The 124,510-nt window shown below is 35.5% G+C and overlaps 6 protein-coding genes and 2 long non-coding RNA genes across 12 annotated transcripts; 4 read left to right on the top strand and 4 right to left on the bottom strand.

Moving 5' to 3' along the window:
* Positions 1 to 19,491: 19,491 nt before the first annotated feature.
* Positions 19,492 to 21,988, top strand: LOC110867776. Its single transcript, XR_002551878.2, has 2 exons — positions 19,492 to 19,851; positions 20,879 to 21,988. It is a non-coding gene; the product is annotated as an uncharacterized LOC110867776 (long non-coding RNA).
* Positions 21,989 to 25,601: 3,613 nt separating this feature from the next.
* Positions 25,602 to 26,814, top strand: LOC110936601. Of its 3 annotated transcripts, none has more exons than XR_002590147.2 (4): positions 25,602 to 25,778; positions 25,867 to 25,943; positions 26,038 to 26,154; positions 26,398 to 26,814. It is a non-coding gene; the product is annotated as an uncharacterized LOC110936601 (long non-coding RNA). The 3 variants fall into 3 exon arrangements; XR_002590152.2 differs by having other exon boundaries at positions 26,247 to 26,814; XR_002590146.2 differs by lacking the exon at positions 26,398 to 26,814 and having other exon boundaries at positions 26,038 to 26,359.
* A 3,264-nt stretch (positions 26,815 to 30,078) lies between these two features.
* On the top strand, positions 30,079 to 32,769 carry LOC110898045 (replication protein A 70 kDa DNA-binding subunit E-like). The gene is made up of 11 exons (XM_022144808.1): positions 30,079 to 30,231; positions 30,391 to 30,595; positions 30,709 to 30,808; positions 30,900 to 31,027; positions 31,152 to 31,236; positions 31,332 to 31,386; positions 31,544 to 31,752; positions 31,854 to 31,974; positions 32,110 to 32,301; positions 32,409 to 32,477; positions 32,548 to 32,769. The coding sequence occupies exons 1-11, from the start codon at positions 30,079 to 30,081 to the stop codon at positions 32,767 to 32,769; spliced, it is 1,539 nt and encodes a 512-aa protein (XP_022000500.1).
* A 6,519-nt stretch (positions 32,770 to 39,288) lies between these two features.
* On the bottom strand, positions 39,289 to 39,872 carry LOC110867783 (zinc finger protein ZAT12). The gene has a single exon (XM_022116785.2). The coding sequence runs from the start codon at positions 39,802 to 39,804 to the stop codon at positions 39,367 to 39,369; it is 438 nt and encodes a 145-aa protein (XP_021972477.1). The 5' UTR covers positions 39,805 to 39,872; the 3' UTR covers positions 39,289 to 39,366.
* A 5,905-nt stretch (positions 39,873 to 45,777) lies between these two features.
* LOC110867791 (methyl-CpG-binding domain-containing protein 7) lies at positions 45,778 to 77,509 on the top strand. Of its 3 annotated transcripts, XM_022116805.2 has the most exons (7): positions 45,778 to 45,971; positions 46,157 to 46,255; positions 46,434 to 46,553; positions 46,691 to 46,834; positions 46,904 to 47,068; positions 47,158 to 47,359; positions 47,762 to 47,982. In XM_022116805.2, exons 1-6 carry the CDS (start codon positions 45,804 to 45,806, stop codon positions 47,335 to 47,337), a joined length of 876 nt encoding a protein of 291 aa, XP_021972497.1. In that variant the 5' UTR covers positions 45,778 to 45,803; the 3' UTR covers positions 47,338 to 47,359; positions 47,762 to 47,982. The 3 variants fall into 3 exon arrangements, with proteins under 3 accessions (XP_021972497.1, XP_021972487.1, XP_021972502.1); XM_022116795.2 differs by lacking the exons at positions 46,434 to 46,553; positions 46,691 to 46,834; positions 46,904 to 47,068; positions 47,158 to 47,359; positions 47,762 to 47,982 and adding exons at positions 76,056 to 76,175; positions 76,625 to 76,768; positions 76,831 to 76,998; positions 77,087 to 77,508; XM_022116810.2 differs by lacking the exons at positions 45,778 to 45,971; positions 46,157 to 46,255; positions 46,434 to 46,553; ... (2 more) ...; positions 47,158 to 47,359; positions 47,762 to 47,982 and adding exons at positions 75,532 to 75,648; positions 76,056 to 76,175; positions 76,625 to 76,768; positions 76,831 to 76,998; positions 77,087 to 77,509.
* Positions 77,510 to 77,647: 138 nt separating this feature from the next.
* Positions 77,648 to 78,226, bottom strand: LOC110898127 (protein ALP1-like). Its single transcript, XM_022144908.1, has 2 exons — positions 78,011 to 78,226; positions 77,648 to 77,965 (listed from the first exon to the last, which is right to left on the bottom strand). The coding sequence occupies exons 1-2, from the start codon at positions 78,224 to 78,226 to the stop codon at positions 77,648 to 77,650; spliced, it is 534 nt and encodes a 177-aa protein (XP_022000600.1).
* Positions 78,227 to 88,956: 10,730 nt separating this feature from the next.
* LOC110898208 (protein FAR-RED IMPAIRED RESPONSE 1-like) lies at positions 88,957 to 91,465 on the bottom strand. The gene is made up of 6 exons (XM_022144998.1): positions 91,005 to 91,465; positions 90,407 to 90,665; positions 89,919 to 90,198; positions 89,710 to 89,805; positions 89,560 to 89,611; positions 88,957 to 89,485 (listed from the first exon to the last, which is right to left on the bottom strand). The coding sequence occupies exons 1-6, from the start codon at positions 91,463 to 91,465 to the stop codon at positions 88,957 to 88,959; spliced, it is 1,677 nt and encodes a 558-aa protein (XP_022000690.1).
* A 17,509-nt stretch (positions 91,466 to 108,974) lies between these two features.
* Positions 108,975 to 111,393, bottom strand: LOC110867808 (protein UPSTREAM OF FLC). Its single transcript, XM_022116818.2, has 5 exons — positions 111,125 to 111,393; positions 110,796 to 111,045; positions 110,624 to 110,693; positions 110,172 to 110,492; positions 108,975 to 109,602 (listed from the first exon to the last, which is right to left on the bottom strand). Exons 2-5 carry the CDS (start codon positions 111,004 to 111,006, stop codon positions 109,077 to 109,079), a joined length of 1,128 nt encoding a protein of 375 aa, XP_021972510.1. The 5' UTR covers positions 111,007 to 111,045; positions 111,125 to 111,393; the 3' UTR covers positions 108,975 to 109,076.
* Positions 111,394 to 124,510: the final 13,117 nt, after the last annotated feature.

Raw genomic sequence — 124,510 nt, 5'->3', positions numbered from 1 at the left:
CTGTGTAGGATAAAATTCTATAACGTGTAGGGTATACGTAGGAAAATTTTGATATGTTTAGGTTTTGTAGATTATATGTAGGATAATCAATGATTAGTTGACTAACTAATTAATTAAAGAGAGAAAAATTAATGAGATTAGTTATAAATGAAATAGTATTTTACCAATATGTCCTTTCTTCTTTTTCTTCTTTCAATAATTGTCTTCTCATTTGATCCTCCCCCTATATATATATATATATATATATATATATATATATATATATATATATATATATATAGGGAGCCGCTAAAATGAAAACCACCTCCAGTTGTAAGAACCGCGAGAACCACTCTTAACCAATCAAGTTATGCCAACATAAAGGGTATGTTAGTCATTTACCCCAAATGTCAAATCTTCCCTCTCTCTTCATTTAAACCACTGACTCTTTATATACCTCTCTCCTCTCTCCTCTCTCCTCTCTCCTCTTTTCATCTCTCATTTACAAGCATCTCTCATCTTTCTACCAAAATCATCTGCACATTGAGTCTTGAGAAACTCAAATCAGAACTCATACCAACCACCCTTTCTCATCTTTGTTCAAAAAAAACCTCCACTCGATGATGACCAACGAAACCCCCCTTTTCCCACATATTATTGTTCCTTTATTTTGCTTAAATCTACAAGAATCAACCTCAGCAACTTCTACCAACGGCAAAGCCGTTTTCCGGCAACCACGGGAGCCGCAAGCAGCGGCGGCGGGGGACGCACGGCGGCCAGAAACGCCGAAACGACGGCCGCCCAAATCGGACGCACGGCGGCAGGGGTCACAAAGCTTCAAAAAGGTTCCGACGACGAATCCGTCGGCGGCGGAGGCGGCGGCGGTGTTCTGGCCCGACGATGAAGATGGTGTCGATGGTGATGCTGGTGGTGCCGATGGCTCAGGTTCGGGTCTCAGGTCAGCCGGTTCAGTCTCGTCTAAGTTCGATTTTACTTCAGGTCAGTTTCGATTCAGTCGTCTTTGTTTTGATTCGGTCAGACTCAGATTCAAGTATTAGTTCACCAGTGGTGGTGCTTGGTTCGGGTTCGGCTTTGCACGAGTGATGGTTTGGTTCGGGTTAGGTTCGGGTTCGGCTTTGCACGAGTGGTGGTGCTTGGTGCTAAGGATTTACGTTTTTTTGTTTTTTACAGTGCCAGTGTGAATAATCCTCCCAGCGACAGCGGTTTGGTTCTAGTTTCGGTTTCAGATTTTGGGTTTGGTTTGGTTCGAGGTGACTCAAGGTCAGGTTGTTCGGTTCAGTCAAGTTACTCAACGGCTGGTGGGATTCTCGGTTTGGGCGGCGGGAATCTGTTTTGGCTCGGTTTACTCCTTTAAGTTCAAATTCAAGTTCGCGGCACGGTCGGTTCGGGTCGATTTTCATGTTCAGTTTGGTTATTTCTGGTACAGCGGACTCGGTCAACTCAGCTTCTGTTCGAGTCGACTCAGCGGACACTCGGTGCAACAAGTTCGAGTTCTGGTCAACTGTGGTTAACTCCGGGTCAAAACGGAAGTCAAAGTCAGTCAACGCGGTTCGACAAAACGACACGAAGATTCGGTAAAAATTGTTGAGTTTTATTTAGTTAACGCGCACCGAGCTCGAACCGATACTTTAGTGACTTGTTACGTTTGGCATTTGGATAGAAATTTTATATATTGTGTTTATATTGTTGAAAATTGTTAAGTTTTGAAAAGACAACGGGAACTTGAGTTATCGGCTTATTCCAAAAACAGAGGAAACTCTGTCCGTTTTTCGAAAAAACGTAAAACGTAAAAATTTTAACGTAAAACGTAAAAATTTTAACGTAAAACGTAAAACTTTTACGTTTTACGTAAAACTTTTACGTTTTACGTAAAACGTAAAACTTTTACGTTTTACGTAAAACATAAAACGTTAAAAGTTTAACGTAAAACGTAAAACGTAAAAATTTTAACGTAAAACGTAAACTTTTTAACGTAAAACGTAAAATTTTAAAAGCAAAAAAAACGTATTTTTTTTATGACGATGGCACGGCAAGGATGGTGGAGGGTAGGTTTTTGAACCCGCAACCCCACCTTGCAGCCTTTTAATTTATCAGAAAAAATATGAGCCAAACCCTTTTTTTTCGAGATACACTTTTGTTTTTTTGGTGTTGTTGGTTTTTTATATTCTTTTCCCCCGTCGATGACGATAAAAATATATCCGAGACACCTACCGACTTTGCGATTTATGGGTGCGTTCGTCTTTGCGTAAACAAGTATTCGTGTAAAAAAGTTTTTGTGGAAAAAAAGTTCAACCGTAAACTTTTACGTAAAACGTAAAAAGTTTACCGTAAAACTTAAAAAAGTAAAACGTAAAAAGTTTAAAGTAAAACTTAAAATGTAAAAAGTTGTACATAAAACGTAAAATTTAAATACATAAAAAGTAAAAAAAACGTTGTCGTAAAAAACCGGTGCGTAAAACGTAAAAAAACCGGTGCGTAAAACGTAAAAAAAACCGGTGCGTAAAACGTAAGAAAACCGACGTGTAAAACGTAAAAAAACCGGTGCGTAAAACGTAAAAAAAAACGGCGCGTAAAACGTAAAAGAACGTTGACGTAAAAAACCGGTGCGTAAAACGCAAAAAACCGGCGTGTAAAACGTAAATAACGTTAACGTAAAAAACCGGCGCGTAAAACGTAAAAACGTTAACGTAAAAAACCGGTGCGTAAAACGCAAAAAAAACGTTGACGTAAAAAACCGGTGTGTAAAACATAAAAAAACGTTGACGTAAAAAACCGGTGCGTAAAACGCAAAAAACCGGCGTGTAAAACGTAAATAACGTTAACGTAAAAAACCGGCGCGTAAAACGTAAAAAAACGTTAACGTAAAAAACCGGTGCGTAAAACGCAAAAAAAGGTTGGCGTAAAAACCGGGACGTAAAACGCAAAAAAAACGTTGGCGTAAAAACCAGGACGTAAAACGCAAAAAAACGTTGGCGTAAAAACCGGTGCGTAAAACGCAAAAAAACGTTGGCGTAAAAACCGGGACATAAAACTCCTCTATTATACGGAATTAAAGATATAAATTATATAATTTTATAATAAGGTGTACACAAATTTACATACTAAATTATTATTATTACTAAATACTTTAAACCATAGTGATTTAGCTTACATATTTAAATCTATAAATATTTTCCCATGCTTACTTCTTAAAATTATAAACTGTTATGATACCAAAATGATCAATATAAATAAACATAATAATTAAAATAAAATTCTTATTTCGGTGATTTAGAATTCTAGATAAATATTACTTTTATAATGTTGTTACATAAATATATAATAGTCTGATGAAAATAAAATACATAAGAGATTTATTTATTTTAATTATGATGATAAATAAGATTATATAATTACTAGCAGGGTGCTCGCGCGATGCGGCGGGGGCGACACTTTGCATTATGACACTCGTTTCTGGTAGTTTTCTTATTCGTATAATATTTATGATAACATTATTGTGGCGGATATATGTCATAAGTTTACACATATGTAAAGGTTTTGTTTTTTTATAAAAATTAATAATTAAAAGACAAAAAATAATTTTTTTTTATAAAAATTAAAAATCAAAAGACAAAAAATAAAAGATAAGTGGTTATAATTGTAAAATTTGTTTATTTTATTGGTTAAATTATAAAGTATAATTTTATTCTTTAAAGTTCATAACTTTTTCTAAATATCCACATAGTACCCATCCAATAAATTTCAAGTTTAAAATTTTCATTTTTATAAAAATAGTATTTGACTCGTAAGTACGTTTTAGAGCTTTAACCTAAATTGTTAAATTTCAGTTTTTTACAAATATAAAAAAAATTATATTTTTATAAAATTTCAATAACTGTTTTTATAAAAAATAGGATGATAAGAGTTTATATCTTTATTAACTTTATATCATACTAAGTTTAAATTTTTAGTTCCTAACTAATCTTATCTATATGAGTCTACGTTTAACTAATAATCCCTAAAAATATGCAACACAATCTGCTACTATGTATATAGTCAAGTTGATAAATAATTCTTTTGGAACTGACTAATATTATCTATAACAATATAGTTGAACTTATAATTTCTGAAAATTTGCAACCCAGTTTAGAATTTATCTAGTAAAGATTGTAAATTTCTGGAGTATTTTATTTATATTACTTGTTATAAAAATGTTTATAAAATAATTATTTTTTTATTAACTTTATATCATAGTAGGTTCAGTTTTTTAGTTTAGCTTTAAAGTTATTACTTTATTACTTTTTAATTAAGAAATGCAAATTATTATATTAATATCCAAGAATAACTGCAATATTTTATAATTTCAGCTTGACTATATCTAACTGCAATATTTATTTATTGCAACTTTAGGATATTAACTTATATAAGTTCAGTTGACTTGTAAATTTAGGATATTAACTTTATTTTGAAATTTATTAATATGGTAATAACTGCATTATATTAACACCAAAGATAAAGTTCAAATATAAAATAAACCTTATTCATACGTCTAGGTCAAACATAACAACTGAAAATGAAAAAAAAAATATAAAAACACTTGATAGATTTTATATTAGACTGCATGAAATCTGTTCCGCTTCTAAATTGACACTCGACGTATTTTTAATCGGATTTTTTGGTTTGTGCTTGAATCGGCAATATCTTCTAATTCCTCTTCTTTGTCATTGTCATCAGAATCGTCTAAATTAATAACCTCACTTCATTTCCATTAAGAGAGTCTCTTGGATCTCTTCCTTTGAGTCTCAAACTTCCGAGCCCTATAAATGACAAAAATTGAATACAAAAGTTAAAAAAAAAGATTAAATAAACCTTAAAATTACATCTTCACTAAATTCACATTGAAGATTAAACTTGTATGGACTAAACATTGTACCATAATAAATAATATCAATACTTTTATCACCATCATCCTGCAATAAAACACACATATAATAACGTAATGAACATGTTAATATGAAAGATATACACAAAAATAATACTTGCAAAATCAATACCTTAGAAGCTTGTTCGACAAATGTGTTGTTTAAATTGGCATGTTCATCATGCAACTGAATCTGAAAAATCAAATAAGTTAACATTCACATAAAAGTAAATAAAAAAAAATATTCATTGCTGCGATATAACAAAGCTGACCTTTCGCAACAATTGAATTCAGAACTGGATCCATTTTTTTAACTTTGTTTAGCAATAGATATAGCAGTGTCCTGCTATATTCATAGTAGTAACTATAGAAGTGCATTAGGGTTTAATTTTAAATTTGCCACCCCTTTATTTAGGAAATTTGGTGTGGTTAGTTTTAAGTTGTTATAAGATATATCTAAGTATAGATATTAGATAGATTTAATAAAATAAAATGTGACAGAAAATATCTTCATTTTATGTTACGATAATTTTAATTCCTTTTGTTTTTGTTTGTATAGATGAGCCCATCTTTGTAGATTAGGCACATTAGATCACAAGTATTAATTACTTGTACATTAACGCATAATTGACTTGTACCTTTTAATCTGTGCGTCGATATTGAACAAGACAACTACCAAAACGTCGATAAAAATGTGTAGGTCGTCATGCTATCTTTGGATTTTTTTAAACAATATAGTTTATAAGATATGTCAAGAATACGTAAAAAAATTATAAGTTTGTTATGGAGGGGTGAATTGTAACTAATTATCTATAATTTTGTTAAAACCTTAGGGATTTAAGTGTAATAATTTTAGGGGCTAAAATATAAATAATGTTTAAAAGACTAAACTAACCTCATTTTAGGGGTCTTTCTATAAATAAAGAGAGGGAAAAGTTCTTATTTTTTGGGTATCTTAAAATGCCCATCCCTCATGCATTATAATATAGTATAGATTAGTTGAATTTTTTTCTATATCTTAAGTTTTGAAAGATAATTAATATTATGGTGCATAATCGTTATGGGTAGGGATATGGTAAAAAATGTTTAAAATGTGAGAAGGGTAAAAAGCGTTTTAAACCATTGGATATTTGATCTAATGGTTGAGATCAATAGGGTATAAAAATGTAAATTGTGTTTTAATTAGAAGGACCTTATGTAAAATTGAAGGGCAATAGTGTCTTTTCGGATGTTTCAAATATGGTAACCGTATCCTACACAACCAAAACCCCCATTATTCTCCTAAAAACTAGTGACTTCCCTTTAAAAGTTGATTATCCGATTTCCTTGACTATTGTAAGACACTATACAGTTTAATTAACAATAATCTGTTGATTTAAATCAGTTAATAATCATAAAACACTATGAACCAGAAAATTAAGATGTCTGTACAGAATATAACACTATTGATTGGGGATAAAACACTATACATATAAATATAAAAAAAATAACACTGTTAATGATAAAACACTAAAACAAAAACTTACCCTATACAATTCAATGTATAAAACACTATTGATTGGGGATAAAACACTATGATAGAAAATTAAGATGTTTGTACATAATATAACACTATTGATCATCCATATGCCACTATACGTCTAAATAAAAAAATAAATAACTTTGTTCATGATAAAACACTAAAACAATTATAATTGATGAAGAATTGATGAAAAATGATGCGTACATGAAATTAATTGATAAAACACTAAAATTCGAAAGAATCCCTAAAATATCTGATCGCTAGTTTTTTTGGCAGTTATCTTGGAATCAATTAATTAATAAGAATGGAAAATTACTAATATACCCTTTTGAATTAATTAAGATAAAAGACACTTGTCATTCCCAAATTATTTCTCACACTTCTCACAAAAGTTGAACTTTGTACAGGATCCTCTACCTAATCGTTATATATGTATTTATTTAAATTATTATGATACAGAAATATTATTTATCTATTAAGATATATAAACATAAAATTTTCAACATATTGAATTAAGAAAAGAAGATGAACTGATCAGATTGTGATTGATCCATGAGAAAATGTTACATATATCCATAAAATTATGTAAAGCATATTGATGTAATAGTTGCGAATAACAATAATATTTTGCAATAAAAGTAAAGTATAAATTAAATTAATTTGAAATTATATTTTTGTGTGGAAGGAGAAATTGTCATGTGGTATTAAGTGGAATAATTATATTTTTGAGGGAGGAGGAGAAATTGGCATGTGGCATTAAGTGGAATGCTTTATTAGAACTAGAATTAGAATATTATTATTAGGTCATGGGGTGTACTCTAACATTTAGAGTGTTAACAATGACATGGCATGTTAACTAACATTGCAAACCACCCTCTCATTATGTTAAAGGGCACTAAATGGGTTATGTGTTAACATGTTAACCCAATGTTAAGAGATTGAATTAATTATTCTTTTCTTTTTTAGACCAAAACCACTACAAGATAGAGTTAGATGAAGTTAATGGAATTAAACCATTTCCTTGGAGTGAGTCAAAGTGAAATGGGGAAAAAGGTTGATGTTGCACTTAGGTGGAGTTAAGATAGGTTAAAGTATACCGAAAGGCCCCCAAATATATAATTCTAATAAAAAAAACTTCAACTAATGGCACATGCCATTTTCTTATTCAAAATTTCAACTAATGATACATGTCATTTTCTTATACAAATCCATAATAATATTATTTAATAAATATCTAATTCTAATTAATGATTATTATTAATAATATTATGCTATTACTATATATTATTACTATATATTAATAAAGAAGTTTAAATTAATAGTGATTTTAATATTATAATAATATATAGTTTTTTTAATACTTTTATTATTTTAATACTATAATAATAGTTATTTTCTTTACTTTTTAACTTTAATCCTTTTATTAATATCAGGAGTTGGGATAAGCTTGGTGTTAGCCGGTATGAAACCAGTACTAGTATCGAAAATACTGGAACGGTCATGTTCGGTATCAGTACATGAAGGTAAAATCTGGCACTAATACAGAAAACGCCAAAACTTGGTGCCGAATTGATATTGGAAATCTTTTGGTTCGGGAATTTCAGTACTGCTACGCGGTACCATTTACTCATCCCTGACCACGGTTACTGTACGAACAACGGTATCGTACAACTTTTTTTTGTTGATTTTCTTAAACTTTTAATTTTTTCTTTTTTTAGTTTCAGGGGTAGGGATGAGCTCGGTGCCAACCAATACAGAATCGGTACTGATACCGAAAATACCGGTTACAGTACCGGTATATGAAGGTAAAAAACGGTAGTGAACCGGTACCAGGAACGCCAAAAGTCGGTACCGAATTGGTACTTAAGATCTTTCGGTTCGGCAAATTTGGTATCTGTACCCAGAACAATTTGCTCATCTCAGACCACGGGTTCATATGAAACATCGTTACCATACAACTTTTTTGGTTGATTTTCTTTCGGTTATCTTTTAGTGTTTTTTTCTACATTATCTTTTTATTCTTGTCAGCAGTTCCGTTTGCAACACGCTTGTAGTGATTTCAAAACACATGTAAACACAGACTAAATAACAAAAGAAATTCGCCACAATGCGGCGAACTTCTTTAAACCTAGTTAGCATTAATATGAATTAAAATCCAAGATTGATAATTAAAAAAATAGTTAAAGTTTTTATTAAAATAATACTTCAACTTTTCTTTAATTGGTAGTTATCTTTTTTTTTTAACAACAAATTTGGATCACTGACGGACCACTAAGGTATCATAGTGCCACCAGCGGAGCCACCCGATCATATCCATCTCCACTAGGCATAATGTCTATACACCAATTCAGAATGAAATCCAATAAATATGGGAAAAAACTCCATTTTAAAACCTATGATTTTAATAAGAATGCTTAAGTTTTTTTATATGATCTATAATTTTCATATTCCACATATTAGTTGTGGTTTCCGATTTATTCTTGTATTTTACAATAATTTATGCTTAAGGTGAATATTATGAACTACTCAGTTCAATCACATATTCGTAATAGGATTTTTATTTATTTTTTTAGTGGGAAATGTTCGAATCTTATCTATCCTTCTTTTCACGTTGTAACGGGTTCATGTCAAAACATATGATTTTTTACGGGTTAAAAGGATATGAGTCATGTAAGGCCAACGTTTTTCAACAACTTTTGTGCATTCTATTTTTTTTTATATATAGACATTTTGTAATGTTTGATGTACTGTTTATGACTAGCGAAAACATATAATCAAAAGTATGATTTAAGATTTCTTTTTAATAAAACGATGAAGAACATTAGCATTCAAATACTTTTGACACATTTGGTCATTTCACTTTTTTGTTTTTAAATGAAACATGTTACTCAGTTGAATCTTTCCGATAAAATACGACTCTAATTGATCGTTTCCACTATCATATGTAAAAAAGTAATTTCAGTCCTATGATTTATTTAGTGATTTATAGTATATATATAGGATTCGGTTCAAATGAAAATTACCACGAGTTGTGAGAACCGTGGGAACTTTTTGATCCCGCGCAAGTTAGGCCAAAATTTTTTTGCTCAAACGTAGATGAAAACACATATCTGTAAAAAAGTAAAACAAAATTGTCAAGACGTTTGTTTTAACTGATGCAAGTTTTTTTACGCGCTAGTGTAAAATTTTACAGTTGCTAACTATTTTTTTATCAGTACGTAAAAAAAACTTGCATTAGTCAAAACTAACGACTCGAATTTTTTTTTTTTTACTTTTTTTTATAGATTTGTTTATAATGTTTTCATCTACGTTTGTGCAAATAAAATTTGGCTCAACTCGCGCGGGATCAAAAAGTTCTCATGGCTCTCACAACTGGTAGTGATTCTCATTTTAACGCATCCCTATATATATATATATATATATATATATATATATATATATATATATATATATATAGGGGAATGTTCATTTGAGAAGAAAATTTAATTGAGAAGAAAAAGAACAAAGGGTAATTTTGGAAAACATTAAATATTCTTTTCACTTATCTCATTTATTATCATTTTTTACTAATTAATTAGTCATAAAGACTATTATCCTCCACACTAACTTTTTTTGCCTACACACATCAAAATTATCCTACATATTTCGAAATTCATCCTACACGTTGAAATTTATCCTACACAACTCGTAATTTATCCTACACTTTAAATTATTTTATTTTATATTTTTGAAAAAAATTATATATTTTGAAGATAAGTTACAAATTATTTAATGTAGTTAGCTACTAAAGAGGAAGAATACAAATTAATAACCTATGTAGATTTACCATTGTACCGTTATAGTAACATTAAGTACTTATATTAAATGAAGTAAAATAAAGTATTCTTATTGGTTGAAATTTCTTCTTTTTTAATCTTACAAAAAAATTCTTCTCATTTGAACTTTCCACTATATATATATATATATATATATATCAATAGTGGAGGGTTCAAATGAGAAGAATTTTTTTCTAAGAAGAAAAAATAAGAAGTTTCAACCAATAAGAATGCTTCATTTTACTTCATTTAATATTTGCATTTAATTTTAATATAAGGGTATATTGGTAAACTTAAATAGATCATTAATTTGTGTTCTTCCCCTTTAATAACTAACTAAATTAAATTTGTAACTTCTTTTTAAAATATATATATTTTTTTCAAATTAAATACAACTTAATTTAAAGTGTAGAATAAATTAGTAGTTGTGTAGGATAAATTACGAGTTGTATAGGATATATTTCGAGGTGTGTAGGATAAATTTTGACTGTGTAGGATAAAATTCTATAACGTGTAGGGTATACGTAGGAAAATTTTGATATGTTTAGGTTTTGTAGATTATATGTAGGATAATCAATGATTAGTTGACTAACTAATTAATTAAAGAGAGAAAAATTAATGAGATTAGTTATAAATGAAATAGTATTTTACCAATATGTCCTTTCTTCTTTTTCTTCTTTCAATAATTGTCTTCTCATTTGATCCTCCCCCTATATATATATATATATATATATATATATATATATATATATATATATATATATATAGGGAGCCGCTAAAATGAAAACCACCTCCAGTTGTAAGAACCGCGAGAACCACTCTTAACCAATCAAGTTATGCCAACATAAAGGGTATGTTAGTCATTTACCCCAAATGTCAAATCTTCCCTCTCTCTTCATTTAAACCACTGACTCTTTATATACCTCTCTCCTCTCTCCTCTCTCCTCTTTTCATCTCTCATTTACAAGCATCTCTCATCTTTCTACCAAAATCATCTGCACATTGAGTCTTGAGAAACTCAAATCAGAACTCATACCAACCACCCTTTCTCATCTTTGTTCAAAAAAAACCTCCACTCGATGATGACCAACGAAACCCCCCTTTTCCCACATATTATTGTTCCTTTATTTTGCTTAAATCTACAAGAATCAACCTCAGCAACTTCTACCAACGGCAAAGCCGTTTTCCGGCAACCACGGGAGCCGCAAGCAGCGGCGGCGGGGGACGCACGGCGGCCAGAAACGCCGAAACGACGGCCGCCCAAATCGGACGCACGGCGGCAGGGGTCACAAAGCTTCAAAAAGGTTCCGACGACGAATCCGTCGGCGGCGGAGGCGGCGGCGGTGTTCTGGCCCGACGATGAAGATGGTGTCGATGGTGATGCTGGTGGTGCCGATGGCTCAGGTTCGGGTCTCAGGTCAGCCGGTTCAGTCTCGTCTAAGTTCGATTTTACTTCAGGTTAGTTTCGATTCAGTCGTCTTTGTTTTGATTCGGTCAGACTCAGATTCAAGTATTAGTTCACCAGTGGTGGTGCTTGGTTCGGGTTCGGCTTTGCACGAGTGATGGTTTGGTTCGGGTTAGGTTCGGGTTCGGCTTTGCACGAGTGGTGGTGCTTGGTGCTAAGGATTTACGTTTTTTTGTTTTTTACAGTGCCAGTGTGAATAATCCTCCCAGCGACAGCGGTTTGGTTCTAGTTTCGGTTTCAGATTTTGGGTTTGGTTTGGTTCGAGGTGACTCAAGGTCAGGTTGTTCGGTTCAGTCAAGTTACTCAACGGCTGGTGGGATTCTCGGTTTGGGCGGCGGGAATCTGTTTTGGCTCGGTTTACTCCTTTAAGTTCAAATTCAAGTTCGCGGCACGGTCGGTTCGGGTCGATTTTCATGTTCAGTTTGGTTATTTCTGGTACAGCGGACTCGGTCAACTCAGCTTCTGTTCGAGTCGACTCAGCGGACACTCGGTGCAACAAGTTCGAGTTCTGGTCAACTGTGGTTAACTCCGGGTCAAAACGGAAGTCAAAGTCAGTCAACGCGGTTCGACAAAACGACACGAAGATTCGGTAAAAATTGTTGAGTTTTATTTAGTTAACGCGCACCGAGCTCGAACCGATACTTTAGTGACTTGTTACGTTTGGCATTTGGATAGAAATTTTATATATTGTGTTTATATTGTTGAAAATTGTTAAGTTTTGAAAAGACAACGGGAACTTGAGTTATCGGCTGATTCCAAAAACAGAGGAAACTCTGTCCGTTTTTCGAAAAAACGTAAAACGTAAAAATTTTAACGTAAAACGTAAAAATTTTAACGTAAAACGTAAAACTTTTACGTTTTACGTAAAACATAAAACGTTAAAAGTTTAACGTAAAACGTAAAACGTAAAAATTTTAACGTAAAACGTAAAAACGTAAAACGTAAACTTTTTAACGTAAAACGTAAAATTTTAAAAGCAAAAAAAACGTATTTTTTTTATGACGATGGCACGGCAAGGATGGTGGAGGGTAGGTTTTTGAACCCGCAACCCCACCTTGCAGCCTTTTAATTTATCAGAAAAAATATGAGCCAAACCCTTTTTTTTTCGAGATACACTTTTGTTTTTTTGGTGTTGTTGGTTTTTTATATTCTTTTCCCCCGTCGATGACGATAAAAATATATCCGAGACACCTACCGACTTTGCGATTTATGGGTGCGTTTGTCTTTGCGTAAACAAGTATTCGTGTAAAAAAGTTTTTGTGGAAAAAAAGTTCAACCGTAAACTTTTACGTAAAACGTAAAAAGTTTACCGTAAAACTTAAAAAAGTAAAACGTAAAAAGTTTAAAGTAAAACTTAAAATGTAAAAAGTTGTACATAAAACGTAAAATTTAAATACATAAAAAGTAAAAAAAACGTTGTCGTAAAAAACCGGTGCGTAAAACGTAAAAAAACCGGTGCGTAAAACGTAAAAAAAACCGGTGCGTAAAACGTAAGAAAACCGACGTGTAAAACGTAAAAAAACCGGTGCGTAAAACGTAAAAAAAAACGGCGCGTAAAACGTAAAAGAACGTTGACGTAAAAAACCGGTGCGTAAAACGCAAAAAACCGGCGTGTAAAACGTAAATAACGTTAACGTAAAAAACCGGCGCGTAAAACGTAAAAACGTTAACGTAAAAAACCGGTGCGTAAAACGCAAAAAAAAACGTTGACGTAAAAAACCGGTGTGTAAAACATAAAAAAACGTTGACGTAAAAAACCGGTGCGTAAAACGCAAAAAACCGGCGTGTAAAACGTAAATAACGTTAACGTAAAAAACCGGCGCGTAAAACGTAAAAAAACGTTAACGTAAAAAACCGGTGCGTAAAACGCAAAAAAAGGTTGGCGTAAAAACCGGGACGTAAAACACAAAAAAAACGTTGGCGTAAAAACCAGGACGTAAAACGCAAAAAAACGTTGGCGTAAAAACCGGTGCGTAAAACGCAAAAAAACGTTGGCGTAAAAACCGGGACATAAAACGCAAAAAACTGGCGCGTAAAACATAAATAACGTTAACGTAAAAAACCGGGACGTAAAACGCAAAAAACCGGCACGTAAAACGTAAATAACGTTAACGTAAAAAACCGGGGCGTAAAACGCAAAAACGGCGCGTTGAAAAAATTGTCGCGTAAAAAACGGCGTTAAAAAATTGGCGCGTTAAAAAACGGCGCGTTAAAAAACGTCGAAAAAACGGCGCGTTAAAAACGTTGAAAAAACGGCGCGTTAAAAACGTCGAAATAACGGCGCGTTAAAAACGTCGAAAAAACGGCGCGTTAAAAAACGTCGAAAAAACGGCGTTAAAAAATTGTCGCGTAAAAAACGGCGTTAAAAAATTGGCGCGTTAAAAAACGGCGTTAAAAAACAGCGTTAAAATGGCGCGTTACGCTTGAAAACGGCGCGTAAAAAAACGGCGCGTTAGAAAACGGCATTAAAAACGGCGCGTCAAAAAAACGTAAAAAGTTTAACATAAAACTTAAATTGTAAAAAGTATAAAAATCTTTTAAAAAAATCTGAATTTAAAAATGTTTTTAATAAAGAAATTATGTTTAAAAAATAAAAGTAATTAATGAATAGGACAAAAAAGGTAATTTAAAATTAATATATATAAAAAGACAAAATAGAGTTATTTTACTTAAATACCCTTTTGTATTATAATATTAAAGACATAATAAGACAAAAAACTTTTAATATTAATATTAACTACTTTTAATCACATCCATCCATCTAGTTGATCTAAGGGCCATAAAGTGGTTCTCATGGTTTTTACAACTAGAGGTGGTTTTCATTTTAGCGATCCCCTATATATATATATATATATATATATATATATATATAGTGTGAGATTCATTGGGGAACACTAAAAAAGTGGGGAACCGGGGAACACTCTTAAAAATTTAACTTAACATGTTAAAAATTAATTTTTTAAAAAATCTTTTTCGGCGCTTCTCCTTGTATATACTTGTAGAAGCATTTTTAATAAAAAAAAATCAAAAACTAAAAATATTAAAAAAAGGCTAAATTTTTTTTAGAATTTTTTTATTCAACTAGTTTTTCCTCCTTTCTATATAGAAAAATCGCTGAAATTTAAAAAAAAATGATTTTTAACATGTTAAGTTAATTCTATAAGATATAACTGTTTTTTATACATTTTTTTTATTTTTAGTTTTTGATTTTTTTATTAAAAATGTTTCTACTTGTATTTATAAGAAAAAACGTCGAAAAAATTAAAAAAAAAACTTTTAACATGTTAAGTATAATTTTTAAGAGTGTTCCCCCGTTCCCCACTTTTTTAGTTTTCCCCAATGAACCTTACCCTATATATATATATATATGTGTGTGTGTGTATGTATGTATGTATGTATGTATGTATGTATGTATGTATGTATGTATGTATGTATGTATGTATGTATGTATGAGTCTATAAGTTCTTACGGTTCTCACAACTTGTAGTGGTTCTCATTTTAACGTATCTCTCTCTCTCTCTCTCTCTATATATATATATATATATATATATATAGCCTGTGTAATACGCGGGTCTATAACCTAGTTGTAAAAATAAACGTTTCTTTATTAATCATGAACATATAAATGAGATAAAAGCTCAATTCATCAAATCTTAAAAATTAAAATAATATAATCTCTCAAACTTAAGTTTCGGTTCCAACTACTTTGCTAGATATTCAATATTAGGGAGAATTGTATTACACTTAGTTGTTTCTATTACAGTTATGCATATAAATAATTAAATATTTGATATGAAATTATATATTAATATGTAAAGTAAAAATGTACTAATAGGTATATTCTACCAAAAGCTAATGAGAATACCCAAATTTCTTTATTTTCTTACCTTAAAACTATAACAACCAACAAAAACACCCATAAATGCCCTAAAAATACCCCGTATACGTAAAATTATATCTGTATAACCTTAATTTTAACAAAAATCAAATAAAACAAAATCTGTGGGTCGCTCGCGGGCCGCGACCCAGTTCACCCGGAGAGTCGCGGGGCGCGACCGAGTGGAGGTTGGCGAAGACTCAGGCTGCCATGTGTCCGGTTATGTGTGAGATCTACACTTGTGGCTAACCAAAGCTAAGCTAAGCCCTAGTCTAGTCTCTCGCGGACCGCGAAGGAACCAAGGGTGAGGCTCGCGGGGCGCGAGAGACCCCGGTGTTCAACCTGTATTCGCGAAGGAATCAAGCTTCCGTTAAATGTTTTGTTTTTTTTAATGTTTCGTCTATTCGTCTATCTGCCGGAAAGGATCTTAAATCTTCCTCCGGCCATACTCTTGTTGTTTTATATATGAGTCATGTTCAAATCGTATATATTAAAACTAGATTGGGAACCCATTTAAAAGCAGCTTAAATTTTATAGAAATTTCCGGTTACTTGTTATAAAGATAAGCAAATACATTAAAATACAACTATTTAATTTCTTTTAAGTTCTGATCCAAATATTGATCTTTAATGTTATTGTCATTTTTTCTTGAATCATAAATATAAATATAAATATTAATAATCTATCTATACATATAATAAAAGAAACCAATAACGGGACACATGCCATTCATTGGAGCCATCTATTTTTTAGTTTTCTCATCTCTATCTCCTACTTAATTATAATTAATATTAATTAAAAGATAATTATAAAAAAATTAATATAAATTTAAATACTTCGTATAGAAGATAATATAGTCTTTTGAAATATTTATTAGATTTCAAACTAATTTATCTTGAAATTAACAAAAAAACGTACACTAAATATAAATTAATATAATACAAAGAGTTAAATATCATTTTAGTCCCTGTGGTTTGGGCCATTTTATCAATTTAGTACAAAAGTTTTATAATACACAAGGTTTATAAACATATAACAAGATATAACTTTTTATTGATTGGTGTATAATTACATGTGCTCAACCCATACAATACATAAGGTTCTTAAAAATGTAACTTTTTCGTTATTTAATATATAAAATTAAATTTATTCAACCCATCATATACACGGGGTTCATAAAGATATAACTTTTTATTATTTAATATATAAAATTACATTTATTCAACACATGTAATAAACGAGATTTTAAAGATATATTATTTTATTATTTGGTATATAAAATTACATTTAGTCAACCCGTGTAATAAATGAGGTTTTTAAGATATTTTTTTATTACTTAATATATAAAATTACATTTATTCAACCCGTGTATTTACACGGGATTCTAACCTAGTAGTTTAATAAGACTAACAGGAGTGACGGGAGCACATAGCTCATGTATTACAAAATGGACTTATAATTTTCCCTTTCTAGATGGATTAAAAAACTACTTGAAAGTAATAAAATCTAGAAAGCTGACTTTATTTTTGATGTAGTCAGTCTAATTATGCAAGCTGCTTGCCATCGCCATGCATGATGCATCTCCTTTGATTAAATGAGGATTGGACTTAAATATATATTTGTTTTCTTTAGTTTAGTTTATGTTATCAAGTTAAAAGGTAAATAACTTTTGACAAATTTCATCAGGAAGAAGTCAAATGTGAATTTAGTTCATCTGAAAATTGATTTATCGTTTCCAGTTGTCTTTATTTTTATTATGTGTGTGTCTTTTATTTTATATTAGATCAATAACTCAATGCACATATGTATGCTTTTATGTAATAGTGATGCTTACTAGGTTGTGTTTGCAGGGTGACATGTCAAATCCGAAAAATTTATACAAGCTTTAACACAGGACGAACTTGAAGATCATGTAATAACGTGGGGTATGGTGGGGCGGGGGTTGGGTTTGGGTTGAGGCATGAGTTGACACGTGGCTTGGGGGGGCAGACATGGGCTGACCCACATTCAACACGGTATGGTGGGGCGGGGGTTTGGAGGGCTTTGCTGGGCTACTTGAATATTTTTTAATACAACAAATTTAAAACAACAAAATTAATTTTTTTAATATTTTTAAATAAAGAAAATTACAAAAAAAAAAAAAAAAATTTCCTAACGTTTATATTTGTTTTTTTTAATCTCTTCTCTCAAACTCAAGACTAGTTGTAACTCGTCACCCTCTAGGTGATCAATGGGCTGAGATAGAAATTTCAAATTATCCCGTCTTTGTTTCTGAGCATCTCTAGCGGCATCTCTAGGTTCTTTGCTCCTTCGTATTTCGGCCCTTTGTTGTTGGAATACGTTGAATGTACCCAATTTGCATGAAATGTCATCCAACTGATCGCTGTATATTCCCCTACGCGAGCCCGAACTCCCAGCTGAAGGCGATGCCGTACCAGATCTTGATTTTTGAGCACGCCTTTTTGCGACATCTCTTCCATACTCAGGCCGGTTTGGCCTTGGCGAATCATCCAAAAGGTCCTTAAACTCTTGATCTCGTGCATCAGATTGAGCTTGGGACGAGACCCTTGACCTTTTAGAAGACGAGTTACTTTCGCTACCAATGGGGATATTTGCCCACTTTGGATGGAACTCACAAATCTCCCAACAATGCATGAAACGAAAGTCGTCCCCACATTTGATTTGAATGTGACCAATGCATTTGTCACAATGTCGGCTTCGTTTTCACCACTTTTTGGGTTTTGCTTTGCTTTATTTTAAAAACCACTATATTTTGTAAGTTGGGTGCCAATCTCGCTCCACTTCGAGGATAAGCTATCGTTTTCACGATAAGCCTCCCTTCCCAATTCTTCATGGAATACTCTACTAACCGCTTCCCACAAGGCGGTTCGATGTTGAGAATTTCCTATTTTAATAAAAACAAAATTTAATATATTACAAAGTTATATAAAAAATAACCATTAATAAAAACAAAGTTTAAGAATACCTAAATTTGGATGTTGAGATTGTTGACACCAAGCCCTCGCCAATGCAATTTCTTCGGCAACGACCCATTTTTGTTGTTTTCGTTTGATGGTTTCAAGTGTTTTATCCGCCTCAGTTTTTTTCTTATGACTTCACTTTTTGATGGGTTTCGCTGCGGAAGGAGCATCGTTGGGTAGTTGAGTTTCGGGGACGGTTTCGGTTTGTGAAAGGTCGATGGAGGTTGGTGAAAGGTTGGTGGGCGATTGTGTAAACAGGGTAGGTATCGAATCGTCGGTGTGTGGGAAGTTAGTAAACACACGATTCCCAAGATATGATGCATAACTCGCTTCAACGGGCATAGAAGAGTGTCTGAAAAATGGACGAGGCATTGGACGATTGGATGGTGGGCTAGGATTATTTTCTTGGAATGCATACGGGTTGTTGGGGTCATAAGCACGATTATAAGGATGCATTTTTTTCATTTTGTAGAAGGAGAATTGAAGATGATTATAGAAGATGTGGTTGAATATGGTAAAAAAATGGAAAACAAATGTGAGTTTTATAGTGAAAAAATAATTTTCTTTAACATAGCCGTTGGCCAACGGCTAGCCCAACAACTATTTTGGTTTGACCATTCACAGCCCGCCATGTCAGCTCGCTTCCCCCGCCCCACACCCGGTTTGAAACCCAAGCCCCAAAGGCCACGTCCCAACCCAAATCCACCTGGGGTGGTAGCTTGAGCGTTTTCTCCCAACCTACGCCCAACCCAAACCCCGTACCCCATAGCCTAAGACATGTGAACCGAACACAACTCACGTATTCATAGCTTGTCACGAATACAAACCGTTTAACATGAAATTCCTATACTACTATTTTGCATATTTCCAAAATTACTTATTTACCCCATAAACGTGATGTATATAAAACATTTATATAATCTTAAAGAGCATGGTCGGTGCAACAGTGCACCGACATAATTACAAAAATGCCCTGCGTCACGCACAACAGTTCTTTCTCTGTCTAGGGTTACACAACCACCACCATGGAGGGCTGCTAGGATCGAAACGTGTTTCTCTTCTTCTGCACTAAACCTAAATGTACCCTAATAGGCTTTTCTTCACATACGCTCCTTTATCTTGCATCAGCCTCTACAAATCAGAAACCGCAAAAAATTCAGTCTTAGGTTTGTGAAAATCAGCATCGGATCATGGAGATGGAGCGTATTACCGACTTTCCGATGAGTACTGTTCACATTGGACCGAGAGAACTACAACGATTTGCCTGGATGTTGTTCAAAAGGCGGCTAAGGTATTAGATCTGCTTCGTTTCATGCATATTTCTCAAATTTTGTTGTCTTTCTATTTTCATTCTCTTTGTTTTGGTGGAACCATTCGAAAATCTGAAGGGGTACGGTCAAAACAAGGTTTTTCATTAATTTGATTAAATTAGATTGCAGTTCTTTAGGGTTGTAATTAGCTGGTTAGATATGTCTTTTTTTCTCTGTATTTCTAAGCAGATTTTGGAATTTTATGATGATAGCTTTAATTGTAGTTCCCTTTGATGATCTACTAATCGTTTTCACCATCAAAGTCAGGCTGCAATAGCTTACATGTTACGTTAATTCGAATCTATATGTTTAATTGCGACCTTATAATGCGTTTTGCAAGGTACTACAGAATTAACATTTGGGCACAACACTTCCATTCCATATATTTGCTTTGTTCAGTAAGCAACTATCATATATATCTACATTTTATTAAATAACTCCAATAATAAATAAGAATCTTCTCCAATAATACTTTGTTAATCTATAATGCCTTATAAACGATGTCGTGACGAGACGACCCATGAAAAAAGACCTGACTTTTGGTCATTTTGAACATGGGTCAAACTTACAAGCCCAAATTAGAGTAGTTAAACACTCTTTATAGCTAAATACAAAACACACACAGACAATGGAGGATTCAATATTCAAGTGGAAAAGAAACAAAATCAAATTCAACTTAAAATAGTCAAAACCAGTGCAGATTGCTTCTGTTCTAATCTAAAAAACACCAAAAAACACACTAAACTTAATTAAAAAAGACCCTTCTCAATATTTTAGAGAATAAGAACTTGAGCAAAAGAGCCACTGTTCATATGAAGTCATTGAGGCACGTATGGAACAGTAAGGTTAAATGATCCTCGCTTTGGATTAAATCCATATCTTTTATGACCAGCCAGTTAGGTTACATGATACGAATTAGGTTTCTTTCTTTGCCGTTCATATGTTCAAGGTTTCAAACAAAATCGACAAGCCTAGCTGTTAACATGTTGATTATTTCTGATGTAACAGGTTAGAATGTGATGGATCAGAAGAGCAACAACAAGGAAACTGAGAACGTGATGGCTGGTGGAGGCGATGGCGTTTGTGAAGTGGACCTCAAATTGTATAAGAGATTTCAACAACTATCTGTTGCTTTGGCCATGACATTTAGTTCATGGCTTCATGCACCATGGGTATGTGTGTCATTCCTTCAGTAATTTATTTTTGAATTTGCAATATAGAAAGTTTCTCAATCCAATGTATTTCTGCATATGATGCTTATTTTGGGATTCACTAAATGCATTATACTAATTCAAAGTAATATGGATTGAGATTACTATACAACCCCAGAAGAAACTATGGATTTTGGGATCATAGATGAAGTTTTGCATGTGAGAGTTGAGACCAATAACTTTGGTGGCTAATGGTGAGAGTGATGGAAATGGGAACTCTCATAGTAGAATCAGTGGCGAAGCTTGAATTTTTTGGCCGGGGGGGCGAAAACGTATATACCCAAAAATTTCTATAGAACCGGGGGGCGAGTAGAATTTAATATAAGTTTGTCGATGTGGTGCATGTTGGGAGAAATTTTTTATTTTCAAACATTTCAGGGACAAAGGTAAATTCTATGCCTTCAACTTTTGACACTTTGGTCATTTTCAACTTACTCATGTTTCTTTTTACCATTCTCAGTAAGTTTTATTTCTCAGGTAATCTCTTGAGTTTCTTTGTAATTTTATTATATTTATCAATAGATTCAGTTCTATTAATTAATGAACCTTAATTTTTTTTTTCAGCAAGAATATGAATGAATATATTTGGGATTTATACCTACAAGTGGACTTGAACGAAACTGAGGTTATCTACATCTTGGCGGGGCAATCCGGATGGTCATGTCAAGGAAAAACTGATTCTCTCACATTGCAACCGGTCTGGATGGTAATGTCAAGATACAACTGGTTCTCTCACATTGCAACTGGTTGCTTTGTAGGCACAACTTTTGCTGGAAGTACAATTACACCAAAGTTGTTTAGGTTGCAACTTAGTTTTTTTGTTTTGTTATCTAAAAGTTGAAGAGCATCTGAACACTTTTGTTGTTTTATACTTTTGTATATATATCTCAACTCCCAATATCAGATTATCGCTATAACAAAAACAAATTGTAACAAGAAGGGTTACTAGGAAGATTCAGTTTTGTAAGATTTATAAATTTGGTTTTGTTGCCATAACGGAAAAGACAAAACCTATCCGTCATGGAGCGCAGACATTATACATATATACTAATAGAAATAACCATGATCTTAATTTTTCTTTTTTTTTACCCTCAAGTTTATAGACTTTAGTACACGTAAATGTCATCATCGTCACGCGTGTAACGAAGTCATAAACATGACGTTGCCGCCGCAACGCGCGGCATGGGTAAAAATCTAGTTTCCATTAAAATTATAGAACTTGACGCTCATTTGCCTTTGAATTTTTAAATATCAATATAAATTACACATTCTGATTGATTGTTCATATGGATAACTTTTACAAAATATAAATTACACATTTACCTTTTACAATTTTATAATAAAACCGACTATATTAACCTGATTCCGAACCTTTTAGTTAAACATCTTTATGGGTATGACCATGGTTGTAAAACAAGGTTTCTAAGGCCGAGTACTTCTCGAGTAATCGCTATAAGGTAGGCTGCCGAGACGACTTTCTCTAACTCCGCCTAATTACTCGAAACCGATCAAACGCAATCAAACTCGGCCAAAATCAGATCTAGTAGGTCAATTCGGGCCGAGTTTGACTTAAAAAATAGTAAAACATAAATTATATGACTATCATATTAAACAATGAATATCATTTTCACGCATTTTGTTATAAATATTAGTAAATTTAAGTTATTAGACATATATTTAATTTCTGAAAACTAATTTCTTTATAATTTAACATGTCCGAGTACTCCCTGAATACTCTCCGCCTATGCCGAGTACTCTCAACTCCCCGGTCGACCGACTAGAAAGTGCCTAGCGACTTTTGCAACCATTGGTATGAGTAGAATGTTTAGCTAAAACCATATTAATGAGTTTTATATTAGAGTCATGTCCTATTTTTGTATTGTCTTAAAACTTAACACTTTTAATATATTATATTAAAATTAACCTGCCTTATGCGAATTGTAGATGTGCTTAATTTTCTTGTAATTTATTTAATGATGTGAAACTTATTTTAGTCAATGAGCAAAACAATTTGCGGTTAGAACAAGGTTTTGACTATTTGATAAGTTAATTTAATTGTGCACTCACTAGTAAAAACTAGGAAGCTACACTTTCATATTAGGCCACACATTAAAGTGTAATGGAATTTGATTTATATAAGCCATAACTATAAAAGGCGTGTACAAGAGTACCAAATTCAGGAGTATATCATCCATATCTTTCTATACTAATAAACAAAAATTCTTTTTGGACACGTGTCATTCTCTGATAATTTCTCACCCTTATTTTTTATTTATTTCTTTTATTAAATAATAATAATAATAATAATAATAATAATAATAATAATAATAATAATAATAAACATCAATTTAACTAAATCTATTTATCTTTTTATTTTCATAATCTGAAATAGATTTCTTTTTTAACTCTAAAGTTTCAATCTTTGACAATTTAAGTCTAAAGTTTCAATCTTTGGTATTTTAACCCCTTTGATTAATTTGATTTTTCACTTCTAATTCAAAATTTTCATCTTTTGCAATTTAACCCCTTTATTTTTTTTTTTACTTTCAACCCAAAGCTTTTCATCTTACGTAATTTAATCTCAACACTTTTTTTTACTTTCAACTTTAGTCTCTTTTATACTTTTCATCTTTCATAAGTTCTCCGTTTAACGTGTCGTTCTAAGTTCCGAGTTAACACACCGCAACGTGCGTGTGGGTTCAACGTTTTTTCATCTATTTTTTTCCTGCTTGACATGTCCACCGCAACGCGTCTATTTTTCCCGTTTGATAGGTTTGTCGTAACGTGCGAGTCAGAGATCGACTTAGTTATTTTTTTCTCAGTTTTACACATAGGTTCGTGGTCATGTGAAAAACATTTGCTTTTCATCTAAAATGATATATAACTAATGAATCACCGCCGCATTGCGGCGAGTGATAATTCTAGTTTTATCATTATTATAATATGTTAAATGAGATTAGAAAAACGAAATATAAATAAAAATTCTAGATTTGTTGGAATAATATAGTTGGTAACAATTAACTAGGTATGGGTAAAGTGTGATTAGACCACACGGTGTGGGGCACAGAGAGGGGGAGGTGAAGTTCTTCCACGCCGTCAACACCGCTTTGTCACTGACGTGGATGGGTGTTTGCTCTATGGGGCTTCGAGAGTCTCATGGGGGCTGGAAGTACTTACAAACAATTTTGGTCTATAGTTTGAGCTGAAGGCGTTAATCTAATAATTTTTTATGAAAATACTTAACAACAATCAACTATAACATAACATAACAATTAATGAAAAATACGAAGGACCACATAGTTTAAAACAATTATGGTTTAGCCGTCCATTTCTGTGTCCACTTTTAATAGCGGTTGTTCTTTAATTTCAATTCTAGACTTTTATGGGTAAATATAAGGTGGATATATATGGAAGATTCTCACTTGCAAAAATTCTTTGATCTTTGATCTTTAATCTTTAACTCGTTTTGGAAAATTCCACAATAAAATTTTGATGTTGAGTTATGGAGTTCAATGACCGTTTGAAAAAAGTCTTTGACAGTTGACACAATGGCAAGGGTTTGAGGGAGCATCAACTTGAGTTATATAGATTGAGCGAAACACGTTATATTCTTTAGTGTTTTACTTAGTGATTTCTCATGAATTCATCTTGTAATTACTTGTGGGGGGTGGGGGGGGGGTCACATGCTTTATGTACTCTGGAAAATTTCCAGTCGTAGATTTTTAAGCTTTTGTTTTGTATGCCAGGGTGTAAAAGAGATGAACTATTCATGATTCATTCGAGATCGATTCACTAAAAATTTAAATTGAGCTTAGTTTAGATGAGCTATAGCATGAGCTTGAATTTGAACTTATTTAATAAAAGAGCTTGAGCTTCATATATGAAGCTAGGCTAATCGTGTGAGTCTAAAACGGTATAAGGTCAAATATAATAATAATAATAATAATAATAATAATAATAATAATAATAATAATAATAATAATAATAATAATATATTATTATTATTATTATTATTATTATTATTATTAAATGATATCTTATAACACTAATTGTTCAGCTAAATATCTCACATTTGAATTAACCATCTTACTCATTACTTACTCGTTCAACAATATACGAAATATAAACTCTATGTATAATCTTACAGGTTCACAAATTATAGTGGGGAACCGGGGAACTATGCATTTAACATGTTAAATATTCAACTTAATATGTTAAAAATCAAAATTTAATTTTTTTTCATAGCTTTTGTATAAAAATATGTAGAAGCCTTTTTAATATATTTAATTTTAAAACAGTAAAAAAAGTTTAAAAAATCTTTTTTTAAATGATTTTTTTGGAATAGTTTCTACATCTATTATATATAATAAATGAAAGTTATTTGGGCCACGTGTCACTTAATTAGGGCATCCTCAGTTCTCTTTTCCCGCCCAACAGTACCACTGCCCTTCTCTATTTATATCATCTCTCATTTACTCATTTAGGGCTAATGCTTTCTTTCTCTCTCTGCTCTGCTCTATTCCGATCGATGTTTATCCTCTCTGATGTTTATCTTTCTTCTTCTTCTTCTTCTTCTTCTTCTTCTTCTCATATTCATCTCCTCAACAATGTACGGCAGAGGTTACTTCTATTGGATACATCTGCGTTTGAAACCCTAAATCATGTACCGTCGAGTGGTTGGAGAAGAGAATAATCATGTAAGATCTATTTTTTATTCAGAAATTTTATTTCGTTTTATCTATTTTCTCATACTGAACATGATTACACCTTTTCTATCCTCATAAGAAGAAACAGATCTCCTAGGGTTTCTTATCGTACTCGATGAACGCTTTTGTACAAGCTCCTCTTAATCGGCGACTCTGGTATGTTTGCTTTGTTGTATCATGTGATTACGAGTAGATTTATGTTGATATGTTTTGTACTTTGTTTTTCTAAAGCTTTTTTGTTGGTTTATAGAGTTTGTTGATTAGAAGCAACCTCTGCCGGACGGTTGTTGAGGAGATGGAAATGTGAAAGGTGATACCAAGTGTGTTGATAGGTGATACCAGTACAAAAGTTTAGGACATCAGCAAGGTAACTTAAATTGGTGTGATTTATTTTTTGGTATTTCTAACGTTTTGATTTACTGTTTATTGGTGCATTGATTCATTTGTAATCCTTTGCAGATCTCCCGTCATCTCAATTTGAGCAATTAAACGTAGTTTTGTTAATCACTATCGGTGTTTTAATTACTAGCAGTGATTAAAAAGTTTTCCATCAGATGTTTGACTTAACAATAGTTTTCGTTATTTATTCTAAATTCATCAGTTTTTGTAGGTAAACTGAAGTTTCCTACAATAGGAACAGCCCGGCTAAGTTTCCTACAATGACAGTCGTTATAACAAGTTAATATGGCAAATCACTGTTCAATTACCTGCCTAACAAGTGTTGGATATAATGATGGTTCTACATAAAGTTTGATAAACATCATCCACTGTTCAATTATGAAGAACCACTGATCAAGACCAAAGTCCAGACAAGCACTGATCAACTAAATGTGAAACACTCTCCAACAACAGTGGTTCCCCATCAACATTAGTTGTTCTATCTTTGTTTATGTTAACAGTGTTTATTCTATCTTTGTTTATTTTAACAGTCCTTATATGTAACAAAATTTATCCTATCACTTCAGTGTTTTGATCTGTACTATTAATTGAACAGTTGTTTCATTTTTATACTAAAAAAATTCCTATACACTTGGATGAATATTAAGCACCTCATCTTGATTGTTTGGGTATAGTATTCTTGAAATTGGTTCAAGCATTTGATTGTTCAAAATATTCCACTGCTGAAATACAACTTCTGTTTCTTCAATCTCCCTGTTGACCACTGACTGACCAAACATCAGTGTTTCCAAAACTGGTTGGTATCCACTGATCGGAAAAATATCCAACATTATTTTCATGATAAAATTTAAAGTTAAGTTAAAAAAAAATCTTGATGACTATTTGTTTCAAATCAAATTAGTAATTAATGCTGATTTCTTGAGCTTTGGACATTTGATTAAGCAAATTTTGAATTTGAAATTGACGGTTATTATATCTTGATTAAAGTTAAAATAAATTTTAAAAAAGTCATTATAGCATTTGCTTTCAAATCAAGTCAGTAGTTACTGATAATATCATTAATTTTGAAATTCAAAATATGCAAAATGGTAATTTAAAATTTTCGTTCTCTTTTTTTTTTTCCTAATATGCATATCATTTCTAATATTTAATTACTTTAATAAAGCAGCGTATAAATATATACACTACTTACCTTTGAAATTTAAATCTGAAATTTATGACGTCCAACAAGAGTGTCAAACTACAACAGTGGTTCAGCATCAACTTTAGTTATTCTATTGTTTATTTGTTTATGTTAACAGTGTTTATATGTAACAGTGTTTTCCGCATCAATGTTTTAAAGACTGTTACATTGTTAGATGTCATCACCTCAGTGTTTTATATGTTAGCATTTTTATGGCATCAGTGTTTATATGTAACAGTGTTTAGGACTGTTGTTTATATGTAACACTATTTATCACATTTGATTGTTCATGTATTCCACTGCTGAAATACAACCTCGGTTTCTTCAATCTCCATGTTGACCACTGACTGACCGAACATCAGGGTTTCGAAAAATGCTTGGTATCCACTGATTCGAAAAAATAGCCACTGTTTACTTTTATATTGTTGACATTCACTGATATTGACCATGAGCGGTTTCCCTAAAAAATAGTCAGTGCTCACATTTTTATTATTGATGTTGTTATTTTGTGATACATTGAAATTATCAAATGAAAACTAGGATTACAATCAAATTACCATTTTACCTAATCTTTACATTCCAATTACATAGGAGTTCCACCAACATTATTTTTATGATAAAATTTAAAGTTAAATTAAAAAATAAAAAAAAAATTCTTGATGACTATTTGTTTCAAATCAAATCAGTAATTAATGCTGATTTCTTGAGCTTTGGACATTTGATTAAGCAAATTTTGAATTTCTAATTGAAGGTTATTATATCTTGATTAAAGTTAAAATAAAATTTAAAAAAGTCATTATGGCATTTGCTTTCAAATCAAGTCAGTAGTTACTGACAATATCAGTAATTTTGAAATTCAAAATATTCAAAATGTTAATTTCAAATTTTTGTTCTCTTTTTTTTTTTTTTCCTAATTTGCATATCATTTCTAATATTTAATTACTTTAATAAAGCAGCATGTAAGAATATACGTTACTTTTCCATTTGAAATTAAATCTGAAATTTATGACGTCCAACAACAGTGTCAAACTACAACAGTGGTTCAGCATCAACTTTAGTTATTCTATGTTTGTTTATTTGTTTATGTTAACAGTGTTTATATGTAACAGTGTTTTCCCCATGAATGTTTTATATATTGTTAGCTTGTTTGTTGTCATCACGTCAGTCAGAGGCGGAACTTATGTATAAAGAGCCGTAGCACGGGCTACGGCTCAACTTTTATCGGTAGTGTTTTTTTTTTTTTTTTGGTTTTTATATCAAGGATACCCTTGAACAACTACGAGGACACCCCTAAAAAAGTCTGTAAGCCAAATCAATTGAAAATAATAAGCCAAAATCTCAATTGCCTAATAGGCTAATATATTAGCCCAAATTAATTAATTGAAGATTGTAAATAATAAGCCCAATTGTCCAATATATTAGCCCAAAATAATAAAAGATCGTAAATAATTGCCCAATTGCCCTGAAGTTTTAATGCACGACACGGCACAACTACGAGGATATCAATCAATTGAAAATAATAAGCCCAAATCCCAATTGCCCATTTCGTCACTATAAGCGATGATGATAAATTTGCAAACTTGAATGGAATAAGTGATCTTGCGCGTGTTATGGTTGAAACGGGAACGCATAGTTCTTGTTTTTCAGTTTATCGGGTAGTGAAGCTAGCTTTGCCTTTAACGGTTGCAACCGCAACCGTTGAAAGATGTTTTTCGAAAATGAAACTTGTCAAGACGGATTTACGCAGTCGAATGGGCCCAGAATTTTTGAACAATGCTATGGTTTGTGCGGTCGAAAAGAATTTTTTACGTGAAGTAAAAGACGACGATGTGATGATACGATTTCAAGCTATGAAAAAAAGAATATGACAAATCTATTAAGTATTTGTTTTACTTTATTTATCTATTGTCGTTTTTTTTAATATTGTACGATTGCACGGTGGAATTTTTTTTTTGGGATACCCCTGAGTTAATGTTCTAGTTCCGCCACTGACGTCAGTGTTTTATATGTAACCATTTTTATGGCATCAGTGTTTATATGTAACAATGTTTAGGAACAGTTGTTTTTATCACATCACTTCAGTGGTTTCATTTGTACTAATAATTGAACAGTTGTTTCATCTTTATTTTTATAAAATAAAATTTCTAAACATTTGGATGTTAACAGTGTTTAAGTGTTTATATTTAGTTAAGCAAAATGTGAATTTCAAATAAAATTCCTATACACTTGGATGTTAATGACTATTTGTTGCAAATCAAATCAGTAATTAATGCTAATTTCTTGAGCTTTACACATTTGAGTTAAGCAAAATGTGAATTTCAAATTGACGGTTATTATTTCTTAATTAAATTTAAAATAAAATATAGAAAAGAAATTATGACAATTGCTTTGAAATCAAGTCAGTAATTTTGAAATTCTAAATATACAAAATGGTAATTTAAAATTGACGTTCTTTCTCTTTTTTTTGCCTACTTTGCATATCATTTCTAATATTTTATTAATTTAATAAACCAGCATATAAAGATATACTCTCCTTACATTTGAAATTACATTTGCCACTGCATTCAGTTAAAATTTTTATTGGATAATCGGTAAGCTTGAATTCCAACCTTGATATTTTTTTAAGAACATCCATGCTTATTGTATTATCATATTACGTTTAGCAATACTTATATTTTGCATATTCTTTTTTTTATGTACAGTCTTAAAATGGAGGTTGCAAAGGTTAGCATGCTTAACGATCTTAATACATTCTCAAACAACTATTCGATTAGAGTGAAGATTGTTAGCATTTCGAAGAAGATGATGAATAATAACAAAAATGAAATATATCGTCTTGATATGATCTTCATGGATGAGATGGTACGGTATATAGTTGTCTTATAATTGTTTTGGACATATGAATATCCAAATGAATATAACACCTTTTTTATTTAATTGGATGTTTCATATTCTTAGGGAACTATGATTCAAGCCAGTTGTTTGCATAAGATGTTAGGAAAATTCAATGAATTTCTTTAGTTGGATGAATGTCTTCTTATCACCAAACCTTCTCTTGCTACTAATAAGTCCTCTGCTAAGTATACCAAGAGAAATGACAAAATATCACTGTATTTCTATACTTCTGTTGAGAAATGCTTTGACTGGTCTGGACCGAAATACCGTTTTAATTTCGTTAACCTCAAGGATGTTGTTAAAAATAAATTTGAAGTTAATACAGTTATTGGTATGTAAACCACTAAATGATATATATCTATTGTTTTGTCTTATTGTTTTTTTTCTTTTATTGTTATCACTTCTTAATGCTGTTTTATTTTCACAATATATTTTTGTTTATAGATTGGATTGGTTATGTGGATGTATGTTTCAATCTAGAGGATACGTCAAAGAAGGATGGGAGCAAGGGCAAGAGACTTAATCTTAGACTTGAAGACATTGAGTGCGTTCTTTTTATTAAGTTGTTGCATTTTTTGACGTATAAACCATTATAAGGTTGCTTGATGTTATTATGTTTTATGTTAATATTTTAGAGGCCAAAAGTGTCCGGTTACTTTGTGGGATGGTTTTGCTATTGACATGTTTGCTTACATGAATGATAAGAAACGAGAGAAATATGTTGTTATCCTTTGTCATTTTGGTATGGTCAACCTTTACAAAGGTACAATTTAAACTTAATTAGTTTAATTTTTTTATTGTTATAGATTTATCTTTAGATTTGCTTATATGTTTTAAATTTGACACTATTTATATTGATCTATATTTGGTTTTATTTTTAAATTCAGGCAAGCGTGGTGTTGCAAACGGCTTTGAGCTAAGCAGACTTTTTATTGACACTGACATTAAAGAGATATTCTCTTTTAGGAATAGGTATAGTTAGTAATATGCATATAAACATTGAACAGTATTATTTTGTACTTACATTTATTTTTTACGTTTTAATTTGATCACATGAATCTGTTTAGGTATGTAGAGAAAATTTCTGCTTCATCTTCATCAAATGATCATGTTGGTTCAATTGTTATCTCAAGTGTTGAAGATGAATTTCTTAATAACCCTGATTTCATGCTTATTGGTTTCCTTGGAACCATATTGTGTATTTTCTTATAAGTACTCTACATGCTGAGTTTTTTAAAAGTCTTTTCTAAGTGTAATTATTTTTGTTTGATTTTGATAGACAAAGAAGGTTTTGGTTGTTGGAACAATTACAGCTATATGCACTGATAAACTTTGGTATTACAATGGTTGTAACCACTGTAAGTCAGGTGTGGAGGAAAGATTTGTAACGAAAGAAAATCCGGATGGTTTATCTGATGTTTATCATGAAAAATCGTTGGTGTGTACAAATGATAAATGTGAAGGAGTCGACATCTATTCTATTCCCCGGTTTGAGATTACTGTTTTATTTCCTTATACTAAATACTAATATGAACCACACTTTTGTTATTAGTAATACTAATGTTTTCATTTGTTTTTAACTTTGATAGGTTCAAGATACCTATTAGGGTGCAAGACTCTTCCAGTACTGTGTCTTTGACACTGTTTGATTTTGAAGCTTACAAGATTCTTCAGAAAACTGCCAAAGAGTTAGTTTCAATTCAAGATCAGGTAACAAATACATGCATTCAGTTATTTGGCCATGTACTATATATAATTTAAAATTAATTTTTATAAAATTGTATGTTCTCAATTATGGAATCAATCTGCTCATTGTAATTTATATTAATTTTTATAAAATCATAGGTTGTTAATTCTGGAGAGATACCGAACTCATATCCTGAGATCTTTGACACATTGATTGGAAAGAGGTATGCTTTCATCATAAGTGTTAAAGACTATAACATTGAGCATCAGGTTGAAAACTGTGGTATTTCAATGGCCACTAACGATGATGAGATCCTTTCCGTGCTCTGCGCCAAATTCAATCTTAACCAGGTCTAAATCTTCATTATGTCATTCTTTTAATTTGATATTCATATCGTTTTAAAATGTATTTATACCATTGTGTGTATTTTATGTTATTGTGTATTATGTACTTAAAGCATGAGCAGTCCGAATCGTTGGATGTTCCAGATTCCTGCAGTTTGTCTACTCCTGTTGACCTTATGAAGGTAATATGAGAATTTCCTTATTTGTACTAATTTTTTTTAAACGTTAGTACTTATTGTCTTTTTATATCAGGATGAGATGTCATACTGCGGTGACAATGTTACACCTGCATCCCATGCAGTTGTAGGCACTGAGAATCCGTCTTCTGATGAAACAAAACGTAATATTCGTGAAGTGTTCGATGTGGATGATGCATTAGGTTGCTCCTCGACAAAGCGCCGCATTAGTGATGAACTCTCTCAGGATGAAGATGCTGGTGTTTCAACGCTTTTGATTCCAAAGATTGAGAAATAGTGTCTTCTGTATTTTCAAATACATTTACGTGTTGATTTCATATGCTGTTGCCATGTTGAACTTATGGTTTTCGTTTTGTTGCTTTTGGGTGTTTGGTGGGTTATGTTTTGGACTGATTATGTGGTTTTGAATTCCTAAAAACTTATCTGCTTATTATAATGTATATTGTTAAATAAATATTGAGATGTTCAATAGTCAATATTTATTTATGTTTAAAACTTATGTGCATGAATAGTAGCAACAATTTATAATATATATTGTATATACCCAATTAACAACTTTTTTATCTACAAACATTTGTAATCTTTAAGCAATTTTAATCTTATTATCTTATCTCATAATTTATATAGGATTATCAGTGGATGTGGTTGTTCTTTATTGGTTTTTACCGTTATCCCTGCCCACTAAGATTTAGTAAGTATCCGTCATATGTTACAGTTTAAAAAAAATATTTAATTTGTGCCTGTTTCTCCCATTAACTTATTTAAGTAATCTCATTCAATAGGTTTTTTATATACTTCAAATTTTCTGTAAGTCATTCAAAGTATGTTGTTAAGAAAAATCGTAACCAATTATAAAGCGTAAATTCAAACCCATTTTATTTGGTTTTTTGTTTGGTTTATCAATCCATGTTTTATTTTATTTGTTTTCTTTGGTTTATTTGGATAACTGAAAAAAATACTGTTTAACGCCGATAATAACTGACGGTTGGGACATTGTTGTTAAAGATCTCAATTTGCCGAGGGATACTTTGTTGGTTTTCAAACCATTAGGTGATTTTGGACTTGAACTTTCCTGTTATGTTAATGGCATGTGTGGGGAATCTTATTTCACCTTTAATCGTTATGCAAGATTTGGTTTAACGGTATGAGTATTGATCTTAACTTCAATTCTTTTGCATCTTTAACGTGTTAACACTTATTCTCATAAGATACATACTTCACGTTTAGTATTCATTATTTTTAATTTTATGCAGGTAATTGAAGACTGCTTCATTGAAAATTTTTACGTAAACAGCCCACCAAGTGGGAAATTTCAAATCTGTTATAAGGGTTCCTACTGGAATGTTGAGGTGTTTAAAGTTGATACGCACTTTGTATTTTCTAGAGGATGGCTGGAAATGTGCAATGATGTTAGGATACTTGAGGATGATTTGCTTGTGTTTAGCAGGATTGATGATTTTGTTTTTGAAGTAGTAGTTTATAGAGATGAGATTGAGATTTGCTTTTTACAGAAACCTGAATCTGATGATGATAGTGTAGTTGAGATATCGAAGGCTGATTATGTTGATAATGCATTCAAGGTACATAAGTATTTAGCATTAGCAATGATGTAACACTCTAGTTATTATTTTAAAGGTTTTCGTATAAATTACGAATACAGACATGTATTTAGTGTTAAGTATCCTTAGAAAATAATGGTTAATTAAAACTTTCACAATTTCCAAGTACACCGCCTAATGTGACAAAATTCGTCGTTTAAAAATATCGATTTACAATGTGCGGAAGCGTGAATCTTTATAGTGTTCGGTTCTTCGATGATGCTTGATCGACTTCCGGCATCCAAAATGTACCTACATTTCATAAACATGAAATGCTTTAGTCATACAGGACTTAAAACGCGTCTAAACGAGTTCGAGAAACAATTGATAACAAAAACAAAGTTTTCAACCTGACCTCCACCGTAAATTACGGTGGTACCGTATTTACGGTGGCCACTGGTAGTACAGGCCCCTACCGTAAACCAGGAGGGATCCACCGTAGCATTTTTCAACTCCACCGTAAATTACGGTGGACACCGTAATTTACGGTGGCCCCTGCATCAGCAGGTCTGCAGCTTAGTTCAGCTATGCCAGTTTTTACGGAAACGGCCATAACTTCTTCGTTATTGATCCGTTTTACCCGATTCCTTTTCCTACGCGTCCGTAATTTAATCCTCCATCTTATGAGGTTAAAATCCGACATTCGACTTAACAAATTTTAGACTTCTAAGTCTTCGGCTTATTTCCCCTTTTTGCCAATTTTGACCCGTTTGTGATTTCACCATCAAACATGTTTATTTGGTCCTTATATCATATATACTTCTTCGACTTAATGTTGCCTATCATATTAAATTTTAATCGCCGGTTTAATTACTCAAATTAAACCCATTTTTACTCGGATGTTTATTTTGACCCGTTAAGGGTATTTAAGCATTTTCAAGCCTAAAAACGCTTTCGATTTCTTCTAGCATTCCATCACCACATTTCTTACCCTATAATACCCCACCTCGACTGCATTTAAGGTGAGTTTATTATGGTGATCTTATATAACCCAAATTTTACCTCTAAAATCAATGTTTTACGGCAAAACTCAATAGTGCCGTTTGACTAAAAACAATACCTCCTTCAACTTCTATACTTATTCTAAGTATTTATCTTATCGCAAAACTCGTTTCCAAACAACCTTTAAAGGTTGTTTGTTCAATTTAGCCTACAAGGGCATTTTGGTCGATTTTGGTCCTTCTTTTACAATGAAGGGCTATCACCAATTATTCGACCAAATTAGTATTTTTACATACATCATAAATAAGCGTACCTGACTCGGGTCAACAAATAGACCCGATCTTAATACCTTGCTTTATATTCGCTAATTAAGAACGGTGCGAATATCCATTGGATATCTATTCCTGTAAGCATATGACTCGACAAAAGAATCATTAGTCTATATAGTCAAAAGGTGTTATCTACACCTTTTGACCCGTTTGACCGAATTGACCATTTATCTTTGATTTTCTTGTTCCGTTCGATTACACGACGGAACATCATATTTCAATTGTTTAGACACCTCATTCATAATTTATATGTTAAGAAAAACATTCCACAATTTAAGACTAGTGTAAGTTATACTTACCTTGCATCCGAATTATGCTTTTCCGCCATTCTTGCTTCGTTTGACCCGCTTCCTTTCCAAGCCTCCACCTAGCTTGTCAAGCGTCAAACTATCATCATAATTCGTAAGACGGTTATATTAGTCATCATTAATTATGACTATTCCATCTTACATATTTTCTATCACAATTATCATTCGATCTTATTAATGGTCGGTTTGACTATTAAAAGTCAAATCACCAATTAACACATATGATTGCACTATCAAGTTCACAAGACTCAATTAGGCACATTATCAACGCTTAGTTCTCATTTAGGCATTTTAACAAACACCTAATGTGCATGATTTTACATATTTACTAACTAGTTCCCAACTAGTTATTTTTTTACCAAGATTAACATCCAAAATTCACCACTATCACTTATGATCAATTACTCAAACTTGCAAGTTGTTCAAGTATCTTGCATCAACTATCAACTATGATGATTTCTTGCATAAACATATCATCATCTTCGCTACACAATCAAAACCCACTTAGCACATAAGAGGGTAATTATCAAATTCCTAGTTTTAGTACTAATTCTTCAAGTTTTCAACTAGGGTTTGTTTCTAAGCATGAATCTCATCCTAGTTTCACCCAAACACCAATCATTCAAGCTTCAATTTCGATCTTCACAAGTTCATCAAAAATCTCAACTTCATAAACATCAAAAATTTGACATACCTTACGATCCCCACGACTAGGTGATCGTTTCTACATATTCATGCATCGATTTTGACCTTGAATCAGGCTTCAATTTGATGATTTGTTGAGTTATAGGGTTTTGGCTCCCTTTTCCTTTCTCCTGGTCGCCCTACGCACACACACACACACTAAGTGTGTGTTGTGTTTTATTTATTTGATTTTATTAAACCTAGTTTGCTCACTTGACAACTTTGGCCCCTTGTGTTTGGTTAGTTATTAATTAGGTCACAACCTAATTATTTTCAATAATATTCCCACTTATTAACTAGTTTTAATATTCCTAGTTAACTTAACGGGTTCGGGAAGTCATAACCCGTTTTTATTTTAAGTCCCGTTACTCGGACTTTTACAAATTTCATTTCATTAAAAGCTTTTACTCACTTCTTATTTAATATTAGGATTAATTATTTAAAATCCTAATATTTACCGGGTAAGTTTTACCGCTAACGGTATTTTATCCGTCTTTTAGTGCTAACGGGGTTTGATTACCAAACCCGTTTTCGGGGTGTTACACGTCAAGAATAGGACTAAGGGAAATGCTGCCTTACCTGTCGACACAAGTGATCATACTAGATGTTCTTCGTCTGTTCATAAAGTTAAGGTATATACTTGCCAGTTAATTAGTATATGTTATATAAACTGTTTTTTTTGTGTGCATATATTGATCATTCATTTAATTCACATGTATATGTTTACTTTTTCATCAAGGGGAAGAGAGCTGCCAACGTTTAGAAAAAGCTTAACCGTAGAAATAAGATTGCAAAGACTGCAAAAAAACATTCTGGACATTCTCTTGACCCTGAGTTCTTTCATTTTGATCGCAAAGGAGACTATAGGCTGGTATACCATTTTTTATAATAAACTAATGATTTACGTTTATTTGTCTGACTATTATTTTTTCCACACAATACATGTAGCGTCTTCCTGCTGAAGTTGCGAGACGAGCAGGTCTTTCTCTTGATCTTCATCCTTTGAAAGTTCAAAACATGGTTGGAGTTGTGGAGATTTATGATGTTAAGTTGGAGTTAAATGAATTGAAGCCACGTTATGCGTTGGACGGTTGGCAAAAGTTTATGACTGACAATAACTTGAGGTTTGGTGATATGTTGCATTTCACATACGTGTCTTCGCAACAGAAGATAGTATTAAATCAAGTTACATCAGTTTAACAAACACATTTTAAGTCTGTTCTGTTAGCAGATACTAATTATGAACTTTTTGATGGTGATGTAGGTTTTTTTCTTAAATTATTAACTTGATGATTTGTTGCTATGTATGGTTAAGATGATAAAACACTGTTATTAGCACTTTATGTTTTAAATTTGGCCAATTAGATTATGTGTTAAATTATTGTCCTTTAAGTCATTGTTCCATTTTTTTGAATTCTATCTATTTTTTTAAAGAACTTCAATAACAAATAGTGGTTTCAACATCTGTTTTCCTTTTGGTCAATAGTTAATGGAAACCCATGTTAGGTTCAACAGTGTTTTGAAGAGGAAAACTGTGTTAGAAGAAAGTAGATGTTAACAAGTTAAAGAACTGTTAAAGCTTATACAGATGTTTGGCATTTAACAAATGTTTGGCCTTTTATATAAGATGTTTGGTCTTAAACAGTTGTTTGACCTTAAACACATGTTTGACTTTAAACAGATGTTTTGCCTTAAACAGATGTTTGACCTTAAACAGATGTTTGGCCATAAAGAGATGTTTGGCCTTAAACCAAACATCTGTTTAAGCTCCACATCTGTTTAACTATTTGTCAATATGTTATTGACTTTTGGTTAACATCTGTTTCAAATTTGGTCAACACCTTATTTTGTAAAAGTGGTACAAAAACAAAGATTTTTTCAAAATTCCAAATCACCCTATCATGTAAGTGCATTGATGTAAAAGTGGAAATGATATTATTCATATGGTCCTGTTGTGCTTTTGTTTGTCCTCTAATACGAGTTCATGATCTAATCCGGTGATTTGAAGACATTTATGTTGAATCGAATGAGATGGTTGATGTAATGTGGTCGTATTACAAACAAATAGTAATTAATTAATCAAAATAACTTTCCCGAGCCCGGGAAGCAATCCCGAGTAAAAACCTAGTATCTTTATATGCAAAACTTTATATAAAATTTTGAAAAAAATAATTATTAGCATTTTAAATTGAATTTTTAAGATATTTTTAAAATGTTAAATAAAGTGTTTCCTGATTCCCAATTTTTTTAGTCTTTCTCATTAAACCTAACATTCAAAAAATATTATACAAATCTAACAAAAGTTAACTTTAAAATAACAAATAAAACATTACTTAACTACTTGATAAACTTGGTTAGTATTATATAAAAGTACCCTAAAAATAAATTAACTTAATGTTTCCTTTTTTTTAGGTTTGTGAAAGTACAAAAGTTTTCAAGTTTGGATGTCATAAAGACTTAAATCTTTTTTACTGTATCCTAATATTTTAACTGTATCCTACTACAACTATTGAGTGTCGATTAAATTTTATTGACAAAGTCTTTGTAGCTAAAATGAAACTTCTTTTAAAGGTGAAGGGTTAGAGTCATGGAAGAAATATAACCTTAAAAAAAACTTTAACTAATGAATCATTAATCGCCTTATCTTGATAAGTCATTTTAACGAACATAATAAGAGATCCAAAACGAGATAAAAGAAATTAGGGAATTCTCAAGAAATAATTTGATTGTTATCTGATCTGTTTATGGTGAACTATAAATTATGAATCCAATTTTGTCTTCAACTTTAACCTTGACTATATGATTCATACAAAGAAAATTATTGATTTTGTAACTTATAAACATACAGCAAGTTGATAACATTGAATTATATCTACGATCGAATATCAGATGTTAATATATAAACACTAAAATTCTTTATTAGAAAAACATAAACAAAAAAAAAAACGCACCTCTATAAAAAAAATAAATAAACTGTTCTATATACACAAACTAATTAAGCACAAGTAAGACACTAAGTAACAATAGGCCACATCTTCAAGTCATTCTCATACGGTGTCAAATTCAAATCCAAACACAATCCTCTAGTCCCACTTTGCTCCTTCAACACCTCAACGGTTTTTCTAGTGGCCTCGTCGCGGTGTCGCCTCATATGACCACCCAACGCTTGGCCAATCGCAAACTCCTGCCCACAAACGGAGCACTCATGTGTCTTGGCCTTCAGAGGCGATTGGCCAAGGAAATCATTGAGTTTCGGTCGTTTGTGACTAGCACGATGGCCGCCTAGTGCTTGGAACGACCGAAACGGTTTGTTGCACGTCTTGCAGTGGAACAACCGGCCAGGTTCAGGTAATGAACCCGATTTTCCAACACGAGAGAGGAGCATTAGACAGTTAGCCATGGCCATTTGCTCGATTTCTCTATCATCTTCTAGGAGTCTCTTCACTGTCATTGATTTGGATTGAGTAAGTTTCCTTAAAATATGTTGTGTAAGCAAAGGATGTTGTTTTAGCTAGTGTTTTTGTTGTAGTGTTTAGGTATTGAAGTGTATTTATATGGAAGTTTGGATAACGTTAACATGTTGGAAGTATGCGTGTGAGAGTGTCTTGTTGGTTAAGGAAAAGTAGCAGAAAAGATAAACGTGTAAGCGCGTAAGTTGTGATGAGGCAATGATACTGTAATTGCTAGTTTTTGATAAAAGAAGATTTAAATTTATTTTTTGATAAATAAAACGAATTTATTTAGTTAGTCGGATTAAAGTGGTTCAAATTTTATAATTTCTTTTTATATTTGCAAATTTTCTATTTACAAAAAAAGTTGGACAAATGGGTTTAAAGGGTAAAAAGTGTCTTATGAACTTAAAACTGTCGAAATTAGTGTTTGTAATTTTAACTTGTTTAAGTTTTAACATGTCAGTTTTACATAAGTTTAACGTGTTAAAAGTAGCATATATGTTTAGCTTTAGATTGATGTTTTTAGCTTATATAACATTTTTCTTCATCAATGAACAAGGGGGTGTTTCTGACCACTAGCATGTTAGACCCTTTAGTTATATAAAATAAACAGTATTTGATCATGCTAAAGGTTTTCTTATTATTATAATAATGTTTTTATAGTTATATTTGACATTTTGTTTATTTATTTATTTATACAGATCTCAAGTAGAACAAGATAAAATAATCATCAACGGATCAAAATCACTCATCATGTTTTATAGTTTCTAAACGGGTGTTGCTAAATGCACCCCCTTTTTACTAAACGCACCTCCTCCCTAAACTTTTACATTAATACTATTCAACCCTCTTTTGTTTTTATAATATCTTTTTCGGTCTTTTTGTTATTACTATTAGTTGTATTCTGAAACGTTTTTTTAACTTAAAACGAAAAGTGGTTTTTTATTAAAAAACAAATGTTTTAAATTGAAATAAGTCAATTTAATTTAATTTGTTTTGCTTGATGTGTCCGTTTTAGTTTTAATTCTAAGACACTAACTGAACTCTTAGTTTAAAAAAATTATTATACTACCTACTTATTTATTTATTCATTAACACACATGGTTTAATAAATAGATATAAGCTAGTGATGTAAATATTTTCTTTTGAAGAAAGGAAAAATATTTTCTAGTTTTAATATATAGAACTGTTAATCATTTTATAAAAATATTTACATATAATAATAGTATTATTAAAATAAAAGAGGGACGACAACTAACTATGAAATAAAAGAATAAAAGTGAGGTTTGGGGTTAAATACATAAAATTAACGGGTTTTTTTTTTCAAAAAATATGTTTATCTTTTTTTTTTTCATAAAAAACGTTAATTTTCAATTCGTAAAGCCTGTTTATGAATGAAAATATAATAAAATACTAGTCAGAAAGTGTCTTTAAAAACAAGATTCGTTTTATTTAGAGAAAAACGTTATAATTTTAATATTTAAAAATAATTGTTATGAAAAAAGAAAGATTAATAAAAAAAACCTTATTATTTTTTTAGTACAAAAAAGGTTTTTTTAACCTTTTGGAAAAAAAACATTTTAAATATAATGGTTTGTATAGGGGTGAAACATGACAAGTTTTTAAAATGATATTTTTAGAAAGGAGGTATGAAAAGTAAAAATGGAGGTGCATTTAGCCAACCCCTTTCGTTTTCGACCGTTATCTTAAATATATTAGTGGGCGGACCATTAATATTGATCAGTTGTTTTTGAAGTTTAAATTAGTTTACAAACATATAAGATAACAAAAAAAAAATAATAAAGTAATTTAAAAGTAATTAAGTCATTACAACTTTTAAAACATATTAGTACAATCTTTTAAGATGTTGACTTTTTAAATCAGCTCACATCCACAATTTCTAAACAACCAAAATTTTTTCATACGTTAATATTAAAAAAAATGTTACATAATAAAAACAAACATTTTATTTATCTTTAATTTTAGTAGGGTATTACTATAGGTTTTTTTTTTAATTTAAACAAACTAACACATTATGTGATTATCAGTGTGTGTTTTGGGTCGCATCGCATGCTCACCCCTCTAGTAAGGTTTAATTCGTTGATGATAAACTAAACTTTGATTTGATTACTATTGGAAAGTGATGTGACATATGAACACATTCAAGTATATGATTTAATAAGATTAAGTCATTAAACTTGATTAGAAAAACTTAATTATTAATTAACGAAGGTTTAGTTGATATTGGATTGGTCCTTAGTCCTTATCGTGTAAACTTTGGAGAAACTTCGTGTGAGTGACGCCCACGTATGTGTGGGTGTAGTTAGTGAAGGTGTCAAGTGTGAACTCAAATGTGAACGATTGCACTTTTGTAACTTTCCGTGTACACTATCTATACTTTTTTTTTGTTCGGATCTTCGATACTATAAACTTTTAAAAGGTTATTATCCTTATTCCTTACTAAAAACGTAGCTTGGTAATTTGACCTCCAGCTTCCTCTCCTATTTAACTTCTAGCACCTCCAAGAAACTGACTCTGCTCTTTTCCTTCCAATGCCTCCCACGAACTGTTTATTCTTACAATATTTGTTACTATAGTTACGTTGAAAAAATATATATATTTTTTTTCATTTATATGCAGTAATGTTTAAGTGATCGGATCATAAACTATATGTTATCAAAGTTACCTCATTGTTTAGATTTTTTTTTTCTTTGTTTTCTAAGATAAAGTGACCCCACTTACCATTTTTGTTATATTAGAAATAGAAATAAGATAACGCTTATACTAAAATGTCGAATATACATTTGGATGGTAATATATTTTAATCTATGATTCGATGTTAAGTTTTATTAAGGAGTAAAGTATAATATAATTAATTCTTTTTGTATTTTTTATTCTATATAGTAACACCGTTTACTTTTTTCGTTATTTTAGCAAAGATAATATAACGTTTACTAAAAGGTCGAATGTACAGTTGAGACGTGCTTATTTTTTATCTACGATTTGATAAAAGTTTTATTCAAACGGGTCAAGTATAGTTAATTTTTTTTTGTTCTTACCGTGACGAATGGAACTAATACCATCCGAACAACCTCGGTACTGATACCGTATTCGTTTCTAAGGCTTTGTCGATGTGACGGTATAAATTGCGTTGAAAATGAGTTATATTCGTAATAGAGTATTCTGTTGGTATCATAAGCTATAACAAGTCGGTACGTTGACGAACCAAACAGATATTGGGCGAACAACATCGACACAGGTATGCGTTTTTGTGGTTTCGATCAATGTAAAACACGTGTCGATATCCTCTTGCTAGTATCATACCGATACTATAACAAACTGATAGCGACCGAAAGCCCACTGCGTAGCGCGGGAAATATCACTAGTGTTTATTAATTATCATGTATATGTATATTTTCTTCGGTTTATATATGTAAGATGCAATGCAAAATTTACTTGATTGTAGTTCATACAATATCTATCAAAAATAACACTTTTTAAACTCATCCAACTAAAGAAAAATATGATATGTAGCTTTTTAATAAAGCAAAAGCAGTATTAACAATATCTAGTCTAGTTATATAATATTAAAATAAGGAGTTAACTTTCGTTTTGCTCCCTTTGGTTTAGTCATTTAACGGTTTTACTCCAATAGTTTAAAAATAGTCATTTTCCTCCCTGATCTTTCGAGTTTGTCACCAGTTTGCTCCCTGGCTCTAACTCAGTTAAAACGTTCAATGAAAAGTAGGGGTATTTCGGTAGTTTACTCCCTGGCTCTAACTCATTTAAAATGTTTAGTTAAAGTCGCGGTAGTCGTGGTCAGCAGGTGGTAATTGCGGGTGGTGGTGGATGGTTGTGGATGGTGGTGGCCGGTAGAAAGAGTGGTTGGAAAGATGGGGGATAAGAAAAGAATTACTTATAAACATGTAAATAAACAAGTTATAGGTTGATCTAGGTGAAAAGACTTACATGCCCTTGCTTTTATCTATAAAATTACCAAAATACCCTTCTAGTTAATTGATTCTTTGGATGGAGTTAGAGGTAGGGAGCAAAATGACGATAAGTTAGAAAAATCAGGAAGGAAAATGGCTATTTTTAAACTATTGAGACAAAATCGTTAAAATGACCAAATCATAGAAAGCAAAATAGAAGTTAATCTAAAATAAGATATTGAATTCTTTCAGATGACTTTTTCCCTTAGTATTGCTAAAAAGTCACTATTTATAGAGATGTTTATGAATATGTAGGGTGTCCGTTTGTCAAAATGACATTTGATGCATTCGACTTTTAGCAATACACTTGTGGAAGGTGCAAGAAGCAAGGCTCAAAACGCGTGTTGAAGAGATAAATATCTCAATCCCATATCATATGGAGCAACACTCTCCGACCCGATGGGATGGGTCTAAACCTGGATCATCGCACACACATAGTTCAATAAGGGCAATGACGAAGACAAGCATGATAGCATCCGTGGCCGATCAAGAATTATTTTATGGGATTTGAATGAGAGATATAACCATATTTTCAAGGAGTACGATCGGATTTTTTGCCTATAAAATACACGATATTTTTTCAAAGGGTGCCCATTCACATAGGTCCCCGCCCCTAGATGGCATGATGAACGACAAGAGTCGTGAGTGACATGAATGAAATAGAGAATGTTGGGGAATTTTTTATACCACGGATAATAAGAGAGACGTATAATCACTCTCAGATCAAATTATTTCGGTGGTTCTATCGAATAATTCAATCGGATACAATTCTGAATTCGAGAAATTGAACAACAGTATGTGTATTAATGAATTCGTAATTGAACCAGAATGTCACCAAAGAAGAAGATACGGATTTGGGGATTATTTTGCAGTTATAATTAAAAAATTAAATATAATTGCCTTTAACTACTTTTATTTTTTTGTCTCAAAATTATAACTAATTTCTAAAAAATTGTTTTTTTCTAAGACATTTTCCATAAAGCAATTTAAACCAGAGGCTCTTTGCCCCTTGGACCCTGCTTCCAGGGGCGCTGCCCCATTGGAACCCCCATTCTGGGCTATGCTCAAATACTTGAAATTATAACAACTTGAACAAACATGTACTCCCGCACCTCCTAACTTATTCAATGTATATTATAATTCCCTTTGGTCATTGAAGAAATACGGAATCACTGTCAGGGTGATTGGAACCGCTTTCTCTAGTGTGGATGGAGAACCACACCATGTTCTTCCTCTTGAACCTAGATCTGCCATGGAGAAAAGAGAAAAATAGGGATATAGAGATGGCAGAGAATGGTGGTGGGTTTGATCGACTCAGATTCATGCTTAATGTTTGTAAAGTATGAGTTGGGTGAAATTGCAAATGTGTGTGATTTAAAATGGGTTAATAAAAGGGTATTTATAGATTTTTTAGTTTTTTTTAATTGAAATGACCGTTACAACGGTCATATTGGCCCAACATTCGAAACTGAAGTTCGGGGAGAAGGGTGAGAATTCACCGAGAGCACTGAGAATTAATGGGGGAGGGTGTTTGGCTCAGCGCCGACCCACCACCTCACCCTCACCCCCTTCCTCCATCGATCCACACCCCTTAGCCTTATAGGTGACGTTTAATTTTATTAAACCCTATAATTTATAAATTCATTTACCTATTATTATAATTTTATTAACGTTCCTGTCACAACATAGAAGTTGCTTTCAATCTTTCATACACTTGACTAGTATGAAGAAAGAAATCAAAAATCTAGAATCAGACGTGATATAAAGTCATCCCACTTGTCAATATTCGTGGGAAAATAAGAAAAAAAAAACTTTACAAAAATAAAATAAAAATAAAAACTAAATTCTAAACTTTGCTTTAATGATGCCACGTGGAAAAAATGCTTTAATGTTGCCACGTGGAAAAAATAGCATGAACACTTGTCAAAAGCCCAATATCTACAGCAGTGACAACTGACTGACTATATTAAAAAAGAGCCCAACAAAAACTATCTGGCCCAATACGAATGGCGGAGGCGGTTACCGGCGGCAATGATTCCGACCTTCACCGTCAACTCGCTCTTATTAACGACGTCACTCCTATCTCACATTCCGATTCCGATTCCTCTCCAATGCCGTTTTGTGTTCCTCACGGCTGGATCATCAACCGGGTCCCCCGACCCGACGGCCACACGGTATGCTAACATACGTAAACTGTATTTTATTATTTATAGAGTGTAAATTATGTGATGTTGATAGTATTTGATTATTACTTCTGTTAGTTTAATCTGTCAAATAAGTAATTTTCTGTATCAAAAGAGGGATTTTGTATATTATGGGACAAATATTAGAAGAAATTATGTAAAAATGCTTGCTGCAGATGGCTCCGGAAAGTAATTGGACTACCACAAAGTTTACGTTACCTGAAGATTGGTTTGTGGAGAAGGTACCACGTAAATCTGGAAATACTATTGACAAGGTAATATGAATTTGCTTTAAAATTATCGTGAGAGTAACTATCTGTTTTAGAGAGAGTAAATGCTCGGGAAAGAGGTAGTTGAGAGTGTATTGAGAAAAATGATACTAGCTGTTGATGAATCATTGGAAATAACATTTAATTGTAATTAAATTGATATATTTGTAACAATATTTTGCAGTACTATCATGATCCAGAAACGGGACGGAAGTTTCGATCCCTAAAAGATGTCGAGAGATACCTTATAGGCGGATCTATACCAACTAGATCAAAATCCAAGAGGCCTCTATACTACGAAAAGGTCGTGTTATTCAAACTTGTGATTATCTAATTATCCTACTTTCTACTTTAATGATAGTGCTTATTCATAAGCCTGACCAGTCAGGTCAGGTAACAAGTCAAACGAGTTTTGAACATAATTCTAATGATTTGTTACAGATGCAAGATTTTGAAGAAGATCAAGATAATGAATATCGGTTGATAAATATGACCACCGGAAGCTTTTTATCCACATCTCCCTTCCTCCCTGAAGGATGGATTGTGAAAGAAGTGCCCCGAAAGACGGGTGACCATTTCGACAAGGTGATTTCTTGAAGTATTTCTTTTTATAGATAATAAATAAGTTTTTTTATGTTGTTTTCTATATTGCAGTATTATTATGAGCCTGGGACTGGACACATGTTCAGATCTTTAACATCTGTTAAGAAACATCTAGCACAACTTGAAGAAAGTTCACCTCTATCAGTAGTACTAGAAGAATTTAGAGAAGATAACGTACCTCTTTCCAAGGCTTTTAAGTTAGCCAGTCCCATAAAGGTTTGACTTTACAAATTGACTTTGTGTTTGACTGAAAGTTGAAATAGAAACTATTAGTTTGATTTTGATTTGCTGTTTTTTTTTTTCAGAATTACCGTTCGTATGATTCGTGGAAGAAAAGCACTTCAAGCAATGCCGTTCCAAGCAGGATAAATTGGGTTATTCCTAGCACTGCAGGAGAAACTTGGAACGCTTTTGTTGGAGATGAATTGGTCCCGGATTCTATGAAGCAAAAATGGGGAAGAAGATTCATGTGGACCATTAATTAATAGCGCCAAACGTAATGAACAGGTATTTTAGTGTTATTAATGGATTTCATACCAAAATCAGGAAGTATTTGTAGTAGAGTTTTACAATGGAATCGTACTATGGAGAGTCGCTTTCAAATGCTATAAATGAACTGAACGTTTAGTGAATAGTTCAATGAATATAGTTTATTATTCATTAAACGGACGTGGGAAATATTTTATGTTCACTTAACTGATACGAACAAACTTCTCGTTTATTCATTTACATTCGTGAACGTACGGTAGAGTGTTTGTTCATATCTATTTGTTTATATATAAATATTCTTATACTAAACGTGAACAAACATTTAGTTAAACTCAAACAAAGACTTGTAAGGCGCGTTCGTGTTCATTCGGTTCATTTACAAACCCTATTTTTGATGATATAAATCCTGCTTATTTGCAGGAATAATCCAAGGCGGGTTTGATGATTTCTTGACTCAGATGATGGTGCAACCAAGTTTGAAGGTATTTAGATAGTATCTAAACTATTGATGTGTATGTTGTATCACTGCATATAAGTTGCCTGTTTGAATGTCGGGTTTTAAACGAAAAATTAGTACCACAGAACGGGTTTCCTAATCATCATGCCAATCCCAAGGATATAAATGAAAACATCTTTCGACTAAAAGTAAACACCAAAATGTTTCAAGTATATAAGCATAGAAAATCATAATTTAAACTCCATTGTTTTGATACTGTTAAAAGAAAAGGACTAACCGAGACAGTTTTATCTCATAAATGCTGCGTTTTTAGTCTTCAACCATGTAAACTGGAAGTTTTCGGGCTAAATAGAGGCACAGCTCATCTCTCACAACCACAGCGTTTTTATCCTCAGGTACTGTACTTTTTTCTGGTGGATACCCGGGATCATGGTCAAACAAAGTCATTGACTCGTCGGATACCCCATCTCCTTCGTACTCAATTTGAATGTTGTGAAGGATGCAACATGCAAGTATGATTCTTGGCAACTTATGCCTATTGGGCCGCCACATGCCGCCCTCTATCACCGTCCAAACCTCCTTCAACTTCTTCAAAGCTCGACTAGCAACCGACCGAGTTGCTAAATGCCTCTTGTTGTATTCGATTTGATCTTCATTCAGTTCTACATCATGGTATGGAGTCATCAGCCATGGAAGAAGCCGAAAACCCGAGTCTCCAACTAAATATTCTGGAATCGTTGTTCGTTTAGAAAGCTCGACTCTATTCCCGTTTAGCTTTTCTCCTTTCTGTGCCAAACGAAACATTTCCGATTGATGAAGGACACCGTTTTTAGTCATACGTCCCGGGAACCCAGAAACCACGTCAACGAACCGCATTGCCGGGTCAACGATCACCTGTAGTCTCATACTGTTGTTGTTACTCCTGTCGAGCCACACGTCGGTTTCACCTTCAGACTCGTGTAGGTGCATCTTTACATGTGTGGTCTCAATGGCCCCACAACAGTTTGGCATTCCACTGAGCTTCTCAAACCTTGATTTTGTTTCGGCTATATCTAATGGCCATGAAATGTGCTCGAGGGCGTGTGGTTCCAACGCTTGGACGAACTCCCATGTGACCGTGTCAACGGTCCGGTCATTTGTATCAAACATAATTGCTATGTTAATACTTGTGTTGACGGAGCTTAGCCTTGTTAATGACATGGCGATTTGGTCGTTTAGAGACATTTGTCTACCGTCCGTGAATGTGAAGCTCATGAATCCATTTATCATCCGCTCGTGTACTAGTGAGCGGATATAATTGAATGTCTTCCTTGATACCTTGAAAAGGGACTCAAAGTTGTCCTCAAGTCCTCTTGAATACACAAGAACTGCATAGGTATTGACGGCTCAAATATTTAAAACTAAAAAGAAAACAGTTAAAACAATTCATAAAATATCTACTACTAAAAGGTATTGATGGGTTGGGTCAATTCAACGTGTACCTGACCTTTTTTGACTCGATCCAACCGGTTATTGGAGTGTTGCTTACTATGGGTGACTAGAAAAACCAACTAACTGAACCATAACCAATAGACGAATCGATTGATAAACCAAATGTTTGGTTAAGCTTTCTATGATAATTGATTTTTGTAATTTGATTATGGTTCTACGTCAATAGATAATGAAATTAACTGAACTGAACCGACGCTAAACAAACGCCTATATTATTTTTACTTTTATAAATATATGTTACATATTGGAAAGTTTTTGTTAGAAATGTTTATAAATAATATATTAGTTGTGTAACTTTTTTTCTTTAAATGTTAAATAAAAAGAATTGATAGTATTTCATCTAAACAAGATATAGTTACATTTATTAATTGAATTTAGCTTAGTTTTACCCACATCTAAGACCATGCGTAGTGGGTAATATTCACCCTTGGGCGTTTTGCGTCATATGGCAGCCCAATCAGCAATGGGGCATTATTGGGCGTTTTCTAAAATGGGTGTAGTGGGGATGGGACATTATTGGGCATTATGTTTTGTAATAAAATAAAATTTAAAAAAAAGAACTTAAAATTCTTATTGGCCAATTAATGCAAACTGAAATATGATTGGACAACCATTCCCCCATCCAGCGTTTTTTTATAAAACGCCCAAACAAAAAAGAAGCCAAACACGCCCAAGCGTAATGGTTACGCGGTGTTTTTTAGGGTGATTGGGCAAAGAAAACGCCCATTTTGTTTGCCACTACGGTTAACTGAACTTTTTTATAACTGAACTGACTAGTTATCGGTTATAGGTTTGACTTTAGTCTATAATCGAAACAAACAGACCTATGTTCACCTATATGTTGTACCATAAATAAAATAAAAGGTTAAGGTGACCTGAAAAGCACATACCTTCAATCCTTTTGGAGAACCTAACCCTCGCACCAATGGAGCTCATTCTAGGAACCTTAAAAACACTGTTGTCATCGTACTTCTTTTCCGCTTTGCCCTTGTCAGATTGTTTGGGAGTCACGGAGCTCATCCCTTGAACCTTGAATACACTCTTGTCATCATAGTTCACTTTCTCTTTGCCCTTGTTAGATCTTTTGGGAGCCGTTGAGCTCATTTCAGGAACCTTGCATACACTCTTGGCATCACACATGACTTCCTCATTGCCCTTGTTAAATTTTTTGGGAGCCATTGAGCTCATTTCATGAGGCTTGCATACACTCTTGTCGTCACACTCAACTTCTTCTTTGTCCTTGTTAGATCTTTTTTGAGCCATGGAGCTCATTCCAGGAACCATGAAAATATTCTTGTCCTTAGACTCCGTTTTCTCTTTGCGGTTGTTAGATCTCTTGGGAGCCATGATTCACAACGAAATTTAACTTCAAAATAAAACAAAGTTAATTCTTGTACTAATATATATGGTTGACACTACTTACATTATACTAATATATCCGGTTAACACTACGTACGTGTGAAATTGGTTGTGTTTTCAACTAATATATAGTTGACACTATGTACATTGTACTAATATATCCGGTTAACACTACATACATGTGAAATTGGTTGTGTTTTCAACTAAAGTCCATATATATTTGTGTAACGAAAGCCTCACTTATAATGCCCAAATAATTGGTTCGAAAAGAACAGTCTCATCCATGTGTTCCAAGATACGTGCTACACCGATGGGATGGTCCTAAATACACTAACGTATACCTCAATCAACGAAAACCCGTAAGGTAATGTGTCTTAACAAGGATAATTAATAAAATTAAAGAAAAATCAAATCATACGTCTTATGCATGATAAGATAATTATAATATATTTGATCTAATGCTTTTCCATAGTCAAAGCGGGAAGAGATCATACACGCATATTGAATAAAAACTATAGAAGCCACAAATATAAGAGGAGCGGATATTTTATCAAAAAAATGTAAAGCTTATATTAGTAAGAAAAAATTTGGTAAATGATCCGTTCTCTTAGCAACGACTTGGTTGTGGTGGCGGATCTAAGAACTTTTTTTACTGGGTTCCTTTTGGTAGATTCTCACTAATTCTCACTATTTTTTCCAAATCATACGAGGTTCTCACTAATTTTTTCCATTTTTTCCAAACCCAATGGGTTCCTGGGAACCCACAAAAGTGACCTAGATCCGCTCCTTGTGGCCAAAGATACAACGAAAATGCTATGGTTACAACACAGGCTTGTGCCGGCAAAAACATAATAAAACACTAATGTCTAGCAAAAGAAAAAAAAAAAACAAAATCTTTGTGTCTAACATAACTCGGGTAGAACAAGGAGCGAGAGATGTGACAATTAAAGCAAGCCACAATTTGGCTATGTGTTGGGGAATAACACCTTTTTGCCACCTCATTTATTTCGGGCGTTGAACACCGCCCCACAGAGATGTTTTTGAGGTGCGATGGGCAGAGGGGTAGGGCAAATCACGAGCGTGGGCCGCGATTTGTCAACCACATCGCAAGCCCTTTTTATTTATTTTTTAATCCAATCAAAATCGGACCACATACACTCTTTTTCTTTTAGTTTTTTTAAACAATTACACACTTCAGTCAAACTTTTTTTAAGCGAATCCATTACACAATTTAGTGAAATTCATTAGTGAAATCACTTTTGTCTATATGACACTAATGTGGCAGAAATCATTACACATAGCCTAAAGAGTGTGACCGGAAGAGGAGGTTTGATGGCCATCCAAGATCTAGCCAAAGAAGAGAGATTTCAAGGAGAAATTCAAGAATAGAACCCTAAGTTTCTATACAATATGTATAGTAAAACTATGTAAAGTATTATTTATCTTTAATCACCTGTTTATAGATACACAAATTATTACTTTTAATTATGATAAAAAGTTGGGCATGCATTTCAACCCTAGTGGCCTAGACGATGATTTCTAGCAAAGGCACATTCGACATGTATCTGTCTATATAACAACCAATGGGGTGGTGGTTTGCGTTTATAAGACTAGGTTTCGAAAGGGAAGGTCTTAAGTTCAAGTCAAAGCATTAGTAGCTGCTCACGAGAGCTCAATGAACTTGGTATAAGTTAGTTTGCGTAAAAAACTCGTGATTTCCAAATACGTGTTATTCATACCATACAAAGTATGACTAGCTAATACAATACAATCTAGGCTCGATTTCAATTCAAAGCATTAGTAGCTGCTCACGAGAGCTCAATGAACTTGGTATAAGTAGAACCAACTTACCATTCTATTTTTTTTTTTTTTTTTTATGTTTTTAACAACTACAATGAATCAAAATATGATTATCACTTACATATCATCACTATCATAAGTTTAAAATTTCTAAAATATGTAATCTTTCATGATGATATAAATCCAAAAAAGCAAGTTAATATTTCATATCTAAAAATATACATAATATTATCATAGGGAAAGGATTATGAGAAAACTAGAAAACTAACTAAAAAAACCTAAAAAAACATATCAATTTTTTTTACAATTTTTTATAAAAAAAAAACCGCTATTTTATAGATATAAAAAAATTTCAAAAAAAAAAACTTTTACTGCACATGTGCATTATATATGTACTACACATATGCATTACATGCTTAAAATTAGCTTTTAAGTTTAGTTTAGCTTTTAGGGTTAAGTTTTTTGGAGGTTTAGAATTAGATTTTTAGGTGTAGGGGAGGGGGTTAGGTTTTTGGGGGTGGTGGTGGGGTGGGGGTGGGGTTTAGGTTTTTTTCGGGTTTATGTTTAGGGTTTACTTTTAGGTTTTCGGGGGTGGGGGCGTTTAGGCTTTTGGTGGGAGGGTGAATTTAGGTTTTTGGAGGGAGGGGGGGTTAGGTTTTTGGGGGGGTGTCGGTGGGGGTGGGTTAAGTGATTTAGGCTTTCCGTATTAGTGCACACGTGCAGTACAATTTTTTTTTGAAATTTTTTTTCATATAAAAAAGAGCTGTTTTTTTATAAAAAAAATGTAAAAAAAAAGGAAAATTGGTTTTTAATAAACCAACCTTTGCCCCATTGGTAAATAATAATCCAACCTACAGAATTGGTATATAATAATCCTACCTATCAACATGTTGGCACTCAATGAACTTCCGTTAGTTTTTTTTAACTGAAGTTAGTTTTTAAGTTTTATTTATTACACAAACAATCCCTGTAGTTGTAATTTACTAGTTTTAACTATGAGTTAATAGCAAAAATGGTCCCTGAGGTTAATAGCCACAACACCGCCACCACCACCACCACCGCCGCCACAGCACCGCCACCACCACCACCACCACAACACCGCCACCACCACCACCACCACCACCGCACCACCACCACTACCACCACCACCGCACCGCCACCACCACCACCACCGCAACGTTTTTTTTCACCGCGTTTCCGAATATAGCCCAAAGCAAGTGACTAAACTTGGTAAACTTGGTAACAAACTAACTGATCGATAATGAGCTGTAAATTCCGCGTTTCTTTTTATAAGATTGCATGAACCTGGCTTTAATCGTGTCCCTCTCATTCCACGATTCAACAACCTTCCTTTTTAAGCTCGAACATTATAAAACGGCATGAACATTCTATGTTTCGATCGCTGGGATAACATCACGAACCACCCTAGTAACATTTTTCGCCAACACTCAACCCACACACCCTTCGAAACCCCCGCACAGCTTGCCGGAACCTAGCGCGTCCACCGTTGGGACCAGGAGCTCTCGCCGGAACTAGCCGGAGGTTTTGAGACGTCACCGGGATACATCAGGAAGTCACGTCATTTTTGTTCGGTATATTATTTCCTTCCCTGTTGAGTCATTTTTGAGATTATACATAAAACAACGACAAGGAATTTACGAAAGCGAATAACAAAGACGATTCAAAATAATAATAATAATAATAATAATAGTGTTCAGTTTGGGTGGTGAAAAAAAAAAACGTTGCGGTGGTGGCGGTGCGGTGGTGGTGGTGGTGGTGGCGGTGGTGGCGGCGGTGGTGGTGGTGGCGGTGCTGTGGCGGCGGCAACGGTGGTGGTGGTGGTGGCGGTGGCGGTGCTGTGGCTATTAACCTCAGGGACCATTTTGGCTATTAACTCATAGTTAAAACTAGTAAATTACAACTACATGGACTGTTTGTGTAATAAATAAAACTTAAAAACTTACTTCAGTTAAAAAAAACTAACGGAAGTTCATTGAGTACCAACATGTTGATAGGTAGGATTATTATATACCAATTCTGTAGGTTGGATTATTATTTACCAATGGGGCAAAGGTTGGTTTATTAAAAACCAATTTTCCAAAAAAAAATTGGTATGTTTTTTAGGCTTTTTTAGTTAGTTTTTTAGTTTTCTCATTTAAACTAGTTTTCTCATGATCCATCCCCTATTATCATACACATATTCCAAACAAGTTCAAGAAAGTACTAGAATGAATCATTTCTAGCTATGCTAGGGTTAATGGAAAATAATATTAAAAATTTTCGGGTAATCTAGTATATGTTTTCAGGTAATCAGGTTGGGTATCTCATAATTCAATACTCACGAAAAAAAATTAAAATTAATATCATACTCATCCATATACCCGAATACTTGTCCCAAATGTTTCGGGTTTCCGATTTACCCATTGTATTCTGGCTCGATTGCCATCCCTACTTTCCGGCAATAGAATTATGTATATATTGTTGACAAGTGCTGATGAATAGTAACTTTATTTTTATATTAATATATAGTTTTTTTATTATTTTATTATTTTATATGTAATAATAGTTCATTATTATATTTATTTTTAATAACATATTTTTAATTTTTTTCCTTTTTTTAACATATATTAATTTATCGATTAATTTGATACTTCTTTAATAATTTACGTTATAATTTTTTTCTCTAAAAACTTAAGTACGTAGTTGTTCTTAATTTTTTCCCTGACATTTTGTTATAAGTTTTGTTAAAAACGAAGTTGTACTCAAAATAAAGTATTTATTTGGTATCATAAAACGGTACGATAATAAACTAAATCGTTTTAATGGTTTGGCTTTCTAACAACATGATTTATTTTCAAATCACGTTTGTTTTACATTATCATTTACTCGGTTTCGCCGCAATACGCGACGTAAAAAAAACTAGTTCAAGTTATTATTCGTATGTTTAGTTGGTTAATTATATTTGTGCCGGATACACCCCTATTTAGTGTTTATTTAAATAAATAACTTCAAATTAGTTATAAACAACTTATTAAAACTATAAAGTTATTTAAAGCTTATAAAATTTCCAAGTGGGATACTAAAATTTACATTTTAGTTTATCTATTTCTAAAATTCTGAAATCGTAAATTCCAAAATATATAATTTGTTAAACATCTGTTAATGAGCACATGGACTTCGAAGTAAACTAAATCTGTTGTTAGTAAGGCTACACGGTATGGTGCCGGAGAAGAGGACGTCGTCGGAGCAAGACCGAGGGGGGCGGCGTGGGAGGACGGGCGTCACCAAGGGGGGCCCACATGCTTTGGTCCGTCGCAAACGGCTTAACTCCGACGGGGAGGACGGGACGGAGGGGGACGGAGGGGCAGCGGCGTGGGACGACGGTGGTGATGTGGCGGCGAAGTTGGAGGACGAACCTGGCGACGGTTCCATACCGTTTAGCCTAACTATGAAGTAATTATTGGTCGCTAGTCGGATGATGCGTGAGGATTAGCGATTAATCAGAATTAATTGTGATTAATCAATGACTAGTTAAGATATTTACAACCATGGTGGTTACAAATTAAAAAATATCTTATACTAGTGTACTAGTTAAGATTACTTGCATTACTCTTGGAATACTAGAATTCCCTTCATATTTATCTTACTTAATCTTTTTGACGACTAACACATACACTCTTTAGTTATACTCCTAAATTTACCCCATTATCCTCTGTAATCAACAAGCCCTAAGGTTTTCATAGTATTCAGATTCCATTTCAAGTATCAATATCACATATAATTACAATTTTACTATAGTTAACTCGTAAATTTGGGTTACAATTTTTTTGAAATTGAGATGATTATACTTTTTAACAAGTCAAAACAAAAAGGTTATTAGATCAATGAAATAGTGAGGATGTTAATGATCCGAGTACAAGGCACTTTTTGGTAATCATAGAACCATACATGGCTATAAAATTGTATCATGTATGGTCTCATAAATGTTGACTACCTGTTACATCACCCATTGGGTTTGTAGGTATCGTGTATATTTGGTTTTGGTCTCATGTCATTAAAAAATCTATTTGGATAACTATTATTTGTAACCAACCTTAAACTCCATAGATAGCCCCATTTGATATATCAAATACTTAACTACACTTTTATAATCTAAACTTTTTAACTATCATCGGAGTATCACCTAATACCATACCCGTCAGTCCGTCACAAACCTACGAAAAACCATTCATCACATTTCTAGTCCTAATACCCGAATACTCGTCTTAATATAACCGTACTAAAACTTTAGGTATCTTATTTCCTTATAGGTTCTTTTGCCATCCCTAAATGGATAGAGATGACAAAACTACCCGAGCCCAATGGGTATAGCCGAACCCGACACAAATGGGACGAGCATACCCGATACCTGATGGGTATTGGTTCGGGTATGAAATTAGTTTTAAAAAATTTCGCGGGTATGGGCCGGGAACGTGATTAGGTGATACCCGACACGATTACCTGAACTATATACCCGAATTTTTTAATTTATATGTATGTTTTTCATTAACCTTTGTCTATTAGTGATTTATTTTAGTATGTTCAAAATGTGAAAAATAAATTTTCTTTTAGTATGTGTGTTTGATAATATTACTTATATTTTCTATATTGTGAAATATATACGTGTATAAGTATTATAAAGTTATTATTAATTTATGATAAAACTTATATGTTTGTAATGGACATTTTTTGTTTATAATAGTTGTTGTATAAATAAGATTATATAATAATTATGATAGTAAAGAAATGTATTTGGAAATCCCAACGAAACCTTTTAACAAACTAATGAATATGCCCATACCCGACAAATACCCGACGGGTATTGGATCGGGTATGGAAAACGATTTTACGACCAGGTATGAGTATGGATTACTAATACCCGATTCAAACTTGACCCACTGTCATCCCTATTAATGGAAGGTACCCACGGGTTACCTACTTTTGTTAACTTCATGAGGTCTTTGGTTAATTTAATCTCATTTAACCAATTTTTAACTAATATTCATTTTAAATAGCTATCCCATCAATTCAATTCAATTTGTAGCCCAATTTACAAAAATTCGAGAAATCTTTATTTAGGGATACATCATTCTAAAAAACAATTAGTTAAACTAAGCCCTAACTTAGTTGAATATCAATACCAAAAAAAACTTGTAAATAGATTTCCCTAAATCCAACTCGCAGCCAAGCTAAAAGAGAAACAAAATCGTCATTTTTCAGTGATAGAAGAATTTTGGACTATTCGTTGGTGGTTGGCCCCAAATTTAGATATAAAACTAAGAACAATATTATAAAAGTCAACTTTTTAATATACCTTTGGGGAAGTCTCTTTTCTTGAGATAGAATTGGACAACTGGTCGTATAAGTAGCTCTTATCTAAATTTCTGTCAAAATAAAAGGAAATTGTTTAGTTTAGTAAATCCCAGATCTACACAAACAATAACGATCAGATCCCTATAAATGCATAATTATGGGATTAAAAATAAAAACTCATACTAAAACAATAAGATTTTCCCTAATCAAAACCGATCAATTGCTAATAGACGATTTGATGATCAGAATAGTTTAAACAATAAAAAAATCGGTACAAGATATATATACATTGTTGCGGCGGCGTAGTAAAAGGCAGGTAAGACTACAGTCGGCGCAGATTAAAGAAAAAGGAACTGAGAGAAAATGATTATGAAACGTCGATTATATCTTAGGGTTTGAGGTCCGGGATTTCGATTTATAGGTAATTTAAATTTCTTTTTATAATTTTTTATATAAAAAGGTAAAGCCATTATTTAAGTTTTAAAAGTAATAACTTTAGTTAAGGACTACCAACACAAGCCTAGAACCATTTTATTAGAAAAAATGTAACATCAACAACTTTCTTTATTAGCCCGATTTAAAGTCTCTTATGTAGGCCCACGAATACCTTGGGTTACACCCCTTATACCCTTGATACAAAAATATAAGAGTAACTGCAATTTTACCCCCTGGGGTATAAGTGATTGGCACCTTGACTCCCTCCCAAGGAAATTTTGCTGTCAGACCCCCAACTAATGAGAAACCATGCAATATTACCCCTTGCCGTCAAAGAACTTAACAGTTCTGTTAAAATGGTATGTTAAATGACTATATTACCCTTTCTTGTTACCCCTTATGCTTTGTTCTACTCTGCAATATTACCCCCTAGTGTAAAATGACTATATTACCCTTTCTTATTACCCCCTATGGTTTGTTGTACTATGCAATATTACCCCCCGGTGTTAAATATTTCTTACAAACCTTACTAATACAATAATTACATAATAATATTCTATTATGTAAAATGACTATATTACCCTTTCTTATTACCCCCTATGGTTTGTTGTACTCTTGCTGTTTTTTTTTTTGACCCAAACAGGTTCTCATGGCCGAGAAGATACACCCAACCATTACCGTCAACAACATCAGAAACTCCATACATGTCCTCCTTGAATCCGAATCCAGCCAATATGGCCTGTGGTCGGAACTGTTTCAAAACCACTGCCGTGCTTTTCAGGCCATCGACCACCTCTCTCCTCCTGCCACCACAACTGCGTCATCTTCTTCGGAGGGTGACAAAGACAAAGACAAAACCTCCAAACCTACGGATGAACTCTGGTCTCGGCTAGACGCCATTGTCAAACAATGGATCTACGGGACTATTTCTAATGATCTCCTCAATACTATTGTCGTCCCCAACATGTCAGCCTATGATGCTTGGTCAGCCATTGAAGGTCTCTTTCAGGACAACAAAAACTCTCGTGCCACATATCTCATGCAGAAATTTGCCACCACTCGTTTAGATGGTTTTCCCAATATGTCCGCATATTGTCAAGCCATCAAGTCCCTTGCTGACCAACTTGCTAATGTCGGTGCCCCACTTGATAATAAACGTCTTGTTCTACACCTTCTTGCTGGTCTCACAGATCAGTACGAAGGCATATCCACCATCCTCCAACAAAAAGAACCCACCCCTTCGTTCTATGAAGCACGATCACAGCTGTGCATGATAGAAAGTCAAAGGGCCGAGAAAGCCTTGTATGCCGCTAACCTCGCCAATCAAGCCCTGACCACCACCACATCTAAAATCCCATCCCCAAACTCCTCACACCCGTCCAACAAGACTGAACCCAACCCCAATCCCACTCGCGGCCGAGGCCGGTCACGGGGACGTGGCCGTGGCCGGTCCTATTGGTCTCGGGGCTACAACCCTGGTCGTGGCCAACCCTACGGTCCGTGGACCTCCCCTACTACCTACACTTGGACCATCCCCAACCCGAACACCAACTCCACTTCACCACCACCCTGGCTTTCCTGGTCTGCAGCTCCACCACCTCCTTGCCCCTACCCCACCACTACCCCACCACCGCATACTAATCCCAGCCAGGGCATTCTCGGCCCCCGTCCTCATCAGGGTCACCAGGCTACATACTCACCCACTGACATCCAACAGGCCCTTTACACCATGTCCCTCAACCCACCGGATTATCAGCATGGAGTCATGGACACGGGTGCAACTATCAGCATGGATCCCAATTCAGGTAATTTTGGTACTATTCTTAATAATTGTGTGAATGAAAATATTATCGTTGGTGATGGAAAATCCATCCCGGTACATGGACATGGACCACAAACCTTCCCCCCACCATATCCACCCTTTGTCTTAAACCGTGTCCTTTATGCCCCTAAACTTGTTAGAAAACTAATTTCAGTGCGTCAATTCACTAGAGATAATTCTGTATCTGTCGAATTTGACCCGTTTGGTTTTCTTGTGAAGGACTACAAGACCCGGATTCCTATAATCCGATGCGACAGCAGCGGTGATCTCTACCCCTTCTCCAAGGACTTCCATTGCTTCTCTACCTCCACCACTGCTACTCAATCCTCCACTTTATGGCATCAATGCCTTGGCCACCCAGGCCCGGCCCTACTTCAGTCTTTGAAAAATTCGAATTCTATTGTTTTTAAGACTTTAAATAAAAATGTTTGTGAACCTTGTGTTTTTGGCAAGAGCACTAGGCTCCCCTTTTATTCATCTAATAATATTACATTGCAACCATTTGACATTGTGCATAGTGATGTTTGGACCTCCCCAGTTTTAAGCTCCGGAGGTCACCGTTATTACGTGTTATTTTTAGATGATTATACAAACTTCTTATGGACGTTTCCTATCTCAAACAAATCACAAGTTTTTGCCATATTTGAAATCTTTACCAAACTTGTCCACACCCAATTTAATCACACCATTAAAACCTTTCAATGTGACAACAGAAAAGAATATGTTAACACGTCTTTTAAGCAATTTTTTTATAAAAATGGGATACTTTTCCGGTCTTTCCTGCCCCTATACTTCGTCACAAAATGAGAAAGCGGAACGCAAAATCCGCTCCATTAATAACATCATTAGAACCCTTCTTGCTCAATCCTCTTTACCCGCCAATTTTTGGCATCATGCCCTTGACACCTCTACCTACTTAATCAACATTACTCCATCTAAAACACACCACTTCAAAACACCTACCCAACTTCTTTACCACCAGCTACCGACACACGACCACTTACGCGTATTCGGGTGTCTTTGCTACCCACTCAAACCTTCCACCACTATTAACAAACTTGAACACCGATCTTACCCGTGTGTTTTCCTCGGGTATCCCTCCTCCCACCGTGGTTATAAATGCTACAATATACAATCCAAAACCATCACCATATCCCGTCACGTCCTTTTTGACGAGTCTACCTTTCCATTCACCAACCTCACCTACACATCTACATTCAACTCGTACAACTTCCTCACTGATCCCCTACCCACATCCCTTTGGCCTTCAGTCTCTTTCCCTTCGTACCCACAACAGCAAAACACTTCCCCACCTATCCCTTCTTCGACCCAGCCCAACTCCCCTACTTCCTCAGCCCACTTAACACCTCCCACCTCCACTACTCCCTCACCGGCCCATCCTGTTCACTCCTCTCCACCGGCCCATTTCACACCTCCCGCCCACACCATCCCTTCCCATACACAACCCATCCTCACCTACTCCAGACGCCGCCCAGTTACCTCCACAACCCATACGGCCCAACATCCACAGCCCAATACCACCGCCTCACCCTCACCTGACCCTCATCCACCAAACCCGTCTCAACCGGTCCCACCGTCCATCGTCCAACCAACCCACACACGCACCATGCGTACTCGGGCTATGGACGGAATTGTCAAACCTAAGCAACTTTTCAACCTACACACAACTAACATAGTCCCCGTTCCCAAAAATCCGTCCCAGGCCTTGTCCATACCGGAGTGGCATACTGCCATGACCAATGAGTTTCACGCACTTATTAATAATAATACATGGGAATTGGTTCCACGCCAACCACATATGAACATCATTAGAAGCATGTGGTTACTTAAACATAAATTCAGGTTCGACGGCACTCTTGAATGGTATAAAGCAAGGTTAGTTTGTGATGGACGTTCTTAGCAGGTTGGTATTGATTGTGGGGAAACCTTCAGTCCGGTGGTTAAACCGGCAACCATTCGTACCGTATTGACTATTGCACTGTCCAAGTCATGGCCGGTCCACCAACTAGATGTTACTAATGCTTTTCTTCATGGGAATCTCCATGAAACCGTGTACATGCACTAACCAATGGGTTTTCGAGACAAACACTTCCTGGATCACGTTTGTCGATTGAAGAAGTCTCTCTATGGTTTGAAACAGGCCCTTAGAGCCTGGTATCAACGTTTCACCGACTACGTTCTTACCTTGGGGTTTATTCAAAGTGGTTGTGATGCGTCCTTGTTCATCTTACATCATAATGGCAACACTGCCTATCTTCTTCTTTATGTAGATGGCATCCTTCTGGTAACATCTTCGACATCTCTTCGTGAGCACCTCATGACTTATCTCTCAAAAGAATTTGCAATGAAGGACCTCGGGGCATTAAGTTTTTTTCTTGGGATCTCTGTGAACCGAACTCAGGACACTATGTTCCTGTCTCAGCAGACTTACGCCACTGACATTATAGAGCACGCGGGTATGTCGTCTTGTAAACCCGTAGCCACTCCAGTTGATACAAACTCCAAACTTAGTGCAACATCAGGTACCTACTTTGAGAATCCTACACTTTACAGAAGTTTGGCAGGGGCACTGCAATACCTCACTTTCACTTGGCCCGACATCAGTTATGCGGTGCAACAGGTATGTATGCACATGCATGCGCCCAAAACAGATCACTGGAATGCTCTCAAGCGTATCATCCGGTACATTCATGGTACGGTCTCTTACGGCCTAACCCTGTCACCTCACAGGGATCCCGCACTTCTTGCTTATACGGATGCTGACTGGGCTGGTTGCCCAGACACTCGTCGCTCTACGAGTGGTTATTGTGTCTACTTAGGAGACAATCTCGTCTCCTGGTCCTCTAAACGTCAACCAACCATCTCCCGCTCTAGTGCCGAAGCTGAATACAGAGGAGTGGCTAATGTTGTTGCTGAAATATGCTGGCTTCGCAATCTACTCTTGGAATTGCATCGACCTCTTTCTAAAGCTACTATTGTTTACTGTGACAATGTGAGTGCTATCTATCTCTCCGGTAATCCTGTTCAACATCAGAGAACGAAACACATTGAACTTGACATCCACTTTATGCGCGAACAAGTTTAGCGTGGTCAAGTTCGTGTTCTCCACGTCCCTTCTCGTTACCAAGTTGCTGATATTTTCACGAAAGGATTACCGCGCGTTTTGTTTGAAGACTTCCGCTCCAGTCTCAGCATACGGTCACCTCCCGCTTCGACTGCGGGGGTGTAATAGAATATTATTATGTAATTATTGTAATTAATAGTTTCCACTTATACGATATCTCAAATTGATCTCCTTTGTATTATTTAAACCCTTGAATGTTAATGGGAAAGATCAAGGTTTGACATTTATCTCTTCTAATACTTACCCCCTGCAGAAAAAAACCTTTCACGCCTAAAAATGCTTGACCATACAGTTATAATACACATAAATCAAAACACAAGGAACAAGGAACAAGTGTGATCATTTAAAAACAACCTTACAGTTATAATACACAAGGAACAAGTGTGATCATCTAAAAACAACCTATAATGGTCATTTTGACCAAATGATACAAACTAGCCTGCTGCAAATTGACCTGTTGCAAAAGATACAAACTAACCTGCTGCAAATTGACCAAAATGGTCATTTTGACCTTATAAATGGTCATTTTTTGACCAAAATGGTACAAGCTGCAAAATGGTACATGTTGCAAATGATCCAATTATCCAAACATGCTGCAAATTTATATAGGCTGCAAATTGATATAAACAAACCTACACATAATAATTGTGACCTTAACCTGCTGCAAATTGATATAAACTAACCTGCCTGTGATCATCTAAACTGAATCAAACATGGATGCCAGTTATAATGCACATCAAAAGAAGTCAAACCCGCTGCAAATGGATCATATGGTCATTTTTGACCTTATAAACAAGTCAAACCTGCTGCAAATGGATCATATGGTCATTTTGACCTTATAAACAAGTTAAACCTACTACAAATGAATTATATGGTCATTTTGACCTTATAATTAAGTCAATCCTACTACAAATGACCAAAATGCTCATTTTAACCTTATAATTAACTCAATCGTGCTGCAAATGGTCAAAATGGTCATTTTGACCTTATAATTAATTTAATCCTGCAGCAAATGGTCAAATGGATCATATGGTCATTTTGAGCTTATAATTAAGTCCTAACTGCTGCAAATGGTCAATATGGTCATTTTGACCTTATAAACAAGTCAAACCTACTTCAAATGAATTATATGGTCATTTTGACCTTATAATTAAGTCAATCCTCCTACAAATGACCAAAATGGTCATTTTGACTTTATAATTAACTCAATCCTGCCGCAAATGGTCAAAATGGTCATTTTAACCTTATAATTAACTCAATCTTGCTGCAAGTGGATCATATGGTCATTTTGACCTTATAATTGAGTCTTAACTGCTGCAAATGGATCATATGGTCATTTTTATACCATGTTTAGAACATCAAACAAATCCGACCTAATCAAACCCTCCATTTATATCATACAAATCCGACCCTAATGGGGTTCATGCATGACATCTGGAACCCTAATTAACTAAGAATGACATACATATCAAACTATAATATACCCAATCTGTGATCTCTAATGTGGAACCCTGATTTAACTAAGAATGACATACAATGGAACAACGATTATACCTGAGGTGTGGCGGATCAGGTATCGGATCACCCAACAGAGTAGCGGCATTTGATCAGAGATGATAAAGATCGCAGTTGATGTCGCCAGAGAAAAAACAGAGGAGAGCTTAATAGGTGGGGAGTAAGATTGCAGCGAGTATGATATATGTAGGGTGTTATGTTGAGTAAGATATAAAACTAGAGTGGAAAAGACAATTATACCCTTTGACCGTTACTAACTTATGTTGACTCTAAACAGAATTAGACAGCAGGGGGGTAATATTGCAGAGTTTTGCATTAGTTGGGGGGCCAGACAGGGAAATTTTTCTGGTAGGGGGTCAGAGTGCCAATGGGCTCTAACCCGAGGGGGTAAAATTACAGTTTACTCAAAATATAAATTGTTCATTTTTTATAAACTCATTTTAAAAAACATTTTTATATTAATAATAAAACACGAAATTTGAAAACGTTAGTTCTAAATTAATTTTTAAACTAAGGACCGATTTGATACCAAATGAATAAAAATAAATAAAAAAATGTTAAGATATAAGATATAACATGTTGCTTTTTTAAGAAATCATTTTAAATAGAATTTTTCATTGAAACTAAAACAAAAGATATTCAATCTATATGCACGCTTCCTACTATTTTCTGTCAAAATAAAAGGAAATTATTTAGTTTAGTAAATCCCGGATCTGCATAAAGAATAATGATCAGATCCCTATAAATGCATAATTATGAGATTAAAATAACAACTCATAATAAAACAGTAAGATTTTCCCTAATCAAAATTGATCAATTGCTAATAGACGATTTGATGATCGGAATAATTTAAGCAAGAAAAAATAACCAGTACAAGTTATACATACATTGTTGCGGTGGCGCAGTAACAGGTAGGTTAGAGTTAAGACTACAGTCGAAGCAGATTAAAGAAAAAAGAACAAATTAAAGAAAAAAGAATTCGAAGAAAATGATTATAAAACGTCGATTATATCTTAGGATTTGACGTCGGGATTTCGATTTATAAGTAAGTTAAATTTTTTTATAATTTTTTATATAAAAAGGTAAAGCTATTATTTAAGTTTGAGTAAACTGCCATTTTGGTCCCTGTGGTTTGGGCACTTTTGCCATTTAGTCCAAATCTCAAACTTTTTAAATCTGGGTCTATGTGGTTTCACTTTTATTGCCATTTTAGTCCAAAATCCAAAAACCCCCTATTTTGACTGTTGAAAGCTGATTGTTTTATCCTTTTGTTCAGGGGCATTTTGATCATTTTAATTTTATTATAACATATACAAAATCCCAAACACCACTAAATCTCTGCACTTCCTCTCTCTCTAAACACCCCCTTTCTCTCTCTCTTCTCTCTCTAGTTCATCATTCTTTAACGTCTGGATCTTATCCATTGACCCATTCTCTTTCTCTATCACACACACTCTCACTTACAAATACCAACAACACAATACATCAATATCAAGAAAGGTACCAAGAAAAACCCAGATTGAAAAAGCTTAGATCTTTGTGGGGTCAAATCCAAATCTTGAAACTTGAATCTTGATAATCTTGAAATCACGGATGGGATGCAGAAAGACACCGGTGACGGAAGCATGTTGGGCACTGAGTACCCATTTCAAGAACAACACACCAGCTGGGGGCATTTGTGCATTTTGTCTTCAAGAAAAGTTAGGCAAGTTGGTGTCTTCTTCTTTTCCTATTGTTGTGTTCCCTTCATTTTCTTCTTCGTCACCTTCTTTCAGATCTGACATTGGCACCACCAACACCACTTTATCTTCTTCTGCTGTAGTACCACCACCACGTTTGACAAACTCAAACTTAACAAATAACATTATCAACCCTAATAACTGTCACTATCATGATAATATTCATCAGCATCATTCTCATCCATATTCTCATTCTCATTCTAACTGGTCCCGGATATTTTATCTTCTTGGCCAAAAAAAGAAGAAAAAGAAAGATCTTGGTGATGGTGTTCATAGTGCAGATTGAAACAATAATCTTGTATTTAAAAGAAGCAAGTCGACAGCTGCTGTACCCAGACGTGGTGGCGGTTTACAATCTCTGCAGAAAAGAAATGATGAACTAGAGAGAGAGAAGAGATAGAGAAAGGGGGTGTTTAGAGAGAGAGGAAGTGTAGAGATTTAGGGGTGTGGGATTTTGTATATGTTATAATAAAATTAAAATGACCAAAATGCTGCTGAACAAAAGGACAAAAAATCAGCTTTCAACAGTCAAAATAGGGGGTTTTTGGATTTTGAATTAAAATGACAATAAAAGTAAAACCATATGGACCCGGATTTAAAAAGTTGAGATTTTGACTAAAATGACAAAAGTGCCAAAACCACAGAGACCAAAATGGTAGTTTACTCTTTAAGTTTTAAAAGTAAGAACTTAATGACTACTGCCATAAGCCCACAACCATTTTATTAGAGAAAAAACGTAACATCAACAACTTTCTATATTAGCCCGATTAAAGTCCGTTATCTTGACCCATGAATACTTTGGGTTACACCCCTTAAGCATTTGATATAAAAAATATAAATTGTTCCTTTTCTATTAACTTATTTAAAAACATTTTTACATTAATAATAAAAGACGGTATTTGAAAACGTTAGTTCTAAATTAATTTTTAAGCTAAGGACTGATTTGATACCAAATGAACAAAAATAAATAAAAAATCGTTAAGAGGGTAAGGATAGTGTAAAAAGTGCTCAAAGTGTGAGAAGTGTAAGAAGTGTATTATAACACTATATATAATACTATATAACACCATATAAACATCGTATAACAATATGTAACACCATATAATACCATATAACACTATGTAACACTATATATCATTATATAACAAATATAACACTATACATCTATAATAGACATGCTATCAGACAACCTATAGTGTTATATTTGTTATATAATGATATATAGTTTTACATAGTGTTATATGGTATTATATGGTGTTATATATTGTTATACGGTGTTTATATGATGTTATATAGTATTATATAATAATACACTTCTTACACTTCTCACACTTTGAGCACTTTTTACAGGATCCTCTACCATCGTTAAGATATAAGATATAACATGTTGCTTTTCTAAAAGAATCATTTTAAATAGATTTTATCATTATAACTAAAACAAAAGATATTCAATCTATATGCATGAGTCGTACTATTTTTCCCTCATGTGTCACGAAGTGCTCCGTTGAGACTTTGGTAAAAAAATAAAAGAAAAATATTATCACTTTACACATTGTAGATCACGTAAGAGCATTTCATTTCACTTCTCCGCTCTACAAAAAGGATGTTGTGGAGGGGCTCCATTTATTGATTGTTTAAGGCTACATGGTATGGTGTCCATCCTCTCTTGGAGGATGATATGCCATTTAGACGTCACATCATACTCCTCCCAAGGATGGTTTATTCTCCAAATTTAGTGGAAATGAGAGGATGATCCTAGATGATCCTACCCCACCACTTTTTCATTTTTTATTTTTTTAATCTTCCACTTTTCTTAACATTTAACAAATAAATTAATAAAAATATTTTCATTAATATTAAAATACAATACATAAACTTAAAAAAAAATCCTAATAAATTAAAAAAACATAAACTTAAAAAAAATCAACCACTTTGATGCTTCTTCATGATGTCGTTTTGTAATTTTATCAAATTCGAACGTTTCGGCTCGGGATAATTATCAACATCCATCGTTAATATTTCTCATTCCTTTAGCCGAATCTTTTCATCGGACAATCGGATCTTTTCATCAGACAATCGAATTTTTTCTCCCGCCACGCATAACTTTTCTCCCGCTATGCGTGACTTTTCTTCGATGGCCCGCTCCTTCGCCTTTTGGATTGTGACCTCGGTGTACGTTTTAAATTATGTCATAAACTCGTCCATCTTCGGGTCCACCTTTTGCTTTTCTTTCTCCTTCGCCCGCTCCTTCTTTGATTTGTCCCGGCCCGGGGGACGCTTCGCTTCATGTACGACGTATTCTTCTTCGTCGAACTCGGCTATAACACCCCGTGTTTCGAAAGTCAATGTCAAAGTCAAGATTGAAGTCAAAGTCAAGATTGAAGTCAAAGGAAGAAAAGATTGCTAATTGCGATATGTCGCTCCTTGCTCTATCCTGTTTTGACTTCTTTGACTCGTAGTTAGTCTAATTAATTGTTTACATTAGTTGTATTAGGTGAAATAATTATTGATAATCGAGGTTTATTCGCTTGCTTTATTGCTTATCGCTTATCTCAATCGTGTTCGCAACTCGAATTATGTGTTCTGGTTATTGTTACACGTGTGTGTGCCTCTTATATGTTACTTGTGCATGTTTATTTATATGTTATGGTGTTTAATCGAAACACAATCGAAACTCTATCGCAATCGAATCGCAAACGCTAAACGCAAGTCGAATAGGATGATTGTATGTTAGATATAGTAGTTGGGATTAGAGGTAATTTGAATAGGAGACTCTATCGCATCGCAACGCTCGCAATCGCAATCGAAACTGCAAAACTCAAGTGGCTAATCGACCAAGTGACCAACCGTTCGATCGAGCTACCGCTCGATCGACCAGCCACTCGATCGGGCTGCCAGTTCGATCGACCAGCCCCATCTCACCCTTTCCTTCTTGGGAAACCCTATAAATACCCCTGTCAACATCACAAACTTACCTCTTTTGGCAACTCTCGTCCGACCAGCGCTCTTGCTCACTTTTCTTCAGATTTCTCGTGATTCTTGTAAGTTTTTAACCTAAATCTTGTACTTTCTTAAGCTACACGCACTCCTACACCTTTCTATCTTTTGAATCTTAACTATTAACCGTGAAATCATTAGATTTGAGGTGTTCTAGAAGATGTCATCATGGTGTTCTTAAGAACTTCATGTTTTGGCTACAATCCACCAAGAAAAACTTAGATCTAACCGATTTCCACACAAATAAACAAAGATCTTGCATAGATCTAAACATATTCACGATGAAAAAGGATTGAAAGATGGTTCCTCACTTTCTTTCAACTCTTTTACACTCAATGCACTCAAAACCGATAGAATCGGGCCTCGTTCTAGCCTTATACTCTTTCTTGGTGTTGTGTTAGTTCAAGATCTGGATTCTATCCACGAGACCACCGATTTCGGGTTAACCAAGAACCACCGTCTTGAACCGGCTAACTGGTTGAACTTGGGTGATTTCTGTTCGGCCGAGCTACTGGAGTCAAGGTGGGGTTCTGTTGGTTAGCACGTTGCCGCACCGTCTCGACAAAACTACAAAACTATCAAAACAACAAGGGAAGTAGATGATCAGGCCGACCAGGTCGGAGTGACGGCCGATCGGACTGCTGTCCGAACGGAGTGCCACCCGATCGGGTTGTCACCTGATCGGCTTGCACCGTTGGGTCCCACACTTAATTTTATTTCAACCTTTTTAGGTCGGGACATCGAACGAGATGTTGTCCGATCGACCTACCATCCGATCGGACTGCCACATTGACCATGTGATGTTTTGACCTCAATACTTAAACAATTTTCAACATGTTCAAATACAATGGTTTGCCACCCGATCGAACTACAATCCGATCAGGTGACAAACTGCTGTGAACTTGTTCTCACTAAGTGTTCAACCTACCGGATTGTCGCACGATAGAACGGTCGTTCGATCGATCGACCTGAAGGGTAGAAACACTTCTGTGTTTTCAAAATGCTACAACCAAAAACTTCAAAAGTCAAGCCATCATACACAAACACATCCTTCCCAAAGGAGGAAACAATCCACTCGAAAGATCACCCGATCAGATGACCAACCGAGCGGATTGTCGCCCGTTCGATCAGGCTACCCGATCGGAGTACTGTCCGATCCCCTGATACCCCTCACCCTATTACGCATCGCTTATTGTTATGCTATCGTTCTGATCAGGCTAATCTCACTCTACACGCTCCCTTCAATCCATCATCGCTGTGAGTATACTCGAACCCTTTTTTGCTTTCGCACTTTTGGGTGTTACATACGTACCTATATTCAAATTACATAAATCATACAATGCAACACAATTTAAACACTAACCGTTAATTCATGTTATACGTGACTTAATGAATGCTTGTTTGTTATGTTTACACATGGAATGTTGTCTACCTGCCTTAGCAACGATAGTACTATTTGTTTGGACTCAGCACCTGTTCACTCAGGGGTTGTTAAGGACAATTAAATACATGGGTCACGGTGGTGATCATGCATTACGAACTGCCTTGGGCAGTCAACCCGCAGTCATTGGTATCGATAGGTTCATGTCGATAACTAACATGTCTCATTTTACACTATGTACGTGCTGGTTATACGTAACGATTTCGAACTCTATTATATCTATCAAACTTGTATGCTCACCTTTACACTATGTGTATTGACTTTTACTTTAACGTATGTGACAGGTGCTTAGGATGCTTATTTGCTTACTTTGCTGTGAAATCGAGGCTAGGAAAGACCTAGGTCAACAATAAACAATTGCCTGTAATAAAAATCTGAGTTGTCGGAACATAACAATTTGACTAGATCTTTTCTGTACTAATTGTATTATCTTTTATGACATGGTATGGGACATGTTGCTTTAAATAATTGGAAAATGTAGTTGTTATGGAAACTTCTGGACAATCTGTTTCGCTCAGTGCCGCGCCCCGATGATTCCGCCATCGGTTGGGGTTTGACATCGGCATCATCGTTTAAGTTTATGTGACACCTCGCGTCCGATCCACCGGTGCTATAACTACCGGATTCTGATGTCCTTTGCCGCTTCGCCATCTCCACCTCGTTCGGAATTGGCGCCCATTTTTGGTGCGTTCGCATAATTTCCCACGCGCGAACGTGTGCGAACGAGGTATTATTATTGTTCATCTTGTACATCTCCAATGCCTTTTTAAACACATCATCGTCGCTCATGCCGCTACGACGCCCACTTGAATATATTTTATTATATTCTTCGCAAAACTTATTGACGAACCCGCTCATTTTTCGCCACTTTGATGACACCGAGTCGATATCTCCATACGGGCCTTGGTCCATTAGCTCAAGGAACTTCGCCAAAACCGCCTTCCAAAACCCTTCACTCGTTTGATTATTACCTATAAAATATGTCACAAAAAATATGTTACAAAAAATAAAAAAACAATACTACAAAATATAAACTTAAAAAATAGTTATTTTTACGAACCTTTTATCTGGTGTAGACGTGCCTATGTAAGCCTTCGCTAAGGCTTCTTCCTCGATTTGCGTCCACGGTTTCGCCTTTGCTTTGGACGGTTGCTCACCCACCACATGCTTGCCTTTTCTTCGTTTGCCTTTTTGCGGTTGGGTCTCGGGAACAACTTCCACATCCTCGTCGGGTTCGGATTGTTCGGGTTGCGTCGGGTTCGGTTGGGGTTGAACGGGTTGCGTCGGGTTCGGTTCGGGTTGAAAAGATTGGAGATTAAAAGCACCCTGCATCATCAGTTGTTGTAAGGCTTGACTTTGTTGCGCTTGAGCAAAAACGTTCGGTGAGTGTTAGAATGCGGCAAAGGCGTTTGACGAATATTGAGAGAATTGGTTCGGTTCGATCGTTGGATAGTATCCCGGAACCGAGAAAACATTCGAGATGTTCGGTTGGGTCGGGTTGTTGGGGTTGTTGAAGAGATCCATGGTAGAAAATAATTCTATAAAAGTGGAAGATGTTTATAAAAAATGAGAGAGAGAGAGAGAGATGAGTTGTGGTAGATGAAAAGTGGGGAAAATTGGTGTAAAAGGGGGGGGGGGGGGTTATATAGTTTTAGGAGGGATTTGGGTAAATATTTTGAATTTGACCGTTTGAATATTTTTTGAAAATGGAAATTTTGTTTTTTTAACGGTAAAATGGCATAAAAATGGGAGCTTTTTTGTCTTCACATGGGACGTCTCCAACGTGTTGCTCTCGACGCTGAAGACGGAGGGGGGGGGGGGGGCACTGTGTGCGGACCGTCACCGGTCCTGGACGGAGGGGGGGACGTCCCCCATACCGCATAGCCTAATCCTTATTTTTTTAATCATTTTGTACTTGTTTATTACTTAGATATATAATTATCAGGTTGGTTACGGTACAAACCATATTTTTTAATTATATTAGCACATGGAAATTAATGAAGATAATTGATTTTAGCACATATGTGAATGATACCAACACTTAAAAACAAAATGAATAATTATATTAGCACATTCAAAACAAAAGGAAGATCCAAATAAAGAATTAATTGCTTGTTAGTATAATTATAGGGAATTCAATATTAGTGATATTATTTGGGTTATTATTTTACCATTTCTCTATAATTGGTTGGATGTCACATGATATTTTTTAAATGGTTCTTACTAGGGCTGCAAACGAACAAAACGTTCGGCGAACAGTTCATGAACCGTTCGGCGGGAAGTTCGTTTGTGTTCGTTTGTTTATTAAACAAACGAACACGAACAAGAAATTTCGTTCGTTTAGTTAAATAAACAAAAATGAACAGAGGTCGTGTTCATTCGTTTATGTTCGTGAACGTTCGGTAACATGTTCGTTTGTGTTCGATAGTTCATTAGTATTTTTAGTTTTTATATTTATTTAAATACTTCAAAATTCTGGCAAATTAAATATCTAATAAGTGTCAGTGTATTATATATGCTGTTCATGGATGATTATTTGTGTTTGTTTGTTTCCATTTGTGTTCATGAACATTAGTGTGTGATCATTTGTATTCATCAACGTTTGTTTTTGTTCGTTGCCTAAAATTAACAAACAAACACAAATGAACACAAACAAGTTCATTTCCTTAACAAACAAACACGAACATAAAATCTCGTTCGATAAGTGTTCGTGAACAGTTCGCGAACACATATATTTCTTAACAAAGGAACACGAACAAGGTCTTGTTCGTGTTTGTTTGGTTCGTTTGCAGCCCTAGTTCTTACAGTTTGTATACGAAATGTGGTTTGTACTTTATCTCACTCCTGTAATTATATATTAGAAAATACAATTAATACTAAAAAAATACATTTAATACGTAAAAATACATTTAATATTTAAAAAGCACAAATAAACATAACTACTCTAAATTCGAATCTGAAGGCAAATTACTCGGATGATACCGCCAAATATACTCCACCAAATCCGCACGAAGTATGTCATGCATGTAGCCGGTTCATACAAATGGACGATTTTCATGTCTTTGTTTGTTTTTATCACGACAGGAGGCAATGGGATGTCACCATCATAGCTTTGATAGGTCGCTTTACCTTCGTCTTCCAATATTATATTATATACACTCAAACAAGCGTACATTACGTCCCTTGTTTTTTTTTCCTACATTCGTGCCACGTTGTAAATGATAGCCTAACGCTTCTTCAAAACTCCAAAGTTCCGTTCAATATCTTTTTCTCGCCAACTCTTGCGCTTTTTGAATAGTTTTCTTTTATCGTCATGTGGGTAAGATAACAATTTAAGAATCGTGGCTCACTAGATAAATACCATGTAAAAGATTATACCCATACTTGTACTCTTGATCATTCACATAAAATATTTGCCTTGATGAAACTTAGTTTATTATATCAATGAAAACCGACGATTGATTAAAGTTCCAAAGGCTACAATTCCCACACCACGCCGTTGTTTGCCCAGCACCCCCCCCCCCCCAAACCACACCGGCATGTAGCGGTGTTCACACCGATGGTGTGTCGACGTGGCACGGCCACACCCTAATGGCGCTCCGTAACATGTGGTCTAATGTATTTATGTGATCTTGCATATGCTATTGACTTGATCACAGGTAGGGCTGTACAAAAAATCCGGTTTGGCGACCGAAATCAATAAAAAAAAAACTGAAACATGTTTTTTAAACTGGTTTTTTCCTAATCGGTTAGGGTCTGAAACTGAACTGGTGGTTTGGGGTGCGAGCTATTGATAATAAAAACTGGTTAAAAACCGATTATAATAAAAAATCAGTTAACCGAAATAACCGATAACGTTATCTATGCCAAATTTTGAATCTATATTTTTTTCCATTAAAACAAAACTTTTGAGTATATCATTAAACAAGAAACCTTAATACATAATAATTTCTTTTCCTAATTAATTACTGGGTAACAAAAGAGAAACTTTAATACATAATGTTAAAAAAAAGGTAATTGTACGGTACCCTGATCGCGGAACGGATATTCCTTTCCAAGTTAGCGACCTGGTAACGCTGTTTGACGGTGAATTCCCAGCCGAGTTCGAGAGGAGCGAAGAGCCTGCAAACAGATTCAAACCCGCCACTTTGGACTCCCAAACCGGTTTTTAGATGGGTACCGGTGGCTACTGGGCTAGTACCTAACTGATATCGATCGAAACCCTCCTGCATAATGCGGGTGTTTGTTACAAATTCTTAGTAGGGATCAAGTAGAGTTCTAAGAATTCAATCAAGAGACACAACTCGAAGAAGCATCAAGAAGAATTATGATACATGGTGATATGACATTATGACACATGTCATCCACTAAATTCTTAACTAGGCTCTAACGTTGCCACGTGGAACTAAAAGCCCAAGTGGATTAATTAAAGAGTAATATAAAAAAGCCCAACTGAAACCCAATGATATCCTGATGTTCGTGTTGCAGGTCCACCGCTCCGACGGTATGCTAAACATTAGTTTCTCGTCAAATGCATTTCATAGAATGTAATGCTGATAGATATATTTGTATTTTAAGAGTTACATATTTTATTACTCCTGTTAGTTTAAACTGATTAATTTCTGTTTCAATTTTTGTGAAATTTCTTGCTGCAGTTGACTCCGGAAAGTATGCGGATCACCACAAAGTTTACTTTACCAGAAGACTGGTATGTGAAGAAGGTACCACGTAAATCTGGAAATACTATTGACAAGGTAATACGAATTTGCTTTGACATCATCGATCTAGATTAAGCATCAACCATGAATTTATTTTAGATGGTTTCTCATTACTGCTTTAGGTTATGGAGAAAATGCAATTAAACTTTTGAGAAAAAAGTGTTCTTTTGGTTCCACTAACTACTGTTATATAATCTCTTTTGGTTCATAGTTTAGCATGCTGTAGCTGGTTTATGGTATAAGGTTTAATAAGTGTTGCCACCAAAACCCGTGAGAGGGGGCAGGTTCTTTCTGTGAACAGACTCTGGCCTGAGAATAAGTATATGTTTTAGAGAGCTAAGAGTAGTGATAGGAAATGCTCGGTAACGAGGTATTTGAGAGTAAATGATCGGAAAATAACAATTTATTCTAATTAACTTTATATTTGTAACAATATTTTGCAGTACTACTATGATCCGGAAACTGGACGTCAATTTCGATCCCTTAAAGATGTTGAGAGATACCTTACAGAAGGATTTATACCAACTACATCAAGACCCAAGAGGCCAAAGTACAAAGAGAAGGTTATGTTATTCAAACATGTCATTATCTGGTTATCCTACTTTCTACATAAATGATAATGCTTATCCATAAGCCTGGCCGGAATGTTAACAAGCCAAGCCGAGCGCTTGGCTCATTTATCTTAGCTTGCTGAAATGTTGAGCTCGAGCTCGGCTCATAAAGTTATTTATAAATATATATTTACACACACACACACATATATATATTGAAATTTGTGTTATAGTTCATACATTTGAGTTATAATATATATATTAAACTTTGGGCTTTAATTTAAATTAGCCAACGAGGGAGCCATCGAGCCTAGCTTACCTTGGATCGGGCTCGGCTCGGCTCGTTTACAAACGAGCCAGTTTTGAGCAAGTCGCGAGGTTTTTGAACATTCCAATGGCTAGTCGAGGTTAGGTAACGGGTCAAAATGAGTTCTGAACGTAATTCTAATGATTCGTTACAGATGCAAGATTTTGAGGTAGCTCAAGATAATGATTATCATCTCATAACCGTAACCCCCAGAAGCTTTCTATCTTCATCCCCCTTTATCCTCCCTGATGGATGGACTGTGAAAGAAGTGCCCCGAAAGACGGGTCGTATCGACAAGGTGATTTCTATACAAAATCCAATTTATTTACATTATCCATATGTTTTTTTTTTTTTTTGCAGTATTATTATGAGCCTGGGACTGGACACATGTTCAGATCTAAACCAGCTGTTCAAAAGCATCTAGCACAACTTGAAGAAGACAGTTTACCTTTATCTGTAGTACTAGAAGAATTAAGAGAGAATCATTTACCACTTTCCAAGGCTTTTAAATTAGCCACTCCTATAAAGGTTGACTTTACAAATTGACTTTGTGTTTTGACTAAATATCAAAATAGAAACTTATAATTTGATTTTGATTTGCTGTTTGTTTTTTCAGAATAACGGTTCATATGATTCGTGTAAAAAAAGCATTTCAAAACATGAACAAGACCCGTCATTAAGCAATGCGCCTCCAAACAAGATCAATTGGGTTATTCCTAGCACTGCTGGAGAAACTTGGACTGCTTTTGTTGGAGATGAAGCGGTTCCCGATTTTATGAAACAGCAATGGGGAAGAAGATTCATTTTGACCATCAATAACAGCAAATATAATGAACAGGTATTTGGTAGGGGGGTTGATGAAGATTATGGGCCAACGCACTAACTACGGTTTCAGGAAACGAGGCTTGGTGATTTCTTGATTCAGATATATAATGGTGCAACCAAGTTTGAAAGTATTTAGATAAAATCCTGTACAGCGTATTAGTTAATGATGTGTATGTTTTAAGTTTTTAACAATGCATATAAGTTGCCTGTTTGAATCTCGGGATTTAAATGCAATTTAGTACCACAAAACGAGTTTTCTAATTATAAGCATAGCAAAAGACTGGCTTAATCAGGAAGTTTTTTGGCCAAATAGAAACACAGCTCATCTCTCACAACCGCAGCGCTTTTGTCATCAGGTAATGTACTTTTTTTCTGGTGGATACCCGGGGTCATGGTCAAACAAAGTCATTGACTCATCGGATTTCCCGTCTCCTTCGTACTCAATTTGGATGTTGTGAAGGATGCAACACGCGAGAATGATTCTTGGCAACTTATGCCTATCAGGCCGCCACATGCCGCCCTCAATCACCGCCCAAACCTCCTTCAACTTCTTCAAAGCACGACTAGCAACCGACCGAGTTGCTAAATGCTTCTGGTTAAATTCAGTTTGATCTTCATTCAGTTCTGCATCATGGTATGGAGTTATCGGCCATGGAAGAAGCCGAAAACCCTAGTCTCCAACTAAATACTCTGGAATCGTTGTTCGTTTAGAAACCTGGACTCTATTCCCGTTTAGCTTCTCTCCTTTCTGTGCCAAAAGAAACATTTCTGATTGGTGAAGGACACCGTTTTTAGTCATACGTCCCGGGAACCCAGAAACTACGTCAACGAACCGCATTGCCGGGTCAACGATCACCTGTAGTTTCATACTGTTGTTGTTACTCCTGCTGAGCCACACATCGGTTTCACCTTCAGACTTGTGTAGGTGCATCTTTAGATGTGTGGTCTCAATGACCCCACAACAGTTTGGCATTCCACTGAGCATATGGCTCAAACCTTGATTTTGTTTCTGTTGGATTAATCGGTTCGTTTGAGGGTCACGGGTCGGCACGTTATCGGATCACAGGTTAGCATATGGGTCATGGAGCTGGAATGGGTCAGCTGAAGAGTAGGACTAGCTTGACCAAGTTTTATGGAATGTAAACGTGTGGTTTTGGGAACAAGTAATTGTTGAGTTTGTTGCTTGAAAACCGGAGTACGTGGACTTAGTTTATTTAGCATGTATTTAATTGTGCTTTCTTATAAATAGCAGGTAGGTAGGAGCATTAGTTGGTTTTTGTACTCTCAATTCTAATTAATAAGAAAATTATAAGCAGTAAACAATTCTCTGGTTCGTGAGTTAGTTTTTCTTGTGTGTTTGTGGGGCCTGATTTCCAACAGTTTAACTCCCATGTGATGGTGTCAACGGTCCGGTCATTTGTATCAAACATAATTGCTATGTTAATACTTGTGTCGACGGAGCTTAGCCTTGTTAACGACATGGCGATTTGGTCGTTTAGAGACATCTCTCTACCGTCCGTGAATGTGAAGCTTATGAATCCATTTATCATCCGCTCGTGTACTAGTGAGCGGATATAATTAAATGTCTTCCTTGATACCTTGAAAAGGGACTCAAAGTTGTCCTCAAGTCCTCTTGAACACACAAGAACTGCATAGGTATTGACGGGTCAAATATTTAAAATAAAAAGAAAACGGGTAAAACAATTCATAAAATATCTACTACTAAAAGGTATTGATGGGTTGGGTCAATTCATGGTGTACCTGACCTTTTTTACTCGATCCAACCGGTTACCGGAGTATTGCTTACTATGGGTGAGTAGAAAACCCAACTAAACCATAACCGATAGCCGAATCGATTGATAAACCAATGGTTTGGTTAAGCTTTCTATGGTAATTGATTTTTATAATTTGATTATGGTTCTGTCAATAAATAACAAAATTAATTGAACCTAACCAACACTAAACGAACGCTTATATTATTTATACTTTTTATAAATATATGTTGCATATTGGAAAGTTTTTGTTAGAAATGTTTATAAATAACATATTAGTTGTAATTTTTTTCTTTAAATGTTAAATTAAATAACAAGATATAATTACATTTATTAATAAAATTTAGCTTAGTTTTACTGACATCTAATACTGGCGTTTCCCGATTAACTGAACTTTTTTATAACCGTACCAACTAGTTATGTAAATCTGAAAAAAACATCAGTTATAGGTTTGGTTTTAGTCTTTAATCGAAACAAACTAACCTATGCTCATCCATATGTTTTACCATGAATAAAATAGTAGGTTAAGGTGGCCTGAAGATACCTTCAATCCTTGTGGAGAACCCAACTCTTGCACCAATGGACCTCATTCTAGAAACCTTAAAAACACTATTGTCATTACTTCTTTTCCTCTTTTCCCTTGTTAGATTGTTTGGGAAGCATGGAGCTCATTCCAAGAACCTTGAATACATTCTTGTCATCGTAGTCCACTTTCTCATTGCCCTTGTTAGATCTTTTGGGAGCCATTGAGCTCATCTCAGGAACCTTGCATACACTCTTGTCATCACACGTGACTTCGTCTTTGCCCTTGTTAGATTTTTTGGGAGCCATAGAGATCATTTTGGGAGCCTTACATACACTCTTGTCATCGCACTCAACTTCCATTTTGCCCTTGTTAGATCTTTTGGGAGCCATGGAGCTCATTCCAGGAACCTTAAAAATACTCTTGTCATTAGACTTCGTTTTTTCTTTGCTCATGTTAGATCTCTTAGGAGCCATGATTCACAATGAAATTTAACTTCAAAATAAAACAACAAAGTTAATTCTTGTACTAATATATATGGTTGACATTAATGTATGTACATCGTACTAATATATCTGATTACCACTACATAGATGTGAAATTGGTTGTGTTTTCAACTAAAGTCCACATATATTTGTGTAACGAAAGCCTCACTTCTAACGTCCAAATAATTGGTTCGAAAAGAACATTCTCATCCATGTGTTCCAAGATACCTACTACGCCGATGGGATGGTCATAAATACACTCACGTATACATTGATCAACAAAAACCCGTAAGTATTAACAAGGATAATTTGAAAATATAATATATATATATATATATATATATATATATATATATATATGTCAAATCATACCTTTTCTTTATGATAAGATAATTATAATTATAATTATAATATATTTGATGTAGTGCTTTTCAATAGTCAAAGCGGGAAGAGATCATACACACATATTGAATAATAAACACATATTGAATAATAAAAAATTAATACATATATAAGAGGAGCGGATATTTTATGCAAAATTGTAAAACTTATATAGTAAATAAAAACTCGGTAAATGACCGACGCTCCTAGCAACGACTTGGTTGTGGTGGCCAAATATACAACGAAAATGCTATTTGGAATTACACTATTCATGTTGGACAAAACTTGTGTTTAATAATATTTACTATTAGTTCAATGTGATTAATGGCCAGATCCTGGTATGTCACACGTCTCGCAGTGTAACTCCGCATGTGGAGATTTGGAGGTGTGACAACTTAAAATATATGTATATTGAATAATATATATAACATATAACGAACTTACGCTCGTCATGGCACGGAGACGCTATTGAGCTAGGCCCACTTATACCGTGTGAGACACGAGGACTCAAATGGGCTAGGCACATTCTTATTTGTACAAGGCACAAAGACACTCATGGGCTAGACCCACATATACTGTGTGAGACATGGGGACTCAAATGGGTTAGGCCCATTCTTATTTGTGCAAGGCACAAAGACACTCATGGGCGGCCTACTTATACAGTGCGAGACACGGAAACTCAAATGGGCTAGGCCCATTCTTACCTGTGCGAGGTACAAGGACTTTCATGGGCTAGGCCCACATATGATCGTGCGAGGCACGGAGACTCACGAAGGGTGAGGCCCGTTCGTACACATTATGAATGCAATATATATATTAAAACAAACATACGAAACAAATACAACATATTTAAAATACACAAGGGTTCCAAATACATAACAAATACAAAACGATAACGTTCAAGATGAGCAACGTGTACACAGTTAACATAAACCCAAGTGTCTAATGAGTTAGAGCACTTGTAGGTTGTTACGCGTTTTTGGATAACCCGATTTGCTAGCACGGATAAAGGATGCAAACTTGTGAGTTCATGTCCCCCTTTTTCTTTTAAACGTTTTCGGTTTTATAACTCTCGGGGGGGATACATGTTACTACGGTATGGTTAAGCTATGAAATTAAATATTCTATCATGTGCGAATAGGCGAAAACTTAAGCACCATTAATCTTGTTTAAGACCAAGGAACAAAAGGGGCAGATCTATCGGGTACAAGGCGAGCCCCACTAATGGGTCCTTGTGTGGCCGCATGGAATCTTTTGTTGTCCCCGCCGGGTGGACCGGTACTAAATCGTCTACGGGTTGGTGGCTTCCTATGTCGGCACACATATTAATGTGCTAGCTACACATTAATGATCAACAAGTTAATTGACGCTTTACATACCAGTTTTTGATACTTGAACTTTCAAATGTTTTTAAGATTCATTTGATGCGAAATTAAAACACATGAACTCGCCAACTCTTGTTGATGTTTTTAAACTTACATGTATTTCAGGAAATTAAGTGGATCTTGGTGCGGAAGTTTACAAGGTTTCAAGTTATCAAGAAGTCGATGTCATCCACCTTTTGGAAGGGTTTGGTCCATATATCCTGTATTCTAACAGGGCATAGGATGCAAAGCCTTGTTGTTTAAAAAACTGTATTTTGGACAAGTCTATTTTGTAAAACTTATTAACTTATGCTGTCTTTTGTTTCAAACAAATTATGTCTTGTAATTTCTTTTATGGTAATGGATGAACATCGTGCATGTTTTAATTCATATAGTTTGTTTACTTACATCGTATGTAATGAAAATCGATCAAGTCACAGTAACGAATCGAGCCAATATCGACCAAATACCCACTACAATACATGGGGAATTTACTAGTTAATTTTTAAAATAAAGACTCATTTGATACCACATAAACAAAAATTAAAGGAAAATCTTTAAGATATAAAATATAACATGTTGGTTTTTTAAGAAATCATTTTAATAAGTTTTTTTTATTAAAACTAACAAACGATATTCAATCCTAGCCACGTACATTGTCTGTATCCCTCCCTCTATATGCACTCTACCTACTTTTTTTCACATTTGTATGAAGTGCACCGTTGAGGCTTTGGTGAAAAAGAAAGTATTGTCACGTCACGTGAAGCATTTTTTTCACCTTCCCACACCAAAAAATGATGTGAAGGGGCGTCACTTGTTTTGTTTAATCATTATTTTTTATTATTTTGTATTTGTTTATTTCTTAAATTAAATATGTAATTAAATATTATAAAATACAATTAATACTAAAAGAATACATTTAATACTTAAAAAATACAAATAAACATATAACTACTCTAAATCCGAGTCCAAAGGCAAATTACGCGAATGATACCATCAAATATATTCTACCAAATCCGCACGAAGTATATCGTGCATATAGCCAGATCATATAAATAATGCGCAATTTTTAAGTCTCTGTTAGTTGTTTACCACGACAGGAGGCCCAACGCCTTATTTTGATTGGTCGTTTGACCTTCATTCCAATATTATATTACAGATTCAAACAAGCATGAATTACGTCTCTTGTTTTTTCTCCACATTTGTCGTTTAACCTTCATTTCCAAATGATAGCCCAACGCTTATTAAAAACTCCAAAGGTCCTTCAATTTATTTTCTTGCCAACTCTTGTGCTTTTTTGAATAGTTTCTTTTATTGTCATGTGGGTAAGAAAACATTTTAACAATCGTGACCCACTCTGGATAAATATCATTTCAAAGATGATACCCATACTTGTAATCTTGATCATTCACATAAAATATTTGCCCGGATGCAACTCTATCTGTTATAACACTGAAAACCGGGGATTGATTAAAGTTCCAACAACTAAAAATTTCCACACCCACGCTTGTTGTTGGCCCAACGCCCTTGCTCCATGCCGATGGCGTGGCTCATGTGGCACAACCACACCCCCCAATGGCGCTCCATAACATATGGTCTAAGACCAAAGGGTATGGGGGTCGTCCCCTACCCGTCCCGAATGGTCGCCGGTGTCACACACCGCCCCCTTGTGGGTCGTCGCGACGGTCACGTCCTCTCCCGGACGTTGGAGACGAAGCTTGGTGATTGGCTGCTTTAATTTTGGTGGGCCCCTCAAGTTTGTGCTCTCTTTCTCTCCTTGCATGGTACTAGTGAATGAGCACAAGGTACAACTCTTTGGATAGTCATTGCTTCCCCTCCACACCCTTGGGTAGTTCCCAAGAGGATGGTCCTTCATTGCTTCCCCTCCACACCCTTGGGTAGTCCCCAAAGGAATGGTCTTCCACCCTTGATGAGGTGGCGCATACGTGGCAGATGATCCCTTTAGGGACTAAGTTCACCATACCCTATGCTCTAATGTATTTATTCGATCATACATATACATATGATTTTGACTTAATTGCCGGATGATAATCTCACAGCCTTTACCCCATTGTCAAACCCACTTGATGGATCATTGTTGCAACAATTATATTATATACTAATAAAATTTGAAGCGAATGAACAGTACATATATTAATTAAATATTGATTTAGGGAATATAAGAATATGGGGTATGGGGCGGAGGTTGTGACGTGGGTTGGGTATAAACGCCAAAGTCACCACCTCGGGTGGGCTTGGGTTTCGGCGTGGCCCCTTAGGCGGGGGTTTCAGCCCGGGCGTTGGGCGGGGCTATCAAGATGACATGGCGTGATCTCATTGGCCAAGACAAGTAGCCGTTTGGGCTAGCCGTTTGCCAACGACTATGTGTTTAAAAAAATCTATCAAATATTAGAATATGTGGTATGGGGCGGGGGTTGTGTCGTGGGTTGGGTACAAACGCCCAAGTCACCACCCCGGGTGAGCTTGGGCTTCGGCGTGGCCCCTTGGGCGGGGGTTTCAGCCCGGGCGTTGGGCGGGGCTATCAAAATGACATGGTTGGATCTCATTGGCCAAGACAAGTAGCCGTTTGGGCTAGCCGTTTGCCAACAGCTATGTGTTTAAAAAAAGATTTAGGAAATATTAGAATATGAGGTATGGGGTATGGGGCGGGGGTTGTGGCGTGGGTTGGGTACAAATGCCCAATTCACCACCCCGGGTGGGTTGGGTTTCGGCGTGGCCCCTTGGGCAGGGGTTTCAGCCCGGGCGTTGAGCGGGGCTATCAAGATGACATTGCGGGATCTCATTGGCCAAGACAAGTAGCCGTTTAGGCTAGCTGTTGGCCAACGGCTATGTGTTTAAAAAAAAGATCTAGGAAATATTAGAATATGGGGTATGGGGCGGGGGTTGTGGCGTGGGTTGGGTACAAACGCCCAAGTCACCACCTCGGGTGGGCTTGGGTTTCCGCGTGGCCCCTTAGGCGGGGGTTTCAGCCCGGGCGTTGGGTGGGGCTATCAAGATGACATGACGTGATCTCATTGGCCAAGACAAGTAACCGTTTGCCAACGGCTATGTGTTTAAAAAAATCTAGGAAATATTAGAATATGTGGTATGGGGCGGAGGTTGTGTCGTGGGTTGGGTACAAACGCCCAAGTCACCACCCCGGGTGAGCTTCGGTTTCGGCGTGGCCCCTTGGGCGGTGGTTTCAGCCCGGGCGTTGGGCGGGGCTATCAAAATGACATGGTTGGATCTCATTGGCCAAGACAAGTAGCCGTTTGGGCTAGCCGTTTGCCAACAGCTATGTGTTTAAAAAAAGATTTAGGAAATATTAGAATATGAGGTATGGGGAATGGGGCGGGGGTTGTGGCGTGGGTTGGGTACAAATGCCCAAATCACCACCCCGGGTGGGTTGGGTTTCGGCGAGGCCCCTTGGGCGGGGGTTTCAGCCCGGGCGTTGAGCGGGGCTATCAAGATCACATTGCGGGATCTCATTGGCCAAGACAAGTAGCCGTTTAGGCTAGCTGTTGGCCAACGGCTATGTGTTTAAAAAAAAGATCTAGGAAATATTAGAATATGGGGGTTGTGGCGTGGGTTGGGTACAAACGCCCAAGTCACCACCCCAGGTGGGCTTGGGTTTCGGCGTGGCCCCTTAGGCGGGGGGTTTCAGCCCGAGCGTTGGGCGGGGCTAGCAAGATGACATGACGGGATCTCATTGGCCAAGACAAGTAGCCGTTTGTGCGAGCCATTTGCCAACGGCTATGTGTTAAAAAAAATCTAGGAAATATTAGAATATGGGGTATGGGGTTGGGGTTGTGTCGTGGGTTGGGTACAAACGCCCAAGTCACCACCCCGGGTGGGCTTGGGTTTCGGCGTGGCCCCTTGGGCGGGGGTTGTATTTGAGTGTAAAAATCGGTGAATACCGGTACCGAACCAGTACCGAAAATACGTGACGTTTTAGTTTGAGTTACTTTTTGTTATTTGACTTGTTTTGTCATTCTTATAGAACGATTTGGTTTAGCGCGCCGCAACGCGCGCGCATAGTAAACAACTAGTAAACATAATCAAACAATTCTGAAAGGACAAACAAAAAAAGCAACCAATTTTTTTTCTCCAAATGGAGCCAAAATAGACCGGGCCCCTACCCCAGTACGTAACCCCATTGCAGTATTTAGTTGGAAGTATTGTTATTGATATCTTTTAAATGAGAAAGTGATTTTGCAGAGAATTTTCAGACCCCAATCAAAAAGATATCATTCAGATTATAGATATCATTCAGATTAGTCGATGATAAATAATAATGGAAGATATTTTCTTTTGGAATGGTAAACATTACTCATACTCTGGTATACGTATACTCTGTTGAGGAAAGTAATGTATAACGCTAGATCGCCCCCAGCAAGAAAAAAAATGTCAAGAAAAATCCTTGCATACACCAAGGTTATTTTGTTCCCTTGCATTTGACATTAACAAATTATAACCACCTGATTTTGGTCCCAAATCAGACACATACAAATCATCTAATGGAACATGCAGTGTTTCAAAAAGGTGACCTGCAAACGTTTTCAGAACCCCCACACGTAAGAAAACAATTTCAAATAAATAATACAGTAAGTATCATATTTCAAATTCATTTGGATAGCTTTTTGAATCTTGTAATATTATTTTCAGAGTTTAAAAGTATTTCGTGAGTACACGTTGGATAAGACAAAAACACTGCAAAGAATGAGATGTTCTTTTATGTGAAAAACGAAGTGTAAAATTCGTATATTGAGAAGACCACACGTTCTTCCTTTTATAAGGTTGAAACAACCAATGTTTTAAAAACCGGTAAATACCGGCCGGTTATACCGGTATTACCATTTCCAGATGTAAATCCGTTACGAAACACCCCGGTAAATAAGTGAAACGTCATAAGGTTTGTACCGGCGGTAAAATCTGGTATACCGATTTGAAATGTAATACCGGTACCGGCCGGCATAAGGTTATTTTAGTTTGAGTTGATACTTATTTTCAATATATATGTTACTTATCATATGTAATTTTTATATATTATGATTATTCGTAACTAAAAGTTCTTATTTAATATTATATGAAACGAAAATAGTTGATGTATTCAACACTCAAATGGCTTAAACATATCGTACACTTTCATTTAAAAGAGCTTGTTGGAAAATTGAATGATTTTGATTATCTTTTGAATTACTTTTTATTATGGATTTACTTTTGAATTATCTTTTAATACGTAATCATTTATTTTTTGATTAACTTTTGAGTTGATGTTGTAATTTATGAAATTATAGAGTTAGCTAGTCAACCGGTTGAACTGCTCGGTACAACCTGGTTCAACCGATTGAACCATTTTTTAGCCTAATCCGGTTTGATCTAAAAACCGATTTTTAAAACATTGGAAACAACACAATGATTCCGTTCAAGCGATGCAACCTTTCCCTTATAGGATACGGCAAATGGGGTATAACTATAAGGCTATGCGGTATGGTGATGGTCATCCTTTAGAGTATGATCCGCCACGTAGGCGCCACGTAGGATGGGTGTGAGGGTGGGGCAAAGAGGATGGAGGTATGGAAATGGGGGATGGACCTAAAATGTATATGTATGTATTGTATCTATAGGTGTGTGAGAGAGGGGGAGGCATGTTTTTTGGAGCGTCTCCAACGTCCAGAAGAGGACGACCAGGACGAAGCCGGAGGGGGGGGGGTGTTTGGCCTGACGTCGGACCAGAACAAACCGGGGACGATCCCCATACCGGACGGCCTAACAGACGACGACAATCATAACCACTTTACAGTTTCATTTGTATCATTGCAACTAAACACTTACCAACGATGACATATCCCGACTAATGCACAACTACCAATGACGATCAGTTCTAACTAATCACAGGTTTCCATTGATCAAAATTTTGCCATTGTTGAATTAGGGTTGACACTGATCTTCGGTTACCACTAATGATTAGTAGCCAGTAGCAACTTGCAATGTTAGCCCTTCGGAGGGGCGAAGTTGGTGACTACCCACTCCCTTAGGGGGGTAACGCTTATATATATAACGGGTTAGGATTTAGAGAAAACGCTCAAAAATGTGAGAACGGAGAGAACGCTTATGGATCGTCAGATCAAAACAATCTATGGACTAGATGACGCGGTGGCATTTTCGTAAATAAAATCACTTTTATTAATTTGACGCACTTCATTAAGGGTAAAAGGGTCTTTTGACTTAACATAAACCGCCAAAGTCACGCTATTAAAATCCCGCCTCAACACACATAGCACACTTCATCATAATATAACGCCATAGATATAAAACGCCAAACTTTGTTTTTAACCGATAAAGCTGAACAAACAGTACTAAAACGACGGAACTTTATTACTAGCATTTACTGCAATAAAAATCGCGCCTAAAATACGCGCCAAAAACTTCCTAAATAAACAAACTCTCAGAATTACTAAAATCCAAACCAAAACCACAAAAAAACCTATATTTTCCTCTACACCATTCATCTTATAAACGCCAAAAAAACCAAAATATCAAAGATTCAAATCCATGTTTCTTTGATATACACTATTTTCTCAATAAACTTTCGCTCTATGTAATGAGCAAGATCCTCAATATAAACGCCAAAACATACAAAAACCACAAAACTTCAAAAAAACCATTTCATGGAGATTCTGTTTTTGTTCTCTATAAAGTTTAGCTAAACGGGATGGATAACATTGTTACACATCTTTCTTGACTGAGGATTAACAATGTTATCCATTTAGTTCAGCAAAGCATTATTGAGTTTAGCACGACCAAAAATAGAAGTTTGTGGAAGTTTTATTTAGTGGCGTTATTGGTTTTTTTTTTTTTTGGCGTTTGATTTCCTTGCCCGATCTTATATTGTTTGTTATTTAACTTCGAAGTAGCATGTTATAATCAAAGAGATAGAAAAAGAAAAAAGATGCAAAAAAAAAAAACGCTAGACTGAGAAATGTCTGTGTTCTATAGCATTGAAATAAAAAAAAAGCCAAACTACTCTACACTGGCTCTCAAAGACCATCTGTATGTGTTCTGTAAGAATGACAAATACAAAACGCCAAGCTACTCTTCACTGGCTCTCGAAGACCTTGTCGATCTTCTTTTAATTACGGCCTGTTTGCATGTTGATGCGTAGTGTCCATAGGCTTTGCAGTTCTGACACTGTCTTTCTTTGGCCCCGGGTTTCGACTTTGATTTCTTTTGTCGATTGCCATCTCATGTTTAGATTTCAGGCGCTTCCGAGAACCAGAACCTTTGGATTTATAACCTACAGGGACTCTTATCTGATTCTTGTCATTTTTATATTGACCAGTTATCTCGGCAAATCTATCCCTAGAACTAGCGGGAGGAGCAACAATCTGCATATCTTGAACCTTCTTCATATAATATTGAACATGATCCTTGTATAAGGATAGCTCCTCTTTATTACCAGATAAACGGTTCAAAGTGTATTCGGTTGAATAAATAATATCTCGCATTATACTTTGCACATCAGGATCAAGCTCGGTCATATATTCACGACTAATTGAGAATTCAGGAGAGCAGTTTGGGGAGGCCTCTTTGCGCCATCTATTCAGAATGTATTGTTTTGGGAATTCCCTAATCTCCATAAGTCTCAAAACATAGAATATATGTCTACATAGCAAACCAAACTGTTCAAAACGTCTGCATGAACAACTGCATGTGCAATCAGACTTACGGAACAATACCTGAAAAACGCCAAAAACAATATCTCTATAACGCCATGCATAGAATGTTTGTCTAAAAAAGAAAAGAACACATTGCATATGATAAAACGCCATTAATAGAAAACGCCATAAAAACCAAAACGCCATTATTTACCTCAAATAAGGATGTACAAAGCTGTTGGAAGTCATTTACATAAAACTTAACAAACCCATCAGGCTGATCTTCGTAACGTTGATTTATGCAATCCGCAACTCCAATAAGCTCAGCTTGAACGTCACAAAAATACTTTTTGTGTATATATCAACAGCTTGCCCTTCCAACAATTTGTAACTACTCTTCAACTTGGGGTCTTTTGTATCGAGATTCATGATTTTTTTACGATGTGTGTGACGTTGTGTTTCTATTGCAGTCTCATAATGCATCATGAACTCAACAAGAGTAGCTTTCGAATTGCACACTTGACCAAAAAAATGATTCTCACTCTCCGACCTGGATGTCGTTCGCATAAGACCAGACATATGCTCCATTCTATAGTATGCAGGGATCCAAGATTCCCTAAGTGCAAAACTATCAGATAGCCAGTCATTATCTTCTAAATTGAATTCTGCAATAACCGCTTCCCATTCTGATTCAAACTCTTCAGGTGTGAGAATATCCGTCTACACAACACCACATATACGTTCTTTAAAATTGGTGGAATTGCATAGCCTAACAACAACCTATAAATAACACGAAAACGCCATGCATATATAAAAAAACAAAAAACAAAACTTAATTAAAAAAACAGTAACAAGGTACAAAACGCCATGTATCTTCAAAACGCATTGTATACTAAAACGCCAAAGGTAAAAAAAAAAGCATAACAACCTTCAGAGAAAGTTTATGCATCACATGCCACATGCATAACCGATGCCTCGTGTCAACAAATACAGCAGAAATAGCCTTCTTCATCGCTGGATCTTGGTCAGTGACACCAAATTTTGGTTGAGAACCAACAATTTTAAGAAAAACTCTTAACAACCAAATATACGTATTAGCAGTTTTCGACGCCAACAATGTTGCACCAAATGTAACATTGCAGTGATGATTGTCTATACCAGTGAACGGTACAAACACCATAGAGTATCTGCATATGAAAACACCATGAGAAATGAAACAATAATAAAACGCCATTGCATGTAAAATATAAAAACGCCATTGCATGTAAATTAATAAAACGCCAAAAACAAAGAAGTTGAATTATAAAAAATTACTTGTTGGAACGATATGTGGCGTCAAACGAAATCACATCACCAAACACGTGGTAATTACGTTTGGCTTGATCGTCACACCAAAAAAGACCCTTCAAACGATTGTCTTCGTCTGTGATATAATCATACGAGAAATTAGGCTGGGAATGTTTTTTTCATTCAAATATTTCACAACCATATCAGCGTCATATTCCCCTATGAACAAGTTAATTTGCCTCTTATAGTTCTTAAATTCAACTTTGCTTGCGCCCACGTCTGCAAAACCGCCAAAACAAGTCTTCATAACATTAAACGCCTTGACAGGACCCAAATTCAGCTTAGACATGTTGTGTATAACATGCTTCTGGAGCTGAGTGAGGTGTCGTTCAGTTGGAAGAAAATGCTTATCTGGACGTTCAACAAGTTCATGATTGTGCTCCTCAACAAACTTATACACCTTCCAAAATCCATCCTCAAATTCTACACATAACAGTGCACCACAATCAGTCCTCTTTGAAAAGTTAGATCGCACTACTCGCTCCTTTTGATTGGGGTCCAACGTATCAACCTTCTTGTCCTTATATACCCCAGCTCTCGTACACCAGAAATACTTAATATGTAAAACACCTTTAGAGTTTGTCTTTGTAGTCCATTTCCTGACTGAAAATCCACACTCCTTGGCATACTTAACATACATTGAATAACAATCATCTAGGCTTGAGAATAGCATGTCCTTTCTGGGCTTTAATTCTTCACTGACGTCGGGAATGATAAATGGTAATCCAGTTTTGGGGCAATGCCTTTGACTCGAGGAAGCGACTTCGTCTGAGAAAACACAGGGAGGAACAAAAAAATCAGAAAAACAGAGTGATGTCTCGTAATAACATTATACATTAAAACGCCATTAATTGAATAATAAACAAGACATAATAAACACATAATTTAAAAACGACATGATAAAAAAGCCATGAGATGAATAATTAAAAACACTTAACAACATAAATAATTAATAAAATATAACATCATAATGAAAACGCCAAAATTAACAAAACTAATGTTTACACAAATTAACAAAATAGTATTAACTAATATTCACAAATACTACTAAATAAAATTCAAAACTAATCAAATAGACGAAAAACGCCAATGATCGTAAAAACATAACAAATACACTAGAACGTAAACGACAATTAAAATTAATATCGAAAACTCCAATTGTAGTTCTGAATAATAGATTAAATATCAATTAAAACACGATTAAATTGCATAATTGAATAACGCTATTGAAAATCATACAACACATTATAAAAATAATAATACAAAAAAACGCCATAGAACAATGATAAAAGAACAAAACGCCATATCTGTCGCATGTTTGCTGGAACGAAAAATAGAAAACGCCAACGAATTTTACTTTGTCGAACATAATTCACGTTAAACGCCATAGATCTGAGAAAGCTTGCAAAGGAGGTAACAGTTAACAATAAATCTTTGGAGTTTTAATTTGAAAGATATTTATAACGCAAATAAGGAGGGAACGTATAAAAGGACAATCGTACCCCCGCATAACAATTAGGGCCCCCTGCCACGTGTTGGGGCTGGATCCGTTCTCACACTTTTCACCGTTCTCTCCTGAACCCGTTTCTATATATAACAAAATACTATAATTTAAATTTAGAATCAAATGTGTTTATTAAAGGGATATTGGATTTAGGTAATCCCAACTTTCAACAATTAGCCGGTAACACTCCCAACTTTTGATTTATACATCAGCATTCCCAACTTTCAACTTATTTGCCGATAACACTCCCTAACTAACTGAACACTAACCCAGTTAGTTTTTGCTAATGTGGCATCTGATGTGGTTCTTTTTGCTGATGTGGCATATGACGTGGCAACTGATGTGGCATTTTTTATAATGTGGCAGATGATGTGGTAGCTGGCGTGACATCTTTGATGGCGTGACAGCTGATGTGACAGTTGACATGACATTTTTTTGATGATGTGGCAGCTGACATCAGCAAACTGTGTTAGGGTTCAGCTAGTTAAAGAGTGTTATCGGCCAATAAGTTGAAAGTTGGGAGTGCTATTGCACAAATCGAAAGTTGGGATTGTTATCACCCAATTGGTAAAAGTTGGGATTATTTAAATCTAATACGCTTTATTAAAACCCATTAATTTTGTATTATGTTTAAAACCATAAAACTTTAAATCCACTTTCATTTAAACCCTACTCAAGTATCCAACTATACCAATTAGCCCATAAGAACATGCGAATTACAAATTTAAATTCCCAATTATAAAAAACCATAAAAGTCTTGCAAGGGGGAGAGGTGGCAAATGAAACGAACACAATAGAGTTAGTGACTGTTGACTAACAAGGGAAGAAGACACAGACACGAAGTCACGAAAAGGTGATGGAAGGGGAAAGGCGATAGGAACCTATTTTTTCTACTTGTCCTGGCCCCCCATTTTTTGTGGATTCTTAGGAATATCCCTAACAACTTGCCACTGATTATCAGTCATTTTTAAAAGTCATCTTAATGCAACATATAGCCATCCATGCAAATTTGATGTGTCACCCTGTGGACCCCACGGAGGGCCAACTCTCAGTCCCCGCCAAAGCCAAGGGGGCAACGATCCCTCGGAAACCCTAATCGCTTAGGTGATTCGCCCCTAAGAACCATTGAGGTCCATTGTGTTCGAAATCATAATAGTCTTCATCGAGCATGTACTTCACACCAACTAACTAGTACCATTGTTTATTATAATTTCTCATTTTGTCTCAAATTATATCCCGATTATCGCAAATAGCTTGATGACACTAGAATCGGCAACATTATATGATTGTTCTAGTGTTTGAAATCGAGTTTAGGGACCCTCAAAAGCCCTTTTTTGTCCATGATTTTGCTAAAGATGGTCATGGTGGCATGTTGTGGAGTAGGAATCGATGAACACAAAGAGTGGAGGTTCAACGAAGGCTAATATATATTATTTTTTGTTGAAATATGTGATTAGCATCAGTTTACATCATTTCCTAATTTGTCCATTGACTTTTCTACTCAAGATCCGGTTACAGCTAATGTCCAGCCATATATTCCTGCTAATTGACAGCCTCCTCATTCAATATCCTTGATTGTTCTTTCCTTATTTTGTTCTTGTATAGGCTATTTAACCATGTTCACAGGAATGTAAAGATATACAAGAAATAATACAAAACAGTGATTCAATATCCTCTCTTCTCCTGATTATCATGTTTAACATGGTATCAGAGCAGAGTGTTTGATCCGAAAAACCTCTGTGCTCATCATTTACCAGAACCAGAAAAATGTCAGACGAAGATACCACGAGCGATACCAATAGCCTAGCCATCCAAATAGCCAATCTCCTAAAAAATGGAGTCCAAACTCAAACCCAGAACCCAAAACCAAATCCCTCTAATAGCCTAAAAATCAGTCTCAGCCTCACAAGCCAAAATTACCCTCTATGGGCTCGGATGATTCGAGTCGCCATAGGGGGAAATCGAAAGCACTTTTAAACCATCTCTCCCAAAATCCACCAGAACCCATTGATGAACAGTGGGAACAAGATGACTTAATTGTCTTTTCCTGGCTCATCCAAAATATTGAGCCAAGCCTTGCCAGTAATCTTACGGAATTCCCGACAGCGAAAACGCTCTGGGATGCCCTTACGATTACATATAGCAGTGGCAAAGACAAACTTCAAACCTTCGATCTCCATGTTAAGGCAAACGAGTTTAAACAGAATGGCGTACCGTTAGAGGAATTCTGGATCATAATGCAAGGTATCTGGGGAGAGATTAAACGAAGAGATCCGAACCCGATAGCATGCCCGGCCGATATCGCCACGTACAATAAAGTCAGGTCAGAATACAAACTGTTCCAATTTCTGAATGCACTTGATCGAAAATACGATTCTCTTAAAAGGGAAATCCTCCAGTGGGATCCGTTGCCATCTGTCGAAGTTGCTTATGCGGTTGTCCGAAAGGAAACGACACACCAAAGCATCTTTGGGAACCCTCATAAAGGGGTGGGATCGGGTCTGAACTCACACGGAGACACCGACGGGTTAGGGCTCGTTTCTAGAAGCCGCCGGTCAGACCAGAAGCCGTCATCATCCCGGATCGATAAGAGCAAACTGAGATGTGAACACTGTGGCATGGCCAAACACACGAAAGACCAGTGCTTCAGTGTTGGGATTGAACCCTAACAGAGGAACAGATAATGTAAAGCCAAAACCGGATCCCATCAGTGGTCACTTAATAAGCAGCAGTTCGCTCTAATCTTTCCCCTTGACAGTGGTTATCCAACAACTGATGAATCTTAAAGTGCTGCTCAAATACAACAACTGATAAACCAAACTCTGATGATTATCTAACAACTGCTGAAGACAAACTCTGTTGCTCTATCTACTGCCGTCTCCTAAGTACTGCTGAAGATTCAAGCACTGCCCTCTCAAAGAACTGATCACCTTTGAAGAAAGCACTGAAGACTCAACATCTGTGCTAAGGCCACAACAGTAGAACGTGAAGCAGTAGTTTCCTTATGTTTTGTACTTTAGTGATTATCAGATGTTCCATAACAGTAGTTTGTATAGAACAGTATTTGTAGTTTGTTAGGTCGTTAGATGTCACTATCATGGTGACGTCAGCTGAAGCATATCAGTAGTTTGGTTTGCCTATAAGTATGACAGTACTCTGTACTGTTACACTTGATCGTTTTGAGTGAGTTTTTCTCCTCAATTCATCCTTTCATCTTGTGCAACCAACTCTGGTGTATCAGGCTGAGGGGGAGTTTAGATTGTAAGCTTGTTGTAATCATTTGCTTTCTATTGTAAATCTTTTGACTCAATGAAATAGCAATTGTTTATCAATCTATACTTTCTTTTGATTATGTTTACAAAGTTTGCTACTCATTTCCGCTGCACTTATTCGTTTTATGCAAACAAACACAATCATAATGGCCCCTAGATCCTAACAATTGGTATCAGAGCATGGACAGTCAAATTCGATCTTACAATCAATTTGACATAACAGTTCAGCTCAAAATTCATTGATGCTAAGGTTGGTTGTATCCAGTTGAAAAACAGAGTAACAAGTGAATCATGGTTAAATGAATATTCAAATACTCTGAAAATCAACCAAGATGTCATATGACACACAAATCTCACACAACAAGCGTTTTCATACATATGTCACTCATAGTTTTCAGATCTGAAAAATATCTGATAAATTATGGGATCATTCGATGCTTTCAAAATTGATTTCAATTGCTGTGTTGATTTTTGTGATGTTTAGTCAAAATTTCTCATGTGTTCAAAGGCAGGTTGAGAACCTTCAAAAGGACCAAATCAATTTTGTCCAAAACACATTGAGTAAATAAGGTGTCAAATCAGTCCTAATCATAAGTAATGTGAGATTTGAAATAAAACGTGATCAAACATGGTCAGATCTCTCAAAACATTGCTTCAAAATGATTATGGACAAAGTATATTCAAAATATAATCTCCTAGTGAGTATTTCTGAACATATGAATAAACAGGGTATAAAGGGAAAAGGAAAATGAACAAATCTTAAAGTGTGGCTATCTCAAACTTTTGAAATCAAAAGCAAAAGAGTATAAGCATAAAACACTCTTGAGGTTCAAATTAGATCATCAGTGGTCATTGTGCAACTGTGTGCATTCATCAATACAGGAATTGTTTTGGTAACAATAGCATCTTCAGTGATGGTGCTTAAAAGGAATTTACAATCAATTGACAAGAAATTGACCCAAACAATGATATGATCATGATTTTACTGGAAAATTGTCGGATCCTTTTGATTATCTTCAAAACTTCCTTTGATTTTTGTTAAGGTGTTTTCCTCTAAAATAAAAACCAGATATATTTTATTCCTTTATGAAATATATTTTGTTCTTTTACTCTTTTTTAATAGTAAAAGCTCATCTCTGGTCAGGATGTAATTTCCTTATTTTTTTGTGTGAAATTACTATCCTTAAATCTGGTCAAAAGGAAATGACATACATACCAAGGTCAGGTTGAGCTCAAGTTAGGATTTCACTGATCATAAATTGATTGTAAATTGACTTAGACTACTGAGATACTCAGGTAATTAGACACAAAATGAGCAGCTCATGTAGAAATGTCTTCATCATCTAGGATGCTAAACCATTGTCTAAATAATAAACACTTGGCAAAACCTAGAACAAAAATTCCTGTAAACAACTGCTGGCAATTTAATCTTGATAATTTACATCTAAAATGTAGTTTGTTAAGAATAGCATTTCAAATGCTCAAACAGATGTTAGATAAGATACTGTGCTTTCACAAAGCAAAATCAAGTTCTACATCTGAACAAGCAGATGCTAACATTTTTTTTTGTCAAGAGTTGAAACACTGCTGCACTATCAGTTGTTGAGACAAAAAAAAATCTTCATTATTCTACCACTGTTGTATCTAAAATGCTGTTGTGCTTTAACATCTGCTCTCTAAAGTCTGTCCACTGCTAAAGTGTCAACCTCTGCTCTTCAAAAACACTGATATTTAAAATCATTGTTTCATCCACTGATACATCCACTATTTCATTTTATTACCGTTGTAACTACTGATACTTGCTCCATCAGTAGTTGTCAAAACAACTGTCCTCCATTATTTACCATTCCATCAGATGTTTGACACGTGGTCAGTTTTTAGCCTTCAGATCAAAAATAACCGCTGCCACATCAGCAATCACTTTTTCCCTAAATAAAACCCTGATTAAATCCAAACAGGGTTTTACTGTCGAATTGAATTCCAAAAGTTCACTTCTCATAACAGTTTCCCTCTCATAACTCCAAAAACTTCTTCGATCTTCTTCATCCAAAATGACGAAACCAAAATCGAAGTCAAAATCAAAACCAGCATCTTCTTCCACAACAGCAGATGCCACTCAAATGGCTGCTGAAACACCGGAGATTCGCTACAAATCTCCACACAACTATGTAGGTATACTCACAAAACCTACCGATAATCACACCTTCGACTCCATCCTTGACATCCTTTCTGCATCAAAGTACAAAACTTTGATAACAGCAGACGCTCCTATTTACCTTGATACCCAGAGAGAGTTCTGGAAAAATGCCACCCTTGAAAAACAAGGAGACATCATCGCTGCCATCAACTCCTCGATACAGGGTAAGAAGGTAAAAATCTCACCAAAATCCATCTCTGAAACCTTTAAACTCGATGATTTAAATGGAAAAACCTCTTTTACAAAAGACGAGTTGGTAAAGGATTTCATGAAAAGGGGCTATGCAGAACAACCAAACAGGGACACCCTACAAAAGGGTTACTTCCCTTCTGCACCCAGATTTTTATTCCACACACTGCTCATGTGTGTTTCAAATAAAACAACGTCCTTCAATGAGATACCAACAAAAATCCAATGCCTGGGGTATGCAATTTTGAACAATGAAAACTATAACTACTCCCAGGAAATATTTGATGATTTGGTAAAGAACGTTGATAATAAGGCATTTCTGCTCTTTCCTAGGTTTCTCAGTTACTATTTTGAACAAAAATTTGTCGGGAAAGAGGCAGAAGTGCCCAAACAAGGTGTCTCATTCAAAATAAACAGTTTAACAATAGAAACTTTTTCAAGAATGATGGCACCTATAAAATTAAAAACAAAAGAGGCAGAGCAGATTTTAGAAACTGCCACTGATCCTCAAGAAACCACTGCTGAGCCCACTGCTCCAGGTGATCAGAGTAGCAGACCCACTGCTCTGAAACCCACACCTGCCACCACCAAAAAGACCAAAAGAAAACCACCCAGAAAACCCACCAAACCCAAAACAAAGGCAACTCTGGAAGATGAGATCCCAGAGCAACTGCCAGTGACAACATAAAAGTCACCAGAAACCACTGCTACTACTTCCTCACAACAGTTGGTAGAAAGATCTCAACCCCAGCCTCAAACTCCTCTTGCATCCTCACAAAAGGATCAAGTTGTAAGCACAGGGACACCACAATATGAAGCTCTAGGTCCACTCGGATCTATCTTCCACAGTCCTGATCCCAAGGACATGTCTCTTTCAACACCCATACCCTCACCAATAATAATGCCACAATCAATAATACCCCTGTTGCATGCAGTTGATATTGCACAGACAAAAACCAGTTCCTCTCAATCACCCATTACTGAGAGCATACCTCCACAAGTGACTGGGTCCGATGTTAATACCTCTGTTATCCAAGCAACAGTTGAGGAGGTTACACCCCCTGAGTTACAAGTAACTCTCGGTGGTAGTTCAAGTGGAGCAGCAACTACAACTGATGGATCAACAGATCTTCAGTTGGACAGTTGTTACATTACTAAGACTCCCTTGAAGGCAATTTCTTCCATGGCAACATCGGTAACCACCAGCAAGTTGTCTTTAGCTGCTGGTAACATCAAAGGTTCATCGGTTGCTGAAGAAAGAAGTCCCCAGTACCAAGAAAAAGGGGCATCAATGGATGACTTTTGGGCTACAGCTCCTAGGTCACACATTGATACAACCACTGCTGGTGGGGATTCAGATGATCCTGTTAATTCAGGTGATGATTCAAAATACAATGAATTGACGGCCAGAGTTGAAAATCTGGAATCTACAGTTGCAGAAATAAAAGATATGGTGCAGCAGCTGTTAGAAGCTCATATAGCCTAATCTTCTGCTCCTCCTGCTCAAGCACCTGCTCCACAAGCATTTGCTGCAAATGAGCTTTGGAATGTCTTCCAACCCATGCTTGAACAACAACAACAAATGGCTGATAAAAAGCATGCTCTTCAAGTAAAAATGCTGACCAACATGGTGGAATCAAGGTTCAAAGACACTCAAGCAGATATCAAAGCTATAAAGGCTAGTATCCAAAAGACTGCTCAGAGTGAAAAAGCTCCATCTACCATTTTCTTCATGGATACACCCCTGGCAGATAATGCCAAAAAGGGGGAGAAAATCAGGTTGAAAAAGAAAGGTATAGATGATGGGATGCACATTGAACCTGAGAAACCCAAATCCTCAAAAACTTCAACAGCTGATACAACAGTAGTTACAAAAACTGCTGTCAGTAGCCAAACAGCTGCCATCTCATCAACACACACACCTCCAACACACACCACCACAACTACTGCTCCACCACCATCATCATCTGTGTCTATAACACAAAAACCACCACTATCATCATCTACAATCATATCACCACCACTGCCTCCTGCCATAAAGTAGAAGACAGCAGATGTTACAACATCTGTTGTAATGACAACAGTGGTTGAAACACCAGTTGTTTCAACTACTGTTAGTCAATCACAGTCACAAACCACTGATCCACCTAAAACATCATCAGCCTCCCCTCCACTAAAAAGGAGAAGGGTCTTCATTCCTGATGATGAGTCACCACCACCATCATCACCATCACATCTTTCATTCCCTGCTCAAAGGCAGAAGACATCTGCTGACACATCAGCAGTTGTAACGACAGCAGCAGTTGAGACACCAATTGTTTCAACAGTTGTTAGTCAGACATCCACAACTGCCCTAGTTCTTCCTATATCACAACCAAGGCTCTTTAGCAGAAAAAGAAAACCTATTACTGCCGATGAAGGGACACATGATCCAAATGCTGAAAAATATCCACTAGAGCTTGATGCCGTCAAAAAAGAGATGAGACAGTTTTATACAGAAACAGATCCTTCAAAAAGAAAATTCTCCTCACTCATTGGCTACATAGCTCCAGAAGATATAACTGATTATCTCAAGTTAAAGGCTAGGCAAGCTAAAGTTAAAGCTAAGGTTGACAGTGAAAAAGAAAGGCTAAGCGAAGTAGGCATTGCTAATAGACTGGAGTTCTACCTTGCAAAGGTTAAGCAGATGGAAGAATTTGCTCAAGAGCTAGACAAAGAAAAGGCAGATCAAAAGAAGAAACTGAGAGAACAGCTTCTGGCCTTCATCATGAAAGAAAAGTTCTATTCTGCTGAAGAATCCCAGTTTAAAGAATGGCCTTTAGTACCTTTGAAGCATGAGGTTGAAAGGATCCAAAAAATCAAGAATAATCCTTCAAAGAAGAAGACTGCTCCAAACTGGAGTAAGTACAAAAGACTCATTGCTGATCTCACTGCTGAGTATAAAAGAAAGAAAAGGGAGTTGGTGGATGCCAAGATAGACACTGCTGAAGCCATATCAAAATGGTCTAGGCAGCAAACAGATGAAGCCTATGAAAGGCTGAAGAATAGAAAAACTGCTGAGTCAAGGGCTGCACAGAAACGAGAACAAATGTTGAAACTTGAACAGCAGATAGACAACCTCAAAACAGTGTTGAAAACAGCAGACAACCTTACTCTTGAGACAAACCAAGAAGAAGGTAAACAGCTGACTGAGGCAGAGGTTAAAGAAAAAGAAGCAGAGTACTTCAAAGACATCATCATGAAAATGGGTCTGAAAGAAGGCAACTCAACAAAGCTTCAGAGCCTGTTTGAAAAGGCATTAAACAAATCTGCATCAACAAACACTGCAACGAATACTTCAGAAATTGACAGGCAAGAACTCATTGAACAAGAAACTGCAGATGACATAGCTGCAGCAAACAATGTCATTGAAGAAGCCCTCAAAAGAATGTCTGATAGTTTGCATGTGTTTTCAAGGCCATCATCTCTCAACTCATCAGGAAATAAATCTCTCCCAAGAAACCCATTAGGCTTTAAAATACTAAAGTGGATGTCTGATCAAAAGATCCACGTATTGACTTTGGTCAGAGCCAATGGTGAGGTGAAGCATATATCAAGGAAAGAAGCACTAGGCCTTAGTGTTCAAGATTTGCAGGATCTCCTTGAGCTCTCACTGTGCAGGGATGAAGATGACCAGAGTGCCAAAAAATTTGAAGCTGAATTCAAAGAACAAGCTAAGGCACTCTTGATGAGTAATAAAGGTCCTGAATAAGGAAGGGTTTTGGCATTATCTGTTCCAGGGGGAGATTGTTGGGATTGAACCATAACAGAGGAACAAATAATGTAAAGCCAAAACCGGATCCCATCAGTGGTCACTTAATAAGCAGCAGTTCGCTCTAATCTTTCCCCTTGACAGTGGTTATCCAACAACTGATGAATCTTAAAGTGCTGCTCAAATACAACAACTGATAAACCAAACTCTGATGATTATCTAACAACTGCTGAAGACAAACTCTGTTGCTCTATCTACTGCCGTCTCCTAAGTACTGCTGAAGATTCAAGCACTGCCCTCTCAAAGAACTGATCACCTTTGAAGAAAGCACTGAAGACTCAACATCTGTGCTAAGGCTACAACAGTAGAACGTGAAGCAGTAGTTTCCTTATGTTTTGTACTTTAGTGATTATCAGATGTTCCATAACAGTAGTTTGTATAGAACAGTATTTGTAGTTTGTTAGGTCGTTAGATGTCACTATCATGGTGACGTCAGCTGAAGCATATCAGTAGTTTGGTTTGCCTATAAGTATGACAGTACTCTGTACTGTTACACTTGATCGTTTTGAGTGAGTTTTTCTCCTCAATTCATCCTTTCATCTTGTGCAACCAACTCTGGTGTATCAGGCTGGGGGGAGTTTAGATTGTAAGCTTGCTGTAATCATTTGCTTTCTATTGTAAATCTTTTGACTCAATGAAATAGCAATTGTTTATCAATCTATACTTTCTTTTGATTATGTTTACAAAGTTTGCTACTCATTTCCGCTGCACTTATTCGTTTTATGCAAACAAACACAATCATAATGGCCCCTAGATCCTAACATTCAGAATCGTGGGTTACCCGGACTGGTGGTCCAATGGACATAAGAAAGGTAAAGTCGCGGCTACCGTGGGTTATCAAGGGACCACCAGCAGCAGCAGCAGTGGCGGTGAACATCACAAACCCATCGGAAGTCAGGAGGGAACCGGAAAAGGAGGTGTTGGAGGCAGCTGTAATTTAGCGGCGGTGTGAGATAAAGGATCAGTGGAGGAGACAGGTATAGGGTTTGAGAATTACATCTCAAACCCTCCACTTACCCAACACTCTTTTTTTAAATCAAGAAATTCTGAAATGACGGTTTTAAACCCTAGATTTTTTAGCCCAAAAACCCTTGAGCTTTTAAATAGGTTCCAAGTTTCTGAAATTACAGAAAACACCCCTCATATTTCAAAAAGGGGGTCAAAACACTTTTTTGGAAAAGGTTAACATGGCAACAAAAAATAAAGAAAATGAAGACTCTTGGATTTTCGATTGTGGTGCCACTGATACAATGACCTATGAAAAATCTGACATGTGCTCAATGTCAAAACCACAAAAATCCAGAATTCATACCGTGAATGGAGAAGTCCTTCAAGTAGAAGGAGGAGGGATTATTCAAATTTCCGAAAACATGAAACTGTCAAACTGCCTCTATGTTCCATCCTTGTCTCATAAATTACTATCAATCAGCCAAGTTACAAAGGAACTAAATTGTGTCGTGCTAATGCATCCTACCTTTTGTATCTTACAGGACATCAGGACGGGAAAGATCATTGGACGTGGTACTGAACGGCGAGGGCTATACTATGTGGATGAAGTGACTCGACAAGGTACTGTAATGCTATCTCATGGATCTGCAGATAGGGAAGCTTGGTTATGGCACCGAAGACTAGGACACTCATCCAATGGTTACTTACGTCGGTTATTTCCTAAATTATTTCCAATAAATAAAGCCTTGAACTGTGAGACATGTTTTTTGGCAAAGAGTCATAGGCACACTTTCAAGTCAAATGATACTAAGGTTAATTCTCCTTTCTTGTTAATTCATTCGGACGTATGGGGACCAGCAAAGGTTGTGGGGGGGGGGGAATTTCCATTATTTCGTAACATTCATTGATGACTGCACCCGCATGACTTGGATTTATCTCTTAAAAAATAAATCTGAAGTTTTTGCAAAATTCACATTTTTTTGTGCCATGGTTAAAACCCAATTCAAGAGTGATATCCAAATACTTAGGACTGATAATGGGGGGGGGGGATTCGTTAACACTTCCATGAAAAAGTTTTGTCAAGAAAAGGGAATAATTCATCAAACATCATGTGCTCACACCCCCGAACAGACCGGGGTATCTGAAAGGAAAAATCGCTTTCTTTTAGAAATAACTCGTGCACTCATGATTGAATCTCAAGTTCCAAAGTCTTTTTGGCCCGAATCTCTCGTCACAGCAACCTATCTTATGAACCGTCTTCCAGCAAGAGCTCTTGACTTAAAAACCCCTCTTCAAACCCTTTCTAAATTTCACAAACCCCCATCAACCTTACCCTTGAACCTCGTATTTTTGGCTGCTCTGTTTTTGTTCACCTACCGAAAACAGACCGATCCAAAATTGATGCATGCCCCGAGAAATGTGTGTTTGTCGGTTATGGGGTCAATCAACACGGTTGTCGGTGTTACAATCCACACACACGTCATATGTATACCACGATGAATTGTGACTTCCTTGAAACCGAATACTTCTACACTACCCAACACACTGGTCAGGGGGGCAAAACAACCGATGACGCATTGAGTTGGATACAATGGATGCCATCCTCAGAAGAAGAAGTTAATCATGAAGCCCAAACCCAGTCTCAATCGACTAGCCCTGAAGAAAGTACCACTAACAATGATCTTCCCAACCTGGTGTCAGAGGTAAGTGAGTCTCAATCCACTAGCCCTGAAGAAAGTACCACTAACAATGATCTTCCCAACCTGGCGTCAGAGGTAAGTGAGTCTCAAACTCAAGAGTATGTTGATTCTTTTTCCGAAGAAAATATCACTAACGTTGAAAATCATGAGCATGACGAAAATCATGACTTGCCTAACCATGAGGCAGAACAAGAACCATCGCAGGTTGAACAAGACAGATATATCCTTCCCCCAAGATCCAACAGAGGAGTTCCTCCAAAAAGATACTCTCCCGAGAAGGAAGCTCAAAGTTCTCGATATCCATTGGCAAACGTGGCAGGTGGAAACTTATCACCGGAAGCCAAAGCTTTTGCCACATCCCTATGTTCTGAAGAAATACCAACTATAGTTGAGCAAGCTCTTGAGTCTAAGGAATGGAGAGAAGCAATGGAAATGGAAATGGATGCACTAAATAAAAACGACACCTGGGAAAAATGCACCCTCCCCCCCTGGAAAAAAACCAGTAGGATGTCGTTGGGTCTTCAGTATAAAATACAAGCCGGATGGAACAATTGAGAGATACAAAGCCCGACTAGTAGCAAAGGGGTACACTTAAACATACGGAATTGACTATTCCGAGACCTTCTCCCCTGTTGCCAAAATCGACACAATCAGGGTTCTATTCTCTATAGCTGCAAATAAAGATTGGCCACTCCTTCGGTTTGATGTAAAAAATGCCTTCTTACATGGAGAACTCAAGGAAGAAGTCTATATGGAAGTTCCACCTGGATTGATGAAAGATTCTAATTCTAAAGAAATGTGTCGCTTAAAGAAATCCTTATACGGATTAAAGCAGTCTCCCCATGCCTGGTTTGGCAGATTCACATTGGCCATGAAGAAATATGGTTTCAAACAGAGTAACTCAGATCATACTCTGTTCCTTAAGCGGAGGAATGGGCTTGTAACATGCTTAATTATTTACGTTGATGATATGATAATCACAGGTAATGATGAAGAAGAGCTGACAAGGCTAAAAGCAAACCTATTCAAAGAATTCGAAATGAAAGATCTGGGGAGGCTTAAATACTTTCTTGGAATCGAAGTCATGAGGTCAAGACAAGGGATTTTTATCTGCCAAAAACGGTACGTACTTGACTTGCTGGCAGAAACAGGGATGATCGACTGCAAACCCGTTGATACTCCTATGATGGTGAACCAGAAGCTCTATATGGAGGAAAATGCTAAGCTAGCCGACAAGGGAGAATACCAACGAATTGTAGGGAAACTAATCTATCTCTCACATACCCGGCCTGACATTGCCTACGCAGTGGGAGTTGTGAGCCAATTTATGCACCAGCCTCAAATTACCCATATGGAAGCCGTGTGGAGAATTATTAGATACCTCAAAGGGACACCTGGTCATGGAGTTCTTTTCAAGGCAAATGGGCACCTAGAAACACAAGTGTATACCGATGCAGACTGGGCGGGAGATAAAGGAAACCGGAGATCAACATCTGGCTACTTTACCCTCGTTGGGGGAAATCTTGTCACATGGAGAAGTAAGAAACAAAAGGTGGTGGCTCTTTCAAGCGCTGAGGCAGAATTTCGAGGTATAGCTCGCGGTCTAGCAGAGATACTATGGGTACAAAAATCCTGACAGAAATCGGATATTCTCCAACCCAGTCCAGTAAAATTTTGTGCGACAACAAAGCAGCAATTCAAATTTCAGAGAATCCAGTCCAGCATGATCGCACAAAACATATTAAGGTAGATCCTCATTTCATTAAAGAAAAACTTGAAACAGGGATAATTGAACTTCCGTTTGTCCGCTCAGAAGACCAACTCGCAGATATTCTAACAAAGGCGGTCAATAGAAAAATTTTCAATCACTGTCTAGGCAAGTTGAGTATTGAAGATCCCACTACTCAACTTGAGGGGGAATGTTGAAATATGTGATTAGCATCAGTTTACATCATTTCCTAATTTGTCCATTGACTCTTCTACTCAAGATCCGGTTACAGCTAATGTCCAGCCATATATTCCTGCTAATTGACAGCCTCCTTCGTTCAATGTCCTTGATTGTTCTTTACTTATTTTGTTCTTGTATAGGCTATTTAACCATGTTCACAGGAATGTAAAGATATACAAGAAATAATACAAAACAGTGATTCAATATCCTCTCTTCTCCTGATTATCATGTTTAACATTTTTGTGCTATTTCCTTTTCAAAGTCTAGTTCTTTTTCTTTATAATTTAACACCAATTAATTTTACAACCACGATATAGTTTCATGATATATAGGATATAAGTGGCTCACGCCCCGATACTTCTTATCTTTTAATTTACGAAGCTCGTGCTCGGCTTGAGCCCTATCAAGGCCGGCTCTAGGCCCGGCAAACCCGTGCCGACGCCCGAGGCCCAAAATTTCAAAGGGCTCGAAAAGTGTTTATAAGCTTGTATATATTTATTAAATTATATATTTTGTATATTTATCCGTTTATTGTGTAGAAAAGTGTTGGTGGTGTAGTGGCAAAAACCATCTCACACTAATGTAAAGGACTCAAGTTCAAGTCTTTACTCCATCACTAGTTTTTATTTTTGTAATCTATTTACCCTAACCATAATTTTGGGCCCAATTCGTTTCGTCGCCCGAGGCCTAAATTTTTTCAAGAGTTTTCGGGGACGGCTCTGAGCCCTATGTCTAAAGTTCAAGCTTAAACTCAGCTCGAACTTGACTCATTTCTTGTTAGAAATCATCAGCTTAGATTTGAGTTCGACCTTAGACTCGTTTAAGCTAGGCTCATTTCAAGTTTTTTATAAACTGATCTTCAATAGTTCACGAATGGCTCGAATCATTTACAAATCAAACCATATACATAAAAATAGTATTATATTTTGAGTATATGCAAAAGTAAAAAACTTTTGTAAAAGTGTATTTGATTACTTTCAGTTTTGTGATATTTTGAGAATATAATAATTTGAAATATTAATTCAAAAAATGGACAGTTAAGGAAGGTGTACATACCAAAAGATGCATTGAAATATTGTTGACGGCAAAAACTGGATTTATTTGTACGAGAATCAAATTATATTTTCTGAACATCGAATCTTGGTACAAAAATTGTGAGGGACATAAATCATTTTTCACTAAAAAACGTTTAGCTTTGTTAAAAATTTGAAAGTTATTTGATCAAAATACATTTTTATAACCAATTTTGCAACTGTGAATTGCTCCTTGCTTAAACTTCGCTCGAAAAAAGTTCAGAAAAAGACTCGCTTGAAATTAGCAAGTTTACAAACCGGTTTGATCGGCTTGGCTCGTCAACAAATAAAGCCAAACGCGAGCTAACCCTGGCTCGACTTGGTTCAGCTCGTGAACAGCTCTACGTATATATACACGCAGTGGCGGAGCCACACTTTGAACAACGGTGTCGTCCGACACCATTGAATTTTGTGTAGCAAATACAACGTATAATAGGAAAATTTCAAGCGACACCATTGTTTTTTTACGAGCGACACCATTGTCTTTTTACAAACGACACCATTGTTTTGTTTTCTTCTAAAAGAATTACTTAATAAACAAATTTATATTTCAAAACTTAAGCCCAGTTACTTCAATTTAATTAGTATACTTTAAATCAATAAAAGTCCATGCTTAAATTTTTTTTTTCTAATCCAATAAGCATTATTGCCACATGTCTAGTTGGTTTTGTTTCAATTGTTTAACCTAAGAGGATGTTTGATGATCATTTGAATGATGTGTGCACTTGTTTGTTATAATGAAAAAGAGGTTTTTTTTTTTTGCAAGTTGCTATTGAAAACATAATGAATTTTTTATCAAAACATGAAAACGCGTACAGAACAGCTATTAAATGCATTTTTTTTACATATTTCAAATGTGTTTTTATTCAATGACATTGTAGTTTTACTGTGATATTTGCTTTTATTATGTGATTTGACCCGACTAGATCCGAACCGATCCAAAAGTTCGATCCAGGTTACTATAAACCGAGGTATCCATAAAAAAAGACACCATAAGAAAAAATTTCTGGCTCTGTCACTGTATACACGCATAACAAATTATATAAATTAGAGTAAAAGAACTGTCAAAATCATTTACTAAGGGGTTGTTTGTTTACTTTTTAACGAGCCTCTTAATAGTTTAGATCTCTTACTGGTTCAACACTTAATGGTTCAGACTGTTTGTTTCACGAGCAGATGTCTGAATGGTTCAGACATTTGTCTCTGAATGGTTAAACATTATACAGAGTCTGAATGGTTAAGACCTCTAATCTGAATTGGTCAGACATTTGCCTCTGAACGGTTAAACATTATACATGTTATTAATGGTTCAGACCTTAGTTCAACACTTAACCATTCAGATATTGTCAAACAACCCCTAACTTTAATTTGGTGTGAGTAAAATATCCCGTTTGATAGATCCTATTGAATCTTTTTTATCGGAAGTTTAAATTTTAGCGAGTTTATTACTTTACACGGTGAATTTATGTTTGTGTTTTTTTATATTCGTTGGGTACAAGGGCATGGATAACTGAAACTGCTAGTGAAAGTAAAAGTCACACTAAATTACAAGAAAACCTTAAAACAATACAAATAATAAACATTGGTAAAAATAATAATAATAATAATTTTAACCATTTGCATTATACGAATTCGATCGTTTCAGTGCTGGAAATTCGTCCTTTTTTGTCTCTATTAAGCTCCCACTGAAATATTCTTTATCCTCCGTAACAATAACCTTTTTACCTCTCCCCAACACTACACCGTTTTCACCTGTATCTTCACTTTCTTCTTCCCCTGCACCCTTCTCCACACGATCATCCACCCCCTCTCCACGTGTCAGCATCTTAGGCTTGCACTTTGTAACCAAAGAAAAACCCGGGTTTTCTTTACCCGGTCCACAACTCCGAAAGGATATCGAACCGCACGAGATCAGCTGCATTAGCACTGAAGATGCTTTCAGTTTACTTCCAGCCGTTGGATTAATGTTAACATGTTCGTGTTCGTGTCCATGTTCAACGTCTGTTTCTGGCCGTGGGATTGGCTTACCATCAGATTTCATCAACGACTCTAACGTCTCGGTGCTTGAATCGGACGGCGGCGGTGAAATCTCGGTTCTGCTTAGCTCGGAAATCTCGTTGTCGCTTTCAACTTCGCTGATCATTACAATCAATTTTTTTGTTTAGTTTTATACCATGTCTAATACAGGGATGAGAATTTGGTACTGAACATCGGTACCAATTTTTGTTGAGTACCCACTTTTTAACGTTTTCGATACCGGTACTTTCGCTTTGGAACGATACCGGTAAAATACCGAATTTTAACTTCAAATACTGGTATAATTTTTATAATATACATGGGATGACAATAAAAATGAGTTACATGATCTTTAAGGGTTTAATAAATTAAAACTTTTTAAACATATATGGGATATGGTACAGTTTTTTTAAATATGGTGCGAACTTTTTAACAATTTCCACCATTATTTTAAACGGTCATAAAATTTTCATATGTTAATATATTAAAAAAAAATTACACTACTAAATCGATAATTTTATTCACTTTAATTTGATTACGATATTTGTATCAATTTTTTTTTTAATTTTAACAAAAATAACATATTACGTGATTAGCAATGTCTATAGTATGTTTATGTTTCACGCTCGATCACGCAAACATCACTTTAGTTAGAAAAAATGAAAATTAAAAAAAAAATTGTACGCACTTGTTACTCTCTGTTTGAGTCGAGGCGTTGGCTGCGATTCGAGCGCTAGAGCACTCGCCGGAAAATACTTTGTACTCGTGTAGATCAATTGCACTCCATGATTGATTCCTTCTACTCCTATCGATAGATAATTCGTACTCGTCAACCGATTTTACAGTCTCGGAAGACGATGATTTCTTCGTGACCGATGGCGGAGATTCATCGAATTTGTTACCGGCGTCAAAGAGCTCCGATCCTTTCAGAATGTACTCATTGCCGTGAGCCGGATATATGAAATCATTCTCCGATAAATCGTGCCATACGAATCCGTTTTTATAACTCCTACACAACAGAAATTAAATCAATTCTTCTGTTGATGACTGTAATCGAATTTCACAACGAACACGAAGCGAAAATCTGTTGAAATCATAATTATTCGCATCTGAACAAGCGAACGAGATGAAGAAACTAACCGTTTAGAAGACCACGAGTACATTGACGCCATTCCTTTTCCTCGAAGAGAATTTAAACGATCGATTACATCTAACAATTTCAACAAATTTTCACAACAATCAGTCACAAAAATTTTGTATACAGTTAGTCAGTTAGGTTATCGTTACGGCTAAAAAGAATTGAAAAGTTTACCTCGAAGATACAGTCCGTCAGAACAGGAGAGAGAAACCTCAACAAAATGCGGATGCTCAAGCTGGCCGTTGCGGCTGAGGTAGTAAACAACGGCGACTCTACGGTGTTTGTTAGGCTCCATCCAGACCTTTGTACGTTCTGGACTGCGTTGAATCTGATCCTTCCATTTCCGAGACACGTGCCGGATCTCCGTCTTTGCAACAACCTCCATTGAAACCGTTGGAGAATTCTGTTTAAGACACGATAAGACCTGTTTAAGAAAAAGTACATGTTAAACAAACAATATATTCATGTTGTTTTATAGCTGTGTTAATCGTGTTGTTTCTGACCTGTTAAACACGAAAAGACCTGTTACGAAATGAAAATGTGAAAGGAGGGAAGGGTGAAGAGATGATTTATTCAAAATGTGATGCCGGAGACAATGAGTAGAGGACAAAAGGAGGAGGTGAAAACGGTGGTGGGGGTTGTCGTTTTATTCAGGGCTATAGGGATTATGGTGGTGGTGGTTTGTGTAGGTAGCTGGGGTGTTAAATTATTTGACATGTGAATAGAATTTGACATTTGTAAGTTTAACTTTTATAATAAAAAAGAATTTGAATCTTATCATTGGTGTATCTGGTGGGGTTTTTGATAGAAAGAAAACTTACTTTTCACTCCAAGGGAAAAGTTGAATTGATTTTCTTTCATTATCTGTTTTTTATTCTTATTTCTTATTCCGTCGTATATTATTGTACATATCTTTTATTTTGTTTTTTATATGTTATAAAAATTAAGTAAATAGTTTCTCTAAAGTTTTAGCGCCTTTTGATATTTGTGGATCAGTAAAAAGGTGTTGAAAAATATATACTTACCTTTTTGTTGAGAAAGTTGTATCGAATTTTGTTGAGTAGCTTTGTTTATTTTCTCGTACATAGTTGTCTTGCATCTACTTTTTGGTGTATCCATTTAATTTTATGTTTCTTAAAATGTGGATTGGATTTGTACATATTAATCGAAATTATGAGCATGCTTACAGTCCTATTTTTGTCTTTTCTCTTTTGCAGATATGAATGCCGGAGGAAGAGCAAGGTGTGATTCTCAGTCCTTTATCGAAAGCGGTTTAAATCATCCCGGCTGGTGATTCAGTGTTTCTTCAATGACGATAGGTCGGCGAACACAAAATGAATATGGTATATAAAGTTTCAAACCATCAAGCTTTGGTAGAAAGTTCTATACTTTTATTAGTAGAAGTTAAGGAAACACTACTTTCTTCATGCCTTGAGGATAACCTCATGAGCATGTAGTTTATGGTTCAAAATTATAACCTAGAACTGTATCGCTCGCCGCTTGTCACTTGCCGCTTGCTAGTTCAGAAAATGATCGCTTGGTTGTAAACGAACAGCTCGGTTCATTTTGGTTTGTAAACGAGCCAAAAACGAGCAAAGGTTCAATGGGTTTGTCTCGACTTGTGAACAACCCTAAAAAATCAACCTAGGTGTCGTGATAAAAATTTAAATTTAAAATTGTATGTGTGAACTGTATTACTTATATAGGGTCTTCTGGCTTAAATTTAATCATAAATTCATTTCTTTTCAAACTTAAAGTTAAAACTAGTATGGACAACATGTGTTGTCGAAATAAAAACTGATAACTATTTGACATTTAATATATCATTTAAAAGGGTAAACAAAGTGTCTAAGAATTTAAATGTTGTCTGTACTTGTGTTTAAAAATGTTTACACAAAGGTTATATACATATTTCGTTTTGGTTGAAGATTAAAAAGTAGATGGTAAATGTATTTTGTTAACATTTATTCAAATTATATGGTGATGATATATATTTCACTCTCACAATTACTTGATGTGCATTGTCTTGCAACTAGGGGTGTTTAAAAAACTTGTGGTTCGCAGCTCGCTCGAAAAAAGTTCGAAAAGAGCTCGGCTCGAAATTGGCTCGGTTGTAAACGAGCCAGCTCGGCTCGGCTCGGTTTGTAAGCGAGTCGAGCTCGAGCTTGGCCTGGCTCGGCTCGCGAGCTCGTGAGCCAGCTCGATAAGGTTTACATCCTTCATATTTTGTCCCACATCGCTCAAAAGACAAAAATTAATGGAGTATCCCCCTATAAAAGAAGGTAAGGAAAATGTTCAAAGAGATTTAAGTATTTATACTTGCATATTTAGCCATTTGGTTAAATATAATTGCCATTATGGCCCTTAGTCTATGAAAATATTCATTTTTAGGGTTTTTTAAGTAGTAAATTTTGCGGTTTTTTGTTAATTCGAGCTAGATCGAGCTGAGCCGAGCTAGCTCGAATTTTAATCGAGTCAAGCTCGAGCCTCAAATCTCAGCTCGATTTGAAATTCGAGCTCGAGCCGAGCCAGCTCGAATTGAGTTCGAGCCGAGCTCGAGCCGGGTCGAGCTCGGTTCGACTTTGCTCGTTTACAGCCCTACTTGCAACCTATTATAAACTAACATCTTATTAACCAGAAAAGATTCTATAAAAGTTAAATAACCTGGTTCATCCCTTTAGATCTTTACTATGTAAAATAAAAATTTGTACAATATAGATAATTATTACTATATATTACTATTATTATTACTATATATTAATAAAGGAAATGTAATAAATAGTGATTATAATATTATAATAATATATAGTTTTTTTAATACTTTTACTATTTTAATATTATAATAATAGCTTTTTTCTTTACTTTTTAACTTTATTCTTTTTTTTTTCATATCAGGGGTTGGGATAAGTTTGGTGTCGACCGGTATCGAACCAGTATTGGTATCGAAAATACCGGGACGGTCCTGTTCGGTATCAGTACATGAAGGTAAAATCCGGCACTAATACAAAAAACGTCAAAAGTTGGTGCCGAATTGATATTGGAAATCTTTTGGTTCGGAAAATTCAGTGCTGCTACCTGGTACCATTTGATCATCCCTGATCACGGTTACCATACGAACAACGGTATCATACAACTTTTTTTTGTTGATTTTCTTCAACTTTTAATTTTTTCTTTTTTTAGTTTTAGAGGTAGGGATGAGCTCGGTGCCAACCGATACAGAATTGGTACTGATACCGAAAATACCGGTTACGGTACCGGTATATGAAGGTAAAAACGGTAGTGAACCGGTACTAGGAATGCCAAAAGTCGGTACCGAATTGGTACTTAAGATCTTTCGGTTCGGCAAATTTGGTACCGGTACCCAGAACAGTTTGCTCATCTCTGACCACGGGTTTCATACGAACAACATCGTTACCATACAACTTTTTTGCTTGATTTTCTTTCGGTTATCTTTTAGTGTTTATTTTTACATTTTCTTTTTATTCTTGTCAGCAGTTCTGTTCGCTACACGCTTGTAATAATTTTAAAAGACATGTAAACAAATACTAAATAACAAAAGAAATTCGTCGCAATGTGGTAAACTTCTTTAAACCTAGTTTATATAAATATTGTACACTTAAAATGAAATTGTAATCTCATATAATCGAGTGAAGCATTCAAATTAAAAATTATATCTATTTTCTAATTGTCAACGTCTTGGATGTCGAAGTCAAATCCCTTAAAAAAATTATTCCCACACTGTCCCTGCAGCAGGCGCTGCAGCCCTTGCACTAACTTAATTTTTAAAGTTTAAAAGGTTTGGTCCCCAGGATTTGTGTAACAAATTTTTTTAACCTTCTCTATTAGTTTTCTTTTCAAGTTATCAAAGGAAAACGTTAACTTTCTGAATAATTATGTGTCATTGGTTGTATCAGAAATTGAGAGGGAGTGAATTTAGAGTGTTTTGCAAATTTAAATTTTGGAGCTCAAAGTCTTTGTGAAAACATTGTTTTTTTATTCTTTAAAATAAAAGTTTGTTTACATCTTATCTTACTTATACTCTATCAATAGCTTGCTACTGGTTAGATTTACATTGTATTGAGGTAGAAAGATCAGAAAAAAATTATATTATATATATATTAATTTAGACTCTTTATGAACAGTACCTGGAAAATTTTAATTCTTTCTTTTTCTAGTGGTAATTATTTCTTACTTAACTTGCTTTTTTATTAATACAAGTATCGATGTTGTTTGGTATGGTACGGTATGATTTCCTATTTTTAACAAATAGAAAATCATAAAAATGACCACATACCAGTACCGCTGTTGTTCGGTTTAGTATGGTAGCGAGATGGGTGTTAGGGCATGTTTGGCTAAGCTTTTTGACTTCTCCTTCTCAAAAGGACTTCTCCTTCTCAAGAAGTCACAATTTGTGACTTCTCCTTTTCTCCTTTTTGAAGACAAAAAAAAAAAAAAAAAACCTTGAAAAGTCTTTTTCCTGCTTGTGTTTGGCTAAGCTTTTCTCATTTTCCTGACTTCTCATAATGTTTGGCTAAGCTTCTCCTTCTCAAAAGGACTTTTAGCTCTATATAAGTCAATAAGTCATTTTGAGAAGGAATCCCAAACACCCCCTTAGTTTATTGGAAGCCAAAACAAAACAAAAATATCGACACAGATGTTGTTCAATAAGTTTCGATTCAATTTGGTACGATAGAGGGAGAGACGGAGTATCTATTTGCATTAAAATTTATATCGCAATGATGAAAAACATAAACATAAAACACAAACAAACCGAACTCATTCAAGTAAATAACATCGGTACCTAGCTAGAATGCAATATCAACTAAAAACATCGGTACCGATATCAAGATTTGTTCTTATTGTTTCGATCAATGTAAGGTTTTGTATTTTGATTACAATAGTGATTGTTAGTATCCCAACAAACTGAACTAATACCGTTCGAATTCTCGCCGCGGAGCGCGAAGGAATCTCACTAGTTAAGTTAAAATTAATTTCTAGCTACCTTAATTAATAAGGGTAAATTGGATGTCAAATCCACATATAATCAGTGGAAAGCATCAAAGAACAAGTGTTTCATGGAATTAAATATTGAAATTGTAAATTAAGATTTTGAGTAATTGATTGATTGTTAAGAGTGTTTCCTTGAATTAAAACATTGAAATTGTAAATTAAGAATTTGATTGATCGATTGATTGATTCTTAAGAGGTGAACAAAACTTAGATTGATTTTTGTAACACCCTAATATATTTTAACGTAAAAACATGTAGCGTAAATATGCACCGTAAAATTTATAAACGTTTTATGATACTTGGAAACTATTTAAACAACTCATTTATGAGCATTACATCCTTCACTTTTGTTATTATATTTAATATGACATGTATTTATAAGACTACGTGACCCCTCTCCCGTACAATCCGCGCTTTGACTAGTTCTTCAGTCGTTCTACACCTCACAAGGAAGACCCGTATAACCTGCAGTCACCATACGCCCATATCATTAGAAAAGTGTGTGACTTCATATAATACAAGAACAACATATAAATAAACTTTTAACGGAAAAAGTTGACCATATCAAATCCCTCGACACAGTAGTGATCCATCCATTCACAGTCTTGAATTCCATTATTCAATATTCAAGAGCACACTCTTGAATATACCTGCACCTTCATTTTCCATTATCATGACAGCATGGTTAATAACTTTTAAAATGTATTCATACATATAATCACAAAACATACTTACATGCAAAACTCATCTACATACGTACAAACAAAACCCATACATATGTACCTACATACATAAAAGTTCCATCCACATACATACATATGAGTCTCATACACACATATAAGTCCCATCTAGATACACACCAATAAATCCCATAAATCCATGCATACATACACGTACCATCCCCATACACGCTAACATACGAGTTCCATCCTTACCCACACCTCACCCATCCCATTGATAGGTTTAGGGTGCATTTCAGAAGCTTAACTGAGCTTTGGAATTGAACTACGGGAATAGGGATCAAAGAAACAAAAAAAAAAGGAAAACAGGGCTAAGCCAGTCGCCGATGGGCCAAGGCCCCGTCTACGACGGCTTAGCTAACCCATAGGCCACCCGTCGTGTAACGCCCCAAACTCGAATCTTTAAATTCACAAGTATGTTTCCATGTGTTATAACATGAAATAAAATAACTATTTAACCCAGTTAAATACTTAGTCAAACAAGCAAGGAATGAAATGTGTGACAATGGTGATCAAGTAACAAACATGAGGGACTAAACTTTGTAGATGAGGTTGAAGTTTTATAAAACTAGCCTAAGTATGTGTAGTGTTTGTGTGTCGTACTTGGAGAGAATGAGAGGAGAAAATATGCTCTTGAACAAGGATGAAATTCAACCCCAAATCAAGGTCCAAATAGAATGGAAAACGTTGCATGAATGAAGATTTCTCACCATCAAGCTCTAACAAACATGTGGTAAGTTATAGACTTTGATTTGATGATCTTAATAGAAATGGGTGTGTGACAAATCCTCGAATTTGTATGAAATTGAGCATGAAGGTGTGTTAGAATCACCAAATAGAACTTAGATTATGAATGAGTTCAAGTAGATTGATGTTTTGACATGATACCCATTGATGATGGTGAGGGTGGCGACATGAGTGAATCACCCATGTCCAATTCTTGTGCAAATTTTATGTATTATGTAGTGTTGGAAATTTTAGTGAAAATGAGTTTTTCACTAAATATTTTGGACATTAATAATATTTATATATGGGTTGTATAAATAATTATTTATGGTTTGTGTTCAAACTATGTCCAAATAGAGCTAAGATGAATGAGATATCGAAGCTTGAAGTTGTATGTTTGGAACAAACAAAGATGAATAAAATGGATTAGTTTTGTCAACTTGTCCCACATAGGTGGGATGACAAAACTTAAAGTGGTTTATAAGGAGGAGCACTCCTTGTACTCATGCACATATGCGCGCGTGTCGTGGGCTATAGGCCCTATGTAGTGCACTTTGAACTTCGCACACCGCCTTTGTATTTTTGTCCATGAGCGCGTGGTCAGATCCATGGCGGGTCCGCTTATGGCGCACCCTTGGGTGGCGTAGGCGAATGCCATGGCATGTCGATGCAGCGCGAGCTCCTTAGGCGCATGGCGCACGTCATTGGCTAGGGCGAAGAGTGCAGGTGGCACACGAGTATGGACGGCGCATGACCGGGTGGCGTCCTGGTATGCGTAATGGCATCCGTATGGCGTGCGGCTCCATATGGCGTGGCATGAGATCCTTGAAGTGTGGCATGCGGACTGGCGGATCAGTTCTAGCATGCGCGCAGGTTTGCAACAGTAGTAAAAGATCTAGTTAGACCTAGTCAAACTAGTTGTTTCAAACCATTTAATTCGTGTCATGATGAATATGACCGTTTTGTCTAACCACTTAAGTCCATTAAATTAGAGATTAATGTCATATTCATTATCTTGTTTATTACAAGATTAATGTTATAGTTATGACAAGATTAATGCCTATTTTATTACTAGTTTTAATGAGATTAAAACTATAGGTGTATTTATATGAACTTGGTGGTTCATACTAGACACAGGAAAATAGACATTCTCTTTAGTCTCGATGTTTTCATTGAGAGGAGTACTCTCAATTCTATACAACTTCACATTGTTCCAATTTTATGAACACCAATTTATACCCGGTGTAATCTCGGGCGCGAGTGTCATCTCCGACAGTACAACTACTGCTTCGGTTGTTGTATCCTGGAAACAGACCGTCTGAGAGAAGGCGCGGAATCTGTTTTAAGGGCCCCGTGTCTAACACGATCCTCAACCAAAACCGTTAACGACAGTTTGTTCATTCTTGCAGCAAAGGTTTGTACAAGATGGTGCGGTTGAAGTTCTTCCAAAGATGTTGGCTTAAATCAAGATTGGTACAATTAAATTGTATTTTATATTGGTTTATTTATTTTTGTAACCGGTATTGTACTAGTCAAATTTTCCACAAATAACGAGAGTCTCGTTATTATTTATTATTTTTATTAATATTTTTAATAAAAAGTGAACCTAGTTCCTACAATCTTAAAACAGACTTTCGTGAAGATTGTTGTTATAATCTTAAATCCCTTCTCTACGAGGATTTAGGTTCACGAAAGTTAAAATATTTAATGGGATTTTTGTTAAAATCTTGTAAATATTTTTTGGGGAAATATTTATTTAGTACAATGAGTCGGATTAATTTTATGATTTGAGTACAATCTTTAATCCAAATACCGGGTTGCAAAACGACTTTTTGATTCAAGTTTTGGAGTTCATGGTTTTTGTTCGTGTTTAGATAAAACCGAACATATACAAAATAATATGTATTTCAGTAGGTTTTTGAAATACTAAATTTTCTAATGAGCGCATTAGAAAATTTTATTTTGTAACCCCTTCAAATTAAATGTTTGTAACGTTTAATTTATTTTTTAATAAGCTTTTAGTAACCATAATTGTGAGATTAATATGGGTTTTAAAAGTCTTAAATTTTTATATTTTCTCATTAGCATTTTAGAAAGTAATTATTTTATAAAATAACTAGTTTTAATATTTTCTAACGAGCGTTAACGAGCGTGTTAGAAACGTTGTTGAAAGAATAACAAGATTAAAACTTTTTATATCTCTAACGAGCGTGTTAGAATTTTATAGAATAATAAGTTTTAATATCATCCTTTATATCTAATGAGCGTGTTAGATACGATGATTGTGTAAAACTAACTTGATAAAAAACGATGAGATTTTCTAACGAGCGTGCTAGAAAATATACGTTTAGATCTTCTAACGAGCGTGTTAGAAAATATTATTATTTCAAATAATTACCGACGAGCGTGTTGGAGACAATTATTTTGGATAATAAACCTTATAACGGTTTCGTCTAAACTATTAAATTTCTAACGAGTGAGTTAGAAATGGATTTTTTCCACATACGTTTAAACGATTTTTATTTGTTTATTTCTAATGAGCGTATTAGAAATAGTTTATATTTTTTATAAACTTTGAAACAAATTTTGTAATCGATTATTTCTAGCGAGCGTGTTAGAAACGATTTAAAGAGTTTGATAGTTGTTTATTTTCTAACGAGCGTGTTAGAAACGATTTAACGACTTTGTCAATTGTTTATTTTTAACAAGCGGGTTAGAAAACGTTTATTTTATATAAACCAAAAACGGCTTATGGCAATAAATAATCGTTTCATTTTCTAATGGGCATATTAGAATTAGTTTATCTTATAACCAACTATTTTAACGATTTCCAATCGTTAATTTCTAACGAGCGGGTTAGAACCGGGTTAACTATGATAAATTATTTAAGATGATTTGTAATCGTTTTATATATTTTCTAACGAGCGTGTTAGAAAAGATTTGTGTTCATTTCTAATGAGCGTGTTAGAAAACGTTCATTTAAACCAAAAGTGAATAATTGTATTCGTTTTATTTCTAACGAGCGCGTTAGAAGCGGTTTACTTTATAAAAACCGAATATTTTGAATGTTTGTTCAACATTTAAATTCTAATTAGCATATTAGAATTGGTTGTCATACAAACCACTCTTTTTAACGATTGATAATCGTTATTATCTAACAGCGGTTAGAAATGGTTTGAATATGATAAACCATTTATTAAAACGATGTGTATTCGTTTTATTTTCAAACAAGCGAGTTTGAAATTGTTTTATTTATTAAACTATTATAAGGTTTATTGTCTTGATTTGTAATCAAAACATAAATATATAGTTTAATATTAAAACACTTACAAAAACGAGAAATGTTTTGAACGAATAAAACATGTCTTTGCAAAGTATAACGTCTTGAACCATATAATAGTCTTGGAGAGACTATTTGGTGAAAAACAACTCGATGTTGTTATAAATATAATAAGTTGCTCAACCACTTGCGAGTAGTTATTGTAAACAACTTTATACTTTGGACAACTTGTGATTATTCAAGTTTAGAGTTCCAAGATGAGGGGTACCTCAGAACATGACACCGAACGAAATAATTGCGTTTATTTCGGTAAAAAGTGTTGAAGATAATAACACTTTGGCTTTTGATGTTTAGATATCATTGGTGTATCTGTTATTTTGGACTACTAATAAGTTGTCAAAAGGATACACATTTTGATACAAAGTGTAAAAAGTAATTTACACAAACACAATGAGCGGGTTGTGATCACGACTTATGTAATAAGTCACAAATCAAACATAAAATGCATAACGGCGTCCTGAGAAACGTGGTGTATGGTTTGAGATGGAATACACGAAAACAAGATATGTCATCTAATGTTGAGAGCATCAACATGGAAATGCACATGTAAGTTTTCAAAGAATATAACATATGAAAGAAATATATGTTATTATTGTAAATGTTTTAATAAATTTAGGAAATTTATTAATGGAAATTTACAATAGTGATGGACTTGTAGATGCTTCTACCACCATCAATGTAGTTTAAACTATGTGGAGGCTTGGTCCTCAATTTGGGAGAGTATCCCAATACATAGTATTAATGAAACAACAACGTAAATGTATATATCACTATAGGCATACGTGAATGCTTTGTTGTTGAGAGTCAATCTAATTGGCTATATCTCAAGACTCAAGTGATTTTATACAAAGATTTTTCATCAAAGTGACTTGGATTAAGACTTATGTTTAAGTCTTTAGGAAGTCAATGGTGAAGCCTTGGAGATAAAAAGGCAAACAAGTTATGTTCCCAATTGGTTAGATTCAAAATCTAGTAAGATGTCAGTCATGACACACCAAAGGCATGGTGAAAACGTGTCTAGCCATGAATTGAGTTTCATGTCATTCTAAAAACAAGGTACATAACTGGATCCAGGTTGAGATCACGAGTTATAAGTCTTATGAATCGACTAAAAGGCAAAAGTGACTAGCGAGTCAAGAAACACGTTAGAACAACTGATCTTAATTTAAATTGTCGTTGGTGACTTAGCGAAGTCAAAGATAATTTTGGATCCAACAACCAGTGGGTTGATAAGAGATCAGGTTGTGGAATGGGACTAAAGCCATGGAAAAGGGACATGAGGGAAACCTAACCTAGTTGACTGGAGATCCCAAGATCTAGGTTCAATAGGCCAACTTAATCATGAACCGAAGGGTAGTCACTGTGGGGGCGTAGCTAATATATATGTTTATATATAAGCTAGTTTATATGTTTCATATATCCCCCTAAAACTATAAAAGGGTGTTTAAATACGTCCTAGTCCATTCCTATAATATTCAGTGACATTGTTATGAGGTTAAGCATAATAAGTGGTTTTATGATTTGTGTAAATCATAGTAAACCATATTGCTTTTAATGATTTAAAGGGAAATCACCTATGTTGGAGAGAAGTGTGGTCGCTTCGAATGGAATTAGGGCATAATTCCTAGAGCTCCCGCAGAACCAGGAAAGTGCTCCATGACCATTATTGGAGACATACATGAGGAGATGGCATGGCTAGGGAAAGTATTGTATGAATGTATATTGTCGTTTACACAAATGGGGGGTTGTTCAAGGACATCACGTCTACAAAACCCTAGTAGGCTAAGTATGCTTCACAAAGGAAGGTTCAAAGGCTACACCTACCTATCCTACAATACTCGACTGTCGAGTTTTCATCGGGGAATTTTGTGTGTTTTAATCGATCTCCATTCATGTGGGGGATTGTTGGAAATTTTAGTGAAAATGAGTTTTTCACTAAATATTTTGGACATTAATAATATTTATATATGTGTTGTATAAATAATTATTTATGGTTTGTGTTCAAACTATGTCCAAATAGAGCTAAGATGAATGAGATATCGAAGCTTGAAGTTGTATGTTTGGAACAAACAAAGATGAATAAAATGGATTAGTTTTGTCAACTTGTCCCACATAGGTGGGATGACAAAACTAACAGTGGTTTATAAGGAGGGGCACTCCTTGTACTCATGCACATATGCGCGCGTGCCATGGGCTATAGGCCCTATGTAGTGCACTTTGAACTTCGCACACCGCCTTTGTATTTTTGTCCATGAGCGCGTGGTCAGATACATGGCGGGTCCGTTTATGGCGCACCCTTGGGTGGCGTAAGCGAATTCCATGGCATGTCGATGCGGCGCGAGCTCCTTAGGCGCATGGCGCACGTCATTGGCTAGGGCGGAGAGTGCAGGTGGCGCACGAGTATAGACGGCGCATGACCGGGTGGCGTCCTGGTATGCGTAGTGGCATCCGTATGGCGCGCGGCTCCATATGGCGTGGCATGAGATCCTTGAAGCGTGGCATGCGGACTGGCGGATCAGTTCTAGCATGCGCGCAGGTTTGCAACAGTAGTAAAAGATCTAGTTAGACCTAGTCAAACTAGTTGTTTCAAACCATTTAATTCGTGTCATGATGAATATGACCGTTTTGACTAACCACTTAAGTCCATTAAATTAGAGATTAATGTCATATTCATTATCTTGTTTATTACAAGATTAATGTTATAGTTATGCCAAGATTAATGCCTATTTTGTTACGAGTTTTAATGAGATTAAAACTATAGGTGTATTTATGTGAACTTGGTGGTTCATACTAGACACAGGAAAATATACATTCTCTTTAGTCTCGATGTTTTCATTAAGAGGAGTACTCTCAATTCTATAATCCTTTACATTGTTCCAATTTTATGAACACCAATTTATACCCGGTGTAATCTCGGGCGCGAGTGTCATCTCCGGCAGTACAACTACTGCTTCGGTTGTTGTATCCTGGAAACAGACCGTCTGAGAGAAGGCGCGGAATCTGTTTTAAGGGCCCCGTGTCTAACACGATCCTCAATCAAAACCGTCAACGACAGTTTGTTCATTCTTGCAGCAAAGGTTTGTACAAGATGGTGCGGTTGAAGTTCTTCCAAAGATGTTGGCTTAAATCAAGATTGGTACAATTAAATTGTATTTTATATTGGTTTATTTATTTTTGTAACCGGTATTGTACTAGTCGAATTTCCCACAAATAACGAGAGTCTCGTTATTATTTATTATTTTTATTAATATTTTTAATAAAAAGTGAACCTAGTTCCTACATGTAATATGTGATGGATGCTTGTTAGTTAGGTTGAGTATGGTATGAAATAATTGGATGTTTAGTTGTGTTGATGAATGAAAGCAAGAAGTTGGAAGAAATGTGTGGAGGAATGACCCGGCCCGGTCATTCTGAGTCAAATATCCACCATTAAATAAGCAGCAATAAATAAATATGGAGGAAATCTCCATGCAAATATACTATGAAATAATCTCCGACAAAGTAGGAGATGTCGCCTAACCGACTTCCCGACTTAAGGGGAAACCCTAAAGTCACCCATAAGTATAAATAGAGATGCTGTCATGAAGGTAAGACACATTGTTCTCTCTCATTACATTCTCTTTTACTCCCACAAACGAATTCTTATTCTCACGCCGAAGGGTGGTTACAGGAATAACCTCATTCCTGTAACGAGTCCTAATGGTGTTCTGTTTTGTAGATTGGAGATCGGCCCACTCTTCATCGGATCAACCAGTTGAGGGACGTATTTCAGGTGATGTTCTTACAAAAGGAATGAAGTACTTGTACATACTGATTAGATAGTAGTACACACACCAAGTGTTTGATGAAATGCCTAGTATAGGTTAGTATGTGAAATTCTATGCTCGCAATGGATAAACATGTGCACAATGTGATAATGACATGATTGATAGTAAACTAACATGAGGAATGTGCTTTAAGTGGAAATATGCTTGAATGGCATGATTTGCACATTATGTGTTTGATTGACTGTTAGTTGAGATTAAAAAGCGAGTTGATGTTAATTGTGAAGAATGTGAATGTATTAGGAAGGA

The sequence above is a fragment of the Helianthus annuus genome, chromosome 1 (assembly GCF_002127325.2).
Source record: "Helianthus annuus cultivar XRQ/B chromosome 1, HanXRQr2.0-SUNRISE, whole genome shotgun sequence".
NCBI classification, from domain to species: Eukaryota; Viridiplantae; Streptophyta; class Magnoliopsida; order Asterales; family Asteraceae; genus Helianthus; species Helianthus annuus.
The sequence above is the reverse complement of the archived record's forward strand: the minus strand, read 5'-3'. Positions and strand labels throughout refer to the sequence as shown.

Coding starts and splice junctions, on each gene's coding strand:
- LOC110898045 (XM_022144808.1), top strand. CDS start 30,079: ATGGAGGTTGCAAAGGTTAGCATGCTTAACGATCTTAATACATTCTCA. Junction 30,809..30,899: donor CTTAGACTTGAAGACATTGA/GTGCGTTCTTTT, acceptor TTAATATTTTAG/AGGCCAAAAGTGTCCGGTTA. Junction 31,753..31,853: donor GACATCTATTCTATTCCCCG/GTTTGAGATTAC, acceptor TAACTTTGATAG/GTTCAAGATACCTATTAGGG.
- LOC110867783 (XM_022116785.2), bottom strand. CDS start 39,804: ATGACAGTGAAGAGACTCCTAGAAGATGATAGAGAAATCGAGCAAATG.
- LOC110867791 (XM_022116795.2), top strand. CDS start 45,804: ATGGCGGAGGCGGTTACCGGCGGCAATGATTCCGACCTTCACCGTCAA. Junction 46,256..76,055: donor CTGGAAATACTATTGACAAG/GTAATATGAATT, acceptor AATATTTTGCAG/TACTACTATGATCCGGAAAC. Junction 76,769..76,830: donor AGACGGGTCGTATCGACAAG/GTGATTTCTATA, acceptor TTTTTTTTGCAG/TATTATTATGAGCCTGGGAC.
- LOC110898127 (XM_022144908.1), bottom strand. CDS start 78,226: ATGCACCTACACAAGTCTGAAGGTGAAACCGATGTGTGGCTCAGCAGG. Junction 77,966..78,010: donor TAAACGGGAATAGAGTCCAG/GTTTCTAAACGA, acceptor GTTGGAGACTAG/GGTTTTCGGCTTCTTCCATG.
- LOC110898208 (XM_022144998.1), bottom strand. CDS start 91,465: ATGTATGTTAAGTATGCCAAGGAGTGTGGATTTTCAGTCAGGAAATGG. Junction 90,666..91,004: donor GAATTTAAGAACTATAAGAG/GCAAATTAACTT, acceptor TTTCATATGCAG/ATACTCTATGGTGTTTGTAC. Junction 89,612..89,709: donor AAATGACTTCCAACAGCTTT/GTACATCCTTAT, acceptor TTTCTTTTTTAG/ACAAACATTCTATGCATGGC.
- LOC110867808 (XM_022116818.2), bottom strand. CDS start 111,006: ATGGAGGTTGTTGCAAAGACGGAGATCCGGCACGTGTCTCGGAAATGG. Junction 110,694..110,795: donor TGACGGACTGTATCTTCGAG/GTAAACTTTTCA, acceptor TGAAATTGTTAG/ATGTAATCGATCGTTTAAAT. Junction 109,603..110,171: donor ACTCAAACAGAGAGTAACAA/GTGCGTACAATT, acceptor TGTAATGATCAG/CGAAGTTGAAAGCGACAACG.